At 49.1% G+C, this 126,415-nt stretch overlaps 3 protein-coding genes and 1 non-coding gene across 5 annotated transcripts in view; 2 read left to right on the forward strand and 2 right to left on the reverse strand.

Moving 5' to 3' along the window:
* The first annotated feature begins 6,482 nt into the window (after positions 1 to 6,482).
* Positions 6,483 to 65,640, forward strand: Slc9a1 (solute carrier family 9 member A1). Of its 2 annotated transcripts, none has more exons than XM_090335479.1 (12): positions 6,483 to 7,575; positions 49,785 to 50,245; positions 54,058 to 54,308; positions 55,710 to 55,927; positions 56,902 to 57,104; positions 59,507 to 59,596; positions 60,050 to 60,120; positions 60,225 to 60,398; positions 60,643 to 60,757; positions 60,912 to 61,013; positions 62,620 to 62,692; positions 63,951 to 65,640. In XM_090335479.1, exons 1-12 carry the CDS (start codon positions 7,263 to 7,265, stop codon positions 64,286 to 64,288), a joined length of 2,409 nt encoding a protein of 802 aa, XP_090191605.1. In that variant the 5' UTR covers positions 6,483 to 7,262; the 3' UTR covers positions 64,289 to 65,640. The 2 variants fall into 2 exon arrangements, with proteins under 2 accessions (XP_090191605.1, XP_090191606.1); XM_090335480.1 differs by lacking the exon at positions 6,483 to 7,575 and adding an exon at positions 45,090 to 45,105.
* On the reverse strand, positions 17,813 to 17,878 carry LOC150062259 (U7 small nuclear RNA). Its single transcript, XR_016536039.1, has one exon. It is a non-coding gene; the product is annotated as a U7 small nuclear RNA (small nuclear RNA).
* Positions 65,641 to 107,952: 42,312 nt separating the features above from the next.
* Tent5b (terminal nucleotidyltransferase 5B) lies at positions 107,953 to 115,760 on the forward strand. Its single transcript, XM_090333841.1, has 2 exons — positions 107,953 to 108,378; positions 113,934 to 115,760. The coding sequence occupies exons 1-2, from the start codon at positions 108,118 to 108,120 to the stop codon at positions 114,954 to 114,956; spliced, it is 1,284 nt and encodes a 427-aa protein (XP_090189967.1). The 5' UTR covers positions 107,953 to 108,117; the 3' UTR covers positions 114,957 to 115,760.
* Positions 115,761 to 119,610: 3,850 nt separating this feature from the next.
* The window catches only part of Trnp1 (TMF1 regulated nuclear protein 1), a 7,760-nt gene continuing 955 nt past the window's right edge, over positions 119,611 to 126,415 (reverse strand). The window contains exon 2 of the mRNA XM_090333843.1: positions 119,611 to 120,277. The gene's annotated coding sequence lies outside the window, so the exon portion shown is untranslated. The remainder of the gene's footprint in view (positions 120,278 to 126,415) is intronic.

The following is a 126,415-nucleotide window of genomic DNA, read 5'->3' on the forward strand; positions in this document are numbered from 1 at the left end:
AAGCTAAGAATAAATGTGCAGGCCCAGAGTTCAAACCCCACTACTGATACTAAAAGAAGAAAAGTTCAGCTTGATGCATGACATTGTTCTGCAGAGGCAGGGATAAAAGCGATCTACATCCAATAAGAACTAGAGAGCAAAAAGGAGAGGATCAGTCTCTCTTCCCAATACCCTTAAGCCGGACTTTTTTGTTAAGTTTTGGCCAGTCCTAGGGCTTGAACTCAGGGCATGGGCACTGTCCCTGAGCTTTTGCTCAAGGCTAGCTCTCTACTATTTGACCCACAGTGCCACTTCAGCTTTTTCTGTTTATGTGGTACTGAGGAATGGAACCAGGGCTTCATGCATGTTAAGCAAGCACTCTACCATTAGGCCACGTTCCCAGCCCCAGGAGGTATTTTTTTTTTTTTTTGGCCAGTCCTAGGGCTTTCTTAAGGCTAGTGCTCTAGCACAGCACCACTTCTGGCTTTTTCTCTCTTTCTTTTTTCTTTTTTTGTCAGTCGTGGGGTTTGAACTCGGCCTGAGCACTGTCCCTGAGATTATTTTTTGCTCCAAGCTAGCACTCTACCACTTGATCCACAGTGTTACTTCGGCTTTTTCTGTTTATGTGATGCTAAGGAATCAAACCCAGGGCATCATGCATGCTAAACAAGCACTCTACCATGAAGCCACATTCCCAGCCCATTTCCTTCTTCCTTTCTTCCTTCCTCTCTCTGTCTCTCTCTCACTCCCTCCTTCTTTCCTTCCTTCTCTTCTTCCTTGTCTTTCCTTTTCCTTTCTTTCTTCTGAATTAAAAATGTGCCAGAACCCCCCAGCCCAGACTCAGGTCTGCCGTCCTTTACCTAGTCTTTTCCTCCTGACTTGGATGGCAGACCTCAATGACTCCTGTAGTTTAGATTTAGCCACTGGGGACTCCTGGCAGGAGAGTTGGAGGGTGGGGGGTGCAGGGGACAGGGAGTCTCTGAGGTGAGGATTAGTCCCTCAGATTGTCACCCCGTGAAGCCTACTCACGCTAGCCTTGTCAGTGGACAGGAAGCTAATGGCCCGTTTGGGTGGAAGACTTGCTGTTTAGGACTGTGATAGCCTGGTTACTGCCCAGCTTCCTGTGTGATCTCTCCTGATTTCCTTTCACCTTGACCAAATGAGTCCCTTTCTATGAACAAAGTCCCCGAATTGTCTCAATCTGAGTGAGCCATGTTTCCTCCAAAAACCCACACAGACATGAAGGGTGAGGTACTATAGTTTAAAAAACAAAAAAACATTTCTTCAGGGGCCAGGAGTATAGCCTAGTGGTAGAGTGCTCACCTAGCATGCGTGAAGCCCTGAGTTCGATTCCTCCCTACCACATACTCAGATAAAGCTGGACTTGGTGCTGTGGCTCAAGTGGCAGAGTGCTAACCAGGTGAGATCTAAGGATCAAAGGTGGAAGTCCAGGTGGGACAGACAAATCTAAGAGACTTGTCTCTAAGTAATCAGCAAAAAGCTGGGAACTGGAGGTGTGGCTTGAGTAGTTGAGCACCAATGGTGAGAGTAAAAGCTAAGTGAGAACTTATGACGCTGAGTTGAAGCCCCAGTACTAGCACGCACGCGCGCGCACACACACACACACACACACACTCTGTAGGAGCATAACAGCAAAAAGTCTAAGATTACTGATCCAGACTATATAGTCTCCTCATTTATTCATCCATTCATTCTTTCATTCATTCAGTAAATACTTGCTGGATTGAGCTCAGTGATCTGTTTAAGATGGACTACCGGTGACTCCTCTCCTCAAGTGATAACAGTCTAATTAAGGCAGATAACACAATGACCCAAGAGAAACATAACAGAGAACATTAAGTGCTTTAGTAAAAGTTTGGATACCTTGAGTGAATACCCAGAAAAGAACAACTGACTCTACATGGAGATTTGACTCCCAGAGGAAGTTAAAGATAAGTAGGAGGTTGTCTGGCCAAATGAGAGGCGCAAGTTCAGCATTCCAGGCAAGGGTCCAATATGAATAAGTGTCACTTGAACCTATGGCCATTAGGGTTTGGCTGAGTCATAGGTAGGTATTATAAGGGTCATTCCAAAGGCACAAAACAGGGCTGGGCCATGGCTTAAGTAGCAGAAACAAATACAAATCCCTGAATTAAAACCCACTACTGACCCTAAATAAAACAAGCCAAAACAAAAAAGAACAATCTAGAAGTAGAAAAACAAAACAGGAGAAGCCAGTGGGCATGGTGGCTCATGCCTGTAATCCTAGCTACTCAGGAGGCTAAGATCTGAGGATCAAGGTTCAAAGCCAGCCTTGGCACAAAAAGGACCTGAGACTCCTATCTCCAATTAACCTCTAGAAAATGGAAAGTGGGGCTTAGCTCAAGGGTGGGGTGGCAGCCTTGAGCTGAAGAGCTCAGGGACAGCCTCCAGGCTGAGTTCAAGCCCCATGACCTACAAAAAAAGAAAAAGGAAACAGGAGAGACATCATGGGCTCACATCTGCTACTGGAGGCTAAGATCTGAAGAACTCAGTTCAAAGCCATTCAGAAAAGTCCATGAGACTTTTATCTTCAATCAGCAAAAGGCTAAAGTGGAGGTGTGGTTCAAATGGTAGAGTACCAGCCATGAGCAAAAAAAAAAAAAAAAAAAAAGAGAGAGAGAGCGAATACAGGGTCCTGAGCTCAAGTCTTAATACTGGGACAAAAAAAAAAAACCTAAAACAACATACAAATATGATTAAATTAAAATTTAAAGAGTATAGCTCAGTGTTACAATGCTTTTCTAGCATTTGCAAGTTTTCTAAAACAATTCCTTTTAAATTTAAATTTTTTTTTTTTTTGCCAGTCCTGGGCTTGAGCTCAGGGCCTGAGCACTGTCCTTGGACTTTCTCAAGGCTAGAGCTCTACCACTTGAGCCTCAGCACCACTTCCGGCTTTTTCTATGTATGTGGTACCGAGGAATCGAACCCGGGTCTTCATGCATGCTAGGCAAGCACTTTAACCACTAGGCCAAACTCCCGGCCCCTAAATTTAAAATTTTTAAAAAGTTGCCTAGCTAGTGCTGGTAGCTCAACCCTGTAATCCTAACAATTCAGGAGACTGAAATCTAAGAATTGGAGATACTACTCTCCAATTAACCACCTAAAAACTGAAATGGAGCAATGGCTCAAAATGATTCAGTGCTAGCCTTGAGCGAAAAAGCTCAGGGATAGCACCCAAGCCCTGAGTTCAAACCCTACCACTAAATCCTCCCCCAAAAAACAGTCTAGCATTTTCTGAGCTCAATCCTCAGCATCACAATAAATAAAACAACTGAGATATACCACAAGGCATTGCAAATAAAATTACAAGTATAAAATGACTCCCTTGGAGAAGATACTTGCAATTGTTTTGTTTTGTTTTTTTTTTTTTTAAAATACTGCCTGTGCTAAGAACAGGAAGTAGCAAGTGTTTCCTAACATGACAAGGGAATTTTCTCTCCCCTCCCTCTCCCCCTCCCCCCTCCCTCTCTCTCTCTTTCTCTCCCTTTCCCCCAGTCCTGGGGCTTGAACTCAAGGCCTGGGCACTGTCCCTGAGCTTCTTTTGCTCAAGGTTAACACTCTACCACCTGAGTCACAGTGCCACTTCTGGCCTTTTTTGTGTATGTGCTACTGAAGAATCAAACCCAGGGCTTCGTGCATGCTAGGCAGGCAGGCAGGCTAGCACTCTACTACTAAGCCACATTCCATTCCCAGCCCCCTGTAATGGTTTTTTTTTTTTTTTTTTTTTTTTTTTTTTTTTTTTTGCCAGTCCTGGGCTTGAGCTCAGGGCCTGAGCACTATCCTTGGACTTTCTCAAGGTTAGAGCTCTACCACTTGAGCCTCAGCACCACTTCGGGCTTTTTTCTACGTATGTGGTACCGAGGAATCGAACCCGGGTCTTCGTGCATGCTAGGCAAGCACTTTAACCACTAGGCCAAACTCCCGGCCCCCCTGTAATGTTTTTTATGAGCTTTGGATCCAGAGATTAGAAACCTGACTGAAATCCTGAATTTCCTTAGTACCTTTGTGCTTTTGGACCAATGGTGTCATATCTCTGAGCCTCTATTATTTTTTTATTCATCTGTAAAATTAGAACGGGAAAATTCACTATTATGTATTGACTCCTTTACCATGCAGCAGGACTTGGACCATTTGTAAATGTGGGCAAATAGTAAGACTTCTCAAAGGCTGCATTCTTGTGAATTATGATTGCCCTTATACTGACCCTTGACCTAGGCGTTCTTCCTCCTTGCTCACTCACTCCTGTTATAGCAGGTGCTCTCCATTCATCTGTTCCCAGTTGAAAAGCTCTGAAGGCTTTTCTGGCTCTTTTGTCATTTCTTAGCTGACTGAACTGATGCCTGGAAAATAGGTGCAGAGAAGTCCGTTTACTGTTTCACCCAGTTATTAGCATCATGCTATTATTATTTTAATATGCTTTTCTTTTTTTCTTTTTGGTGGAAGGATAGCCTGTTGAGAGAAAGTGCCCAAACCAAGAGTGCCTGCTCTTCTGTAACTCCTGTAACTACCTCCAGCACAGCGCTCTAGCACTCAGCAGCTCTCACTGGGCCCAATTGTTCTGCCCAGGATGACATCAAACTATGATTTTCCGATCTCACCTTCCTGGGTAGCTAGAATTATAGGCATGTACTATCAGTACCTATTTGAAAATAGTACTTTTGGTTTTTCGCTTCTCCTTTCTCATTCTTTTCCTTTCTCATTCTTCTCATTTCTCCTCTTTCTTTTCTCTCTCTCTCTCTCTCTCTCTCTCTCTCTCTCTCTCTCTCTCTCTCTCTCTCTCTTTTCTTTCTTTCGTCGTGGAGCTTGAACTCGGCCTGGGCGCTGTCCCTGAGCTTTTCAGCTCAAGGCTACTGCCTTACCCTTGAGCTACCCCATTTCCCATTTTCTAGAGGTTAATTGGTCCTGAGTAGCTAGGATTACAGGCGTGAACTACCAGCCCGGCTTCTTTCTTTCTTTCTTTCTTTCTTTCTTTCTTTCTTTCTTTCTTTCTTTTCCTTCCTTCCTTCCTTCCTTCCTTCCTTCCTTCCTTCCTTCCTTCCTCTCTCTCTCTCTCTCTGTCTCTCTCTGTCTCTCTCTCTCTCTCTCTCTGTCTCTCTCTCTCTCTCTCTCTCTCTCTCTCTCTCTCTCTCTCTCTCTCTCTCTCTCTCTCTCTCTCTCTCTCTTTCTTTTGCCCATCCTAGAGCTTGAACTCAGGGCCTCGGTCCCGGTCCTTGAGCATTCTCAAGGCTACCACTTGAGTCACAGCACCACCTCTGGCTTTTTCTGTATATGTGGTACCAAAGAGTCGAACTCAGGGCTTCATGCATGTTAGCAAGCACTCTACTGGTAGGCCACATTCCTGGCCTTTCTTTCTTTCAGTAAATGACATTGTCTTTCGAACCCTTTCTAATGATTCTAACACACAGCCATAATGACTTGCACTTTACCAATTCCAACCAACACTGTAGTTTCAAATCACAATTGCTCTTTTGTACTGGGTTGCTGCCCCCTTGCCCAAAGAAGCTGAATTCCTAACCCCTAATGTCTGTAAATGTGGTCTTGTTTGGATAGGGTCTTTGAAAATGATCAAATTAAGATGAAATCACTTGTGTGATTCAATCTGACTGGCTTCCTTAATAAAAGGGAAATTTAGACGTAGGGACATATGGGGAGTTCCATGTGAATTTCAGAGCTACCATGTCACCATCAAGAATGCCAAACATTTCCAGCAAAGTACGAAGAAGGTGGGGGACATTCTTCCTTACAGCCTCTAGCAGGAGGCCACTCTAAGCAACAACATGGTGAAGGATCTCCAATCTTCAGAACTGTGAGAATCTCTGTTGCTTCAGCCACTCAATTTGTGTTCATCTGTAATGGCAGACCTTATAAACCAACCAGCTACTTACACACTAGCTGCAGAACTCTCTGCCTGTTTGCTCATTTGGAGAAGAAAAAAAAATCGACCCATAAATAATATTCCAAGGTATATTCTGACCATTTTACATAGGTTATCTCATTCAGCTATCACATTGTCCCTTCTGTATAGATACTATTCCACGTCTAATTTCTAGATGAGAAAGCTGAGAAACTGAGAGGCTAGGTAACTTGCTCAAGGTCACATGGTAATTAAATACAGAAGATATAATGCATCCTTCACAGGATTCTTGGGGATCCTCTATGTGACTGCGGATGTGGATGTGGGAGCTTTGTAAATAGTCCAGTGTGAGTCGTTACACTCTGGAAATTCTGGCTATTTCCCCACCCTCTCCCCGCTCGGCTTCCTCTTCCCTATGCGACATTTCCTCGCCTCATCGACAGGGGGCGCCGCTCAGCGCGGGAGCTGACAGGTCGCTCTAGCCCGCCGCTCCGGCCGCTCGCTGGTGCCTATAAATGACAGCGCCGGGCTCAGCGAGGGCATCAGTCGGCTGCTGCGGGGGCCGGGGCCTGGCCAGGGGCTGGATCGGGACCTGGAACTGGCTGGGAAGGAGCTGCCGCTGGGCCGGGGCGGAGCGCAGCAGTGCAGCGCCGCGCCGCGCGGGGGTCCCCAGGAGGGGCGCGTTGCTGCTGGTTCACCGTGAGCCACCCCCAGCCTGCACCGAGGCCCCTTCCCGCCGGGCCGCCTGCCTCTGCCTTCCGCCTCCCTCCATTTCCCAGCCCGGCGCGCCTGGACCCCGGCTCTCCTCTGGGTGGGGAAGCTTCGGGCCTCTTTTCCCGCTTCTCCCCGTCCTTGCAGCCTGGGCTTCCAACTATCTCTTCTTTTCTTGGACTGGGTCTCACCCCCTCCGGTTTCCTTCCTTTAGCTCAGTTTTCCTATCCCTTTTCTTAGCCAAGTCTCAGAACCTCAGTCACTTTCCTCAGCCAAAAGTCCTATCTATCCTTCCTTCCTTCCTTCCTTCCTTCCTTCCTTCCTTCCTTCCTTCCTTCCTTCCTTCCTTCCTTCTCCTTGCTGCAGGGTCCAGCCTGTCCTGTCCCTTCCGTCCCCAGGGTGCACCCTTCCCCATTCTCAGGCTTGGAATTTCAGATCTTTTGGTTTTCCTCTATGGTCCTTGTCCCTCTTTTCCAGTTTGGAGTTCTAGATTGCCAGCCTCACCTGCTTTCACCTCTGGAAAGACTGCTTCCCTGAAAATACCTCTGTAAAACATGAGCGTTTCCTAGATACCGTCTCAACCAATCTCCTCTTCCCACCTGCGGACCCCTATGTCCCAGGTCTCACTCTCTCTTCATTAAGGGTTGAGGCCTCCTGGGCTAAGGGACCAGGCACCATGCCTAGGGGGCTTTGTCCATCTAGGGTCTTTGCTTTGCTGGTGGTGTTCACTTTGGTGGAGCTGCTACCTGTTCTCAGGAGCCATGGCCTCCAGCTTAGCCCAGCCACACCCGAACGCTCAATTGGAGATGTCACCACTGCCCCACCAGAGGTACCCCATCACCCAGAGAGCCATCCTGTTAACCATTCTGTCCCTGACCATGGCATCAAGCCACGAAAGGCCTTTCCAGTTCTGGGCATTGACTACAAACATGTGCGGACACCCTTTGAGATCGCTCTCTGGATTCTGCTGGCCTGCCTCATGAAGATAGGTAAGTCCAGTGCGTTTGATGTTGCTACTGATGCTGCTGCCACTACCCAGATAGGTGAGCCTCTTAACCTGTCTCTTACCATTGGAGGTGGCCCTGGATTACAAGTTGGTGTGAGCTACTTCTTTCATGCAGGCAGACCTCCACCCTGCCATTTTGGTCTTCAAACTCCAGCCCTGTGGTCTGAGGCCTCCTAAGCTTGGAGGTAGGAGAGAGGGTGAGAGTGCAGGACTTGAAGATGGGTATCAGGTACCTTCATGAAGGCTTTCAGGCCTGGCATTTCTCCTCTGGCTGGGCCAGATGCACAGAGGAGCTAGGCACTTCGTTGTGTGTGAGGTAGAGGACTGTCTTCTAGCAAGCGATCCTCTCTGGAGTCTGTCAACAGTAACCCGACAGTTCATTGCCTGCTTCTTGTGTGTGCTTTCAGAATGGAGTGTGTTTCTATTTGGTCTGTGGTGACGTTGGGTGGAGCAGGGACCTGGGTGCTAGAGTTGGTGAACCATGGGAGGGGTCCTCGTAGTCTCATCTTCCTTCATCCTCAGAATGATAACCTGCCAGCTTTGCCAGTTCAGGCTGTCTAGAAGCTCCTCAAGTTTTGGACCAAGAATGCTATTCTTCAGTCTTCAGATGTGCATTGGGATAGCAGGAAAGTAGAGAAAGATAAGATTTGTCTGATCTTCTCCCCCCTTCCCCCCAGCTCACACCAAATTGGAACCTGACTGTTTTAAGTAGTTACCTGGTCTGACCACTGACATTGGCTGCTAATTCCAGTAGGAGAGGTACGGGGAGAAATCTTCAAGGTGTTCTGGTCTGAAGAGACTTTAAAATGTTGTTTTTGGAAGAAGAAAATAAAAAATGTTGTGCCTGTTCCAAGAGTTGGGTTCCCTGCCCAACTATTCCACTGGGCATCCTGTTCTGTAGAATGGTTAGTGGGGTTTACTGGTGCTTTGTAGACCAGAAGTCCCTGGAAGTTGTGTCCAGGGGGGCAGGGGTTTGCAAATTGCCTTTGTTTGTGTTGGCTTACACCCAGCTAGCTATGGAAGGGCAGCTACTCCTCTTTAAGACTGAGGTTTGGTTAGTTTGAGACTAGACTGATCAGGAAGCCTTGAAGCTTTCCCAAGGGCATGAAGAGCCAAATACAGGTGCCAGGGTGCTGTGAGGTGAGTGCTGGGACATGCTGCAGGAACAGACTGGTGCTTCTGTTTTGATAGATCCAGGGGTTGGCTTCCTGGTGCAGGGCTTTGGTGCTGAGGCCATGGAGTTGGGCCATCCTCACCTATAACTTGAGAGCAGCCAGCTTCCTGGAAAAAAAAAAAAAAAAAGGTCTGGGCAAGGGGAGCCTTGTGTACTGATTCTGACATAAATGTATGACCTTGAACAGCCAGAGCCTTTTTCTGCAGGTCCTCTTGTGAAATGAGAGAGTCTTAACTGCTGTTTGATCTTTTTCATTTGAGTCATGAAATCTTGTATTTGAATTTATTATAAGAACCTGAAGTGATCACGATACATCATTCGCTTGTGTGAGACAAGTACTGTCTATAAATTGTCCCCTCCAAGCAGCTCATCTCCCAACCACACCTGGCATTGAATTAGGGCAGGGTGGGGGGGAGGGGAATAGCAGACACTCTGTGGAACTCAGAGATTGCTAGGGGGATAATAGAGAACATGATTATAGAAGACCCCACTCCGGTCAGTCTGAAGTTTCTCCCTGCAGGCCTGATATCTTTTCTAACAGGGTCAGGCCTTGCCTGGCCTGCTTTGTCACTACTAGCATGCTGTGCCCAGGACCTTGAGCAGCTGGAGAGCAGAGATGGTGCCACAACCAGGGTATCAGTCTAGAACTCAAGAGGACTGGTTTCTCATCCTTGCTCTCCCTCTGACCTTGGGCCAGTCTTGCTTTCCTAGCCAGCAGTTGATCTTTATGGCCCTTTCCAGATCTGACATTTCTGTTACTCCACTGACTCTGGAAGCCCTAGCAAAGTTATTCAGCTTTGGGCTTGAGCTCCTTTGCAATTCCAAAAGTCTCTGGCGTAGAAATCTGCCTTTGACAGCAGAGAAGCTCTGGCACCTGGGAAGAAAATGGAGGGAATGACGGCCAAAAGGTCTTTCAGATGATGAAAGTGAAGGTCTATATTCCCCTTTCATCTCACCGTGTAGAATGCAGCTTCTACTCTGAGCCTCAGTTTTGTCATTCACAAAATGGGAAATAAGGCTGGGTGTAGGTCAGTGGTAGAGCACTTGTCTAGCAGGCACAAAACCCTGGGTTCCATCCCCAGCAGAACAGGAAAACAGCAGCAGGCTGGGGAGTGTTGAGGGTGGGCTAATAATATCTAGTTACATGTCTATGAACATGATGATGATGATGATGATGTAATTAATAGCATTACAAATCTGGCTTCGTACATGCAGGGAGTTCCCTGGGAAGGCCAGCTGCCCCTGTTACTATTCTAGCCTCCTGAAGTAAGTGTATCTCTCTCTTTTTTCATTTTCCTCAGAAGCTGGAGGATCACAAATCCTTCAGCCCTAGGCTGCCTTACTGTCAGGTGTCTTCGTTGATGGTTCTGAGTATGTCTAACTGACTTCATGTACTTGAGTTGGTTGTGAAAGGAGTAGAGATGGTATGAGCTGCCTGGGGGTATAGAGATAGGGGACTGAGGCTGTGATCTCTTTGCACTGTCAGACACCCTAGAGCCTGAAAGTTTATTCTGGGGTCTTACCTATTCTCTCAGCACCTCAGTGTGAGTAGGAGTTGTGGTGGAGTCCTCATCCTGTCAGCTGTGGCAGCTGCTTTGCTTGCAAGATACCCCTTCTTCAGGATTGGAAAGAGCTGTGTGCAGTCTTCTTTCCGTTCCTAATTGTGCAGGAATCTTAAAGAACCTGATGTAGGAGAGACAAATGTAGGAGGGGCAAAAGGACTAGCATTCTAGGGTATTACAAACTTAGGGGATGACAGTGGGCAGATCACTTTCCTTTCCCTCCTTTGGGCTCCTTCCTTTTCTCCCCCTCCCCCACCCCATTCCCCTACCACTTCTGTATTGGGTATTAAACTACAGAACTTGCTTTAGTTAGGCAAGCTCTTATTAACTAGTGAAGCTTTTTTCTCTCTAGCAGACAAAGATTCTTGCTTTTCCTTGGTGGGGAAGAGCTAGTGGCTTAAGGGGAGAACTGTGAGGCTGTCCTTAAGCCTCTTTTTTGTTGTGAGGGTGGGGGGTGCACTGGTCCTAGGACTTAAACTCAGGGCCTGGGCACTGTCTATTCACTTTTCATTCATAGCTAGTGCTCTACCCCTTGAGCCACAGATCTACTTCCAGCTATTTGGTGGTAATTCAAGATAAGAGTCTCCTGAAGCTAGGAAGCTAGGCGCTAGTGGCTCACAACTGTAATCCTAGCTGCTCTGGAGATTGAGATCTGAGGATCATGGTTCCAAGCTAGCTTGGGCAAAAAAGTTCCTGAAGACTCTTTTTTTTTTTTTTTGGCCAGTTCTAGGACTTGAACTCAGGGCCTGAGCACTGTCCTTGGGCTTTCTCAAGGTTAGTGCTCTACCACTTGAACCATAGCAGCATTTCTTCCTTTTTTCTGTGTATGTGGTATAGAGGAATGGAACCCAGGGTTTTATGCATGCTAGACAAGCCCTCTACCACTAGGCCATGCTCCTAGTCCCTGGTGAGTCTCATATCTCTAATAAACAACTCAAAAAAGCTGGAAGTGGGCTGGGATTATGACCTAGTGATAGAGTGTTTGCCTAACATGCATGAATCCCTGATTTTGATTCCTTGGTACTACATACACAGAAAAAGCTAAAGTGGTGCCATGGCTCAAGTGGCAGAGTGCTAGCCTTGAGAACAAAGGGGGTCAGGGACAGTGCCCAGGCCCAGAGTTCAAGTCCCAGGCCCAGAAAAAAAAAAAAAAAAGCACTTCTTGGACACACTTTGAACCTTGGTCCTCAGATCTCAGGCTCATGAGTAGCTAGAATGATAGGAATGAGCCACCATGTCTCTAAGTCTTAAGGGTAGGGCCCTTCCCCCCCTTCCTGCATCCTGTGGTTTGGCTCCTTCGTGAATTCTGCTTTGTCCAGTTCACCCGAGTCCCAGGCAGGTGCTGTTCCCAGGGTAACCCAGCTCACCACTGGCAGCACCCTCTCTGTTGTTTGCCCATATTCCTGACCTGGAACTCCTGGCCAAGGCCCAGGAGCCTATAAAGAGGGTATTCATCTTGTCTCCTGTCAAGGGACAAAAAAGGTTTCTTTTGTGCCTTATATCTTATAGCTTCTTGGTTTCAGACTTTACAAGACATATCCTGCCATTTCCTCCTTAGCACAAGTCTATGAATAGGGGAAATGGGGACGTTATTGCCTGCTTCCCATGTGTACACATGGGTCTCAGCAACTGGTTTCCTGTAAAAATGCCATTAAAAATGGATGAGTCTTCCACTTCTCAAAGGGGAGGAAGGACAGTTTAAAGGTCACCTTGAAACTCTCAAGAAGTCTAGATGGGACTCTTAAAAAGAAAGAAACAGCCATTTTCACTTTGAATAAACAGCTGCCTGACCATGGGATAGCGGGCAGGAGGTCAGTCAGGGCCAGGGAGGAAGGCATCAGGTAGGACATTTGTCTCCAGGAGTGCCAGCACACTTGGAGGGCTTCACTGGTCAGATGGCCTGGATTTCATTCAGCCAAGTACCCACGAAGCTCGTCTTTCCTCTTGCTCCCAAGCCAGCCCAGCCCATCCAGCACTGCTATAAAGACAAGGTGTGGTTAGAAACCCTAGCTGTGTCCCGTGGCACCTGCGTGACTGTGGATCTTGGGGTTCAAGCACCTCATCATTCTGAACCTGACTTACTTTGTCAATGAGGTGAAGATAGTGAATCTACCTTCTAAGACCAAGGTAGAGATTGATGTGGGGGTGTCTGGATTACTGTAAAGCTTCGAGGGCCCTTCCAAGTCCTCTCTTTTGATCAGTCAGCTTTTTGTTACTATACCAAAATACTTGAGATAATCAACTTATAAAGAGTTTGTTCTGAAGCCAGCATGGTGGCTCACGCCTGTAATCCTAGCTACTCAGGAGGCTGAGATCTAAGGATCAAGGTTCAAAGCCAGCCTGGGCACAAAAGGAAGCGAGATTTTTATCTCCAGTTCACCTCTAGAAAATGTGAAATGGGGCTTGGCTAAGGGTAGAGTGGTAGCCTTGTGTTGAAGAGCTCAGGGACAGTGCCCAGGCCAAGTTCAAGCCTCATGACCCACCAAAAAAAAAAAGTTTGTTCTGAGCTGAGCCCTGTGGCTCACACCTATAATCCTAGCTACTCAGGAGGCTGAGAGCCACCAGTGCCCAGTAAGATCTGAGGATTTAAAATGAGCCAAAGCAGGAAAGTCCATAAGATTTTTCTTTTGTTGTTGTTGTTGTTTTGATCTTAGGGCTTGAACTCTGGGCCTGGGTGCTGTCCCTGAGCTCTTCAGCTCTAGGCTACCGCCCTACCTCTAGCCACAGCGCCACTTTTGGTTTTCTTGTGGTTAATTGGAGATAAGAGTCTCTGGTCCTTCTGTCCAGGCTGGCTTTGAACTGTGATCCTCAGATCTCAGCCTCCTGAGTAGCTAGGATTACAGGCATGAGCCACTGGGCCCAGCTCATGAGATTCTTATCTCCAATTAACCAGCAAAAAAAGACAGGGGTCTTTGGCTCAAGTAGTAGAGCTGCAGCTGTAAGCAAGAACGCTGAGCTAAGATAAGAACACAAGGCCTTGGTTGAGTTCAAGTCCTAGTACCAGGAAAAAAAAAAAAAAGACTTCCCACTAGGGCCCTACCACTTACAGTTTCTACACCCTCCTAATAACACCACTCTGTATGTCAAGCTTTAATACACTGGCCTTTGGAGGGATATTTAAGATCTAAACGATAATATTCCTCTTTGGGGAAGTCTTCGTAGCCTATTCCAGCCCATAACAGTTTTCCTTTCTTTCCTGAGCCCTTCTCCTTTATTGTTTATCTACAGCTTTGGCATTAGGCCTAGACTGTCCTGTGACATTTCTGTGTGGGGAGGGTATGTTTTAATAATCATTACCATTTATAGAGTATCTACAGAATAGTGACAGGCACTTTGTAAAAGTAAGCTCATCTAATCCCTACTAAAATCATAGGAGATGAAGGCTCTCTCTGTTTTGCCGATGAGGAAACAGCTCAGGGGTTATCTTCAGCGATGCTGAATTGCTATTTATCTTCTTTTCACGTCTTGGCATAGTTTCCAGAGGGATGCAGCTGTGTTTCTTGCCTCTCACATTGCCCTTAGCAGATGCAGAGACGAGGACTATGGTCCTGTGAAGACTGGGGCCCAGCTTGCTGCACCTGTACTGGGGTGGGAGTGTGAGGGCAGGCAGCTCTCCATGATGAGAACCCTGTTTCCTGCCTGAGAAAGCCAGCCATCCATGTACCGTGCCTGGTTTGGGCCTGTCCTGTGAGAGTTATTGAATTTGACCCTAGCTTGCTTTCCTTCTTGGGAAGTGTGTGTGTGTGTGTGTGTGTGTGTGTGTGTGTGTGTGTGTGTGTGTGTGTGTGTGTATTCCTTCAGCCAGCAAGGGATGGTAAACCTTGTGACTTTGATCCCCTTTCTCCCTCCTTCCCCTACCAGAGCTGTACTTGATTTTCCCCCAGGGCCCTGCAGGATCCCCTGCAAAGAAGCCACTGTGTTGGGAACAGGTGACACAACTTTCTTTAATACTGTAAAGCAGGTGGTAAGTTTAGTAGTAATTTTTTTTTTTTTTTTGCCAGTCCTGGGCTTCAGCTCAGGGCATGAGCACTGTCCTTGGGCTTTCTCCAAGTCAGAGCTCTACCACTTGAGCCACACCACCACTTCTGGCTTTTTTTTTTTTTCTATGTATGTGGGACCGAGGAATCGAACCTGGGTCTTCATGTATGCTAGGCAAGCACTCTACCACTAGGCCAAATCCCAGTCCCTAGTAGTAATTTTTATTAATGCTGTAATTTGTTTCTAAAACATTTGCATATATAGGATTCATTTTAACACCTAAGGAAACTAAGTTTTAGCCTGTCACAGTAATAAGTGGCAAAGGACACTAAACTGTTAGCCCAAAGGCCCCTTCATTCTTTGTTTTTTTTTTTCTCTTTGTTGGTCATGAGGCTGGACTCAAGGCCTGCGCACTGTCTCTGAGCTCTTTCATTCAAGGCTAGCACTCCATCACTTCAAGCCACAGCATCACTTCTAGTTTTCTGGTATTTAATGGAGATAAAAGTCTCATGGCTGGGGTGTGGTGGCTCACATCTGTAATCCTAGCTACTCAGGAGGCTGAGATCTGAGGATCAAGGTTCAAAGCCAGCCTGGGCACAAAAGGACCTGAGACTCTTATCTCCAGTTAACCTCTAGAAAATGGGAAGTGGGGCTTGGCTCAAGGGTAGGGTGGTGGCCTTGAGCTGAAGAGCTCAGGAAAAGTGTCCAGGCTGAGTACAAGCCCCATGACCACCCCCCCCCAAAAAAAGTCTCACAGACTGGCTTCGAACCATGATTCTTAGATCTCAGCTTCCTGAGTAGCTAGGATTACAGATGTGAGACATTAGCACCCAGCTCTATTTTCTTTCTTGACTGGCTAATATGTTGTATTATTGTAAGGATTGAGGGGAACCAAGATCCAAAGGGGCTTTGAGGGCATATGAGATGCCTTTGTGTTAGAAACCTGGATGGCGTTCATTAGAGACACCAGTTCCTCCTGTGGGAAGGAAGGACTGAAGGGGCCAGGTTTGCTCAACTCCCAGTCTTTAGCCTTTCTCGACCATAGTTGCATTTTGTGATCAGTCATATGAGGGCTGAAGTCAGACTTAGGACTGCCATCCTCATCATCCCTTCTCTGTGGGGTAGCAAACATTTGAACTAGAAGGGCTTTCCTTCTCTTCAAAGGGTTGTGGGCCCTTGAGGAAGAGAGAGGAAAGGTAGAGAAGGGAATTAAAATGGAAAATTTGCTGGGTGGCTCAAGAGATCTATGCTTGTGTGTGTGTGTGTGTGTGTGTGTGTGTGTGTGTGTGTGTGTGTGTGTGTGTGTGCTGGGACTGAATCCTGGGCTCATGGCATCTAAGTAAGTGGGAAACATCTTAGATGCTCATGTGTTCTACCACTAAGCCACACCCCCATTCCTACTCTCTCTTTGCTGCCTTCTAACTGTGTGACTTTAGGCAAGGCACAACTTCTCTGAGCTCTGAGTTTCTTAATTTGGAAAGTTTTTGTTAAAACACTGGTTAAAGATATTAGCTTCTGGGGCCGGGAGTTTGGCCTAGTGCTAAAGTGCTTGCCTAGCATGCACGAAGACTCAGGTTCAATTCCTTGGTACCACATACATAGAAAAAAGCCAGAAGTGGTGATGAGGCTCAAGTGGTATAGCTCTAGCCTTGAGAAAGTCCAAGGACAGTGCTCAGGCCCTGCTCTCAAGCCCAGGACTGGCAATAAATAAATAAGCAAGCTTCTGCATATTAAGATGTTGTGCCAGGTCCCTGAACAGCTAGAAAACTTTGGGGTTTAAGGCCAGGTCTTCCTAAGGAGCTGATGTTCCTTTCATTGTCCATTCCTAGCTCCAAGGACCCTTTAATTAGAAACTGAAGTTTTCCTATAAGCTGTTTTCTGTGGATCACTTCTTGCATTTAGAGAAAACTCTGACCCACTCGCAAATCCCACAGTGAAGAAATGACCTATCTTAGGGAGTGTTGGCACTTATAAACACACAGGACTGACAGAGACCTGGAGCTAAGGGACCCCAGATCCTTTGGGAATGGCAGCCTGTACACAGCCAGCAGTCTGCCTGCCTCCTTCCCTCCTCCTCCTTTCAGTCCTCACCCTCCCCTTCCTTTGAGACAAGCAGAGAAGCTCAGCAAGCCCAGGATCTGAGTTATTCCTGAGTCACTCTTTACCTGTGTGGGCCTCTTCTTGCAGCCTTCCCCTGCAAATGTCTGAGTCAGACGTGTCTCCCCAAGGTTGTCTGCACACACCGCACTGGGCCAAACCGTCTCTTTAGATGCCAATAAACATCAACTGATACTTTAAGGCAGCCCGTGATTATATGTGGGTATTTTTAATCTTATGGGCTAATCTAATTTTAACTGAACTAAGTTGTAGGTTGGGCCTGGATCAGTGGGCTATCTCCCCTACTTCTCTGGGATCATGCTGATTGCATTTCCTTCCCCCTACAGCAACACTCAGAGCCAGTTCTGGGGGTTATTAGACCAGATGTGAGCTCTAAATTCTGCGTGTGTGTGTGTGTGTGTGTGTGTGTGTGTGTATACTGCCAGTATTGGAGCTTGAACACAAGGGCCTAAGTGCTGTCCCTTAGCTTTTTCTCTCAAGTCTAGAAGTTTACCACTCAAGCCACTGGCTTTTTGGTATTAATTGGAGATGGAGTCTCACAGACTTTCCTGCCAGGCTGGCTTTGAACTGCAGTCCTTAGATCTCAGCCTCCTGAGTAGCTAGAATTATAGGTGTGAGCCACCATTATGTGCCTGATTTGAAATATTGAATTGCTTAAAATCAGGAGTTTTCCAGGTTGCCCCAGCAAGCTCTTCTGTGCAAAGATATATCCATTAGCCTATCTGAATGAGGTTCCTCTAAGCCCAAACTGGCAGTTCTACAAGTCAGAATCCGTTTGAGCCTGGACCAATGAAGGCCACGGGGTGACCTCCCAACTATGTGAGACAGAGCCCACAAGTTCACCAAAAAATGATAAATAGCTAACACTTACATAGCACTTGCCACATAACAGATGAAGCTAGAGCTCACCATGTCTTTGTGCTGGCCAGCCAAAATAGAGAACAGCTAATTAAGAGCTTAGGTTCAAGGCAGGGCAGATGCAGTCATCTAGCAGGCAAATTAGCTTGTGGTCACCAGGTACTGAGGAAAGAAGAGTGAAGCACGGGCCCTGCTTACTGGTAGCCTCCAGTCTGCTCAGGACCAAACTAGATGAGACCAGACAAGACAAGGGAATATCGGCAGGTTGGGCTGGACAGGCTCCTGGCAAAGACCAAGTTCAGAGAGACTGATGGTCCCTGAGGGCTGGGGGTGGGGAGAGGGGAGCTGGTTGGTTAGAGAAGGCTCTTTTAAGAAGGCGGAATCTGAGCAGAGTCTAGATGGAGGAGAAAGAATTATATGAGCAGGCTATACTTAGGAGCTGATTCCATGGGAATGTAAGCCCCTTGAAGGCAGAGGCCTTGGTTTGGTGTGTTCATTTTCTTCTTTCTTTTTTTTTTTTTTTTGGCAAGGAGAGATTTTTTTTCCTATAAAGCCAATAAACTTGCTAGACACATTCTAAAAGAGCTGTAACACTTTGTGTGCTCATTTTCATTTTCTTATCTGTGTCTGGCACAGGGTAAGGGCTCTGCAAATATTTGGGGAGCAGATGAACCAAGGTACATATGACTGACTTCCATGTGGAGACAGGTTCTGGGTAAAGATTGTGGCAGGTTAGACCCCAAGTTGACTGCTCAGAGAGGCAGGGGGGATCCAGAGGCTCTTTGGTAGCAGGCTGAATTGCAGGCCGGGGAGTTTAACCAAAAGTGACACACAGAGTAATGCTTTAGGCATCAGCTGTTGTCTTCAAGCCAAGCTGTGGTGGCCGCTCTCCTGTGTGGTTCTAATGGTGGGTCTGTGGGGGCATGGATTCTGGGCTGGGTGGGTCTCTCTGGGAAAGATCTGGGCCTGTTTGGTCTGCCCTTGATCTCTGTAAGTAAAAGTGAGGTGCCCAAGCTTCCTTAGGGAGCTGCTGAGAGAGCCCTAATTGAATTAGACTCTTCCTGAGAAGATTCCTCAAGCCATAAACTGCACTGTGACTGTAAATTAATGAGACCAGTGGTCACAGGCCTCATAAGTCAATCTCATTAATTTATAGTGTACTGTACCTTCTCTTTGTTTTGTATGTATGTTAGGGGTAGGCTAGGGCCAGAATGCCTGCCTTTTCTGTGGCAGATTTATTTTTATGCAAATGGATAAAACATGTAAAACAGGCTCATGGTAAAATAAAAGCTGCAAAGTAATGCCCTACAACAGCAGGAAAGCATTTTAAGGTAAAAAGTCAAAGGTCTCCCTCGTCACCCTCACTGTCATACCCTCAGTCTTACTGCTGTTATTTTCTTGTGCATCTTCTTAGAAATTCTCTATGTATGTATCAGTGTGTGGCTCGTGTGTGGCTTGAGGACAGATTTAGTTTTCACAAAGCTACTTACAAGCCTGGTGTGATGGCTTACGCCTGTAATCCTAGCTACTCAGGAGGCTGAGATCTGAGGATAGTGGTTCAAAGCCAGCTTTGGCTGCTTCAAAGCCAGCTTCGGCTCTACAGGTGAGATTCTTATCTGCAATTAACCACTAGAAAAGCGGAAGTGGCATTGTGGCTCAAGGGCTAGGGCAGTAACCTTGAGCAAGAGTGTAGCCTAGTGGTAGAGTACTTGCCTAGCATGCACAAAGCCTTGGGTTCGATTCCTCAGTACCACATACACAGAGAAAGCCAGAAGTGGCACTGTAGTTCAAGTGGTTGAGTGCTAGCCTTGAGGAAAGTCCAAGGGCAATGCTCAAGCCCTGGGTTCAAGCCCCACGACTGGCAAAAAAAAAAAATACAGGCAGGAGCTGGTGGCTCATACTTGTAATCCTACTTACTCAGGAGACTGAGACCTGAAGATTGTGATTTGAGACCAGCCCAGACAGAAAATTCTGAGACTCTTCTCTCCAATTAATCACCAAATGAGTTGAAATAGAGCTGTGGCTCAAATAGAAGAGTACCACCCTTAAACCAAAAAATCTAAGGGACAGTATGCAGGCCATTCCCAGTGTTCAAGACCCAGTACTGGAATAATTTAAAGATGATTCGGATGCTGGTGGCTCATGACTATAATTCTAGTTGCTTAAGAGGCAGAGATCTGATGATCAAGGTTTGAGGACAGTCCTGGCAGGTAAGTCTGTGAGATTCTTATCTATAATTAACCACTCCCCAAGAAAGATGGAAGTGGAACTGAGACTCAAGTGGTAGAGCGCTAGCCTTGAACAAATGAAGCTCATCCACACTATCTAGGTCCTAAGTTCAAGCCCTAGGACTAGCACAAAAAAGAGCTTTCTTTATATAAAGAGCTCTGGGCCAGGAGTTAGGAGTTTGGGGCCCAGTACTGCCTCTTCCTTATATAATGACCTATTTTCAGTCATTTTGCCTCCTTTGGACCTAAACTTCCTATGAGTAAATTTCACTGTGAAAGGTTCTCTGGGTGCTTTCCAATGGAAAGGCCCATCATTCCAGGAAGCCTCTGCTCTTGAGTGCCTCTGGGCACGAGAGGCACTAAGAGGCCTAAACATATTTGGAGGCCATTAGAGGGAGATTGTCACAGCCTCCTCCTTTGAGGATGGGCCAGGGTTGTCATGACACCCTGTCTTCAAGGTAGGCAAATCTGTAGTATAGATCCATGGTCATCATTGTACCTTAAGATCAAAGAAGCAGGCTCACAGAGAAAGTAAGGTAACACACAAGGGAGAAAGCATAGGTAGAAAATTAGGTGGTTTAGGCTTGGATACAGTGGACTTATAGAAGAGGAGGAGAGATGAGAGAAGCTTCTTGAAGGAGGTGATCTAGCCAGGTGGGTAAAGGGAATGGAACATTCAGAAGGGGTTGCTAAGAGATTCTTGCCTAGGAAGAATGATCTTCTCTGTTTTTCTAGGATTTAAGTTTCTATGGTTTTTTGAAAGGTCACGATGTACTTCATGGTTCCCTTATAGACTACAGACTATGTGGGTTTTGATCACTGGGGAAAGGCCCATAGTAGTTGGAGTTTTAAATGTAGATGTGAAGTGTGACTCAAGTGGTAGAGCACCAACTAGCCTTGAGACAAAAAGCTAAGCAGGAGCTTAGCTTCAAGTCCCAGTTCCAGCACTAAAGGAATAGTGCTTCTGTGCTTTAGAAGTCTGAAGAGAAAGGTTAAAGATGAGCTGTGCTGGAATGGAGTGGGGTTTGTTTGGAGGACTTCAGAATAACATTCACAGCAAGGGGAATGAGATAATGAGTAGGCTGTGTCCTGAGGGAAGAGAAGGGCAAGCAACTCCTCAAAGTAAAGAAAAACTTTCCTAGGTTGCAAATCAGAGGAATGCAACAGCTTCCTCCTGCACCGTGCCCCTTGGCTCTGTTGGGTTGCTATGGTGAGCCCAGCTCACACCCAGGTGTGGCTCAGACCTCCCACTTTTTTTCTTTAAGTCACTGGGGCCTAAACACACCTCTGAGGCCCTGTGAGGGGAAGAAGCTGCCTTGGAAAAAAATCAGATTCCAGGGACAGCTCTAAAAGATAGGTTCGAGGGTGCCATACAGGAAATTCTCCCACACTGAGGGTCCTGGGCTCTGCTTCACACTGTTTCTTTGACTTCACTTAGAAGTCTAGTGGTGGAAAGAATCTGCACAACCCTATGGCCCCCAGGTCCCTGGGGAGAATAAAGATGTTCTGATGCAACTCTCTGATTTTCCAGTGGAGGCCTAGAGAGGTCTGGCCCAAGATCTCAGGTGAACTAGTGGCAGAGGCAGGACACCTCCCTGCTCTGATAACTAGCTGGGGTCACTGGGCAGTGAACCAAGAGGAAGGAGGAGATTTGGTCTTTGCTCTGGATATTGGTATCCAAGCATTGGTAAATGCTTTTTTTTTTTTTTTTTTGGTCTTCCTTCCTTCCTTCCTTCCTTTCCTCTTCCTAGGGGAAGCCCTTTAAGCTAAGGAAGGGTGTATCTTATGAGGGTAGTACCTGTCTCAGAGCAGAGAAACCCTTGGGCCTTGGATCCCTGGTCATTATAACAGAATCCACTGCAGTGCCCGGGCTCCCTAAGCCAGCTCAGTAACTCCTGCCTCATCCTTTGACTCCCTTGGGCTTTGTAATTCATTATAAGCCAGTGGTTGAGGTTGGGTGCTGTGGTTTTTATAGCATCTTGCTCATCAAACCTGATCTTGTCTCCTGGGTCCATGGTCATGATCTGCAGGAATCTGGATGGATGTTATGCCAGATAGGCAAGATAGGAAGCCAGCATGAGGTGGGGATACTGGACCTGGATTAGCAAGTTTAAGACCAAGGTTATGGCCTGATGGGGGAAGGGAACTGGGCACACAACATCTTCCCTTCCCTGAGCTCAGCCTGCCTAGTGATACAGAGATGTTGCTTTTCATATAATGCGCAAGGAGTGGCTGAGGAATGTAGTAAAGACAGAACATTCAGGCAGTCAGAAGTGGGTGGAACTTAAGGTGCATGTGGCATTTTTGGGGCATTTAGAGCCTAGGGAGGTGCCTTCCCACTAGGAGGGTTGGGAAGGCTTTGTGACCTGACCCTGAAAGGACAACTAGAGTGTTGAAGATATGCTTGAATGAGGTCTCACTAGCCATTGCTGGAAGCTTCTGTCTGGAGTAGAATCTCTAGGATGCAAAAAAGTATCCCAGATAAGTTTCCTTCAGCTTTGCAACCCGAAAGACTGGATTCAGATCCCAGAGTGTTACCACTTTGTAGTACAGTAGGCTATGGCAACTCAGTATCATGGAATTTCAATTTAACTATCAACTCAGGTACCCAGAGAGGACGGGTAGCACAGAATTTGGCACAAATGGAGCAGAAAAGAAATTGTGGCCTTAGCAACAGAAGTAAGAGAAGTATTAATTTATTTTCCAGAACCAAATTAACACTCAGCAAGACTACTTGGTATCCTCCTGCGTCCAGTAATACGTTGATACCTGGGGTAATGTGACTGTGGATAAAAAATACCCTTTTAATGGATGGGTAAAGCAATTCCCAATAAATATCAGGAAGACTTATTTATTTTATTTTTATTTGTTTGATGCTGAGGACCAAACCTAAGTGTGAACCACTGAGCTACATACTTGGTACCTCCCAGGAAACCTTTTGAGGGGACATACTGTTCTTCCCTTTACTGAGACTGAAATAATGGCCCAGTACCACATTTCCCTACCTGTTAACTAGCTCAGGGGTCTCTAGTCAGTGGACCGAGAGGAGGGGCTGTGTTCTTTGGACTGGATCTTGGTATCATAAGCATTGGCATATCTGTTTTTCTAGTGGTGGTATGGTTAAGCTTAGGGAATTGACAGTTTCCTATAGGGAACCCTTGGACTTTGACTACACTGATTATTACAGCAGAACCCACTACAGGGCTTAGGCCTTCTGAATCAGCTGAGAAACTTTTGACCCCACCCCCTGAGTACTAAAGACCTTGGAGCTCAGGCTTGAATGCTATGTGGGTTTTGTTTTTTGGTACTTGGGGCATGAACTCAAGGCCAGGGCAGTGTCTTTGAGCTTTTATGCTCAAGAATTGTGCTCTATCACTTGAGCCATAGGTTGGCTTCGAACCACCAGCTTAGATCTCAGCTGCTTGAGTAGCAAGGATTACAAGTCATGAACCGCTGGTTCTGGCTATGCTTTTGTTTGACTATTTTGTGCTGGTACTGGGGTTTGAACTCAAGGCCTCATGCTGTCCATAGGCTTTTCATTCTTGCTTGATGCCATACCATTTGAGCCACACCTCCAGTACTGCTAGCTTTTTGTCAATAATTGGAAAAAAGAGTCTTAGATTTGTCTGCTCAGTTTGGCTTCAAACTGTAAGCATCTGCTCTCAGCCTCCTGAGTAGCTAGGATTACAAATTTTAACATTGGCTCAGCTATGAAAGCTATGCCAGTGTGAAGGGCAACAAATCCTGTCACTTCCTAGTTGTATCACTCTATTTCAGTCTCAGTTTCCCCAATCAAGTGGGGCAGTGCAACACTTGTAGGGGCTATCACTGGTCCTGCAGCATTAAGGGAAGAGGATGATTTTAGCTTCAAGGTGTCACAGTAGGCCTAAATGTCACCAGTATTGCAGGTAGGAATGTAAATGACACTGTGGACTGAATTGTCTGATAGTGGAAAACACATTCGGCTAGTATCAATTCATGCTAAAACATTGTGCTGGAAATGGAAAGATGAATAAATAGAATCCTGAACTCAAGGGAGAAGCCAACATGTAAACAGGCATTTTTGCTATTATACCATGAAATGCCACAGCAGGCTGGGAAAGCTTCCCAGAGCTTTGAGCTGAGTCCTAAAGGTGGAAGAGTTTTCTCAGTTTACCTGGAGGGGAGAACTGGAGAAAGTCGCTGAGACATAAACACTGTCGAGCCAGAGGTGAGGCAGAACCATTTCCCTTTACTTGTGAAGCCCATTGACATTTGCAACGCCTTCCACCAAATCATCTCACTCACTTTCTTGGCAGAGGTGTGAGCCACACCTGTGGGGTGGAAGCATCAGTGAGGAGTGTTGCCCTACGTAGGCATGAGGAGAGAGCTACACTTATTGAGTACCTGCTGATAATTACCCCCTCCTAAAGGACTTCTCCTCATGCATTGTCTCATCTTCACACCTGAGCATCCAGCGTACAGCAATCCCAGGAAAGGAGCACAGGGGATAATTAAGTGCTTGGTGATTTCTGGGACTTTTACTGTTCAAAGCATCAGAGGCCTCCAGGGAGTGGAGAGAGATGGCTGGGATGAGCAAGGAGCAAAGGCCTCTGCATAGGCAACTGTACCAGATCGCATAGGAGGAGGGGAGGTGACTTATTCAGCGAGTGCCGGGACACCTGCCAAGGCTCTGAGCAACTGGTATGGGTGGCCAACTAGAAAGACACCCAGTCTGTTGTGGGTGGGGCAGCTGGATTAAGAGTCAGTGAGAAGTAAGATTGGCTGGGCTGGGGTGCTGAGCATCTAGAACTCCAGCTAGAGGAGTGTAGCTTTGGTCAGAGCTCCTCAGGCCACATGAATTGAGGACTTGTCCCCTGTGCTGTTTCCATACCTGCTCTCCCTCCCAGCCTAAATCCTGAGTAACTCACCGTAACGCCATGATGTCCCATGCTGCCGTCATTGGCTATCTACAAAGTAGCCAGGGGATCCTGTAGAAATGGAAACCAAAACATCCTATTCCCTGCTGAAAACCTTTCTGAGGTGTCCTCATGAACTTGGGATAAAATCCAAAAGAGGCCAGGTGTGGTGGCTCATGCCTGTAATCTAGCTACTCAGAAGGCTGAGATCTGAGGATTGCGGTTCAAAGCCAGCCTGGGCATTAAAGAACACATGACTCTTATCTGCAATTAATCACTAGAAAACCAAAAGTGGAGCCATGACTCAAGGGGTAGCCTTGAGCTGAAGAGCTCAGGGACAGCGCCCAGGCCCAGGGCTAAAGCCCCAGGACTGACAAAACAAATAAAATGAAAATAAAAGAGGTGGCCTGCACCTTCCTCAGCATCAGGCCGTCCTCCTTGCCCCCCTGTTTCGTCACACCAGCGTCCCTGTGCTCCTCTGACACACCACACCTTCGCAGGCCCTTCTCTCCATGCAGTCATGAAACATGCTTGGTTCCTAGCCTGGAACTTTCCATGGACTTGCCCCCGTTTCCACATCTTCTCTTCAGAGTAGCCTTCCTGACCACTCAGGCCAGCGTGAGAGCATGCCACCCCAGCTATCCCCACCCCAGCTCCCTCTCTCCCCAGTAGCAGACTCTGTTCTGGATATGGAGGATGCAGCCAGGATCAAGACAGGAGAGGTTCCTGATGTTAAGAGCTTACATGCTAGTGTGGAGAATTGAACAGTAGACTGGTTAGTGCCAGGCAGCGATGTACATCCTGAAGAAAATAAATATGGGCAGGAGGGGGAGGAAGGAGGGGAGAGGAAAGTCAAGGGCTACATCAGATGGTCAGGAAAGATCTCTGGGGTGCCTGAATGACAAGAAGGGACCCCACCTTTAAAGACCAGGGTCCTAAGAAAGGCTTTTTGAAGAAGCTGGAGTGAGTGATGAGAGGAGGGGTGATGAAGGAATGGAGAGGGAGGCAGGGAATAAACTACACGGGAGCCGTGGACCTTGCGTTGGTGGTTAGAATTGATGCCAGCTGCTGTGTGGTGCCATGATATGATCTGGGAAGGGGGGGTGGAGTGGGTTGGCTCCGCATCTGGGCCAGCCACAGACTGAGTAGAGCAAAGCAGGCCTCTATTTACTAGCACCAGGTGACAACAGAGCAGAGCTCCCCAATTGGCAGCTCTGGCATGGCATTGGTGAGGCAGGGACACCAACCTAGGAGAGCTACTAACAGAAAAGGGAGCAGGGAGTGTAGTGAAGCAGGAAGTCAGAGGGGCACATGAGAGAGGGAGGGACTGAGGCGAGCTGGTTTCCTGTGGGATTACTGCTGACCACTCCGGCCTCTGGGCTAGTGGGAGGCCAGTGGTCATCAGACCTGTCATGTGGGACACATGGTGCTGTAAAGCTTTCTGGCCATGCGTCTTCCCATCTGATCCCTGTGTCACTGCCTAGGATTGTGAGGCCAGGCAAGAACAGAGAAGGAATCAGAGTCAGACTTCAGAGCTGTAAAGAGATCTAGCGGCAGAGAGTAGAACCCAGAAAGTAGAATGGAAATCTAGGTAAGCGTTTGGGAACCAGAAGGCCTGGTTCCTGTGCTTACAGCCGTGCAAACCCCATGTGCAGAGCTGTGCAGTTAAATGAGCATGTTGAGGAGAGAACCTAGCAAGGAACACTCGTGAATGGTGAGTAATAACAGAGCCTGGCTCTCTCCCTCATCTTACAGAAGCGGAAGCAGAAGGTCTGAGCAGAAGTGACTTGCCCAAGTGCTGCCGCGGATGAGAGGCAGAGCTGGGGAGGAGCTCCGCTGCGCTGCTCACCCCAGCCCAGATCCTTCTGTGATGATGTAAGGGGTCCTTCTTTCCTACATCAGTCCCTTGGAACATAACCGTTCCTTCTACAGACGGGTATGGCTTCCCCTGCTGTCCCACCTGTTAAGCTTGCCTCTAGCAGAGCTGTGTGGGAAGTGGTTCTCATCTTGAAAGTGCTGGCATTTCTGTGGGAGATAAGACATATAAACAGCTAAAATGAAAGCCATTGGAATGGCACAGGGACACAGCATGATGTAGCGTGGGCCCTAGTGGCAGACGGGTCTTGCAATGCTGCAACTTAGACTGTTAGTGATGAGGGATGAACTTGAGTTAGAACCTGAGTTAGAATCTGATTTGGCACAGAAGAATGTGGCCTCTATTGTAGATGTCTTGGGGAGAGGCATGAGGGTGATTGGCTAGTGTTTAAGAGGAAGCCTGACCTGGGAGGTGGAAAAGATGAAGATGAAGGTGGACTTCAAGTTTTCTGCCAGTGCTCTTGGCTCTTGGAGTTTTCTACCTCCTCCCTCCTTGGCTAATTACTTTCCTAAGAAACTGATCAGATGGGAAACTGGAAGGAAATGGTTGGGAGAGGGATTCTGTAGGAATCTGGGGGAGGGGTGGAGAGTGGAGAGGATATGTGTGGGTGGGAGGGGGTGCCAAGCAGCAGGAGGTGGCTCCTTTGGAAGTGGGTGAAAGGGAAAGGGAGGAAAGGCCAAGCCAGCTGGGGATGCAAAGCAGAATGGAGGTAGCTGTGTTCTTGAGCTCCGGTCCAGGAGCCAGGTGAGGGCCGCTTTTCGGGGTCAGTAGAAACAGGGGTCTTGATGTATTGCAGTGTGGTCAGAGGGCAGGGCATTATGGCAGGTGTTAGAGCCCAGCTCGGGACAGCTGTGCTGTCCTACTGTGGCCTGGAAGTTGTGATCTTTTGTATCTGAAGCCCTGTTATTGTGGTCCTGCACCTGGGATGAGTGTGGGTGTAGGTGGGAATAGGGGTGACAGGCACTCTCTGGACACAGCAGCTTTCTTCCTTTCCAAAGCTTCGGCATGCCTGACTTTTCACCATTTGACCTCCCTGACTAAACAGCAGCTCTCAGTGGACTGAGGCTTCTGGGAAGTCTGGTTCCACTTGGTGACTGAACTGAGTGGCCAGTGACTAGCAATAGGAACAAATGGCTACCACATCTGGATCCAGAACGAGGCTACTTCCACAGGTAGACAGAAGGCATTCCTTTGGGCAGTCAGGGGTCAGTGGGGCAACTGGGTAGCTGGTGGTCATCAGAATCCAGCAGACCTGGTTTGAGTTCCAGTTCTGCCACTTGCCAGCTTTGTGACTGTAGATGAATGACCTTGACCTGTGAGTGTCATGTTTGTGCCGATATTTCTCATCCCCATGCTCTTCTTTATTTAATTGAGGAATTATATGTGTAAATACCATAACTGAAAGTGTGAAGTTCAGAATGTTCACAATGTCTACATCCATTTAAGCCACCCTGATCAAGATAAAGGAAACCTGTACTCCACCGAGTCCCCTCCTGCTTCCTAGCCTGTGCTTCCATGCTCCCCTGGGTAACCATCACTGATTAGTTCATTACCTGTTCTTAAGTTCCAGTTAAATGGCATCATACAGAGGGTAGCCTTGTGTCTGGCTCCTTTTACCCAACGTATTTACCCAATGTGAGGTTCTGTATTGTTAGGTGTACCGGAGGTCTGTTCTTTCTGTTACCATTCTGGATTGTGTTGTGAATGTACCACAGTTGGCTCATTCTCCTGTGAGACATTTGAGATGCTTCTCCCTTTCTTTTTTTTTTTCTGACAATTGTGAAGAAAGCTGCTTTGAGTATTCTTACATTCCATAGGGTTTTGGTAAGAATGAAATGAGATAATCTATTACAGGAAAGTGTCTAATACTGAATTATGACTCAGCAGGTGCTCATAAAATTTTCTTTCCAGGTTTTTATGTTTCCAGAAAAAGGAAAAAAAAATTATTAAGCATCTCATTGGTATGAAAGGAACAAAGCAAGGTATAGCTGAGCTCTCTTAATAGTTTGGTGTGTCATGTATCTGACTGGATTTTTTTCTCTGTAGTGGTATGAACTTTTGTTGTTTCCCTTCTCCCCTCCTCCCGCCCCATGCATACAGGGGCTTGATCACAGGGCCTGGGCGCTGTTCCTGAGCTTTTTCACTGAAAAAGCCAGTTCTACTTCCTGAACTTCTTTTTCATACAAATAGTTGGCATTAAAAAAGCATTCTGTCAGTACTTTTTTAAAATATATTTTTATTTTTAATTGGCATGTGGTAAATCGTACATACTGAAGGGTCACAGTATGACATTTCAAAACATAAATGCACTGTGATGATCAGATCAGAGGGATTGGTATATCTTTCCACTCAGACAGTATTGCTTCTTTGTGCTGAGAACATTCAAGATCCTCGCTGTTAGCTATTTTGAAATGTCTCAAGTAGTTATCAACCAAAGTGGCCCTACTGTGCTATAAAGCATTGGGAATTTTCTCACCACTCAAGTACACCCCCCATGGGCAATAACTGCTCTTTCTACATCTCCCCTTCCCAAAGTGAAATGCTTTCCAGATGTCAGCATTTTCACTTTTATTTCCCATATTCCTTTGCAACTTAGTCTTTCTATTGAATCTGATTTTTTCTTTTTTGTCATGGATCTTGAACGCTCAGCCTGGGCTCTGTCCCTGAGTTGCTTTTCCTTAAAGCTAGTGCTCTACCCCTTTGAGCCAAAGCACTTTTTCTGTGATTAATTGGAGATAAGAGTCTCAAAGCTTGCCCAGGCTGGCTTTGAATCATGATCCTCAGATCTTAGCCTTCCAAGTAGCTAGGATTACAAATGTGTGCCACTGGCACCCAGCTGAATCTGATCTTTTAAATTAATTAATTAATTTTGCCAGCCATGAGGCTTGAACTCCGGGCCTGGCCCTTGTCCCTGAGCTCTTCAGCTCAAGGCTACTGCACTACCCTTGAGCCAAGCCCCACTTCCTATTTTCTAGAGATTAATTGGAGATAAGTCTCAGGTCCTTTTGTGCCTGGGCTGGCTTTAAACTGTAATCCTCAGCTCTCAGCCTCTTGAGTAGCTAGGATTACAGGTGTAAACCACCACACCAGGCTCCGAAGTGTATTTCTAAACCTGGGCCTCAGCTTGTTCCCTATCAGTAAGAAGTCAAATGTGGGCCCTGATCCCTGCCCTCTAGGAAAGCACTGCAACCTGGATTCCAATAGTCTTTCAGATTTCTGGTTCTGTGGTAACCACTAATTCTCTTCTTACTGCCTATCCTGAGGTCAAGAATCTAGGAACAACCGGCTTATATTTTATATCCTAGCTACCTAGAAGGATGGAATCTGAAGATTATAGTTCAAAGTCAGCTGAAGTAGACAAATCCTTGAGGCTCTTAACCTCCAATTAGCAGAAAAATAAGCTGGAAAAGTTAAGGTATGGCTCAAATGGCAAAGTGCCAGTCATGAGCAGAAAAAGACAATAAAGAATAAAAAATCCGGAAACAACCTGAACAAAGCATGGGCTAGGGCCTTTGCCCCACTCACCCTGATCCTTGCCAGGAAGTACTTAGCGTGATAAGATTTACATAGTTCCAGCCAGCTGGGCCCTCCTCTCCTAGGTGTTTAGCCACCACTCTCAGTACCAGGTACAAAGCAGTGGAAATGGTTCTTAGTGCCCCAGTTCCCACCCATTCTTGGAGCCACAGCTCATTATGAAAGGGCTGTGGCAGTGCTATCAGAAAGCCAGGCAAGGCATACCTGGGAGCGCCCTGTTGGCCCAGGGCGGGGGTTGGGGAGAACTCTGCTTTCAGGGCGAGGTACGAAGTCACATAAGCTCTAGGGGCAGTGAATGGTGATACAGGGTGGACAGGAGGCACTGGCAGCGCTTACCTTGCCTGGCACCCTGCCTTGATGTCCTCTTAATGGACTTCCCCTGAACTTAAGGTGTGTAGGCAGAAGTATCTCTACTTCAGAAACAATGACCCTAGAGACCCTAGGTCTGGAGAGGTTAGCTAACTTACTTTGAATAAGGATAAAATTACATTATCTTGAATCTAAGGCACTCAGAGATGCAAGAGGTATTTGAGGTTGTCTAGTCTTCCCCTGGAAACCCTGGAGGCCAGGCAGTTTGGAGACTGGAGTTCTGGTACAGACCCAGAGCAGGCCTTTTGCCCAGCGCTAACCCCTCTGCCCTCCTCCCCATGGGCACTCTGAGGCAGCCAGTTAGGTCTGTCCTTTGGAACTTTGAGAGAGTTGGCATGGGGATCATTTTGTTAGTGTTGCAGATAAGGAATTGTTGAGGAACATGTTGGAGGGTGAGTACCAGCCAACCAGCTTTCCGAACCTAAATCCAGCATGGTCCCGTAACTCAAGTGGTCTTGAGCAAGTCACTTCCTGTCTCCTAGTCTTAGGGTTCTCAGCTGTGTAATAGATATGATGGTGCCTAGCTCACTGGGTATCTATGAAGACTAAGACAGTCAGTAATTGCTAGCTGTCAGCAGCAGCAACATCCCCAGTCTCGTGGGGAAACTGGGGACTGAGCTGATTAAAACCAGCATGCCTACGTTCCAGACCCTCCCTGTCCTGCCTGGTGCTGATCAATTCCCCGCTTCCTGATGCCTCAAGCATGTCCCCTGGCCTGCTACGGGAAGGCATATGCCCAAGTCCTCTGTGCAGTATGCAGACAATGGGCCCTGTGTAGGCCCAGCGGTCAGTACAGGGCCAGGAGGAAGCAGACACTGACAAAGGCTTTTCCTTATCTCTTTCTTGGGCACATCATACTTACTAAGATGGTATGCGCAGACAGGCAGGTCCCTCTCACCTGAACCCCTTGACCTTCCGTGCCAAGCTTATTAACAAGGACCCCCCACTAGCCTCCAGTCTCTAGCTTGGCTCTTATTTCAGAGGACAGGAGCACCAGCGGAGGCAGTTACCAGGCCTGGCATGAGGGCAGAGCTGGGCTTTGAATCAGTAGTCCTGAGATCAGTACCAAGTTGGTTGCTTACTGCCTGTGTATCCTTTGAGCATGTTCTTTGTGCTCTGAGCCTGTTTGTCCCCTGGAAGGGGGACTGCTGAGGGCCTCTGAGGGTCTGTATGGCCAGAGGGCTGCACATGTCCACAAGGCAGGGCATATGGTGCTAAGTAGAGGCCTGAAGACCAGACTCAGGCCTGGAGGTGCTGTGGGAGGTGGCGGGGGAGGGGGATTCCTTCCCTCCATGCTGTTCTAGACAGCTCCTGCCTCCTCGCTGGGCACACACAGAACCAGGGCATAGCTGGGCACCACAGGCTCATGCCTGTAACCCTAGCTACTCAGGCTGAAATCTGAGGATTAGATTAAAAACTAACCCAGGCAGGAAAGCCCATGAGGCTCTTATCTCCAATTAACTATCAAAAATTCAGAAGTAGAGTAAACAAAGGGAAAAAAAAAAGGAAAGAAAAGAAAAATAAATCAGAAGTAGAGCTGTGGTTCAAATGGTAGAGTAGTTTTGAATGAAAAGCTAAGGGACAGTGCCTAGGCCCTGAATTCAAGCCCCAGTACCAACACACACACACACACACACACACACGACACACACACACACACACACGACACACACACACACACACACACACACACACACACACACACACACAACACAGCATACTAAGCCTTAGAGGGTGTAGAGATTTCAAGTGGGTAACTGAACTGCTTGAGGTCACGCAGCAGAGGAGTAGGGGCTGACAGTGAGCCTGAGTTCCTGCTCCCCACATGCTCCATCTGTTCCCCAGCAGGACAGAAAACCAGGACCCAGAGTTTCCCAGCCCCATGTTTGGTGGTTGTTAAGTTCCTTTAGGTTTCTTCCTCAGTTTCCTCAGCTGTAGAATGAAGAGAGTTGAATGAGAATCATGTAGGTAAATTAGGACAGATGGTCTTAAAAAGTAGTTTTATAAAACACAATGGAAGTGTTTGTGGGATTGGCGCTGTGTACTGTGTTTTGCTTGAAGATTAGTCTGTGAGTCCCCAGATTGTTTTTTTCAGTTCACTGTGTAGCCAGGCTGTTCTTGACTTCTCCACCCTCTTGCCTCCTCCTCCTGAGTGCTGAGTTCTAGGTGCATACCAGTTGACTTCTAGCTTTGTGACCTTGGCTAAGTCTCCATCCGCCTGAGCTTCACTTCATCTGTGAAACAGGTTGAGTTGGATGAGTCTTGTAGGACTCTGCCTCTTCCAATCTCCTATGACTTTTTTTTTTTTTTTTTTTTTTTGCCAGTCCTGGGCTTGAGCTCAGGGCCTGAGCACTGTCCTTGGACTTTCTTAAAGCTAGAGCTCTACCACTTGAGCCTCAGCACCATTACTGGCTTTTTTTCTATGTATATAGTACTGAGGAATCGAACCCAGGTCTTTGTGCATGTTAGGCAAGCACTACCACTAGGCCAAACTCCTGGCCCTTCCTATGACTTTTTGAGGCTGCTTTGTCCTTCAAGAGAGGTCTTGAGCCTTGGACCCTTGGTTTTAGAACCAAGGCCTATGCTGGCCAGGCCTAGCAGTTCTTTGCAGTGTCCTGCGAAGGGCAGCCTCTCCTCTGAGCATGCTCAGTTCTCCTATCCATTTAGTTCATCCCTTAGTTGCCAGAGGCCTGAATGACAAACTCTCCTGAGAGGGAAAGAAGGCAGAGACCTTCTGACTATGTTCTTTTTCTCTACCTACCACCTTTCTAGGACTCAGCCAACTTGACTGTCTTCAGAAGAATGTGACAGGCTTTGAGGCTGGGGCCTATTGATGGGAATGTAGCCTTGCCAACCTTCTGCGGAGACCTTGCTGCTCAGGGCTCCAGAGAAGCTACGTCTGCATAGAAGCCTTCATCAGGCCTCTCTACAGCCCCTGTACTCAGCATAGGGATGCCGAAGGAAGGAAGTGCTATGGATAACAAGAAGCTGGTTTCTCAGGGCTCTGGAGGGCATCTGGGATGAGTGTGGGGGGTGCAGTGTAGGACATGATTGTTTCTTGGACTCCAGCTTGAGGTATGCAGTCTCATTGGCTGTTCCCGACAGCCCTTCCAGATGGAGATGATTCTGAATCTCATTTTTCAGATGAAGGAACTGATTTGGAGGTTCAGAAGTTGGCAGAGAGACCTGGCTAGTCATTGGCAAGAGGCTTCTGCCCTCCTGTACTCAGGTTGAACCCAAGTCAGGGCTGGCAGTTAGCCTCTGGGTATTCCTCTTCCAGCCATGGCACTGTGATCTGCCCCCTCATTCTTCGTGAGCATAGAGCTGTCAAGATGACTGTGATTCACTGCTGGTGGCTGTTTTTGCCTCTGTTGCCGCCCCCCTTTTTTGTCAGTTGTGGGGCTTAAACTCTGGGCCTGGGCACTGTTCCTGAGCTCTTCAGCTCAAGGCGACTGCTCCTTGAGCCACAGTACCACTTCCAGTTTTCTAGTGGTAAATTGGAGATAAGAGTCTCGTGAACTTTAGTGCCCGGACTGGTTTTGAACCGCAGTCCTCAAATCTCAGCCTCCTTAGTAGCTAGGATTACAGGCGTGAGCCACCACACCCAGCTTTGCCTCTGCTTCCTGAATCTTTTTCACCTCTGCCCTCTGCTTTCTTCCTCGTGTGACTTTTTTTTGGGGGGAAGGGGGGTTCTGGGATGGGTTCACATCCCGGGCTTTGCACATGATAGACAAACACTCTACCACTGATTCCCAGCCTGCCTTGTATGACCTTGCTCTGGCATGAGTACTGTCCTGGGCACAGGTATAATATTCATTGGCAGGGACTGAAAGAGTATCACAGAAGCCGTCCTGGTCCATTAGCAGAGCTTCTTGGTCAGATGTCACAGCTGGAGAGGCTTTCAGCCAGCCTGTAAGATCGGAAGAACCATGAGCAAAGAAAGACAGGCCTATTTCTAGTACCCAATGAGTTGATGGCAGTATCTAGACTGGAGCCCAGGTCCTGCACCTCAGCCTCTGCCCGGCTCAGGCCTTGTCCTTCTGAATGTAGCTTTCTGGGTTTTCAGGTATTTAGAGCCTGCTGGGATCCTACAGGAAGAAGTGCTGATTTCCTGGGGTCTAGATGTCTGGGAGGCTGAACAGCTCTGCCCTACCTCAGGGTGCTGAGCCTAGTGGGCAGAGCCCTGCAGCCCAGCTGGACTCAGAAGCTTAGGAATCCCACCTCTTCCCCATGGGCTTCAGCTCTCACAGGTCTTTTTTTTTTTTTTTTTTTTTTCCCTTAAGGCTTATACTTTACCACTTGAGCCACAGCTTTCATTGCTGGCTGGTAAAAGTCACAGATTTTCTTTTTCTTGCCAGTTGTCTCTGAACCTCAGTTCTCAGATCTCAGCTTTCTGAGTAGCTAGGATTACTGGTGTGAGCCACCAATGCCTGGCTACCCATGTGACCTTGGGTGAGTCTCTGGACCTCTATGTGCTTGTTTCATCTGCTATCCCCTTCCCAGGCATGCAGGGAGGACGATCTAAGTCAAAACTTGCTCTCTCACCTTGCCTGTCATTTGCTCCTAGGAACAGTTCTCTACCCACAGCCGGCCTCTTCCCTGTCCTGCCTTGCCATGTGCTTCTGGAATTTAGCAAGACCACGTGTTTGGAAGCAAATGCTGGGGAGTAGGTTACCTCAGACAGGAATTGGGCCCTCCAGTGGTCACACAGGCTCTGCAGCTCAGTCTATCTACCATGTGCCAAGACCCTATGTTCAGTGCTCAGAGAGGCAAAGATGAATAGGGCAGGGGTAAGAATTTGTTTATGATTGGTAGGAAAGACAAACTAGCCACCCATCCGGTATGACCAGACTTTATAGAAGGCCACGTGTCCAGCTGTGTAACATTCTCCAGGGGACAAGCAGTAGTGAGCCACCCAGATAGGGCGTTGCAGTTTGCTCCTATTTGCCCTGTCAGATGATCCTCACAGTAACTGCAATAGTGAGGAGACCAGAGATGATCATGGATCATTCAATCATTTCCAACTGAGGACCTACTGTGTGCCTGGCACAAGGACAGCTGCCAGAGAACCATGATGGGCACCTTAGTCTCCCTTCACTCACCCTGTGATCTGAGTGGGAGGAGGGGACTCTCAGGATCACATGTATTGTCAGGAAGTGACAGTGGAGAGAGTTACAGAAGGAACTGGCTTAGGAGATGGCCTTTGAATAGATCTGGAGGGAGGGAGGGAGGGAAGGAACCACCCCTCCCCTCACCTATGTGGCTAAGAGTTGCAGGCAAAGGGTACAAGGGCCCTGGCAGAATCAAAGAAAAGCAAGAACTCCGGAGGTACTGGAGGGGGAGTATGTGGTGCAAATTGCTACAGGATGTTGTCCTTCCTTTTCTAAAGTATGTCTTCAAAAAGTATATATATATATATATATGTATATATGTATGTATATATATTTAATTTTGGGTGGTACACACTTGAGCCACCCAGCCCTCAGCCCAAGCTTTCTTGTCATTTTTCTTTTCTTTTTGTCAGTCATGGGGCTTGAACTCAGGACCTGAGCTCTGTCCTTGAGCTCTTTAGCTCAACACTAGTGCTCTACCACTTTGAGCCACAGCACCACTTCCAGTTTTCTGGTCGTTACTTTTCCAATTAAGACTCTCACAGGCTTTCCTGCCTGGGCTGGTTTTGAACCATGGTCCTCAGATCTCAGCCTCTTGAGTAGGATTACAAGCCTGAGCCACCAGCTTTTAGTTATTTTTCTAATAGATTTCATTTTGCTTTTTTGCCTGGGTCATCCTAGACTGTAGTCTTCCTATTTATGCCTTCTCTATAGCTGGGGTGACAGGAGCATATCATCATTTATTTGTTGAGATGGGGTCCCGTTGACTTTTGCCTAAGCTGGCCATTTAAATGATCCTCCTGATCTCTACTTCCCTGGATCAACCACCACCCCTGGCCTTTCCCTTTTAAAAGGTTCATTCTTACCTAGATCTTGGGGACTAGAGAGCCAGGATCAGTGCAAGGGACAGATCAAGTGCTGCTACAGTGGTCCAAGCAAGCAATCACACTGGCCTGGACCAATTATTAGCAGAAGAGGGTAGTGAAGAACCAGACAGCTTTGCCCAAGGTTGACTGTGGAATGCGAAAGGCACAAAGGAATCAGAACAGTTCCAGGGATAGGGTACCTACTTGGACAAGCCATCCAAGAGGCTCTAGATCTTGGCTCACACACCAAGCTCCATCCTCTTGAAAGGCATTTTTTTTCCTCACATATGCAGCTACTCCCGCTCCCTACTAGAGAATAGAACCCAGGACCCCAAGACCTTCATGCTTTAGTAGACAGGCATTCTACCCCTTGAGCTATGTCCCAGCCCTTTTGTTTTTATTTTTGAGATAGGTTCTGATTAACTTTCCTCTGATCCTCTTGTCTTCTACCTCTCAAGTAGCTGGGATTTATTGATATGTACCATTAAGCTGATACCTTTTTTTTGGGGGGGGGTCTTGAATTCAGGGCCTGAGCACTGCCCTTGGGCCTTCTCAAGGCCAGTGGTCTGCCACTTGAGCCACAGCACCACTTTCAGCTTTTTCTATGTATGTGGTGCTGAGGAATTGAACCCAGGTCTTGCTAGGCAAGCACTCAACCACTAGGCCAAACTCCTGACTTCTAAGCTGATATCTTAATGGACCCCTGAGAGGTCACAAAAGGGGCCAGGTTGAAGGGATTAGCTGGCACCACTCTGTCATCCCTTATGGATACTGCAAAGCACACGATCAGACTTTGTACAACTAAACTATAAGGGACAGAAGGGCCCAGTTTCTTCCCTAGGCTGCCATTCTCTCTCCCCTACCCAGCTAGTGCCACTTGAGTCTTGTTCTTTGCCACCCCCTGTGCTCTATAGCAGCTGAAAAATGGGACACTGTGACTCACTTTCTGCAGGGGGCTTGTCCTGGAATTGTGGAACTTCTCTGTGTTGCTTTCATTCTGCCACCCCTGTACTCTACCTCTCTCTATCCAAGTATGATGGTATTTTAAGCGAGTTCAAGTTATATATATTGGATAATAGTGTTAGACTTTGAAAGGTAAGCAACTTTCAATTGGAAGGGACACTAGGAACAGCAGGTATGCTTAACTCCCATTTTGTTAAAAGTTTGCATACTGGACAAAATACCCCATCCCCCACCAAAAAGAAAAGAAAGATCCAGCTTTCCCCTGGCTCTAACGTGTCTAGAAATGGAACACTTCTCACTGCTTCTCCTCTGTCCCAGCTGCTCCCCAGATGTGGAGCAAAGTGATGCTAGGAGCTGCTGATCCAGCTGCAAGGAAAGCAGTTCAGGATGGCAACACAAGTTGGCCAGAGGAAGAGAGCCCAGCTGGGGACCCACACACCAGGGCCACCAAAAATGGAAGGGAGAGTGGCATGAAGCAGATTGTTCCCTGGTGATGTGTGGTGGTTAATTGGAGATAAGAGTCTCGTGGTGACTTTTCAGTCCAAGCTGGCTTTGAACTGTGATCCTCAGATCTCAGTCTCCTAAGTACCAACAATTACAGGTGTGATCCACTGCCACCAGGCTCAGGTGTTTCCTTTTTATTTTCCTCCAAATTCCAGAATTCTATGTTTTCGTTCCACTCACACCCCAGGATTAAAATTTGAGGTGTTAAAAAGGGCCCCCCTTTGCCAGGAATGGTATATAGATTTTTCCAGTGCCCTTGGTGCCACAAGATTAGGTAAAGGTACAAAAAATCCAGGACCCATAGGCCTTCTGGTCTCTAGGAAAAGCCTGCCTGTGGCTTCTAGTTGGGCGTATTAGAGCACACAGAAACCATCTTTCACCCTAATGCCATGTGGCAGAACATACAGTTATTATGGCTCAAACAAGGCCATACCTCCAGTGAGTAAGGTGGGGGTTCCACAGGCAGGAGTGTGGAGGAAGGATGGGGTCAGCTCTGCTGTGGAACCCTGGCTGTGTGTCCTCCGGTGGAACAAGTAAATGGCCATTCCCTGGCCTTATCTTATGTCTTAAAACAGGGATAATAACACCTCCTGTCTCATAGTTGTTGAGAATTGAACCCTGTAATAGCATGCTTACTGTTGTCTCTGCCTCACAGAAGCAATTTGACCATGTATATGTAATTTTAAAAAGGAAATTGAAATTAAAGTTTTTTTTCCTTGATACATAAAGATGTTAAAAAAATTGATTAAACATACAAACATGAGGAGCTGAGGGTGTGATAAGGTGGTAGAGAGCTTGCCTAGCATGTCTGAGGCTGTGAGTTTGAACCCCAGCACTGGAAAAACAAAACAAAACAAAAACCCTAGAGATACAGAGAAGTCTGTTCACTAAACTAAGCAGTAGAGATTGGAGTGTGGGCTGGGAAAGTGGGTATTGGAAAAGAGGAAGTCTCTGGGAGATAATTCTTCTTCTATTTAAAGTGCTTAAATACTATGTGTGTGTTGGGGGAAGGGGATAATACCATTTTAGGGGTTGAGTCCAAGGCCTCACACATGCTAGGCAAGTACTCTGCCATTTGAGCCATAACCCCATCATTTTATTTGTATTTTGGGTTTTCTGTTTGTTTGTTGTTGTTTGTTTTGCCAGTCCTAGGACTTGAACTCTGTCCGTGAGCTTCATTTTGTTCAAGGCTAGCACTTTACCACTTGAGCCACAGCATCATCTCCAACTTTTTTTTGAGTAATTTACTGGAGAGAAGAGTTTCATGGACTTTACTGCCCAGGCTGGCTTTAAACTGCAATCCTCAGATCTCAGCCTCCTGAGTAGCTAGGCTTATAGGCCTGAGTCACAAACTTTTCTCAGGCTTCCCTCAAACCTGCAATCCTCCTCCCCCTGTGTGACTCATTTTCTGTCTCACTGGGTATGGGGGTGGGATTTGGATTATGGAGTGCTTGGGTTCCTGGGGAGGACCTCAGGACATCAAAAGTGCTTCTGGCCTGGGGTGGGCTGGAGGGAGTATCTGATGAAATGGTCCTCCCCCCCCCCACCCCGGGCCATCTTCTCCCCAAGGCTGCTGTCAGTGAGTCCAGATTCAGGCCTAGACCCTGAGCATTTGGGGCCAGGCCTGAAGGTCAGGAGCCTTGACAGAGGGTGTTGGGAAGACCCTAGGTAGCCTGTGAGCCAGCGTCTCCCTCGCTGTCTTGTCTCAATTCCAGACTAGCTGCAGGCCTCAGGAGCCACAGAGACAAAACTTTAGTCCCAGACATCTTTAGGGAGCTCCCACCAGCCCCTTACGCTATTGTTCCAGAGTGCCACCTTTGTAGACCCAGGGCTATGTGTGGGGAGCATCTGGTTCCTCCATTTGGAGGCATACCTGATTCAGACTGAGGATGATAGGAAGGCTTCCCAGAGGAGGCAGCACCTGACTAGGTTTTGAGAGGTGAGAAGTCTAAATGCTGAAGCATCCCTTACTGTATTTGCAGCTGCAGGGCTGTGGTTCTTTCGGTAGCTAGAGTAGAGGGGATGATTGATTGGGACTGATGAGAGAAGGTGGGTAACTTGTGAGGGGAGTTGTCTCCAGGCCTGGTTCTTTGGTCAGAGTACCTGCGTCTGGAATGGCCTTTTACAAGGACTCCTGACTGCTTCGCTTGGCGGATTTATCAGGACCATTGGCCCTTTCCAGCTTTTACCAGCCACCCCTGCTGTGTACAAAGCAGTTCTGTGCCCAGTTTCTTGATTCCATGTGAACATAGAGGTTATTCTATGGTGTAATGTTTTCTCACAGCAGAGCTGGGCCTGGAGCCTGGGTCTCACCCAGGCCCAGCGGATCCAGCACCACTGCTAGTGTTTCCTGTCAGCTTTTAAGCCACCTTCCCAGACCTGATGCTTTTGGAGAGTAGGCTCCTATCTCTCCAACCTGAAGTGTGAATGGAGACAAGCAAGAAACAGAGGTGCCATGTGGAAGAATGACACAAGGCCCCTCACTCACCCCAGCATGGGGAATGGTTCACGCCTAGGGCCTCAAAGCTGGTTTATTTATGGCTGCTTTTATGGGGGAGGCATTTGCAGACTTGCATCCTCTTCCTGTTGATCCTCACAACAGTAGCATGGAACCAGGAACTGGCAATTAGGAGCCCTGGGTTCTAATTATGGCTCTCCTCCCCAGCCAGATAGCCAGGCCCTTCACCACTGGTCCAGTTTCCTGCTCTGTGAAATGGGGGTCAGGGTATAGGATGAAACGACAGGAGGATGTAAAAGAACTGGTGCAACACCTGGCACTAGATACTCCGTGTGTTAGTAAATGTTCCTTTTTATTTTTATTTTGCACTGGAGAATGAATATGTAATGGTTAGCCTGGAACGTTCATCCTCCTGCCTCTGCCTCTCAGCACTCAGTTACCAGCTTGGACTCTATTTTTTTTTTTTTTTTGCCAGTCCTGGGGCTTGAATTCAGGCCCTGAGCACTGTTCTTGGACTTTCTCAAAGCTAGAGCTCTACCACTTGAGCCACAGCCTCACTTTTGGCTTTTTCTACGTATGTGGTACCAAGGATTTGAACCTGGGTCTTCATGCATGCTCAGCAAGCACTCCACTGCTAGGCCAAACTCCCAGCCTGCACTGTATCTTATAGGGGATCGCAATCATATAAAATCAGGACTGTAGGTATGGCTCCGCAGTAAGATCTACTTAGGAAGCTTGTGGCCGTGAGTTCTAGTACTCTAGTACTTCAAAAAAAAAATCATGTGAATTCTACCCAAATGGGCATTATTGATTTAATTTTTAAAAAATTAAAGTATTGCTGTAGGCCAGAAATTGTAAGTAAACTCTCTGAGTGGTACAGTTACCGAGGAACTACACCTGTCACAGGAACGAGGTATTGTGCTAAGTGCTAAGTCCCTCTTCACAAGGCAATCACTTTCGGATATGAGAAAAGCTTGGTGAAGTCCACCTGCCTTCCATTCGTTCTCTACATCTCCATTCGTTATGTGCAAGGTACTATGCCAGGCCTTTTAGCAAATACAGATTCCCCTCCTTAGGAAAACTTCTAATTGGTCTTTCAAAGCCTGATTCAAATGCCCCTGCTTTGGGAACATTACGTCCTTTTGTTTTTCTTTAGTTTTGTATGTACTTGAAAGTGCAGGGCCAGCTCCAATTCCTTCCTCTTTTCTGAACTTCACATCCAATCAAGAGGATTTGATCTCAGTTCTCAAGTAGTTAAGTGCCTATTCTGTGCTAGAAGGTAGACGTAGGTAACTGTCGACAGCTCTACCCCTGGACAGCCTGTTGCTCGGCAATGCCACTGTACTCCTGACAGGTACTGATGATGTATCTGTCACATACTCAGAGTTTGAAGAAAAAACATTTTTTTTGTCATTCGTGGGACTTGAACTGTCTGGGTCTGGGTGCTGTCCCTGAGCCCTTCAGCTCCAGGTTAGTGCTCTACCACTTGAGCCACAGCGCCACTTCTGGTTTTTTTGTTTTTTTGTTTTTGTTTTTTTTGTTTTTGTTTTTCCTGGTAATTAATTGGAGATAAGAGTCTCACAGACTCTCAGGCTGACTTTGAACCATGATCCCTAGATCTTAGCCTCCTGAGTAGCTAGGACTACAGGTGTGAGCCACCATGCCAGGCTAAGTTTTGAAGAAAATTCTAATAGTAATTGCCACTGCTTTTTTCAGTGAACACCAGTCCTCCCTTTTCCCTTCTTTCCTTTATTTCTTCCTCCCTTCCTCCCTTTTTTCCTTTCTTCCTTCCAAATCTCATTAGCCTGCCTAGACTGGCTTTTTTTTTTTGCCAGTCTTGGGCTTGGGCTCATGGCCTGAGCACTGTCCTTGGACTTTCTCAAGGGTAGAGCTCTACCACTTGAGCCTCAGCACCACTTCCAGCTTTTTTCTATGTATGTGGTGCCGAGGAATCGAACCCGGGTATTCGTGCATGCTAGGCAAGCACTCTACCACTAGGCCAAACTCCCGGCCCCCCTAGACTGGCTTTGAACTTAGGATCCTCTCCTCCTGCCTCAGCCTCTCAAGTACCTATGGTCACAGATGTACACTGGCAGCCTGACTTATTATTTGGCTTTTTTCTTTACCCTCATTATCTCTTCTTGTGTTCCACACACCTCTGAAGTAGGCTTGCACACAGGTGGGGAAACTGAGGATAAGAACTGTGAAGTAACTTGCTAAGGCCACCCCTCTCTAGTCAGGGCAGCATCCCAGTTGGAACCCAGTCTGCTAGAATTGGCACACCTGGCAGGTAGCAGCTGCTGCCTCTTCTTCAGGTCCGGTGGGATTTACCTAGGCAGCAAGGTAGCAGCTGAGCCTGTTCTAGTCTCGTTTACCTTGCTTTCTGGTCCTCCTTGGTCCTGCCAGGGAGCTTAGCATGGTAGTGGAAGAGAATCAACAATCTGAATAATTCCCATTTGTTGCCCTACGTTAGGAAAGACAGACCCTCCTGGCTGAGTTCACTCTGGAGGGCTTCCAAGATGGCTGGCTTCAAAGGAAGATGGGCTCCATTATGTCTTCATGGGCCCCTAGAAAGAAGGAAGCCCTGGAGAAGATCATGGAAAGAAGTGGCTACTTCCAGCTCTCCAGGAACTCCTTTGGGCTTCTTTAATCCTGGGAAGATGCTCTCTTTAGAAACAAAATAATAAATCTAGGGTGCTATGCACAATTGTCTCATGCCTATAATCCTAGCTACTCAGGAGACTGAAATCTCAGGATCCTAAGTTCCAAAACCAGACTGAGCAGGAAAGTCCATGAGACTTTCATTTTCAATTGACCACCCAAAACTTGGAAGTGGAGCTGTAGCTTGATAGAGTACCAGCCTTGAGCAAAAAAGCCTAGGACAGCACCCTGGCCCTGAGTTCAATCTCCAGTACTGACGTATGTGTGCATGTGTGTGTGTGTGTGTGTGTGTGTGTGTGTGTGTGTGTGTGTGTCACACATGTGTGCACACACACACAGAGGAAACTAAGGAAAATGGGATGAATGGCTGAGAACATGGACTTGAAGCCAGGCTACTTAGATTCTGAGTCCCAATTAGCAGTTGCTTAAGTTTTCTGTGCCTCAGTTTCCCCCCAGAGCTCTGGTGAGGAGCACATAAGATACACATTGGAATATAAGCCACACTGTAGGGTGCTGAGAATTTTGTTTCAAGGGGTTGTCTTTCTTTTACCCTTTTTTTTTTTTCCTCTTTCTTTTTTTGCCAGTCCTGGGGCTTGAACTCAGGGCCTGAGCACTGTCCTTGGGCTTCCTCAAGGCTAGAACTCTTGAGCCACAACACCACTTCCAGATTTTTTCTTAGTATGTGGTACCGAGGAATTGAACCCTGGACTCCGTGCATGCTAGAAAAGCACTCTATCATTAGGCCAGACTCCGGCCAAGGGGTTGTCTTTCATTGCTACAGTTGAGACTGGTTCCTGGGGCAGCTGAAGATGGAGTTAAAGAAATGGAACCGTTGTGCAACTGGGAATCCCTTGGGATCTGGCCCATTTGCAGCCCCATAGCAGTTCTGAAAGTAGGCTGACAGAGCCCCCAGCTTGTCCCTGGGTCCCTGGTGACCCAGCTTCAGTGGGTCTCAGAGACTCCCCTTCTCCTTGCTCCCCTCTGACTTCTTAAGTCAGGGGAGGATTGTGGAAAGTGGGACCAGAGTGTCTTGTCTCCCTGGCAACTGAGGGTGACATGGGACAGCCTTGCCTGCTCCTCTGTGCTGGCTGAGCATATGGGGACAAGGCTGACAAGTGTAAATAACATTTCTATACTGAAGGCCAGAGCAGGTACAAGAGGGTCCGATGGCCCTAGCCACCCTGTCATTTTAAGATTAGCTGAGTTTCATGCCCCCAGGTGTGTGTGCAGTCGTGTTCACACGTGTTCAAGCCATCGTCTACCTGGTAAGGAAGGAAAAATACCACCTCTTCACCCCTAGCCTCTTCTCAAGGGCAGAGGGTTGGGCCAGGGCTGGGGGTTAGTGGCTTCTACACCTTCTCTTGTTCTGGAAGCACTGATGCCTTGGGGAAGAGAAGTTCTCGTGGCAGAGCTGGCTCCGTGACCACTGAGAGGTCACCAGCTCTCCTGGAGTCTCTGTTTTCCTAACGAACGTAATGGAGAATGAAATTCCCTCCGAGAGGTTCCTGTCAGCTCTCACAGCTCTCTCGTCTCTAGATCTGATTCTGTGTCTGCCCCGCCCCGATTCCATCCTGGCCAGGTCAGCACAGCAACCAGTTTGAGACCTGAAAGGTTTTTGTTGTTGTTTTAATTTTACTGTCAGGGTAATGTATAGAGGGTTACAGTTACTTTCGTCAGGTAGTGATGCATTACTTCTCACACGTTGATGTCCCTTCTCGTGTTTTTGTCCCTGTTTCCTCCCCCCGCCCCCCATAGACCTGAAAGTTTTTGTCTCACTCCTTGCTCTCCTGGGATCTCACGTCAGTGCTGGCCTTTTGACACCATCCAGGACCACCACCCATGTCTCCATGCCCCCTTTCACTTCTGGTGTCAGATGCCTTCCTGTGCTTATTGAAGGGAAGTCTTCAGGGGCACATGGTAGGGCTGATTGGTGGAGTTGGGGCCTTGGGACAAGCTAGGACAAACCCCAGGCACCCCTCCCTTTCCCTGGAAGCACCTTCCAGTAAGGTGCCGCCTACTGTAGGCCCAAAGCCAAGAGGGGGGAAGGAGGAGGGGTACAGTAATGCTGCCTTTACCCAGAAGTCTCTGGGGCCAACAGCTCCTCTGCTTGCTGGGAGGCACAGAGGCTGCGTGATTGTGCAGCGAGGTGTCCCGAAAGCTGGGTGAAGTAGAAGAAAGTGCTGTCCTCTGGTCAGGGGGCCAGGGACCAGGTCCTGGGTGACCTGAGAGGGTGCATCCTGCCTCCTCTCAGCACTTGGGTTTCTCATCTGTTCCATAGGAATGACAGCTGTCGCTTTCCCTGTGGTGGAGCTCCCACGGTCTGGAAAACCACGGTCACCATCATGAGCTCCTTGTGTAAGCTGTGAGCCTGAGTCACCTCTGTCTCCAGAGCCTAACATGGTGTCTCAGGGGAAATACAGGTGCTGAAGCAACAGACTAAATATAGATCTTTGCTCCGGGTTCAAGATACCTTAAGTTGCTCAGCACTAGAGGCTCACACCTGTAATTGTAACTATACTCAAGAGGCTGAGATCTAAGGATCATGGTTCAAAGCCAGCCTGAACAGGAAAGTCTATGAGACTCTTATATCCAGTTAACCACCAAAAAGCCAGAAGTGAAGCTGTGGCTGAAGTGGTAAAGTACCAGCCTTGAATGAAAAAAAGGGTCAGGGCCAGGAGTTTGGCTTAGTGGTAGAGTGCTTGCCTAGCATGCACAAAGATCTGGGTTTGATTTCTTGGTACTACATACATAGAAAAAGCTGCAAGTGGTGCTGTGGCTCAAGTGGTGGAGTACAGGCCTTGAGAAAGCCCAAGGACAGTGCCCAGGCCCTGAGTTCAAGCCCCAGGACTAGCCCCAAAAAGGGGGGCAGTGTCCAGGTTCTGAGTTCAAGTCCCAGTTTTGGCCCCCCAAATAAAAAATAACAATACCTATAATAGTGCTCACCTCACAAGAGACCACAGGAGTCTGCCTTGCTAGCTAGCTTGTGAAGAGCTAACTTGTCCTCTACATAGTGTGACAATACCTACCCCACAAGGTTGTGAGAGCACTGAGTGAGAGGCATGTGCCAAGCATTGGCATAGTGCTGCCACATCAGGAACAATGAACACCCTTCACATTACCACTCCTGGCTTGTCCACAGACCTCCTACTCCCCAGGCATTGGGTGGAGGGGGGTGGGTACTGCTCTGGGCTCCAGCTCTTAGCTCATGGGCCTGAAAAGCACTGGGATGGAACCATGGCATGGAAAAAGGAGGCATTTTTCAAGCCTTCCTGCTAGGTGGGTGTAGAAGCTGTCCTCTGTCTACCCCGAGCTGTCTGTTTTGAGTCTGCCTTCTGCAAGTCAGCTCTCAGGGCAGGGCCTGGAACTCTAGACTAGGATCTGCTACCTGGAGTTGGACTTAACCTTAGGAAGCTGCTGCCTGCTGCATACCTATAGAAATTTCATTCCCTTAAACACTTGTTAGCTTTGTGATAATGAAACACCTGAGATCATGAACTGTAGGTGGAGGCTGAGATCTGAAGATCAGCGGTCAAAGCCAACGTGGGCTGATAAATCCTACAGATTTCTTATCTCCAGTTAATTAGCAAAAAAAAAAAAAAAAACCCAGAGGTGGAGATGTGGTAGAGAGCTAGCCTTAGCCAATAGCTAAGGGAGAACTGAGTACAAGGCCCTGAGCTCAAGCCCCTGTACTGGTACTACCAGCAAGAGGAAAAAAGAAACCCTACCGAAAACATTTGGGGCTAGGAATGACACATGCCTGAAACCCCAGTTACTCAGGAGGTGGAGACAGGAAGTGGCTAGCCAGGCAAAAGTTTTCAAGACTCTCTCAAAATCAAGCCAGGTGTGTTATTGCATACCTGTGGTCTAGCTATGCCTGAGGTGGAGGTAGAAAGATTGCAGTCTTAGGCCAGCCCGGGGCAAAAGCTAAAGACCTTATCTGAAATACAAACTAAAAGCAAAAGGACTAGGTTGTGGTTCAGCCTACCAAACACGAGGTCCTGGGTTCCATTTTGATTACTACCAAAAAGGTTGGGGGGGGGGAGAGACAGAGAGAGAGAGTGGTGGGGGGAGAGGGAGAGAGAAAGCATTCTTAAACTTTGGCTCACAGTTCTGCAAGTTTTATTCAAGATGGATTGGTTCTGTGCTTTGGGCCTGGGTGAGGCAGTGCTTTATGGTGGAAATGTTTGGTAGAGCAAGCCACCTACATCTGGAGTTAGGGAGTGAAGAGAGCAAGGAGAGGGGCAGGAAGTCACAAAGACCCATCAGGATATACCCACAGTGCTCCCCAAACCTCCCACTTTATTAACCTCTTCCTTTCCTCCCCCCCCCCCCGCCTCTGGTTCTGGGGCTTGAGCTCAAGGTGTCGAGGGTGCTCTCCTGTGGCTTTTTCGCTCAAGCTGGTACTCTACCACTTGAGCCATAGTTCCACTTCTAGCTTTGGTGGTTAACTGGAGGTAAAAGTCTCTTGGACTTTTCTGCCTGTGCTATCTTAAAACCTGATCCTCCCATCTCGGACCCCTGAGTTATTGGGATCACCTACTTGACTACTGGAGCCTGGCCACACCCCACCTCTTTTAAGGTTCTTCCATCTCTCAATACACCAACCACCCTGGGTCCAACCCTTGAAAACACGAGCCTTTGGGGGCTATTCAAGATCTAAACTAGTAACCCTTATGTTGCCCTGTCTGCCCTCAAGAGCACTGTAGGTCTCTAGGGTGAGGGGCCAGGCCACCTCCACTTCTTGCAATGTCTCACTTGAGGCCTTACAGAACCTAAGCGGTGATTGTGGGTTGAAGACTGGGAGAAGGAGGTGCCAGAGAAGAACCCCTACCCTTCCCTGAGCATGCAAGATAGCCAAGAAACACTTCTGGGGGATGTGGAGGAGGAAGAGGAGGAGGAGGAGGAAGAGGAGAAGGTAGAGGCAGAAGCACAATGGCAGCCAAGTGGCTCACGTGGTGACAGAGTGCCAGCAGTGACTAGAAAGAACCCAGCATGGTTTAAGGCCCTGAGTTAGCTTTATTTTTTTGGTCAGTCGTGGGACTTGAACTCTGGGCCTAGGCATTGCCCCTGAGCTCTTCAGCTCAAGGCTAGTGCTCTACCACTTGAGCCACAGCACAACTTCTGGTTTTCTGGTGGTTAATTGGAAATAAGAACCTCACAGACTTTTGTGCCTGGGGTTGGCTTTGAATCTTGATCCTCAGGATTACAGGTGTGAGCCACCACACCTGGCTCTTTTTTTTTTCATACATTATTTTTTTAATTAAAGAATGTATTAACATTGATTTTTACATCATATTTCAAATGTCTTGTTTAACAAACAAGTTTTCAAGAAGGGAATCTATATACAATCACTGGCACATAGATTTTAAAACATAATTAAGATTAAGCTGAGGGTTTGTATGTCATAGATACATATTAATATATGTAATAAGACATTATGTCTATAGAGTATATAGCCCATCATAGATTTTTATGCCTGTGTCGTTATGTTTATATTTCCAAGACCATGTCTATAACCTTGGGTACCCAAATATTGAGTCATTACTGATGTACTATTTGGATCTGATATCCACATATTAAGGATACCATGCACCTTTTGTTCTTTGGTCTTGACTTATCTCAACATGATTCACTCTAATTTCATCCACTTCCCTGCGAATGCCATTATTTTATCTTGTCTGTTGGCTATGTAGAATTCCATTGTGTATATATATCACATCTTCTGTATCCATTCCTGTGCAGTAGGGCATCTGGGTTGTTTCCATCGCCTGGCTATTGTGAATAGTGCAGAGATGAACATGGCTGAGCAGGTGTCCTTATTATATCCTGGGTTATGATGTTCAAAACGGATGCCCAGATATGGCGGGATCATAGGGAAGGTCTATTGGATGTTTTACTTTGATGAGGAGGGATGGCAGGACAGCTTAAATTTCAGAACTTCAGAGTTTGATGGGAGCTAGTGGCAAACACATCTGATTCCTTCCTGGTTCTGCTACTGGTTCGTTGTGTGACTTCAGGCAATTCCTTTCACTATTCTGAGTCTCAGTTGCTCCATATTTAGAGTAGAATTGGGCTCAAAAGGTGACAGATTTTTTGTCTCTCATGTGGAGACTGCTGGCTGTTGATTCTCAGAGCCTTGTGTAAAGCAGCTACTTTGCCTCAGCCAGAAAGCAGGTGTTATACAGAAGCCTGCTGCCTGCAAGTGTGGGGCTGGAGTCTCTGCTCTTGGATTTGCAGACCTCAGGCCTTGTTTTGTTGTCCCTCATGTTCCTTCCTGCATTGATCTTCTATGAATCTCCCATCTCCTCTGTCACTCCAGCCATCTGTTTCTGCCTTCAACTTAAGTAAGCAACTCCCTGACAAGGGAACCCACCAGCATCCCTCAGATGAAATCATTACATGATTCCTCATGTAGGGTTCTAGTCCCTTATCAGACTTGTGTTTGGAAAGATGCTTTGGGTTCAGATGGAGGCTATGCCTTAGGTATGAGCACTTTGGTAATCAATCTGTAATCAGCTTCCACCTGCTGAAGGCATGGAGACCTGTTGCTCTCCATTTTATGACAGTGATAGAAACAGCCTGTAAATGTATTTTGAAAAACACACTTTAAACCAGGCATCACTGACTCTTGTAATCCTAGCTACTCAGGAGGTTGAGATCTGAGGATCATAGTTCAAAGCCAGCCCCAGCAGACAAAGTCAAGCAATTCCTATTTCTAATTAACCATCAAAAAGCCACAAGTAGAGCTGTGGTTCAGAGGTAGCCTTAAGCAAAAGATCTAAAAGGTCAGCACCCAGGCCCAGCGCTCAAGGCCCAGTACCAGACCAAAACCAAACACTACCCTCCTCCCCCAGTTCAGCCCTTGAAAACACCATTTGTTTTATACCACAACCTTGTTTACCCCTTCCATGTTCAGAAGAGGAACCAGAGAGTTAACAGCCTGTTTCATCTCTTTTGCCAGCTGCTGTTTGGTCCCCAGTTCTGTTCCCTGTCCCCTGGAAGCCCACTGCCTCCTGTTCTCTCACCCTCCCCAGGTTTCCATGTGATCCCCACCATCTCCAGCATCGTCCCCGAGAGCTGCCTGCTGATCGTGGTGGGACTGCTGGTGGGGGGCCTGATCAAGGGTGTGGGCGAGACGCCCCCCTTCCTGCAGTCGGATGTCTTCTTCCTCTTCCTGCTGCCTCCCATCATCCTGGATGCCGGCTACTTCCTGCCGCTGCGGCAGTTCACAGAAAACCTGGGCACCATCCTCATCTTCGCGGTGGTGGGCACGCTGTGGAACGCCTTCTTCCTGGGCGGCCTCATGTACGCTGTGTGCCTGGTGGGCGGCGAGCAGATCAACAACATCGGTCTTCTGGACACCCTGCTCTTCGGCAGCATCATCTCCGCCGTGGACCCTGTGGCTGTGCTGGCTGTGTTTGAGGAGATCCACATCAACGAGCTCCTGCACATCCTGGTCTTTGGGGAGTCCCTCCTCAACGATGCTGTCACTGTGGTGAGGGGCCAGGGGTCCCGCCCACAAGCCCAGGCCCAGTCCCTCAGCTGCCCGGGAGTTAAGATCAGTAGTGCAAACAGATGGTGTCCATTCGTCCTTGCTGTGTCCCAGGCTCCGTGCTGAGTGTCGTGGCATGCCTTCTCACATTTGATCCCCGGGAGAACCTGAGGAGAAACCTGGTGTTGTCGTTTTTATAGAACAAGAGACAGGCCCAAAAGACACTAATCAACTTGTGGTAGAATGGTGATTTGAATCAATGTGATAGGAGTGTGTGTGTTTGTACCGGGTCTGTCTCACTCCTGGGCCGGAGTTCTTGGCCTGCATGGTCAGAGATTGCCTCTTCGGCTTGCACTTTGATGTGATCTTGGCAGTGTTGCTGAGCCTCCTCCTGCCTCCATTTCCTCTTGAAACCCTGTTTTAGTTCAGAATCCTTTTAGTTCCGATGTTGAGTATCTTGAGTTAGAAATTTAGTGAAGCAGTTTTGGAGCAGAGATTGTGGAAAGGGGGCTTGTCCCCCAAACTTCTAGATGACAGGTAAAATGGGTTAGCCACTGGCTACTATATGACAACAAGGCAAATGACTTTGCCTTTCTGGGCTTCACCTTTTATTGGTTTGGTACTGAAATTTGAACTCACGACCTTGTGGTTGCTAGGCAGGCACTACTTAGTTCCATCTTGGAGCCACATCTCCAGCCCTTTGTGCTGATTACTTTTGAGATATAAGGTCTGGCTTCCTGTCCAAGAAGATGTGTGCCTGGACCACAGTCTGCCTATTTTATGCTTCTTGGTCATAGCTGGATTGATAGGTACATGCCACTGTAACCAGCTCTTTGTTGTGAAGGGATCTTGCGCATTTTTTTTTTCTGCCCAGACCACTGCAATCTCCCAATCTTAGCCTCCTTAAGTATCTAGGATTACAAATGTGAGCCATTGGCACATAGGAGAGCTTTGGCAGCTATAAAATAGCTTAGTGAGGGCAGGCAAGCCAGTGCAGGATCTGCATTGTATGTAACAGAACTGTATACTGTACATGCCTACATATGTACTCCCGGCCCATTTCCTCAGGCAACAAGTGTGTGTGTGCATGTGTATTCCCCACCCCCGCCCCCAAGCTGGACCCCTCAGAGAGCAGCCGTATACACAGGAAAACACAAAGCATGTGTGTGCTTGCCGAGCCCCTGCTCACACATGCACTCACTGTTCTCCTTCAGAAAATGCCTCTTGTGGAGGTAGATGTGTTTAGTGGCCACAGCCTCCATTTCCTCTGCCTGGCCTGAGCAAACAGACCTTCATCCTGGTCTCTTCTAGCACCAGCCCTTGCCCAGGGTTACCACAAGGGAGCCTCGGTTTCCCCACTAGTGACACAGGACTTGCTGTACCTAGCTAGCCCTGTTAGCTGGTGTTCCTGCAGGAATTCTGCTCCCTCTGCAGGCCAGAGGTACAGCCTTCTAGTCTGGTATGGATGTGAGTCAAGGTTAGGTGACCTGTGCCAAAAGATAACTCAGACCCACAGCCATATCTGCTGAAGTGGGTGGTATGGTTGTTACTGGCATTGGGTTGCTTTCTGTCCCATACATATTGCCTCATCTGAACCACCCAGAGCTCCCCATGAGGTTGCCACTGCTGTTAGGTCTGTTTCCCCAGGTGGAGAAACTGAGGCACTGAGAGGTTACATTAGCCAGGGTTCAAATCCACACAGTGTGACCTTGAGCCCAAACATAGACTTGTACCACACAGACTCTGCAGTGCCAGGCTAGAAAGGGTGTGCCCACCCCAGTGGCCCATATGGCAGACTGGGAGGACTTAGAAAATTCCCCTCAGGTCAGGAGTGAGTTTTGAGTATCTCAGGGCTAAGTCTATCTGCTGACAAGGCTATTACCACTTCCACTCCGCCCTGTCTCCAGGATGGTACCTGGGCTTGGAACCTGTCCCTCCTGCTTAGCCCTGTTTGGGCTCTTCTGAAACACTGGGCAAGGGTGTGAGTGCCCCATTTCCCAGGCAATAAGGTTGTCCCTACACTGCATAGTCTAGTTGAGTCTGTGTCTTGTCACACAGATGCCCCTTGCCCATTACCTTTTGTCTCCAGGAACTGCCCTGGTGCTGGCGGGTACTGGGGGATTTCCTATCATGGATTCCTAGGTGCTCTGTCTTCTCTCACTGGGCTTGGAAACTCCCTGGCTAGTTCCAGGCAGAGCTATGTAGGGCTGGACTCAAGAAGGCCAGGGAACCACGATGGTTCCCAGTCCTGCTCCTGGGGCCCTCGGTCACGCTGCTTCATCTCCCCAAACCTCAGTGTAGCAAGATTGTTGAGAGGGAGTCACACTACAAAACACTACAGAGACGACATCTATTTCCCAATCTCAGAGACAGGAAACTTTTCAGAGCTTCCAGTGTCACTGCATCTGAACTTGGCAGTTTATTGCAACCATCTGGGAAGCGTCTTAAAGCGGGGGTTTCTCAGCCCCACCCACAGGGTCCAAGCGGGGTGTGGCCTAACCACATGAATTATCAAGATTAAGAAATTCTGTTCTATGGCCAGGAATGTGGTTTAGTGATGGAGTGCTTGCCTAGCATACACAAAGCGTTGGGTTCGATACCACACACACAGAAAAAGCCAGAAGTGGTGCTGTGGCTCAAGTAGTAGAGCATTAGTGTTAAGAAAGCTCAAGGTCAGTGCCCAGAGTTCAAGCCCCAGGACTGACAAAAAAAAAAAAAAAAGAAATCCTGTTCTAGCTGGGGAAATGATGGTAGCTCATACCTATAATCTTGTTACTTAGAAGACTGAGATCTGAGGATCATGACTCAAGGCCAGCCAAAGCAGAAAAGTCAGATCCGTAGCTCCAATTAACCAGCAAAAAACTGGAAGTGGAGTCATAGCTTAAAGCTGTAGAGTACCCACCTTGAGCAAAAAAGCTAAGGAGACAGCACAAGGCCCTGAGTTCTAGTTCCCGTACTGGCACAAAAAAAAAGGGGGGGGAGGGAAGAAAGCAAGCTATCCTATTCTTCATTATCTGAACTTCCTGCTTTGTGCCATAGGAAGGGTGGGGCTGAACCTAGAGAGGAGCGATCATGAACATGTGTGCATGGTGTTAACACTGCCCCAGGCACAGTACAGAGCACTGTACTTGCTCAATCTTTGCAGCCCATTTTGTATTCTGTGGGTGGAAAACTGAAACACAAGCCAGGAGCAGTGGCTCGTTCCTGTATTCCTAGCTACTCAGGAGGCTGAGATCTGAAGATCAAGGTTCAAAGCCAGCCCTGACACAAAAGGCCCTAGGACTCTTACCTCCAATTAACCTCTAGAAAACGGGAAGTAGGGCTTGGCTCAAGGGTAGGGTGATAGCCTTGAACTGAAGACCTCAGGGACAGTGCCCAGGCCAAGTTCAAGCCCCATGACCCACTAAAAAAAAAAAACAACACCACACACACACACACACAGCTGAAACACAAGGAATCATTGGGAGAAGCAGAGTAGGGATTTCAACGCAGCCTTTTGGTTCCTGAGTTCTGTGTTCATAACCAGCATGCTGGAGGCCCAGCCCCAGGAAAGTCCCTCTAGCCCCAGCCCATGCATCTGAACTCTTGCTTGGTACTGGGTTTTTCTGTTACCACATCATCTATTCTGTTGGTTGGTTTTAGATGGTCCTGAGGCTTGAACTCAGGGCTTTGCACTTGCTAAGGCAGCCACTCATCACTGGAACCACACCTTCAGCTCCCACACGGCCTGGTTTCCGGAGGGGTGGGATCACCCCTAGGGAGCCATGGGGCTCGCACCCTGCCCTCCCGCCCACCAGCCTGTACACTTTCCCTAGGTCCTTTATCACCTCTTCGAAGAGTTTGCTAGCTATGATCAAGTGGGCATCGTAGACATCGTCCTCGGCTTCCTGAGCTTCTTCGTAGTGGCCCTGGGCGGAGTGTTTGTGGGCGTGGTCTACGGGGTCATCGCAGCCTTCACCTCCCGATTCACCTCCCACATCCGTGTCATCGAGCCACTCTTCGTCTTCCTCTACAGCTACATGGCCTACCTGTCAGCTGAGCTCTTCCACCTGTCTGGCATCATGGCGTGAGTTTGGATGTGGCAGGCAGTGGGCCTACCTGGGGACACTGCTAGCAGGGAGACCTCAGACTCAGGTCCTCACTATAGAGTCTCCAGAATCCAGGCTCCAGACCTGCATGGAAACCACTTTATTTTATCATTCTTGGGGCTTAACCTCAAGGCCTGGGCACTATGCTTGAGCTTTCTCAAGGCTAGCACTCTACTGGCACTGTGACTTGAGTCACAGCACCACTTCTGGCTTTTTCTGTGTAAGTGGTACCACGAACCCAGGGCTTCGTGCATGGTAGGCAAGCACTCTTCCTCTAGGCCACATTCACAGCCTGGAAACCACTTAAATAACCAAGGTTGTCCATCAGGGGCTTCCTAGAAGAAGATATGTTCCCTGGGCTCTGTGGGATTTGAGAATCCACAGGGGCATTCCTGTCTAGGAGCAGATGAAGCAGGAACAATCTGTATTAGGGCTAGCCCAGGGCACAGGAGGTGACACCCAGGCTGGCCTCAGAAATACTGAGCTTAAAGTACTACAAAGTCTCAACTCCATCTTTTCCTCCCTTCCTTTGCCACAATGGAAGTCCCTGACTGGGAGTGAACAGATTCCCATACACTTTCCCTCAGCCTTCCCAAGAAGGACTCCCCAGGCCTGAATCTCAGAAATCCCAAGGCCTCTACTAGGTCTTGCGGGGGTGGCTGTGGGCAGACAGCTGCATGGCCTAGGGGTGCAAAGGGGAGAATGGAAGTGTAGAGGTTGAGAAGAAGCCTGCCTAGGAGGAGCAGAGTCTAGTGTGTCTGCCTAGCCAGGAGGACTTTAGGCTGCTGCTTCTGGCCGAGCTCCCTGTGCATTGTGGGAAAGTCATATTTGAAATAAGCCTAAGACCATGAAGTATGTTACTTTTTTTTTCTTTTTTGGTGCTAACACTGGGCCTTGAATTCCAGGTCTAGACACTATCCCTCAAGTTTTTTTTGCTCCGCTTGTGGCATAGCTCCACTTCAGCTTTTTAATAGCTAATTGGAGGTAAGAGTTTCCTGGACTTTAATGCCTAGGCTTGGCTTCAAACCACAATCCTCAGATCTCAGCCTCCTGAGCTAGGATGACAGGCACGAGACACCAGCGCCCAGCTATTGATGCTTCTTGAGAAGGCCCAGGCTTTAGAATTGGACAGACGCTAGGAAAGCTCTTAGCATTGCCATTGTTGCATTGTGACAGTGGGCAGGTGACAGTCCTCCCTGTACAAAACGACAAGGATGTTCCCTCCCTGTTGTGGGGTGGATGGGTGGACCACGTGAGAACAAATGGGCAAAAGCAGACAGCTGTGTGGTCCCTGCGAGTCCTTAGAAAACAGGCCCTTGTCCTGTCAGCCCCACCACAGGGGTAGAAACGAGTCTGAACCTCACCTTCCTCCACCCTAGTCTCATCGCCTCAGGGGTGGTGATGCGCCCCTACGTGGAGGCCAACATCTCCCACAAGTCCCACACCACCATCAAGTATTTCCTGAAGATGTGGAGCAGCGTCAGCGAGACCCTCATCTTCATCTTCCTGGGCGTCTCCACCGTGGCCGGCTCTCACCACTGGAACTGGACCTTTGTCATCAGCACGCTGCTCTTCTGCCTCATCGCCCGCGTGCTGGGTGAGGGCTGGTGAGGGCTGGCCCCAGGGCCACCCACCGAGTGTGCAGGGGGCTGTGTGAGGTTCAGAGTGGTGGTGCTGGGGTGTCGTGAGGGTGTGTGCAGAGGTGGGTTTCTAGGGGCTTGGTGGTGGGAGAGGCAGTTTGTGTGTGTGTGTTAGGGTAGCAGAAGTGTTGACTTTGGTGTGTGTCGAGTGTGTTATGTATAGGGGCTAAAGTGCAGTGTGCTGTGTACAGGAGCTGTCTAGTGTGTAATTTATGAGAGGTGGGCTGTGGTGTGTGTGTGGTACAGGGCATATAGGGCCATTTGCGGTGGTGTGTGGTGTGTGTGTGTGTGTGTGTGTGAGAGAGAGAGAGAGAGAGAGCGCACGGCCATGGAGGGTGAGGTTTGGTCTGTATAGAGGGTGGATGGTCCTGGGCCGTGGTGGGTGAGGTCCAGGGCAGCTGCGGTGTCAGGTCCTTGGGGTTCACCTCAGGCGCCTGCCAGGCCTCACTCAGCGCTGTGAAGTCAGTGCCCTGTGGATCTTACTCACGTCCCATGAAATGAAGGCTGGCGTGTGGTCTCCACGCCTGTTCTGTGTGACTCGGGCACTTTTTGTAGCCCTGTTGCTTGCCGCTGAGTCTATCCTCCAAGGATGTTGGTTTTGTGGGTGGCTGTCAGACTCAACCCACATCTTGAAGTAATGCTTTATTATGGGAGACATCAAAAGCAGAGAGAATTAGGCTAAAGCACTGATTCTGTGTTATTGACAAGGAGAGAGATCGTGACTGCTCCTGTTCCTTCTCTCTTCCCCTTCCTGACCCAGCCCTCGAGGCTGCTGTGCTAGGTTAGGCACCCTCCTGACGTGTGGACCTAGAGCCTCCTGGGCTGGGGGACTCAGGACTTGAGGGAAATGGGGGTGGAAGATGGGGAAGTCCTGGTGCAGAGGCCTGGAGGTGCTCAGGCTGGCCCAACCCTTCCTCGCCTTCCCTGGCAGGTGTCCTGGGCCTGACCTGGTTCATCAACAAGTTCCGCATCGTGAAACTGACCCCCAAGGACCAGTTCATCATCGCCTACGGGGGCCTGCGAGGGGCCATTGCCTTCTCCCTGGGCTACCTCCTGGACAAGAAGCACTTCCCCATGTGTGACCTGTTCCTCACCGCCATCATCACGGTCATCTTCTTCACCGTCTTTGTCCAGGTGCCAGGCCAGGGTGGGGCAGGCCCCTGTCTTAGGGCCCCTGATTTGGTTCCTTTAGAAAGTGTCTTGTGTGAAATGGGGCTGTGGATTCTAGTCCCAGCTCTTGTATTAACTTGCTGGGTGACCTTGGGCAAGCCACTCCCCTTTTGGCCCCCAGTTTCCTCCTTTGTAAAGTGGCCATTGTGAAAATGAGTCCCTGTGAAGGAAGCAATCAGAACGTAAAGTTACCAGAGTGTTGCCCAATGAGGAACCGTTGAAGAGCTGTGGGTTGTCGTAGGAGATCCTTTCCCAAGACCTGACTCTTCCTCCACACGTTGTAGGCTTCACTGGCTTCATATCTTAGGGAGTCTCAAGTTTCTGCATCTGTAAAATGGACAGTAGCAGATCAAGGACCACTTGACAGGGTTCTGAGTTAAGTGCCTAGGGGACTGGAGTCAGCCCGCTCTGCCACTGTGTGTGTGGTCCTGTGTCTTAGCGCCCCACTTGGGAAATGAGGGGACAGAGCTGGTTGATCCTTAAGTATCTTCCCAGCACTGGTCAGTCAGGTTGTTTTTTGATTTTTGTTTGCTTGGGTTTTTATTTGTTTGTTTGTTTTGTTTTTTGGGGTTTTTTTCTCCAATACTGGGGGTTTTGTTTTCTTGTTTTTATATACTCAGGACTCCATTCTCTGTAGGAAATGGAATTCCATCCCTAATTTTTTTTTCTTTTGAGACAATGGCAGCTTTGCTATATAATTCAGGATAGCCTGGAAGTCCCTGTGTAACCCAGCCTGGCTTTGAACTCTCTCTCCTCCTGCCTCAGCCTCCTGAGTGCTAGGATTATAGGCAAGAACCACCACACCTGGCCCTTGCCAGTGATTTCTGTGTATTTGAATGACACAAGCTTAGCTAAGAGTCCTATCCTTGTCAAGGAAGCCCAGTCTAGAATATTCTTCCATACCTGACTGTGATCTTGGGCAGGGGATAAACTCTGCCTGAACCTCCATTTGTTTCCCACCCTTCTGTCTTTCCTAGACACTAATCTTTATAAAGCAGAGACACTTTGTCTTCTCAGGAGGAAAAAAAAATACAAGGGAAACTTCAAGGAGGTGAGCTTGCTCTCTGCATTTAAAAAAAGTGACACTGGTGCCAGTATGTCATGTCTGTAATCCTAGCTACCCAGGATCCTCAGATCTGAGAATCCTGGTTCAAAGCCAGCCCAAACAGGAAAGTCCATGAGACTCTTATCTCCAATTAACCACCAAAAAGACAGAAGTAGAACTATGGCTCAAATGGTAGAATGCTAGCCTTAATCACAAAAGCTCAGAGACAGCACCCAGGTCCTGAGTTCAAGCCTCAGGACCGGCACACAAACACAAAACACAAAACAGCAACTAAAAATACTGTTTCCTGGGCCGGGAATTTGGCCTAGTGGTAGAGTGCTTGCCTGCCATGCACAAAGATGGGTTCAATTCCTCGATACCACATACATAGAAAAAAGCTGGAAGTGTGCTATGGTTCTAGTGGTCTGTTGCTACTGTGGAGCAACATGGGTATGGGAGGGACACCTAGGGCCAGCCTGAAGTTCCCCGGAGCCCAACCGGGGGAAGAAACCACACCGAGCCGGGAGCTGTATCAGCCATGAAAGCGCAGCAGATCTCAGGTTTATTGCGTCAGGCAATTAGTTATATACTGTTGGGGAAAGAGAAGGTGGGAACTGGGAAGCTAGCCAATAGGAAGAGGGCCACCGTGCTATCACTAAGGGTCTGGGTGGGGCTTTCAGGTACTGGGCGGGACAGGTGCAGGAAAGCGCGCCAGATCTGCACTGCTGCAGGGGGGGGGGGCGCCTCGGTCGAATCACGTACACAGAGTTGCCTTAAGAGAGGTATGCAAGGAGCATGAGGAATGCCAGGCCAAATCCCTTTAATGGCCGCTGAGCCGGAATGATGATCAGGCCTCAGAGATGAAGGTCAGGCCCCAACAGTGGTCAAGCTCTAGCCTTGAGAAAGCCCAAAGACAGTGTTCAAACCCAGAGTTCAAGCCCAGGACTGGCAAAAAAAAAAAAAAAAAAAAAAAAAAAATATATATATATATATATATATATATATATACTATATAATATTTTATATATATATATACACTATTCCCATTGACTTTCCCCTACTCCAGCCTCAGCCACCTATACCTGACTAAAAGATCCTCCTAGCAGCCTAGGAGGGAGGAGTGGAACAGAAGTGGTCAGGCCCTGGCTCTGTGAGCAGTGTAAGGCCCTGTCAGAGCTCTGGCTGTATCCCCGGGAAGGACTGGAGCTGGGGTGAGGTGCACAGTTCTAACATCTATTCGTCCTGGAACACTGAGGACCTCAGAGCATCTCAGGACCACTGCCAGAGATCTGACTGTTGCCTCTCACCCTCCCCTGCCCAGGGCATGACCATTCGGCCCCTGGTAGACCTGTTGGCTGTAAAGAAAAAACAAGAAACCAAGCGCTCCATTAATGAGGAGATCCATACGCAGGTACTGGGAGCTGGGGTCCTTGGTTGCTAGAGGTGGCTCCAGGAGCAGCTAGGCCATCAATCTCTGTGTTTGGTCACCTCCTGTCCTCTGTGCTGGGTGGTCCCTCAGTAATTAAAAGCTGTCTGCCATCTCACTGATGGGCAGATGTGCTGGTAGCAGCAGCTGGAATCCAAGGGAGTGTAATGCCATTTTTGCCTCTAGACCAAACCTGCCCCAGGCGTTGGGTTCAAGCAAGTTCAGAGAAAGTGGCTCAGCAGCTCCAATAGGGAGAGAGGGGTTTGAGAAATCCAGTGGTCCACTGGACTTTAGAGTCAGTGGAAGCTTGACGCCACCTCCTGGCTGCTCCTGGAACTTTAGGTCTGGGCTGAGCAGAGGCCTATCTGGGATGAACCTGTTCAGAGCTCTACATTAGGAAAGTAGCCCAATAGCAAAGCTTGACTTGGCTCATTTCAGTTCCTGGACCACCTTCTGACGGGCATCGAGGACATCTGTGGTCACTATGGCCACCACCACTGGAAGGACAAGTAGGTGCAGGTGGGGCCAGAGGGTGGAAGTGAGGGTCTCCTTACAAGACCTGGTATCTGCCAACACATATGCCTGACTCCATCGTCCCCTCCTCCTCCTCCAGGCTCAACCGATTTAATAAGAAATACGTGAAGAAGTGTCTGATAGCCGGCGAGCGCTCCAAGGAGCCCCAGCTCATCGCCTTCTACCACAAGATGGAGATGAAGCAGGCCATTGAGCTGGTGGAGAGCGGGGGCATGGGCAAGATCCCTTCAGCTGTCTCTACTGTCTCCATGCAGTGAGTGTCAGAGGCTGAGCGGGGCAGCGACTGTACCCATATGCCAGCCCCAGCCTGGAACAGCTACCAGGGAGAAAGAACTCTGTGACCTAGTCAGGGTGGGATATGAGATGCAGTGGCCATTAAAGGGCTTGAAGCTTTAAATACCCACCAAGGCTGCCCCTAGTATGGCCACCTTCTGGCCCATCCCTGCAGGCCTTACGTTCTTAAGAGTGGACACCTAACCGTTGCCCTATCATGCCAGGAACATTCACCCGAAGTCCCTGGCTGCTGAACGCATCCTGCCAGCACTGTCCAAGGACAAGGAAGAAGAGATCCGCAAAATCCTAAGAAACAACCTGCAGAAGACCAGGCAGCGGGTGAGGGCTGCCTCCTCCTTCTGCAGCCTTGTCCTGTTCCACCCTGGGCTCTAGTCCCCAGCCCCCCCATGTGCCCATCACTTCCCTGGCCCCAGACCTCCGGCCCTGGCTTCCTGGTCCTGCCTGCCCCAGCAGCTACCCTGTTCTTCCACAGCTGCGGTCCTACAACAGACACACGCTGGTGGCCGATCCCTACGAGGAGGCCTGGAACCAGATGCTGCTCCGGAGACAGAAGGCCCGGCAGCTGGAGCAGAAGGTGGGAGCCAGACCAGCATGGGGGAATCTTGTTCCCGTACCCACACCCCAGCACTCCACCGGACTCCTCTGAGGAAATGTAGTCATTCTAGAAACAGTTGGTTTCAGGAGGCTTGTTGATGGTTTGAGGGTTTGAGTTTCAGGAGGGATGGGGATGATCTAGATAAGGGGCATGTGAGGGAGAGAAGGATAAGGGGACGGGGGGCTTAATGGACATTAAGAAGTAGAACTGAGGGGCCGGGAGTTTAGCCTAGTGGTTGAGTGCTTGCCTAGTGTGCACGAAGACCCAGGTTCAATTCCTCAGTACCATATACATAGAAAAAAGCTGGAAGTGGTGCTGAGGCTCAAGTGGTAGAGCTCTAGCTTTGAGAAAAGTCCAAGAACAGTGCTCAGGCCCTGAGTTCAAGCCCCATGACTGGCAGAAAAAAGAAAAAAGAAAAAAGTAGAACTGAAGCCAGGCGTGGTGGCTCATGTCTGTAATCTTAGCTACTCAGGAGGGCTGAGATCCAAGAATCAAGGTTCAAAGCCAGCACGGGAAATACAAAGCTAAGAGACGCTTATCTCCAATTAATCACTAGGAAAAGAAAAATGGAAAGTGGGGCTGTGGCTCAAGGGTAGGGCGGTAGCCTTGAGCTGAAAAGCTGAAGCCCCAGTACTGGCAAAACAAAACACCCTAACTCTTCTCCCTTTGGCCTACCAAACTGGTTTCCAGTTGTTGTTGTTGTTCCTCCTCCTCCTCCTCCTCCTCCTCCTCCTCCTTCTTCTTCTCCTTCTTCTCCTTCTGTCAGTCTGGGGCCTGGGCTTTGTCCCTGAGCTCTTCAGCTCAAGACTACCGCTCTACCCCTTGAGCCACAGCCCCTCTTCCCATTTTGTAGTGAGTTGAGTATCACGGTTGGTCTTTACTGCCCAAGCTGGCTATGAACAATGATCCTCAGATCTCAGCCTGCTGAATATCTAGGATTACAGGCATGAGCCAATGAGCCATTGCACCTGGCCTCCAGTTCTACTTCTTTTTTGCGGGGGAGGGGGGCAGTCATGGGACTTGAACTCTGGCCTGGGCACTGTCCTTTAGGTTTTTTACTCAAGCTGGTGCTCTAACACTTGAGCCACAGCTCCAATTCTGACTTTCTGATGGTTAACTGGAAATAAGAGGCTCGCAGACTTCCTCCTGGACTGGCTTTGAACCTTGAACCTTGATCCTCAGGTTTCAGCCTCTTGAGAAGCTAGGGTGACAGGCATGAGCCACATGCCACCCCACCCCAAAAGTTACATTTATGTCCAAGCTTCTAGTCACCTAGTGGGAATGCTATTTGCCATGGTGAATCCTGAGGAAGGAACAGAGAATTGAAGGAAATAAGAAGTTGAGCTCAGGGCCAGAGCCCAATTTGAGTTGGTTTATTAGTCTGGAACCCGGAAGTTGGTATGTCCTGGAGTCAAAGCTGGGGTCACATAGAAGCATTGGAGGTTGACCAGAGCGATCATACAGCAAGGAGAAAGCCCAGGAGCCCCTTGTGCCATCATGGATGCTTTAGCAGGCACAAGGGCGAGCCATGCAAAGGGGTTCCCTCTCCCAGCTGCCACGCTCACCATGTCTCTCTCTGTGTCAGATCAACAACTACCTGACAGTGCCAGCCCACAAGCTAGACTCGCCCACCATGTCCCGGGCCCGCATTGGCTCAGGTAAGCAGAGGGGGCCCCAGGGCTGGGCACTCAGCAAGCCTCCTAAGGCTAAGGTTCCCATCATACAGGGCCTCAGAGAAAGCCAGGCTTTTCCCACCATGGCCTCATCTCCTCCCACTCTTCAAGATGTACCTGCCTCCAGTGAGGCTGCGCTGACACACGGGGAGGAGGGGCCCTGCTGTTGTCCTCAGACACAGAGGTGTCCTGGTGAGGACTGTGACAGGAGCGGGGCAGGCAGGATGGGGTCACTGGCCTCAGAACTGAGCAAGGGCAAGGCTTCTCACAGACCTAGGCCTTAGTGCATCTCTGAAACTCTGTTCTCTCCCTCTCCCTCCCTCCCTCTCTCTCTCTCTCTCTCTCTCTCTCTCTCTCTCTCTCTCTCTCTCTCTCTCTCTCTCTCTCACGCACACTGGTACAAGGGCTTGAACTCAGGGTCTAGGCTCTATTCCTTAGCTTTTTTGCTCCATGCTGGCACTCTACCAGTTGAACTTCCAGCTTTTTTCTTCTTCTTTTCTTTTTTTTCTGGTCCTGAGACTTGAACTCAGGGCTTGGACACTGTCCCTAAGCCTCTCTCTGCTCAAGGCTAGTGCTCTACCATTTGAACCACAGTCCCACTTCCGGCTAGTTCTGTTTATGTGGTAGTGAGGAATTGAACCCCAGGGCTTCATGCCTGCTAGGCAAGCATTCTACCACGAAGCCACATTCCCATACCCACTTCCAGCGGTTTTGGTAATTATTTGGAGATAAAAGTCTGGTAGGGGGCCGGGAGTTTGGCCTAGTGGTAGAGTGCTTTGTGTAGCATGCACAAAGATACAGGTTCGATTCCTTGGTACCATATACATAGCAAAAAGCCAGAAGTGGTGCTGAGGCTCAAGTGGTAGAGCTCTAGCCTTGAGAAAGTCCAAGAACAGTGCTCAGGCCCTGAGCTCAAGCCCAGGACTGGAAAAAAAAAAGTCTAGTAGGCTTTCTTTCCAGGGCTGACTTCAGACCATGATCCTCAGCTCTGTCTCCTGAATAGTTAGGGTTACACGTGTGTGTCACCAGCACCCAGCAAGACCCCTGTGGGAGACCCTGGTCTGAGGAGAGGGAGCAGTCTGAGGGAAGAGAAGCTGGGGACAGAGTGGTCACTTGGGCTCATAGACGTGGGAAGGCTCGGGGAGCTGCTGGCTCGGCTGAGAGGCTCTTGAGGTATGAGGTATGGTTTGAGCTGGACGAGACTCGGGTAGAACCCAACCTTGGCTCTCTGCTTGGTGCCCAGACCCGCTGGCCTACGAGCCGAAGGCAGACTTGCCTGTCATCACCATCGACCCGGCCTCCCCACAGTCCCCGGAGTCTGTGGACCTGGTGAATGAGGAGCTGAAGGGCAAGGTCCTGGGGCTAAGCCGGAATCCAGGGAGAGTCACGGAGGAGGACGAGGATGAGGATGGCGGCATCGTGATGCGATCCAAGGAGCCCTCCTCCCCCGGCACCGATGACGTCTTCACCCCGGCACCGAGTGACAGCCCCAGCTCCCAAAGGATACAGCGCTGCCTAAGTGACCCAGGCCCCCACCCCGATCCAGGGGAGGGGGAGCCCTTCATTCCCAAGGGGCAGTAGTGCCAGGCCAATGGGCAGCACCTGGCCCACGGACCTTCCCACCAGAGCTGGGGTTGGAGGGGAACTGGGGGCTCCCGTCACCCTTCCTGACCTGGATCGGCCCCGCTCCTTCCTTCCACCGCATGGCAGCTGGCTCCACAGCCCTTCCTGTAGCACGGCTTCCTCCTGCCCTCTCCCAGCAGAACCGCCTGTGCCATCTCTTCTCTTGGGCAGAGCTGCTGGGCTGGTGAGGCAGGCCCTACTCCTCCAGATCCCAGCTCGCCATGCCTGGACCACTGCAGCCCCCTCCTCATTCAGACCAATCTTCTTCCTAACCAAAGAGCCTCTGGCTCAGCTGTGGCCGCAGAAAAGGAAGGAGCTGCGGCCTCCCAGCCTCTGGCCAGGCTCTCCTTTGTTCCCGGAAGCCAGGCAAGTGTCTGGAGGAAGGCGGGGGGACCTATGGCGGTCCCACCCCACTCCTGCCAGCCTTGTATCCTGGCCACCCATGCTGGCCTCGCTCAGAGCCCGAGGTGGAGGACATCTCGGAGCTTCTCTGCTCGGAGCCGGGGTGCTCTGGACAGTGGAGTGATGTGTGCTGAGGACCACAGGGCCTCTCCTCGGCTCCTACCCAGCAAGAGACTGCTGAGCCTCCCCAGAGTCCTGCTGCTAGGTTCAGACCACGCCGCTTCTGTGTCCACTTCTGTTCACACAGAGACAGTCCTGGGTTTTAAGCGCTTCTGAAAACCCCTCTCCCCCAGACCTCCTGCTCCAGAGAGCCCCTCCTCATTAGTGCCTGTCTGTCCAGCACCCTCCCCCAAATCAGTCCTTTGCCTACTGGGCTGAACTTTTACTCAAGGCTCTGATTTTAGACATGGCCCTAACCTGTCCTGATTGACCAATTTCCTGGGCACAGGGCCTCCTGGCATGTGCCTTGCTCTTGAATCTGACCCTCACTCCCCGCTGGCCTTTGTTTCGTACTGTGTCCCCCATAAGCTTTTCCTCCACACCCAGACAGCTGTAGAGCCCAGTCCTGGGGAGAAGGCCTCCCCTGAAGGCCTTTTACCCCAGCCATCGCTGCTGGGGTGGACAGAGGCCTTTGCTCACAGGCACACAGTCCCTACCCCACCGCTGCCATGGCCCAGGCCAGGCCTATGTGTGTCTGGACACTCCCCACCCCCCAGGATTGTGCAATAGTCAGTGTCCCCCTGACAGGGGACAGGGGCCATCTTTCTCTCCTCCATACAAGTGCTGTTTTGGGCAGAAGTCTCCATGCAAGGTGACATCGACAACCATGTACAAAGCCACCGCAGCTGCTGCCGCTCTGCCACCTGTACAGAAGAAATTGAACCTTTTTTCATATTCTAATAAATCAATGTGAGTTTTTGATAGAGTCCTGGACTTCTCTCTGGGAACAGCAGGCTTCAGGAAGGAGGGGAGGAGCTCAGCTCACAGTGCCTGGACGTCTCTGCACCATAGGTGCTGGTGTGGTCGTTACCATGTGCCAGGTGCTGGAGATTTGGGAGTAAGCAGGGCAGGGCGCATGCCTGCTCTTGGGAGAGGAGGGGCAGCAGCCTGTAACACTCACACAGCTGTGGGAAACCCCCAGTGCACAAGCAGCTGGAGTGAAAGGAGGGATGGCACAGGTGCTCAGGTCACCAGATGGAGAAGGTCATGGGGAGGTCGCAGATGGTCTCATTACACACAGGCACTCTGGGGTCTGAGAAAAGGCTGATCCCACAGGGGCACCAGGGGCTCACACCCAGAATCCTAGCTGCTTAGGCTGAGATCTGGACAATTGTGGTTTGAGACCATCCTGGGCAGGAAAGTACTCCATCTTTAAAATTACCCATCAAAGCCAGGTGCTGCTGTCTCATGTCTGTAATCCTGGCTACACAGGACGCTGAGATCTAAAGACTGCAGTCCAAAGCCAGCCTGGGCAAGAAAGACTGTAAGACTAATCTCCAACTACAAAAAGCTTGAAGTGGAGCAGTGGTTCAAGTGGTAGAGTACTAGCCTTAAGCACAAAAGCACAGAGACAGCACCCAGGCCCTGAATTCAAGCACCAGGACCAACACAAAAATAAATAACCAGCAAAATCTGAGCTGGAAGCATGGCCCAAATGGTAGAATGCTCACCAAGCAAGCCAGTTACCAGAATAAATAAAAAGCTGGTGCAGTTGAATCAGCACAAGGGGGAACTTTGAAGTCTATAGTTAAGATCTGGGTTCTTTTAGTCATTTTGTTGAAACTGATATCTGTACTCAGTGATTGTGTTTGCTTAGGCAAGTGTTATACTGCTTGAGCCATATCTCCAGTTAAGATTTTGGACTTTTTAAAAGCTGGGCACAGTGGTTCACGCCTGTAATCCTAGCTTCTCAGGAGGCTGAGATCTGACGACTGCAGTTCAAAGCCAGCCTGGGAAGGAAAGTCTGTAGAGACTCTTAGCTCCACTTAACCACCAGAAAACTGCAAGTGGCCCTGTGGCTCCAGGGCAGGGCGGTAGCCTTGAGTTGATGAGCTCAAAGACAACGCCCATGCTCAGAGTTCAAGCCCCAAGACCAATAAAAAGAAAGATTTTGGACTTTTGAAGCCAAGGGCAAATGGAAAGTCACCGCAGTCTTGTATTTTGACCTGTGAAACAGGACCCATAACCATTGCTCAGGAAGATAATGGGCTCAGCTCTGCAGTAGGACTTCAGAGGTACATTTTCAGGAGCTGACCACCAGAGGGCAGTGTGACCCCAGCACACATTCTAAGTCTCCTGGCTGGAGAGTTCCCTGCCCAGCCTGGGGCACAAGTGTGAAGTTGGTTTGACGCAAAGTCTGAGGTGGGTAGTGCCAAAAGGGCTGAAGAGAGGAACCATTTTGTGCATTCCTGTAGTGGCTTAGACACATGGTATACTCAATGGGTGTGGGCAGGGCTATGGGATCAGCCAGGGATAAGGCTGCAGGGACTCACTACAAGAGGCCATTATGACCTCTGGAGTACGAGGCATGGTGGCTCAAGCCTACAGGCTTGTAATCGCAACACTGGGGAGGTGAGGGCAGGAGTTTGAGGACTGAGTTTGAAGCCAGTCTGAGCTACCATAGCAAGATTCTTTCTGAAAAGAAAGAAAAAGAAACAAAGTAATCCAATCCTCAGGGCTGAGGAGGCAAGAGGAGGGAAGCTGCAAATGGGAGGAGCTGCTGCTTTAGAGCTGCAGCCATAGCCCCCTACCAGGCCAGGCCAGGCCAGGCCAGAATAAATGTTATTTCTTTTATTTTTATGCTTTGGAAATAGATTGTGATGGTGTATAATATCATGTATGCATTAAATGCTACAGGATTGTTCACTTTGAAGTAGTAAATTTTGTGATGTGAATTTTACCTCAATTTTTCTTTTCTTTTTTTAACCAGTCCTGGGGCTTTTACTCTGGGCCTGAACACTGTCCTTGGGCTTTCTCAAGGCTAGAGCTCTACCACTTGAGCCACAGCACCACTTCTGGCTTTTTTTCTATATATGTAGTACCGAGGAATTGAACCTGGGTCTTCATGCATGCTAGGCAAGCACTCTACCACTAGGCCAAACTCCCGGCCCTTCACCTCAATTTTTCTTAAATGCAAGGGGGAGGAAAATCTTAAATCCTCAACAGGAAAAACAAACACCATGTCCTCACCATCTGTCTTCTACTTGCCTGGAGACTGGCAGAAAGCACACTGCCTCACCAGGGACACAAATAACTTCAGTGGCCCCCACTTTTGTAGCTGGCTTGAAGAAACCTACGATAGCACTTGTCACATCCCTTCACCCCCGGTGAGGTATGGCTCAAAGTGGTAGAGCACCTCCAAAGTAAGCCTAGTTCCCAGAGTTGGAACCCACAACTACCAAAAAACCCCACATCCTTCCACTCCAAGCAAGTCTTTATTTTTGTTTATGGAAACAGAGTGTCACTACAAAGCCCTCTATACAGCTCACGCTGGCCTCCCACTTGAGATCCCACCTCAGCTGAGATTACAGGCTTCCATGTTCTTTTTCAGCCCTGTGGCTTGTTGGAGGTCATCTGATGAGGAGTCTGAAGCCTTTGTTCCTAGGTAACTGAACTTCCTACTTCCCTGACTTTTGCTGGCATGCATTTCTCAGGGATTCTCGGTTTTGGAGAACAGGGGAGTGAGAGGGGTCCCTCTGGATACCATTCATTCTCTTCCTGCCCAACACCTATTATGTAGCTAGAGTTCCTTTTCCTTCCGGAATCACTCTGTATCTTGTGCCTTTTGACCTTTTTAGTGTAGCCACACACGGAGGAGGGCAACTCCCAGGGGAGAGAAAGCCTCCGTGCAGTCCCTGGGTAAAGCTGGGGGCTCGGGGACGTTAAGTACCTCAGATCCTCTGAGCAGAAGAGCTGAGAAGACAGAAGGCCCTTGGCTTGTGCAGTGTGGCTGGGAGAGGTGGAGGCCTGCGCTGACCACTGATTCAAAGCATATGCTACCTCCTCCCACCCACCACCTGGCCTGGCAGCGATGCCCTCGTCCTGGCACTACTCGCTCTATTCCATGATGAAGACAGTCCAGGCCAGGACTGTCAGGGTCTCCATGGAGGAGGGGTGGTTACAGCAGCTTGCATCAAGTGGCTTCTTTAAGGCAGTGCTTCTTAAATAAGGCTTTACCTCAGGAACCCTCCACACTTGGGGAAATAATCAAGAATCCAGACAGGCTTTTATGTGGCTTATCAATTTTATTAGATTGGAAATGAAAGCTTTAAAATATTTATTAAAATGATTAAACTCATTGCGTATTAATAAAACAACTTGATGAAAAATAACATGCATGGGTGCTGGTGGCTCATGCCTGTAATCCTAGCTACTCAGGAGGCTCGAAGTTCAAAGGATCGAAGTTCAAAGCCAGTCCAGGCAGGAAAGTGCATTAGACTTTTCTCTCCAGTGTGCATTCCTTTCTGGGGCTCTCCTGGGACTTCTTTTTTACACTTCCTGCTTCCTCGTGGTCCCCTCCTGCCAGCCTGTTCAGAGGAGTGGAGTACCTCAGTTCATAAGGCTCTGACACTCCCTTTTCTGAATTGTAAAACTCCTGGTGCCGCCCTCCCCTCCCCCGACCCTCCCCCTGCCATGATCACTTTGTGACCACCCAGATAATTCACGTCAAATTCCTTCTAGGGACGGGATGTGCTGGAGTTTGAACTCAGGGACTTGTGCTTGCTAGGTAGGTGTAAACTCCGTGTGTGTTAGGTGTGGGGGGAGGTTGCCAGTATTGGGGCTTGAACTCAGGACCTGGTCCTCTCCTTTTTCACGCAGGCTAGTGCTGTACCACTTGAGCCATACCTCCACTTCTAGCTTTTTGCTAGTCAGTTGGAAATAAAAGTCTCATGGATTTTCCTTCCCTGGCTGGCTTTGAACCTTGATCCTCAGATCTCAGTCTCCTAAGTAGCTAGGATTACAGGTAGGAGCCACTGTGCCCAGTAGGTTGGGTTGTTTTGTTTTGTTTTGTTTTTAGTGCTGTAACAGAAGATATGCACAAATACATTCAGGATAGAAATGCTCGAGCAGATTCATATTAGAAACAATTCAAATGCATATCCATATTAAAGTAGGGAGATAAATTGTTATAATTATACTATGGTAAATTAAATAAGGAATGGAGAGAGAGTAACAGATGTTGACTCTGTAACTCCAGTGCTGAACTTGAGATAAAGACTGGGCATGGTGAATCACCACAGAAATCACCACAGAAATCCTAGATACTCAGGAAGTTGAGATCAAGAAGACAGAGGTTCCGGGGCCGAGACTTTGGCCTAGTGGTAGAGTGCTTGCCTAGCATGCACGAAGACCCTGGTTCGATTCCTCGGTACCCCACATACATAGCAAAAAAAAGCCGGAAGTGGTGCTGAGGCTCAAGTGGTAGAGCTCTAGCCTTGAGAAAGTCCAAGGACAGTGCTCAGGCCCTGAGCTCAAGCCCAGGACTGGCAAAAAAAAAAAAAGAAGACAGAGGAGTTTATGAAACTCCCCACCTCAACCAACAAAGGGCGTGGTGGTGCCTGCCTGTCATCCCAGCCATGCCGGAAACATGGGCCCAGGAATGTAGCCTAGTGGTAGAGTGGTCACCTAGCATGCACAAACCTCAGTACCATATACACAGAAAAAGCCAGAAGTGCTGTTGTGACTCAAGTGGTAGAGCCTTGAAAAAGCCCAAGAACAGTGCTCAGGCTCTGAGTTCAAGCCCCAGGATTGGGGGGAAAAAATAAAAGGATCATAGGCCAGGCCAGCCTGGGCAAAAAGTGAGACCCTATTTGAAAAATAGTAAGGATGGGTGGAGGATTAGGTGGTAGAATTGACTGTGAGCAAACACAAGGCCCTGAATTCAAATCCCTAGTACCACAAAAAAATTAAATTAGTTGAGCGCAGTGGCTCATACCTGTAATCCTAGCTACTCCGGAGGCTGAGATCTGAGGATTGCAGTTCAAAGCCAGCCCAGGCACTAAAAAGTCCGTGAGACTCTTATCTCCAATTAACCACCAGAAAACCGGAAGTGGCTCTCTGACTGAAGAGTTCAAGCCCCACGACCGATCAAAAACAATTTGTGTAGTTAAATTAAGTTATACTGGGAGTGATTGTATTTGCATGAAAGTTCAAAAACAGGAAGATATAAATTATATCATATTGCATGGGAGAACTATTAAACACACACGCACACCCATGAAACTGCACGGCACTGTTGCCTCACTACTTATTATGAAGGCTAAGATCTGCAGGATTGTACTTCCAGGCCAGCCCACCTAGACAGAAAAGTCTATAAGACATCTCCACAGAAAGGATGTGGCAGTGTTGTACTTGTCATATCAGCTGCAATCGGAAGCCTGGAAGAGGTGGATGACTGCTCACACCCAGGCAGGAAGCAAGATCCTATCATAAAAAATAATTCATGAGGGGCCGGGAGTTTGGCCTCGTGGTAGAGTGCTTGCCTAGCATATACGAAGACCCAGGTTCAATTCTTCAGTACCACATACATAAAGAAAAAAAAGCCAGAAAGGGTGCTGTGGCACAAGTGGTAGAGCTCTATCCTTGAGAAAGCCCAAGGACAGTGCTCAGGCCCTGAGCTTAAGCCCAGGACTGGCAAAAAAATAAATTAAATAAATAAATAATAAAAAGCAAGAATGGACCTGTGGTTCTGTGGTACTGTGTCAGTCTAGCAAGTGTGAGACCTTGAGTTCAAACCCCAGGACTGTCTTCTAACATAAAAAGAATCATAAAACTCTAGCGATAGGCAAGATACCATAAAAATCCCAAATGAATGCCCGGAGGAGGAGAGGAGGTATGTGACTGAAGAGTGGCTGCAGAGCCTGCGATGCCAGCACTCTGCCATTTCTCTAGCTGGGTGGTGAACGAGCAGATGTTTGTTTTATAATTACACATGACACTATGCATTTATGTTTTATGCACCTTCCTACATGGAAGTTAAACACATGCAGGAAGTTTTTAAACAGAAGATCTTGTGACTAGCTTTGTGTCCACATATTTGAAAATTTAAGCAAAAAAAAAAGTATTGCTTCCCAAAACTGAACCCAAAAGAAATAGATACTGAAAGGATTGTGTCACTGGCGGTGTTACTTGCACTGCTAGGTGACAAATTTCCACAAATTCAGTGACTTAAAGACATACGTGCTGGAGACCGGTGGCTTATGCCTGTAATCTTAGCGACTCAGGAGGTTGAGATCTGAGTATCGCAGCTCAAAGCAGGAAAGTCCATGAAACTCTTAATTTCCATTAACTATCCAAAAACCAGAAGGGGAGCTGTGGCTCAAAGTGAGAGGGTACTAGCCTGGAGTGAAAAAGCTCAGGGACAGTGCCCAGGCCCTGAATTCAGGCCTTACAACCAACAAGAGCAACAAGACACACCTCAGGAGCTCTGCCAGTCAGGGGTCAGGCAAGGCTTAGCACCAAGGTCTCTCATAAAGCTTCCCTTGCTGACCAAGGCTGGGGTCTCGTGTGCAGGCTCAACTGAACAAGACCCCCTTCCAAGCTCACACTGACTCAATGACAGATTCCAGTTCCTCAAGGGTTGTTAGATTATGGATCTCTGGTCCTAGCTGGCTGTTGGCCAGAAGTTATTCTCTGGCTTTTTTGTTGTTTTGTTTTGGTCTCTTGTGGGTGAGGGGAGGGGGTGCTAGTACTAGGGCTTGAACTCGGGGCTTCATACCCTGCTTTTTTGCTTGAGGCTAATGTTCTATCCGTTGAGCCATACCTCTACTTTGGATTTTTGGTTGGCTAATTGGAGATAAGAGTCTCATGGATTTTTCTGCCTGGGCTAGCTTTGAACTGCAGTCCTCAGACTGCCACTCAGGCTCCTGAGTAGCTAGGATTACAGGCATGAGAGCCAGTTTCTTGCTAAGTGGATTTTTCCTACACAACACTTGCTTCAGCAAGGTCTACAAGCCAAGAGGGCAATGCGGAGTCTGCTGGCAAGATAGAAGTGAGACTTCTATACAACCTAATCATGAAAGTAATATTCCATTCTCTTTGCTATAGTCTATTGTTTAAAATCAAATCGCATATGTGTCCTATACTCAGTAGGAGGAATTGTGGCAGGGGTTGATAGCTAGGATTCTACCCTTGAGCCACAACTTTACTTTTGGCTTTTTGTTGGTTAACTGGAAATAAGTTTCCATGGACTTTCTTGCCTGGGCTGGCTTTGCACCTCAATCCTCAGATTTCAGCCTGAGTAGCTAGGGTTACAGACCTGAGCCTCTGGTGCCCAGCTTTGCCCTGGTTCTGTGTGTGCCCAGTGAGGAGGCAGGAGCTGTCTAGAACAGCATGGAGGAAAGCAGACCCCCCCCTCCCGGAAACACCTCCAAGCCTGGGTCTGGTCCACAGGCCTCTGCTGAGCACCATATGCCCTGCCTTGTGGACATGTGCAGCCCTCTGCCATGCAGACCCTCAGAGGCCCTCAGCAGTCCCCCTTCCAGGGGACAAACAGGCTCAGAGCACAAAGAACATGCTCAAAGGATACACAAGCAGTAAGCAACCAACTTGGTACTGATCTCAGGACTACTTGATTCAAAGCCCAGCTCTGCCCTCATGCCAGGCCTGGTAACTGCCTCCGCTGGTGCTCCTGTCCTCTGAAATAAGAGCCAGGCTGGAGACTGGAGGCAGAAATCCCCTGGTGATGAGCTTAGCACAGAAGGTCAAGGGTTGCAGGCAGGGTGAGAGGGTGTCTGCCTGTAAGCCCATACCACACCTCAGCTTTTTTTGCTCAAGGCTGTCACTCTACCAGGTGCCACACCTCCACTTACAGATTTTTGGTGGTTCATTGGAGGTAAGAGTCTCATGGACTTTCCTGCTCAGTGGCTTTGAACTATGATACTCAGAGCTCAGCCTCCTGAGTTGCTATGATTACAGGCATGAGCCACCACCACCTGGCTTATTTTAACCTTAACCACGCAGTTGGTAGTAGTATATCTGTTCACATTGTTGTGCAACCATCAGCATGAGCCATTTCCAGAGCCTTTTCTTTTTATCATGCAAAACCACGTCTCTGTTCTGTTCCCAGAACCACAAATAAAGAAGCTAGGGTCCTGTGGTAGGGTGGGGGTAGTGGATGGCTGAGCTTCAAAGGAACAGATTTGGGCCCCAGAAGCAAAGCTGGGCAGCACAGCTTTGATGATAGCCAGTCCACGCTGTCCATTTCCCTTTGCTCTGGGCCCATGGATTTGTGTTCCAAGGTGGTTGATAGGAGACCCAGCACTCAGGGTATCACCAAGTAACAACGTGTCTCCCTATTTCACAGCAGATGGAATGAACAAATTGTGACAATTAAGCAAGTTAGACCAGGAGGGAAATGATACATATTGCAATAAGGGGAAAGAAATGTGTGACGTGTGCAAAATTCTTCAAGGAATTTGTCCTTGTCCTGAAAAAAAAAAAAAAAAGATGCTGACTTGCTATTAAACATTTCTGTTAGGAAATTTAATAAGGTGCTTGTGTCTCCCTGAGGTAAGGGAAGGAACTCAGGCTCTGTACAGACACAGCCTTAAGTCAGGGAGGAATCGTGACCTCTATGCAGCCAATTCTGCTCCGGGGGAATGACAGTCCAGTTGGTCATGGCTTCACATTGTTATGGCTGCACAATGAGAACACTGAGTCACTTGTTCTAAAATTTAAGCCTCCCTATAATAGAATCTATTGTGAAGCCAAGAGCCAGTGGCTCATGCCTATAATCCTTGCTACGCAGGAGGCTAAAAGCCAAGGATCACAGTTCAAAGCCGGCCTGTGTAGAAAAGTCCGTGAGGTCCTTATTTCCAAGTAACCAGCAAAAAGGTGAAAGTAAAGCTGTGGCTCAGAGTGGTAGAGGACCAGTCTTGAGTGAAAAAGCTAAGGGACAGTGTCCAAATAAATACAGACATAGAATCAATTGTAATTGATCCCTTCCACAATTGTAATTGAATGTTATTCAAGTCCTAAGACTAGAAGGAGCTAGGGGCATGGCTCAGGCCCTAGAGCGCCAGCCAATAAGGGAAAGCAAACCTCAGATACTGAGTTTGAGGGCTGTGAGTGTGGCCCATTGATAGAGTGTGTGCTTAGCATGCATGAAACCCTGGGTTCCATTCCTTGGTACCCCATACACAGAAAAAGCCAGAAATGGTCCTGTAGCTCAAAAAAAGACTGAGTTGAGTCCCAGTCTCAGACAAAAAAAACAAAAACAAAACAAAAAACAGGTAGGGGGGTGGGTGGGAAATGGTGGACCCCACAAATGCCGCCTGATTGGTCAGAGCTTCCTCTCAGCCAAGCATGCTAGTACATGCCTATAATCCCAGGACTTGAGAAGCAAGAGAACCACGATTTCAAGTCCAGCCTGAGCCATATTCTTTCCCCAAAAGCCAAGAATATAAAAAAAGAGTATCACCCCAAGAGATGCCCTTTGGTGAAGAGCAGACACACAATTTGTGCCTACCCAGTCACGAGGCCCCTCTCCCTTCCTTCCCCTCCCTCCAAGGCCCTGACCTCCGGGCAACATCAGCAGCCACTGCCCAGAACCTGACCTCTGGCCACTCTCTGTCCACATGCGCGCACACACACACACACACACACACACACACACACACACACACACACACACACACACATTGCACCCTGGGAGCTGTTGTCCCAGCACACTCAGAAGACAGGCTGCAGTGCCATGGCGATCGTGTCCTCGGGCTGCTGGCAGGGCCATCTGTTCACAGGCTGTGGAGGAGCCCAGAGTTGTCAGAAATGACCTGGCAGGCTCATCCTCGGTTGCCTAGCAACGGCAAGTGGGGCCTAGTGGCTCTCTGGCTTTGAAGGGGGCAGAGCCTGAAGTCAAAGCTCCCCTGGGAGGAAGGGGTGAGGGTGGGGAGAGCCGGGAAACGGCTGGCAATCTGAACACACAATCTTCATCACCCCTGGCCAATCTCACCAAGATCCCTGGCTTCACACAGGGATGGCCATTAGCTGGGGGGGAGGGGAGACGAGGGGGGAGGGAAGCAGCAGTCCCAGAATGCAGCTGTTGCTAATACCTTTCTAGGCTTCCATTCCTATTCTTCATCAACCAGGTCCGGGGAGTCTAAGGTCAGGGGGAGAAAAGCAAACCAAAGCCCAAGAAAAGGAGGGGTTCTGGGGAGGACTCAGCCTCCTGCCCTGCAGCTCTCCTGGGCTTTAGGGCACACCTGTGTTCTGTCTAAATCTGTCTCCCCTGGACAATGGGTGCTGCTGTGCACACCTGACGTTATGGCAAGGTCAGACAGCACCGGGCTCTGGTCCCATGGTCCCAGTGCTTCCCTGTGGCCTCCAGACAGAATGAGGACAGTGTCCGCAGCAGGGCCATGCCAGCGCCTGCCCACAGAGCCCTGCTCCTGGCCTTCTCCCACACTCCATAAAGAGTAACAGGCTGCCCCGACGCCCACCCCTCCCTGCTTCTCCAGACCTCCTGTGTCCAGGAGGGTGGCCCTGCTCCTGTCTCAGGCCATGGATAGACATGGCCTGAAGCCCTGGGATCTCTACCCCTGTCCCCAAGTACCCCACCTTCCTTCTGCATTAGTGCCACGAGGGTCAGAACTGACACCATGATTTCCTTCCACTTCACAAGAGGAAAGAGATGAGCAGTGTGCATCAGAGCCCTCTGACAGGCGGGATCTCATTTAGAAGACAACCATCAGGTGGAGCAAGGTACGATCCACCTATTATCCCTGAACTCTGGAGGCTGAAGCAGGAGGATTATAAAGTCAAGGCCAGTCTCAGCTATATAGTGAGACCCTGGTTCTGGGAAACAAAAATCAAAGGAAAGAGAAGGATCCAGATTCTCCAGAGTTCTCCAGAATTAGTCTGGAAAGTCATTCAGCAGCCCTGAAAGATGTTTGGTTGTTGCTTTTGTTATTTGTCACTTGCGTGGCTTGAACTCAAAGCTTGGGCACTGTCCCCGAGCTTCTTTGTGCTCAAGGCTCGTGTTCTACCACTTTAGCCACTTCTGGTTTTCTGGTGGTTAATAAAAGAGTCTCACAGACTTGCCTGCCAAGACTGGCTTTGAACCACAGCCCTCAGATCTCAGCCTCCTGAGTAGCTAGGATTCTAGGCATGAGCCACCACACTTAGCTTTGAAGGATTTTAAGGCAAGCTCCTTAGCTCTTGGTTGTGGTCTGGGTTATCTGCCATCTGCAAAACACTAATAAAGTACTTCCAGGCCAGGTGAACTTGGGTCTAGTATTCCTTCAAATTCATTTCCTGTGAATGATGGATATGTGAAATAGCAGGAGTCTAAATGAGACAAAAATTTATTCCTCTCACTTCAGTTTTTGGGAATACAATCCAGTTAGGCATGTTAATACCACAATTGTTAAGGATCCAGGCCTTTTCTGGCTTATTGCTTCCAAATGTTCCTTGTTTATTTTTGCCTCATCATCCAAAATGGCTGCTCCAGCTCCAATTATCATGCCTATATTTCATCCAACAGGAAAGAGAGAAGAAAGGCATAGTTTCTCAATTTAAGAGCAATTCCTGGATGCTGCACAGAACAGACATTTCCTTATATTCCATTTACCAGAAGTTAGTCATTTCAGATCAGATCCACTGTGAGGGAGGTTTATTTAATGGTTTGTAAATGTGATTTAAGGTGCAGAAAGTGTCCGATGTAGCAGAGAAAGGGAAAGCGGTGCAAGCTAAAGAGAAAAATCATTTAATACCAGCCGTGTGCCTCCCAAATGTGTAACCATGAATTTATTTCTCCCAGTGATCTTGTGAGAGAGGCCTTACATATTGTGTGTTCACCAGAATAGAAACCCCCATACGCAGAAAACCCACAGATTGAAAGACTATGCCGGGACTGAGGACTCACACCTGTAATCCTAGCTACTCAGGAGACTGGTCCACTGTCCTCTAGCTCAGCCCTCTGTGTCTCCGCACCCCTCCCCACCTTGCACAGAACAGGGGTGGGAGGGTTTTGGTCAAGGGAAGGATGGAGGGCCAGCCTTTCACATACTTAGGAATTGGAGACGATTTCCAGAAGAGCAACCGTGCACTCTGACCATTTCCACCTCAGTTGTGTGTTATGGTGGCCTAGCAGGATTAAAGGAGTTCTTCAAACACCCTGAGCTCCAGGGTCAACTTTTTAACTGTGATGACTGATACTTAGGAAAGCCTAGCAAAGGCCAATCGTTCCTAGAGAGCAGAGCTCCCATTGCCTCTTTCCTTTAATCAACCATAAAAATGGCTTTTAAACAGCAAGTCATACATGGTTCACTGTAGAAAATACTTAAAAATAAGATTTTAAAAATTCCTCTAGGGCTGGGAGTGTGACCTAGTGGTAGAGTGCTTACCTAGCATGTACAAAGCCCTGGGTTCGAGTCCTCATTAGTACATACACCGAAAAAGCTGGAAGTAGTGCTGTGGCTCAAGTGGTAGAGCACTAGCCTTGAGCAAAAGAAGTTCAAGGACAGTGCCCAGGCCCCGAGTTCAAGTCCCCGGACTGGAAAAAAAAATTCCTCTAAGTCTGGAGAGCCCTTGCCTCACCTGTGGGAAGCCCTGGGTTTATCCTCAACACTTAGGGAGAGGAAAAAAATCATCTTCCTTTTTCTTTTTAAATTGTCATGATAAAGATGATATATAGAGAGGATCATCTTTTTTTTTAATCTTTCCTTTTTTCAATTAATTTTTTTTTTGCCAGTCCTGGGGCTTGGGCTCAGGGCCTGAGCACTTTCCTTGGGCTTTCTCAAGGCTAGAGCTCTACCACTTGAGCCACAGCACCACTTTTGGCTTTTTTCTATGTATGTGGTATGGAGGAATCGAATCCAGGTCTTCGTGCATGCTAGGCAGCACTCTACCACTAGGCCAAACTTCAGGGCCTTTTTTAATTTTTTGAGGCAGTCTCACTATGTAGCTCAGGCTAGCCTCAAACTTGGGATCTTCCTGCTGTAGCTTCCTAAGTGCTGGGATTAGAGCTGTATGTCACCACATTCGGCTCAAGTGACTCGGTGCCATTTGTTTTCCCCCAGAACATGGCTGGCATGGTGTGGCTCTCATTCCTCCTCTCAGCATCTCCACTAACACTTTGGTTCCTGTCATCAAAAGTCCAGGCTTGTTCAGGGAAGGGTATCTCAGAGACCAGGGAAAGAAGACGCAGAAGAGGACAGACTCACACCAAGCTTGTCCTCAGTCACCCAGAGAACTTTACCAGCAAAGCTTTTCCGAAACATTTAAAAGGAGCGTTCAGGCCAGGAGTGCGGCCTAGACTTAGAGTGTCCCCAGACTAGGCCATGGGCCTGGTACCTGCTGATTTCTTGTACTCCCTGCCTTTATTTCCCCCCTGGAGCTGAACCAAATGAGGGAGGTTGCAGAGAACATTTCTCCCTGATTCCAGAGCATCCACAAGGTAAGGGGCTTTGGTCTTAGCTGTGTTGTGAGCTGTAACGTGAGCTGTAGTGGGAGACGCAGTGTGTGCTATACCTGGGCTCTGGTGTAGGCTGTGGTGTGAACTGTGGTGTTAGATGCAGTGTGAACCGTCGTGTGAGCGGTGGTATAGACTATAGTTCGAGATGTCATATAAACTACTTTAAGTTATGTAAACTGGAGTGTGAAGTATAAAGTGAGCTAGGGTGTGAGCTGTGGTGTGAGCTGTGGTGTGAGCTGCACTACAAGCTGTGGTGTGAGCTGTGGTGTGAGCTGCACTACAAGCTGTGGTGTGAGCTGTGGTGTGAACTGCACTACAAGCTGTGGTGTGAACTGTGGTGTGAGCTGTGGTGTGAGCTGCACTGTGCATGGGATTTTATCCAAGACACAGCACACAAGGGAAGGTGCTGCAGGTATACGCAGCTCCTAGAAGCCTTGAGGCCACCCATGGTAGGGGGGTTCTTATCCTTGCTCTCTTCCCTCTTTCTCCTGCACACTTCTTCCTCTCTCTCTACTGAGAAAACAGAACAGTTCAGCTCCCTCCCTCCCCTCCTCTGAGACCAGGTCCAGTCCTGCCTATGTCGGTCCTTGGACAGACGAAGCAGGGAAGGAGATGGTGGAACCCCCACTGTGTCAAAGACTGCTCCCTGTTTTGGTAAAGCTTTAGCACTGGGTCTGGGCACTAAAGATCCTCTACATCCCCTGGAGGCTTGGGGGTGCTGATGTTCTGGGCAGGACGCTGCTTCTGAGAGCCAGGATGGAGAACGGGCTTTAGGCCCAAGCTCTCCTGGTGCTGAGACTGAGTCTAGGGAAGCCATGGTACTTCTGCAAAAGGAGGGAAGTTCCTGGGTCCCACCTACTCACTCAGCTCCCCAGAATCTCTCAGGAGGGAATCACTAGGGCTTTTGAACCTCAGGACCAGCTAGGGATTCCCTCAGAGAGTTCAGAGTCACCAGCTTGGGGGACAGTTAAGTTAGCACAATTAGATTTTACTTTTTCAGGCTCTGGGACAGTGACTGTGTCTTCCTCTGTGGCCCCCAAGGACTCTGAGGGGCGAGAGGAGCCTGACAAGGTTGGGGGAGGACTTTATTGGCTCTTCTACTGTACATTTGGATTGTCCCCGTCCCCTCAGGGATGTCCAGGGGAGACTCCATTCACAACCACAGCTTCTTCCCGTGGAGGTGGGCTTTGCTCCATAAAAGGCCCTTTGGTTCTATGGTCTTGTTGGTCTTGGCCTGGCAAAGGCAGCCTGGCAGGGGGATTTGTGAGGAGAGGTAAGCTAGGGAGAGCCCAAGCCTGCTGTCAAAAGCTGGAAGGTACACTGGGAGTTTGGCCTAGTGGTAGAGTGCTTGCCTAGCATGCACAAAGACCTGGGTTCGATTCCTCAGTACCACTTGTATAGAAAAAGCCAGAAGTGGTGCTGTGGCTCAAGTGGTAGAGCTCTAGCCTTGAGAAAGTCCAAGGACAGTGCTCAGGCTCTGAATTCAAGCCCCAGGACTGGGGGTGGAGGTGGGGAAACACCTAAAGAGCTGAAAGGCACTGGGGCATTGGTGACAGGCAGGAAGGGAAGGTGGGAGATGGAGGCAGATGGGAGAGGGAGCCCTGCTTAGACCAGTGCTCTGAGCAGCTCACAAATCTCCAGTGAAAGCCATCTCAGGAGCAGCCTGAGAGTTCATGGCTTCTTAGCAGAGGAAACCGCTGCATCCTCCATGAATCCTCTGTGTCAGTCAATTCCCAGACAGAAGTAATGGGAGGAGTTGCTAGAACTGAGCAGAAGCTGGAAGCCATAAACCACAGCCACACCACTGAAAGCCTGAGAAACTGCAGGAGTCCTGCAGAGAGTGAGGGATGGAATCCACGCCAACCTGATTTGAATCCTAGGGGACTGGCACACTCCAGCTGAGCCCAGGTCACACTACTGGGGAAGACATTTGCTTCCTTCTTCCTGGCTAAAAGAAACTCGGCTTTGTTCAAGTGAGACAGCAGGGGACCTACCTTCCTACCCTGAATTAGATGACTAGATATAGATAATTACATCTGTTCCCCTCTTCCTCTGATGATGGGGTGGGAGGAAAGCATATGACCCTATTCTGGCCAATGAGACAGAAGGGGGAGTCTGCTAGGCCTTCTGGGAAAGATTTTCTTTCTAATAAAAAGATTGACAAGCAGTTATTGGTGATGCACACCTGTAATCATCACGAGGCTGAGATCAGAGACTACAGTTCAAAGCCAGCCTGGGCAGGAAAGTCCATGAGATTCTTATCTCCAGCTAACCACCAGAAAACCAGAAGTAGAGCTGTGCCTCAAAGTGGTAGAGTACTAGCCTTGAGGGAACAAGCTCAGGGATGGTGCCAAGTCCACAGCCAACAACCACAAAAAGGTTGATGAGCAGGCACATGTGGCTCACTGCTGGAATCCTAGCCACGAAGGAGGCTGAGATCTGAGCCAGCCTGGGCAGAAGAGCCATAAGGCTTATCGCTAATTAATCATCTGGGAGTAGAGGTATGGTTCAAGTGGTGAAGTGCTATCCTTGAGCAAAAAAGCTCAGGGACAGGGCTCAGGCCCTGAATTCATGCCCCAGTACCACCACCACCACACACACACACACACACACACACACACACACACACACAGAAGAGGGAGTAAGGGGCAGGTACTTTAACAGAAATATTTTTTTTCCACTCCTGGGGCTTGAACTCGGGGCCTGGGTACTCTCCTTGAGCTTGCTCAAGACTAGTGCTCTACTACGTAAGGCACAGTACCACTTCCGGCTTTTTCTGTGTATGTGGTACAAAAGACTTGAACCCAGGGCTTTGAGAATGCTTGGCAAGCAGTCCAGGCCACACTCCAGGCCCCCTTTAACAGAAACTTTATCACAGACTTCCTATCTGCCTGTAACAATGAAACTGAGACATTCAAAGAAGGGGATCCCTCACCAACCCTCAATTTGCCTCTGGTTAGCTGGTTGTCTTTTCAGATTCACGACCCTTCTGTTCTCATTATCCTCATCTGCAATGGGAAAACAATAACCGTACCTTCCTTAATGGTTGCTTTGCATATCCACTGAGGAAATGAAATGATGGCTGGTTAGCCAGTCCTGTAAAAAGTGATGTGTGCATGCCGGTGGGTCACTCGACTCTCTCCTGACTGGCAGGAAGGAAACAAGACCTGGAACAGTCAGCTTGGAAGAAGACCTTTGAGGGTGGGCAGTGTTGTCTGCATCCTCCTATCACAACCCTCTTATCTACAAGAAAAATGAACAATCTTCCATAAGCCCCTGGGGTTTTGGATGGGATCCATGACAACAGTTCTGATTTGTCTCCCAATGGTCTGTGTGCTTAAGAGGTGGAGCCTAATGGAGGTTCTTGGGTTATTGGGGGTGTGTCCCCAGCAGGATCATGCAGCCCTGGCCCTGACCTGTCTCTTCTGCTTCAGGGCACATGAGTTTGCTCCGGACACATGCCTGACCATGACATGCCACCATTGCCAGAGGCACAAAGCCACGGAGTCATCTGATCTTAAATTGTAACCTCAGGAGTCATGAGCCACAATAACCTTTTTTTCTCAGTCAGTTAATTGCCTTGGGTATTTTATTATGGTAATGTAAGGCTAATTTAAGGTTGTACGATATCAGGTGAAAAAGGTATCAATGAAATACTGTTCTGGGGGCTGGGAGTTTGGTCTAGTAGTAGCTCACTTGCCTAGCATGCATGGCGCTCTGGGTTCGATTCCTTGGTACTGCATACACTGAAAAAAGCTGGAAGTGGTGCTGTGGCTCAAGTGGTAGAGTGCTGGCCTTGAGGAAAGCCTGAGGACAGGCTGGGTACTCAGGCCCTGAGTTCAAGCCCCAGCACTGGCAAAAAAGAAAGCAAGAAAAGGGCTGGGAGTTTGGCCTAGTGGTTAAAGTGCTTGCCTAGCATGCATGAACACCCAGGTTCGATTCCTTGGTACCACATACATAGAAAAAAGCCGGAAGTGGTGCTGAGGCTCAAGTGGTAGAGCTCTAGCCTTGAGAAAGTCCAAGGACAGTGCTCAGGCCCTGAGCTCAAGCCCAGGACTGGCAAAAAAAAAAAAAAAAAAAAGCAAGAAAAAAAGAAAGAATGAAAGATTGTTCTGTGCCAGCGCTGGTGGCTTATGCCTGTCATCCTAGCGACTCAGGAGATTGAGATCTGAGGATCAAGGTTCAAAGCCAGCCTGGGCAGGAAAGTCCAAGAGACTCTTGCCTCCAATGAATCACCAGAAAACTGAAAGTGGCACTCATCTTGACCATTGGCACAAAATGATCGAGTACTAGCCTTGAGCAAAAATAAAAGTTTAGGGACAGTGCCTAGGCCTAAGTTCAAGTCCCACAATCAACCAAAAGAAGAACTACTGTTCTGTGGTCACTGCTTGCCCCTTTGCATCGGTCAGCCTGATTCATAACCAACTGCCCAAAATTTGAGGGCTGAAAACAGTAACGATTTCTCATCCGATCCTATGGCGGAGTGCATTCGTCCACTGGTTTCCAGAGCTGACTCGTAAGGCAACATTCAGCTGGAGGAGTGGCCACAGGCTGGGTTAAGTGGGACAGGTAGAGGTAGCCAGACACCCCTCTGTGTGTTCTTCCATCTCAAGGAAGAAAGTCCTTAACCAGGCTCCTCCCAGGATGGCCCCATGGGAGTTCCAAGACACAAAGTCCCAATGTGCAAAGTACCTGTCGGGACTCTGGGACACAGCTGCTGCTCTTCCACTGGCCAAAGCAAGTCATATGACCAAGCCCAGAGTCAGCATGGGAGTCACAGGCTTGAGTCACTGGCCCATTGGGCTAACATTCAACCTCATCCAGTGATGCCACAAAAATTCTGGAAGCTCATTAAAGATAATTAGAAATCTCGGTGCAATGTGTAGGGCTTAATGACCCACACAGCAACTGAAATTCATTCCCTTATTTGGTTATTCATCACCTAACTCCAAAAACTTGGAGCAGCAGGCTGTTTATGTAAATTCAAGTTTTAAATGATAAAAATCAAATTAACGTTAATTAAGACACATTGGGCCAGGCGTGGTGGCTCACGCCTGTAATCCTAGCTACTCAGGAGGCTGAGAGCTGAGGATCTAAGTTCAAAGCCAGTCTGGGTACAAAAGGATCTGAGACTCTTTTTTTTTTATTGTAATTAATAAAAGGGTTTCATGATATTTGCCAGATAGAAGGATCTGAGACTCTTATCTCCAATTAACTTCTAGAAAACAGAAAGTGGGGTTTGGCCCAAGGGTGGGACGGTAGCCTTGAGCTAAAGAGTTCAAGTCCCACAGTGGACAAGAAAATAAAACAAAACAAAACAAAAAAACCCCTCAGTGCTCAGCCCTGAATCCAAGCTGTAGTACTGGCACAGAGGAAGAAAGAGAGACAGAGATAGAGACAGAGGCAGAGAAGCTCATTTAGATAGTTCTACTAGTTCTAGGAAGTAGGAAAGTGCTGTGTATAAAGCTCTTCTTTCTGAAGATTCACCTTCTCCTGACAGTCACAGCCACATTAGATAGGGCTGACTTAGTGAGCAAGACGGGACAGAAGAAGTAAAGGCACATGACATTAAAGGCTAACTCATCACAAGACATTATGGCTTCAACTTTACTATCTTGTGTCACTGACCTTAAGGGACGAGGGCCATCATGGTGGGAGGAAGCTCAAGCAGCTATGTGGAGAAGCCCATGAGGAGAGCAAGGGAAACCACGGATTGGCACCAACTTGCTCGCTTCGGAACGACACTGCCTTGGGGGCAAGCCCTCCAGTCTGTCAAGCCTTCAGGTGATGGTGGTACCAACTGCTACCCTAACTGCACTTGAGGAGAGATCCTGAGATACAAGTACCTAGCGAAGCAGCTCCTGGACTCGAACTCAGAAAGTAAAGCAGCTCCCGGACTCCGACTCAGGATGTAAAGAACAGACGTGTGCGGACACATCTCTGAAAGGCAGTCATACGGGGAGAACAAGAGAAGGCCTGTGGCTCAGACTGGTTCAAAATGGGTTGGAGGCACCAAAGGCAACATTCTCAAGTTTCCCTGCAGCAGGGAAGAAAAGAAGGCAGTCTCCTGGGAAGCTGAGGGAAGGACCCCATTGGGTTATTCCTACCACCGGAAACAGCTGCTAATATCCATGTCCTTCTCTGGTGTGCCCACTCCATTCTTGTTCTTCCTCTTCCTCCTCTTCTTTTTGATTCTAGCCCTACTCTTTGGCATTGTCCCTGAACCTTTGGCTCAAGGCTAGCATCTACCATTTGAACCATAGCTTTTTGCTGGTAACCTAGAGATACAAGTCTCACAGACTTTCCTGCCAGGGCTGTCTTTGAACTATGATCCTCAGATCTCAGCCTCCTGAGTAGCTAGGATTACTGATGCCAGCTTACTTCATCCCTTGCTCCCCCCTGTCAGTCACAGGGCTTGAACTCTGGGCCTTGGCACTGTCCCTGAGCTCTTCAGCTCAAGGCTAGTGCTCTACCACTTTGAGCCATAGCACCATTTCTGGTTTTCTGGTGGTTAACTGGAGATAAGAGTCTCACAGACTTTTGTGCCCAGGCTGGCTTTGAACTGTGATCCTCAGATCTCAATCTCCTGAGTAGCTAGGATTACAGGGGTGAGTCATCAGCACCCAGCTACTTCATCCTTTTGAGAGTAAAAAATAATTCACTATCCCTCTGACATTCAAACTACCAAGCTTTCTGAGTGGCTGCTGTCGATTGTGAGGGTTCTTACCTACCTTTGCCTCTCTAGAAGTAGTCTAAGGACTCACAGTACCAGAGTTCAAAGATGCTATCTTGGTTAGAGGGATGCAAAGGTGCAACCAGAAGATCTCACAGAGATCCCTGAGGGACCCAAGCAGTCCCAGACCAAAAGTTCAAGCAGTTCCTCAGAGCACAAAGAAATGAAACAAAGCCGGGTGCAGTGGCTCACGCCTATAATCCTAACTACTCAGGAGGCTGAGATCTGAGGATCGAGGTTCAAAGCCAGCCAGGGCAGGAAAGACCATGAGACTCTCATCTCTAACCACCAAAAAACCAGAAGTGGCTCAGAAACAGAGTTCAAGCCCCACGACTGACAAAAAAGAAAAGGAAAGAAAGAAAAAAATTAAGCACCTTCCTGATGGAATGACTCAGGGTGTCTCGTGTGGGGCTGGAGACACAGCTCAATGGCAGAGTACTTGCCTAGCAAGTGTGAGACCCTGAGTTGGATTTCCAACATCACCAAAAAGAAAAACTAGAGAAAAAATGCCAACCAAAAATACCCAGAAGTGACCAGCGAAATTTATAGCCCAAGAAACGTTGAAGTCTTGAAACCAGACTCTGGGATTTCAGCAAATGTCAAAAAAATCTTGAGTCTGTTCAGTCTGTGCTTAGTCCCAGAATTCCCTCTCGTGCCACTAAACATTTGCCACAGCGCCACCTGCTGGCTGGCACTTGCTCTGGCCAGTTCCTGCCAGAGTTAGAAGTTTGTCACCTGAGACCAGGCTCCCTGATCCCAATTATCCCTGACCATTGCTGCAAAATAAATCTGGATCTTTCTGAGGGTCAGACAAGAAAACAAATGAACCCAGCATACCTTATAAGTGAGCCCCAGCTCCACTTCAAGACTTTTGATGGTTAATTGGAGATGTGTCTCATGAACTTTCCTACCCTGGCTGGCTTTGACCCACAATCCTCAGATCTCAGCTTCCTGAATAGCTAGGATAGCAGGTGTGAGCTATACCTTGGAAAAAGAAAAGAAGTGTTTGTCCTTGCAGCGAATTGCAGCTGTGTGACCTTCAATGGCATTCCAGTTCTTTAGGGGGGGGGGGGCTGTGCTTTTGATTGATTGACTTTATAACTTCGGAAGGATGGAGTCAACTTGTAGAAAACAGATCATAATGCAAATGAGTTCTTTAAATAACCATGCAAAGCAATTTTGTCCAGTAGAGAATGAAAATATCTGTAAGGTCAAATTCTCCTTTGAAGTTGTTTTTAATGTCTTCCTAGCCCCCTTGCTAATTGGTGAGTTCATGAAAGTCTCTGACCAGCTTTTCTGGTTTTATGTGGAGGAGGGTCATAACTTCCCCTTTTTGACACTGACACTTGCTACTTGCACAGGTCTTTAGTCCCTAAGGAATATGGAACTTCTCACACATCTCCAGGGTTCCTACTGTTTACACACCCACCCTACCCTACCCCACACCCTCGGCTGCCAGCTGGGGACCCTCACCGAGCTCCCAAGATGCTGCAGAATGAATTTACAAACATTCTAGATTGGAAGGAAGCACCCGTCACTAGCAATGATATCTGCAGGACAGACAATCCACGCACATGACTCACGCTCCTGAGGATTTAACATTTTCATGTGTTAAGCATCCAGATGGGAGGAATCTATTCCTCCCTCCCTTGCTCCCTCCCTATCTTCTTACCTTGTTCTGTCTCTGTTTGTCTCTGAACCCCCCTCTCTCCCTCCCTCCCTCCCTTCTTCTCTTGCTCTCTGCCCTCCCTTTCTGGAGAGGTCCCTACTATTTGGACCACACTAACCTGGGGACTCACATCCTTCCCTCCTCAGCCTCCAGAGCGCCTCCATAACCTTGTTCTAGAAGGAAGTCTTGAGTCTTTCTTTTAGTTTCCATTATGATCTCTCACCCCATCCCCAGGATAAGAGGAACAGGAGCCACATTCTTTCCTCTAGCTCCCCCTCCTGTAGGTCCCACAGGGCATGGTAAGTCCCCTCCTTTGACTCATGAATGAGAAGTGGCTTCTCATTCTTCTGGCTTCTGGGAGAGGTGGCTTGAGGAGCAGACCAGGAAAGGAATGGGGCCTGCTTAACAGAAGATGGGGGGCTGTGGGATTGCTTGAACACAGTCGAAGAAACCCTAGCAGAAAAACTAAAAGGAAGGAGAGAGGCTGGAAATGGCTGGGTTTCAGGCAGATCTATGTCCCGCCCCAATACCTCCTCAGCAGAGGCGCTGGGCGGCTCCCTGTCCTACTCCCCTGCGTATTTCCTCTAAGAAATCCAGTCTGAGTCCTATATAACTGGGGTTCCGCCACCATCTCGTGGCCATATTTGGAACTGCTCATTCAAGCCAAGCAAGGACTGCAGAGCAGAGGGCACGGGTGTGCCTTTCCCAGCTGGCCTGTCCTACACCATCTTCATACTCACCTTCTCCTTTCCTCTCCACCCTCCAAGTTTATGAACCTGCAGCACATGTATGTTTTGGAAGAGCCTTAGAAGGCTGTCCCTACTCACTACTCAGTACCAGTTTACTGATGAAGAAAATGAGGCCCAAAGATTTGATAGAACCCAAAGATGGCTGGTCTTGCCTCTTAACAAGCCAGCTTGGGGCACTCAGCTCAAGTTGAACAGTTTCCACGTTGATTCTGTGAGACCCTGCGCGGGGCACCAGGGCCTCCCTCCCCCAATCCCGCCTTGGGCCCTGCTAATCCCCACCACCGCATGGACTACTATTTGTACATGAGTCTGCTGGAACTGGGGCTTGAGTTCACGGTCTGAGGGATGTCCATTAGCTAGCACTCTACCACTTGAGCCACACTTGCACGTCTGGCTTCTTGCTGCTTAACTGGAGATAAACACCTGAGATCCCAGCCTCCTAGCACTGCAGATATAAGCCACCAGTGCCTGGCTATCTGGCCTTGTTTACTTGTTAAATGTCTATCTCCTGTTCAAGAGAACAGATACCTTGTTCCTTCACTGCTCGGTGCCCAGAGTTCTACATAGGTTCGGGGATAATAACAGGTGCTCAATAAACTTTCCTGAATGAATGAAAGACGGTGGCCTGGGAGCATAGCTCAGTGGTAGAGCCCTTGCCTAGAATATCAAGGCACTACAAAAAGAAAATAGATAGACAGGTAGATAGGTACATGGCTAGATACCTGTCTTGTTCATGGGGCATTCATAGTCTAGCAGGGCCTGCTGGGTGATTAGTAGATACGATACATTCCTTCCACGCCTCACTCTACCCAGTGCTCTGCAAAAGAGAAGCACAGAAACAAAATGGAGGCAGGCCCCACAGGAACTGAGGGAGGAAGGGTAAGTAAATGCAGTCATTATATTCAATGTACATTTGTGGCATGGGAGGGCCTCCCTGAGAAAAGACCTTTGAACAAAGACCCGATCACCAGGACCTCTGAGGAGAAAGCATCTCAGGCAGAGGGTACAGTAAGTGCAAAGGTCCTGGGGCAAGGAGAAGCAAGGAGGCCAAGGTGGAGACTGAGCTGGTTGAGGGGGGGTCAGGGAGGTAAGGCAGGGAGGCAGCCAGGCAGAGGAAGACCCTAGAGGCCACAGGACACCCAAAGGAAGATAGCATATGTGGTGACAGAGATGCTCAATGGAAAAGAAGCACCCAGCCGCTCCTCAGGCAACTCTAAATTTGTGCTTCATTATCCAGCCACACCTCCCGCGGTACACCAGGAATTAATATTTTCTATAAATCCTGTAATTATCTTGTGAATAGCACAATTATATTGCATTGCATTTTGTGCGTGTTAAAAGCATTCATTTGTTAGATGTAAACATTTAAAATGTACCACATGTTCTGCAGTCTTTTTTTTTCACCTTTCAATATCCTAGGAACTCTAAAATAAGGAGCAGTGGGGCTTTTCTTGACCTCTAAGAGGCCCCTGGAGAAATCCCTACTCACACTCACTCCCAGAGCCGCCCAGTGCATGCCACACACACACACACACACACACACACACACACACACACACACACACACACACACACTTACTCAGCCACACAGCCCAGCAGAGACCTGGTCCCTCCCCTCGGCCCTGATAGTTTATCTCTACAAAATGGGACAAGGTGAATGGGTCCATTTTATAGTCTGGTACACCGAGGCTTTGCGAAGTGCACTCTCAAAGGTACTGAACAGAGTCCCCAAGAGACAAGATGGGGGTGGGGATGAGCCAGTGCCTTAACAAGTGCTAGGGAAGCAGAGGCCAAAAGATCAGGAGTTCGAGGTCAAGCTGGGTACTGGTGGCTCAGGCCTGTAATCCTAGCTACTCAGGAGGCTGAGATCTGAGGATAACGGTTCAAAGCCAAGCTCTTATCTCCAATTAACCACCAGAAAACTGAAAATGGAGCTATGGCTGAAAGTAGAAGAGTATCAGCCTTGAGCAAAAGAGCTCAGGGAAAGGTGCCTATGTCCTGAACTCAAACCCACAACCAGCAACAACTGCAACAAAAGTTCGGTTTCAGCCTGGAGTTGTATAGTGCAACCAGTTCTCAAGTAGCAATGAGGAGAAGGAAGGGAAGGGAGGGAGGAAGGGAGGGAGGAGGGAGGGAGGGCGGGAGGGAGGACCGGTGGCTCCCGCTTATATTCCTAGCTACTCAGGAGGCTGAGGATCGTGAAGAAGCCCATGAGACTCTTATCTCCAAGGAAGCAACAAAACTGAGAAACTGAGCCGTGTCTCACGTGCTAGAGTATCCGGCTTGAGAGGAAAAACACACGCAAGAACGTAAGGCCAAGTTCAAGTCACAGTGCTAGGGCACACACATGCAGGTGTGTGCGTGGACGGGGACACACACACACACACACAGAAGATAGAAAAGGAGAAGAGAGGAGCTGGGTGGTTGTGTCTTGCTAGGAGAGCTTGGATTCCCCAGGACTGCAAAATATCATAATAATAATAATAAGACCAACAATAAGAGAAAGGAGAAGAACAGAAGAGGGTCAACACTAACTTTCCAGTGGCCTGGGCCCTCCAATAGGATTTGAACCTCCTACCCCACTACATGGATTCATGTGGGAGCCTTTGCTTCCCAGTCTTTACAATGGGAATAATGATAGCTCTCCGCTGCTCATGGTTTTCTCGTGCAGGTTCAAGGAGGCGGTGCAGGTGGAAGTGCTGCCTGATTACTGTTATCCTGGTTATTTTTCCATCTTCCCGAGTGTCCAGATCGTGGTGTGAGGGGAGAGGGGCAGGGGCTCTGTTTCCACCTGCCAGGCCCCGGGCTGTGCCCTCCTTTGTCTGCCTGGCCACTAGTTATTTATCATCCCCACCAACCTCCTTTCCCCAGCACGCCTGCTTTAGAGTTAGTGCTGTCATTCCTTCAGCAGTCCCTGATGCACCAGGCTAGTGACGGGTCTGAGTGTATCCTGGTGAATAAGGCAGGTCCTGACTGTCCCTGAACATAGCTGACAGACAGACTAGTTCATCACACTTCAAGAGTTAGAAATTGACCAGGAGTGTGGCTTACTGGTAGAGTGCTTGCCTAGCATGCATGAAGACCCAGGTTCGATTCCTCAGTACCACATATATAGAAAAAGCCAGAAGTGGTGCTGTGGCTCAAGTGGTACAGCTCTAGCCTTGAGAAAAGCCCAAGGACAGTGCTCAAGCCCTGAGCTCAAGCCCCAAACTGTCCTCCCCCCAAAAAAGAGTTAGAAGTTGAGCAATGCCAGAACCAGCAGCTCATGCCTTAATCCTAGCTACAAAGAATTAAGAAAAAGCTAAGAAATAATGAGTGTTTCAGCCCTGAGTCCAAACTGCAGTACAAGCACACATGTGCGCACGCATGTACACACACACACACACACACACACACACATATACGGTTGAGCAAAGGACTAAGAGAGAGGGGGGGAAAAAACACAGAGAGCACAGGAGAGAAGACCCCAAGGGACCCCCCATTTAAATGTCAGTCCCTGTGCTGCAAGCAACTCAGGAGAACCTTAGCCTCTACCTTCAACCCAGACAGGTCAAGCAGCTGGTCACAGGCACTGGTGGCGTGGGAACCAGGTGGTGGCAGATCCACTGGCTCCCTCACCCCAGAGAACCCCCCTAGAGTGCGGTATCTTCTTCAGGGGTCCTGCCCTGTCCTGCCCTCTGGAGTTCTGATCACTCCCCAGGCCTAGCCTTAAGCACGGATGTTCCAAACTTAAACTCCCTCGGGGGCCCAGACTGGGAGTGAAGCGCTGCTCCCCAGAAGGCTGCCAGCTGACCCAACAGGCGCCCCCCCCCTCACCCAGGGCCTACCAGGAGAGCAGTGGTGCCTCGTGGAATCCAGTGAGCCATTGCTCCCTAACACCCCTAGAGGCCACTACCTGTAAGGGCTGTTTTGCCCTTGCACCATCCTCATCCTCATCAAAAACCTGTCAGGTGAGAAAGGGCACTGGATCTGGAGTCAGAAGACCACGGCTGGGGTTCCTGCAGGGGCCTCAAACATTCATGAACCATCACCAGGTAAGTGAAGGTCCCTGGGCTCCTAGACAGGAAATACCACGAAAGCAACCCAAGAGTCAGCAGGAACGACCAGGGCTCCATCAAACACGGCCTCCGGCAGCATCTTCCTCACACCTCCCATTCACTCAGCCTCCGCATCCTGACTGGAAACGCTGCCCACAGGATCTTACCTGCAACATCCCAGGCCTCAGTCTCCCCCCTCTCTCCATGGTCCCCCGCTCAGAATCAAATCTAAACTCTTGGTGACCAGTGAGGCTGAGCATGGGCTCCCCTCTCCCCCCCTTCCCCCCTCCCGCCCTCAGTGCCTCCTTTCCTCCACACTGGCCTCCCTAGATTTCCAGTGCATCTTCCCTACATTACTGCCTCAGGGTCCTTTCCAGTCCACTTCCTTCCCTTTACCCTGGAATGTTCCTTATCTACCTGTCCCCACAGCTTCCTCTCTCACTTCCCAAAGAACTCCACATAAACATCACCTTCTAGAAACAGCACCTCCCTTCCCCCAGGCCTTGCCCTATCTGCCTTCTTCCAGAACCTCGATCCCTACCTCACACCATATGACATATTGATTCTGTTTTGGTCTAGTCCAGAGGTCCTTGTCTCCTACTCACTGCAGACATAGAAGGAAACCAATAGAATTGGGTGAGTGAATGAAGGAAGCCAATTACCATATGGAAGCAGGCAATGAGGGGAAGGGCAGGAAACCCACTGGGAAAGGCTGGTGGCCTAGCTGTGTGGTATTCAGTGACAGAAATGGGTTCTCCGGGGGCCAGGAGTTTGGCCTAGTGGTAGAGTGCTGCCTAGCATGCAGGAAGACCTGGGTTTGATTCCTCGGTACCACATGCATAGAAAAAAGCTGGAAGTGGTGCTGAGACTCAAGTGGTAGAGCTCTAGCCTTGAGAAAGTCCAAGGACAGTGCTCAGGCCCTGAGCTGGAGCCCAGGACTGGCAAAAAAAAAAAGAGAGAGAGAGAGAAAGAAATGGATTCTCTGAGGAGCTAGGCCATCCCTGGAACATTGCCAAGACAGAGCAAGGCCTGATCCCTGGACAGGACACAGAGCTGGACTCCGAGGGCTGGGGAGCCCTGCAGGCGGAGGGCACAGCACGTGGGAAAGCAGAGGTGGCAGAATAGTGGCAGGGAGGAGCCTGGGGGAAGCAAGGGCAGGGAAAAGAGGGCTGCAGCCCTGTGGAGAAGGTGTTGGCAGAGTGGAGACAGGGAAGCAGCCCTGGCGGGTTCGTGGCATGGTGGCATAGGCCTGGGATATGGACATGGGGAGAAGTCAAAGCTGGGGGAGAAGGTCTCGGGGCCTGGTCCCAGGTTGTGTTGCTCAAGGCTTAGCACTCTACCACTTGGAGCCACCGCTCCACTTCTGATGCCCTGGTGGTTAATCGAAGGTAAGAGTTTCACGACTTTCCGGCCTGAGCTGGCTTTGGACTGTGGTCTTCAGATCTCAGCTTCCTAGGAGCGAGGATTGCAGGTGTGAACCGCTGTCACCTGGCCCTGTCTTCTTTGAGGTCTGGACCCCTGGCTAAGATGTATCCTGAGGTCCCTGAGATGCCCAGGCTGGTGGCAAGGGAAGACATGGAGGATGGAAAACAGGGAGGCCTGAGACAAGAAGAGCGTCCTGGAGGGCATAGCTGGTGGGAAGCTTTGAGGTGCTTGTCAAAGGACCTGGCGGCTCCAGGAGAGCAGGACATATCTCAGGTATCATGTAAGAGAGGGAGGAACCTGCTGAGTGACCCACAGCTCCTGTGCCCCTCCTCCCCACCCCCCAGCAGGGTCCAGAACCACCCATTCCTCTCTGAAAGCCTCCATCTGTTGAAGCTCTTCTCACGTGGTAGTTTGGCCAAGAAACCTTCCCCCACTGGAAATTGCTGCCTCAGTCCGTAATCAAGTCAGACAACAGGAAGGACTTCCTGACTTCAAGGATGGGAGGCTTTGACAAGGATGGCCAAGGCAGGATTCTTGCCCCAAGAGACAAAGGACTGGGTACAGTGACTCCTGGAGGATTCTTCCATCTGCTGCACAAGAGTGGAGTCACCCCAGGGACAGAGAGGGAAGGCAGAGTTTTAGAACACTGGCGAGACTGGCTCTCATATTAAGCGAGTTCAGAAGTGGGTTCTATGCCTGTAATCTTAGCTACTCAGGAGGCTGACATCTGAGGATCAAGGTTCAAAGCCAGCCCAGGCATAAAAATGTTCTTCAGACTCATCTCCAATTAACTATTTGAAAATGGGAAGTGGGCTGGGGCTCTAGGGCGGTAGCCTTGAGCTAAATTGCTCAGGGACAACACCTAGGCCCAGGGGTAGGGCAGTAACCTTGAGCTGAAGAGCTCAGGGACAGTGCCCAGGCTGAGAGTTCAAGTCCCACAACCGACAAAAAAAAATGAGTTCTAGACTCTTTGTGTTAAAGTCCCAGCTCCATCAATAGCCGGCTATGTTACTATGGGTAAGCCACATGCCCTCTCTGTGCCCCTGTGACCCGCATGTATAAAATGGTAAAAGCCCTATGTCACAGGGTTTTTCTGTGGATGTGCTGGTTCTGGGGCTTTAACACAGGGCCTCACACTCTCAGCTTCCTCCTCTCAGGGCTGGCATTACTCCATAGCTTTTTGTTTTCTTTTTTTCTAAAGACTGGTGGTGTTCTACCACTTGAGTCACAGCTACCTGTCTAGCTTTTTGCTGGATAATTGAAGATTGAGTCTCGTGGACATTTTGTGGGCTGGCTTCAAACCACAGTCCTCATTCTCAGCCTCCTGAGTAGCTAGAATGGCAGCCATGAACCACCAGCTCCTGGCTGTTTCTCTGTTTGTGGAACAAGAAAGGAGAAAAAAGCGCCCTCCAGAACATCATCTTGCTTGGATTCAAACAGCACCAGGGAGGCTTGGAGAGCCGAGCACCCACCCCACCCATCATGGAGGTTTGATGACCCTCTACCCTGAACTAAGAGGGGCACCGCAAGAGGTCGTCACCAGCCAAGCACTGGCTTCCTCTCTCAGCATCGACAGCGTCCCCAGAGCTGTTCCCTTTTCCATCACTCAAGGGCGTCTGTGTCAGTGCCACTGTAGCTATGACTACCCAGGATGTGCCATCCCAGCGCTGGGAGGTGTCCCCACAGCAGTGAGGTCATTTCTTGGCTTCAAGGTGCCCTGGTAATTGCTTGAGCTCCACCAGGCCTTTCCTGACTCCCCCTGCCCCCCGCCCCACCCCCCAACATCCCAGCACTGCTGATGGCTCCTCATCTTAGCACCCTGAGCTGACGTCCCCATGCCTTACCACCCTGCTCACTCATGTGCTCTTTTTCTTTTCTTTTCTTTTTGGCCTGGGCACTGTCCCTGAGCTCTTCAGCTCAAGGCTCCCACCCTGCCCTTGAGCTAAGCCCCACTTCCCATTTTCTAGAGATTAATTGGAGATAAGAGTCTCAGGTCCTTTTGCGCCCAGGCTGGCCTTGAACCTTGATCCTCAGATCTCAGCCTCCTGAGTAGCTAGGATCACAGACATGAGCCACCACGCCCGGCTTCTCTTTCTCTTCTTTTTGCTCTTTTTTTTTTGGTGCGAGTACTGTGCTTAGGTATTACCCTTAGCTTTTTCATTCAAGGCTGGCACTCTACCACTTGAGCCATGGCTTCACTTCTTGCTTTTTTGCTGGTTAATTGGAGGTAAGAGTCTTACACACTTTCTTGTTCACACTGGCTTTGAACTGTGATCCACAGACATCAGCCTCCTGAATAGCTAGGATCGCAATCCATCAGCCTACGGCTGATATCCTTTTCCTTTTGTCAAATACTTGCACCAGGCTGGGTACTGTTTTGAGTATTTTTCAAGTTCCAACTTATTCATATAAACCTCAGACTCTTGCAGACCCTGTGGAAGGCAGAGGGACAGAGAGGGGACCAGACGGGGGCATGGTAGCTAGACATTTGGCCAAGGTGGGAGCTGTCAGTTACTTTTTCCCCTCCAGATGTCTTCCTAGCTCATATACCTCTGGACAGAGCCCTGAGACAGTGACAAAGCCTGACCTTCCCCACGTTCACATCTAGATGTTCCTAGACAGGGCTGCTGTACACTGTTTACCTCTGCAAGCACCAGTGATGGAAAATAAACCAGAAATACCCATCTGCCCCTTGACACATCCTGAAAGATGCCAGGACTGCCCTTGCCTCACTGAATCATCCCCCCCCCCCCCCCCCGCACACCTCCCCAAATGTGTGCCACAGCTTTAAAAGGGATAACCTGTGAGCCAGGGCCATACAGGGTATTGACACATCTGCAGAAATAAATAAATAGATAGATAGATAAAATAATAACTTCCCTATAAGCCAAGCTAAGATTACTCTTCTACTCCGCCTCCATCTTTGCACAAAGAGCCCCTTCCCAGGTTTCCATCCCTACCATGTGAAACAAACCACCCCCACCTCTGACCTCTGCGCCCCCTTCGGTTTTCTACCTGATAAAAAGGGACCTTGCCTGTTAAAGGGGAGAGGGCACATCACTTTCTTTTCAGCTGACTGAAGGAGTCTTGGTTGTTTTATCCAGGTTTTCTCCCGGAATAAAACCCGTCAGTCTGTTGAGGCTGTTTTTCTGCTTTTGTTTTTTCTTTTCGTGTGTGTGTGTGTGTGTGTGTGTGTGTGTGTGTGTGTGTGTGTGTGTGAGGGAGGTGGCAGTCAAGACCTCATCAGATGGTGAGCCACAGGCCCTGGAACTGTCTTCACAGAATGAGCCTGTGCCTCAGGCTAGGAGCTCAAAGCTGCAGGCATCAAGCCAGCCGCCTGACTCACCCTTCTGGACTTGGAAACCTGAGCTGGGTTTGTCCTGGGAAGGACTGAGGCTGCTTCCCCTGCTCCTTGATCATAGAATAAGCCCTAACCTTGCCTGGAAACTGAGCCTGAGCCTGATGGCAAAGATTTCCCCCCCAGGCCCAGACAGAGTCCTGCCTGTCCCTGGCTAACACCTGCCAGAGCCAGAGAAAATGCACTCCAACTCCTCACCACAGACCCTGGCTCCACCCAAGAACTGAAAAGCCTGACCCGTGAGCCCCACAGCCTCCTACAGTTGAAGCTAGTGAAAATTAAATCTCCAATTAACCCTCTACTGTCTTCTTGCTTTGCTGACACATCTTTGTCTTAGGAAACAAAGCCTAAAGGCGAAGCCTAAAGACTGTGTATTGCGACAGTGCAGGCTGGCTTTAAAGTCATGATCCTCCTGCCTCAACTTCCCAAGTGCTGAGATTACAGAATTTGCCACCATGCATGGCTAAGGTAAAAAAAAAAAATCCCTCTCTCCCTCTCTCTCCATATATATATATATATATATATATATATATATATATATATATCCTTCTCTTTCCTGCCAGCCTTCTCACAAGGAAGACTCTTGCACTAAGTCCCCACACACTCTCTGTACTCAAACACTGGTCCTAGATAGCAGGTAGGAAAACAGCCATGAGAGACTCACAGACTAAGAGTCTAAAGAGTGGAAGTCAAGGCCGGGAGGTTGGCCTAGTGGTTAAAGTGCTTGCCTAGCATGCACAAAGACCTAGCTTCGATTCCTCGGTACCACATACATAAAAAAAAGCCAGAAGTGGTGCTGAGGCTCAAGTGGTAGAGCTCTAGCCTTGAGAAAGTCCAAGGACAGTGCTCAGGCCCTGAGCTCAAGCCCAGGACAGACCCCCCCCTCCAAAAAAAAGTGGGTTTGTGAGCTTAGGCAAGACCCTTTCCCTCTCTAGGCCTCAGTTTCCCTATCAGTACAATCAGAGATTCAGGACCAAATGTGGTTATATATGCTGATAATCCCAGCTACTCAGAGAAAGAGAAAAAAGAGAGAGAGAGAGAGAGAGAGAGAGAGAGAGAGAGAGAGAGAGAGCCTTCACCTTCATCTCTGATATCCAAATTTGAGGCCATGAACCATGAACCAGGTGGCAGAGGCCCACACCTGTAATCCTAGCTACTTAGGAGGCTGAGATCTGAACCCAGCCCAGACAAGAAAGGCTGTGTGACTCTTATCTCCACCAAACTACCAAAGAGGCCAGAAGTGGAGCTCAGGTGGTAGAGCGCTAGGTTTGAGCACAAAATCTCAGGGACAGGGCCATATTCAAGCCCTAGCATTGCCACACATACACATTCTCTCTCTCTTTCTCCTCTCTCTCTCTCTCTCTCTCTCTCTCTCTCTCTCTCTCTCTCTCTCTCTCTCTCTCAATTAATTAATATATTGGAATACTTGATGGAAATTCAGAGCCTCCCATGCAAGCATTGGCAGGGTTTTACTTCCTGGATAAGGAAACTTCCCTGAATCATGACAAGTTCAAGTCCTGGGACATCCTCTTAGCTCTGGTACCTTGTGCTTATGTCTTGGCCTCTCTGGGTCTGTTTTGTCACCTCTTGGCAGTCACACGGAGCCTGTGAGGAGGAAATGTCAACAGGAGAGGACAGTCCCACCTTGGGGATGGCGGTTGGTGCTGTTACTGTGGGTTCGTGCTCTGCCTTATGGGCTTGCATGAGTCTACCCTGGCTCAGACCTTCCCAGTGGCTCCCCAGAACCCACTACCTGGAACCAGCAAGACCCCCCACCCTCAGGGCGGGCAGGGGACAGCCAAGTCTTATAGAGCTCCCCACTTCAGGGGCCCAGCCTGGACAAAGGCAGGGTACTAAGAGAAGTAAGGAGGTGGCAGGTGAATGGATGGGGGTGGGGTGGCAGGGCGGGTCCGCGGAAACCACGCCCCCTGACGTCACTCCGCCCCGCCCACCCTCCCCCAGGCAGGTCCCTCCCCGGGGGCTCCTCCCATGGGAACTGCTGTCTCTGCAGCAGGCGCCCAGCCCTGCTGAGCCTGGCATGGGGCTGGGTGGCAGGGCAGGCCTGGGAGGGGACAGTCCCTCACTGGGACAGGCCTGGGACCTGAGAGCTGCACAAGGTCTTCCTCAAGCCTGCAGAGCAGCAGCTGGCCACACCTGGAAACACTCAGTTCCCACCAGAATCTGCATTTTAGCCACGTCCCCAGGTGACCGTCTTCTGAGTTTGACCAGTGCAGATGTGCAGTGGTCTGCCTGAGTCGTTTTCTTTCTTTTTTTTTTTTTCCCCCGTGGGACTTAAACTGTGGGCCTGGGCACTATCCCTGAGCTCTTCAGCTCAAGGCCACCCCCCTTCCCCGCAAGCCACAGCGCCACTTCCCGTTTTCTAGTGGTTAAGGGTCTCATGGTCTTTAGTGCCCAGGCTGGCTTTGAATTGTGATCCTTACATCTCAGCCTCCTACTGAGTAGCTAGGATTACGGGCATGAGCCACTGTGCCCGGCTGGGTGTCTTTTTTTTTTTTTTTGCCAGTCCTGGGGCTTGAACTCAGCACTGTCCTTGGGCTTTCTCAAGGATAGAGCTCTGCCACTTGAGCCACAGCACCACTTCCAGAATCATACCTGGGTCTTTGTGCATGCTAGGCAAGCACTCTACCACTAGGCCAACCTCCTGGCCCTGCCTGAGTCTTTTTTACAGAGTTAAAAGAGTCTTGTTTCTTTACATTTTAGTTAGGGCACTGTTTTTTTCCTTATTTCAAAATTAGGATTATATAAATTGGACCTATTAAACTCTGTGTTCATCACTCCTGTTAATCTAGTTATTCCAGAGGCTGAAATCCTTAGGATTGCAGCTTGAAGACAAACCAAGCAAAAAAGTCCGCAAGACTCTAAAAGTATCATGGGAAAGAGGGGAATGTTGTGCCAAGATTGTTCCATGTTCTGGGAATGACCCCCTCCCCGCCCTTGCTCAGGGCCCATGGACTAGGAATTAAAAGCACACGTTCCCTGAACTAGAATGGACTTGAACCCCAGGTGGCAACAGCCCAATGCTCAGTGGTTAAACACCTGAGCTCTGACCAATCCTGAAGCGACCTGTGGTTCAAAGTTACCAAACAGCCAGCAGGTGATTGTAACTATGGAATTCCCCTATAAAAGCTGTGTAAAAACCTTTGTTCGGGGCCTTAGCATTGCCGGCTATGGGTACGCGAAGGTCCGAGTTCGAACTCGTAATAAATGACCCTTGCTTCTTTGCTTTGAAAAAAAAAAAAAGTCCACAAGACTCCATTTCCAAGTAACCAGAAAAAAGCCAAGCTGAAGGTATGGTAGACAGATTGGGGAACAAAAGCCAGTGAGTTGCAATCCCTGCACTGCCCAGACAGATGTAATACAGACCCTGAAGAGACAGGGACACGCTGGGCAGCCCTTGAGCTTGAGACGACCTGCTGCTCTTGCAGAGAAGATGGAGCAGGTTCAAATTGCTATTCTTTCAGAGGTAAAGTTTCCTCCCTCATGAAATGGGTGTATTCTCGTGTCAGTATCTACCTGCTTTCCCGCCAGGTTGGATGAAGGGAATCAAGCCCTTGGAAGCAAGGGAAAGGGAAATCAGACCGCACCCTGCTCACATCCCTGTGGGCAACTCTGTCCTGCAGGTTGCTCCCTGTCCTTCAAAGCCCAGCCTCCTGCTCCTCTGCCAGGACCTGTCTTTCTCTTTCCTTCTCTTTCCTCTTCCTCCCCTCTCTCTTCCCACAAAAAGTAAAGCAAGAAAGCAAAAGAAAAGAAAAACATTGCCTATCTGAAACTTGCTACAATGTCTCAAACTAGCAAAATTCTCCCTGTTCTGAGAAATATTGTCTGGGCTTGAGTACTGATACTGACTCTGCTGGTGGGTTAGGATGTGGGATCCGCCTCTGACTATATTTGGGTGTGCATTCTTGAATGGGGCCAGGCAGATAAAGGCTTGTGCTCAGAGCCCTGGCTCTGTCCCTGAGCTCTTTTGCTCAGAGCTAGCTACCACTCTACCACTTGAGCCACAACCTCATCTCCAGCTAATTGGAGATATGAGTCTCTGACTTTCCTGCTAGGGCTGGCCTTGAACAGTGATCCTCAGGTCTCAGCTCCTCTGAGTAGCTAGGCACCACTGTCTGTATTCTGAAGGTAAAGCAAACAGAACTTGCTGACATACTGGAGTGTGGGATGTAAGAGAAACAGAAGCGTGCTGAGAGAGCCGCTCAATGGTACAGAGCTTGTCTGAAAGAGAGGTGAAAAGAAGTTTGAAAATTCTGTTTTGGCAGGCTGGATGCTCAAAGTCTATGAAGACTATATATGCACAAGTAGAGATGTGGAATCAAATTAGGTAAACGAATCTGGGATTGAGGTAAGTGCTCAGGAGCAGAATGTGTAAGTTTAGAACTGGCCAGGCTATGGGTGGTATTTACAGCTCCAGGCTGGATACAAACACCCCTGGAGTTCATGTAGACAGGAAGGGAGGAGGATGGGGAAGAGCTCCAGCATTTCACTGTCCAGGGGCTGAGGAAAGAAGGAAGAAGCCTCAGTGACAAAAAAGAAAATCAGGACAATGACATGTCTTGGAGACCAAGCAAAGGAAGTAGTTTTAAAGCCAGGTGAGGTGGTTCACGCCTGTAATCCTAGCTACTCAGGAAGCTGAGATCTGAGGATCATAGTTCAAAGCAAGCCTGGGCACTAAAAAGTCCGTGAGACTCTTATCTCCAGTTAACCACCAGAAAACTGAAAGTGGCACTGTGGCTCAAGGAGTAGGGTGGTAGCCTGGAGCTGAAGAGCTTAGGGACAGTGCCCAGGGCCAGAGTTCAGATCCCATCACACACACACACACACACACACACACACACACACACACACACACACACACACATGCACACACACACGGGAGGGATAGAACAGAGGTTACCAGAGACTGAGAAAGACAGAGGGCAGAGGAGTAAGAGAGATTAATCAATGGACCCAAAACTACAATTAGATGAAAGTAATAAGTGCTGATGCTCTATTACAGAATGCAGCGTACCAAGTTAACAGTAATATCATGAATACGTCGAATGGCTAGAGGAGGGAATTTCAAATGGCCTGACCACAGAGAAATGATGATTGTTTGATGTAGGGACTGTGTACCCTGATTTGATAGTTGCATAATATACACATGCACTGAAGTACAACATCATACCCAAAGTGTGTACCTTTAGCACACACCTATAATCCCGGAACTTGGGAGGTGAAGATAGGCGGATCACAAGTTCAAAGCTGGTTGAAGCTGAGTACTGGTGGCTCACACCCATAATCCTAGCTACTCAAGAGGTTGAGATCTGCGAATGGAGATGTGAAGCCAGCTAGGGAAGAAAAGTCTGCGAGATTTGTCTCTAATTAACCAGCAAAAAAGGCCAAAACAGAGGTATGGCTCAAATAACAGAGCACTGGCTTTCAGTGAAAAAGCCAAGCAAGAGGGGCCAGGAGTTTGGCCTAGTGGTAGAGTGCTTCCCTAGCATGCACAAAGACCCGGGTTTGATTCCTCGGTACCACATACATAGAAAAAAGCTGGAAGTGGTGCTGAGGCTCAAGTGGTAGAGCTCTAGCCTTGAGAAAGTCCAAGGACAGTGCTCAGGCCCTGAGCTCAAGCCCAGAACTGGCAAAAAAGAAAAAAAAAAAGAAAAAGCCAAGCAAGAGTGCAAGGCCCAGGGGAAAGAAATTTCAAGGCTAAATAGCAAGATCCTGTTTCAAAAAGAAAAAAAGAACTGTCAATCGGAATGGAAGGAAATTTGGCAAGTCATATATCTGATAAAGGACTTGATAAAGGACTTATATATAGACTATAAAAAGCTTATAACTTATTACTATTAATAATTAACAAGGGTTGGGAATGACTTAGTAATAGAGTGCTTGCCTAGCATGCATTAAGTCCTGGATTTGATACCTCAGTACCACAAACAGAAAAAGCCAGAAGTGGTGCCGTGGCTCAGGTGGTAGAGTGCTAGCCTTGAGCAAAAGAAGCTTAGGGATAGTGCCCAGGCCTTGAGGTCAAGCTACAGGACTGGCAATGAATAAATACATAAAAAGAAAATGTTTATAATGGGCAAAAGATTTGAACAGGCATTTCTCCGAATATACAGATGACCAATAAGCACATGAGAAGACAGTCAACATTGTTAGCCATCAGAAAAATGTGATTCAAAACCACAATGAGGTCCTATTTCACACCCACTAGGATGGCTATAATCAAAAAGGACAGGTAATGACAAGTGTTGGTGAGGACCTGGAGAAATTAGAGACCTCATACACTGCCAATCAGAACGGAAAATGGCACAACTGCTTTGAAAAACAATCTGGTAGTTCCCCAAATAACTAAAAAGAAAATCACATCTGACCTAGCAAATGTATCCAGTATATACCCAAGAGAAAAGAAATGCTGTGTCCCTGGGCATTGGTGGCTGGGCTGGCACCACTTCCAGTTTTTGTATATATGTGGTACTGAGGAATTGAATCCAGGTCTCATGCATGCTAGGCAAGCACACTACCATTAGGCCACATTCCCAGCCCCAGAAGGTTCACTTTTGTTTTTAGATGCAGCACATGACATTTTATTGTGAACAGTATGGTCACCAGAGTGAAATCCTTAAGAAAGAAAGATGGACCTGGGGCTGCTGTACAGAAGAGAAGCAGGTGTAGCATCCCCAGAAACAGGAGGGGAGCCTGAACTGGAGCCACACAGCCAAGAGAACTAAATGGGTGGAGCAGGTGTAGCGAGTGGAAGGAAGGAGCTGCTCTTCCCATCATTCTGTTTTCTCAGCGGGGTGACACACATCATCAGCCAGGGGGAGGAGCTGCAGGGGCCTGAGGAGTCCGGTCCTGTCCTCTGGCCGGATGGCCAGAGCTGGGGTCCCCACCTCTCCCCGAGGGGGTGGGCCTGATGTGAAGGTGAAATCAGCCAGCGGGACAATGCGGTTCTCTAGCTTCAGTCAGCTGTGTGCGATTAGCCAGGGTGTGGTTTTGCCAGATGGATGCAATTTAATAAGTGGGGAGCAAGGGGGTTGAGGGTGTAGACAAGAAGTAATTACAGCCATGGCCCTTAGACACCAAGCTGGTTTAGGGGCAATGTCAGGACATGAGGGGTGGGCAAGAAAGGGACAAAGCCAGGAGGAGATCCAGTGGGGTAAAGTATTGGTGGATCAAGGACCCATCAGAGTTGAGGTTCTTCAAATGAACAGACAACAGGGAAGCATTGTAGACATTAAAATTATGCAGGGTAGGGGTACAATTATCAGTAATGACATAGCCTATTACCTTGGGCATGAGCACATGAGCTAGGAAGGAGGCCAAGAACCATAGCAGGAGGGGCTGAGAGAGCCCCAAAGGGACGGTCACCTGGGTGGACTCTTGGACCACAGTCATTCTTGGACAAGGTGCTGGCTGGAGCGTGGACCTGGCACTCAGCATACTTGAGTGTAAAGTATCTTTTCCCCACTGTGGGTGACTCCAACACATTGCTTTGCTTCTCTAGCCTCAGTTTCCTCCCCTGGAAAGCTCCTGGGCATCAACTACTTTCTTACAAATTGAACAAAACTGTGCACCAGCCCAGGCATGAGTATGGTCAGCAATCTGGGCCAAGGAAGGAGCCAAATCAATGCCAGTTCCCAGAATATTTTTCTCTGAAGCTGAGAAGGGCCAAGACTCTCCAAAACTTCTTCCCCTTTCCCATCACTCCAAATCATAGAAGATGTGAATGGAAGAGCCTGACAACACTGCCTATCCCACTCCCATCTCACAGAACAGGAAACTGAGACCCAGACAGCGCAAGTGATTGACCTACACCACTGAGACTCGCCTATCGTCATAAGTGAGTTCCCTTTAAAATTCTGTTGGCATCATAAAGAAGGCGGAAAATGTATCCACTGGGAAGCCAGTTGGCCCCATCGGCCAACATTCCCCTCCATTCTCTTGGCAATTCAAAGCTGGTCTTAGACAAAAGATGTTACTGGATACAGCCCTGCTCTCAGCTTCCTGCGCCCAGCTTCCTCCCATCTACACTGGGAAAACATGGAAGCCATCAGCGCTGGGAAAGCTGATTCCCAGCCTTGCATTCACACCAATGCATGCATTTGCTAAAGGCTCTTTGAATCCCAGACAGAAAGCGATAAGGAAAAAGAAGATCTTAAGATATTCCTTGATTCAAGTGCATGGAATGGGCACAACTATAGTAGTTTCCAGGAGGAAATTAAATGGTTTCTAGCCCAGCTACTCCCACTGAGACCAATCCTCCTGATTTCTCTATCCACATCTCCCCCTGTAAATTGAAAAGATGATGGACAATATGATTGGCAAAAGTCCTCCGAAACCAAGTGCTGGTGGCTCACACCTGGAATCATAGCTACTCAGGAGGCTGACATCTGAGGATCCCAGTTCAAAGACAGTCCCTGCAGGAAAGTCCATAAGACTCTTACCTCCAACTAACGAACAAAAAAGCAGGAAATAGAGTTGTGGCTCAAGTAATAGAGCAAAGAAGCTCTGAGTTCAAGCCTCAGTACCAGAACACACACACACACATACACACAGAGTCTTCCTAACTCTTCAGCTAAAGGCTAGCACTCTACTCTCTCTGTCTCTCTGTCTCCCTGTCTCTGTCTGTCCTCCCCACACACACACAATCTTCCTAGCCTTTTCTGACTCTCTTTCTTTCTCTCCCTCCCCCACGAGTTATCCCCCATGACCCTATTTTATTTTCTTTGTAGATACTAATCTGAAATGTCTTATTTGTGTCACTACTGTCTTTCTACCTTAGAACATTCTAGAAGGAAAAGAATCTTGCCAATCCCATCTTAGGACCTATCCCAGCACCTACACAGTAGGTGCCCAGCATATCTGTTGACTGAAAAAAAAAATGAATTAATGGATAGATGGATCTTGTGGGTTGTACCAAACATGACCCTGTTATCTAGGACTCTGGACTCAGAAGACCTGAATCTGAGCCATAGATACCAATTCCTGGGTGTATCTATGACCTTGGGCATATCACTTGACCTCTCTCCATATTTACATGTGGAGAATGATGCTCAAACATCTTGAAGTATGGTTTTAGGAATCAGAAGTCATGTATGTAACATGATCTGCTTCACAGTGGGGTATTCAGTAAATGTTAGCTTCTTTTTTTTTTTTTTAATTCTCCCTTCTCTTGGGGCGAGGAGAGCAGGGTGGCCATGCTGTGGCTCTCTCATCTGTAGCCTCAGGAAGCCTTGAGAATCTAGGACTCTGGACTAGCCAAAGCAGTTTCAATCAATTTCTTATCCATCAAAAGAAGGTAAAACACTAGAACAAGCAATGACACTGGGAAGAGTGGAAGAGAATTGTCCAAGGCCACAGACCCAAGTAGTGAGTCTTTTCTCAGAGGGCTACAGGAAGCCCTTAGGCTTCCAGGACAAATGGAGGGAACATAGGTGGCTTGTTGCCTGAGCTGGCCTCCACAAAGAGGAAATGTCTGCTCTGGTTAATAAGGTTCTATGCCCAGGTGTGTCAGAGTCAGACTTTGGAATAAAGTTTGCCAGCTCTAGGTCTAGAGTTCTCCCTCACTGGCCATATCACTCGAGCCTGCCTTACTTGAGAATGAAAGATTGGGCAAATTATATTTCACATGTAATTAGAAGGATATTTGAGAAAAATATTACAGTGATGGACCAGATAGACTACATTTCTAAACTTTGGCCACAGTATATACAATGTAAAATCAGAAGAAGGAAACACAAACAGGCACTCGTGGCACACATCTATCAGCCTAGCTATTTGGAAGGCTGAGAACTGAGGGCCAAGCTTTAAAGCTAACCTGGGATGGTCAAAATGAGATATTCTTATCTCCAGTTAAGTACCAGAAAGCTGAATGTGGAAGTGTCACTCAAGCAGTAGAGGGCAATAGCCTTGAGCAAAAACAGGCCAAGCAGGACTGTATTCAGTCCCCAATACTGCCACACATATGCACATAAACAAATAATATCGTTTGAGAAAAATGACAAATAACCACACTAAATCTCCTCATCCTCTATGCTTGTAAAGTGGAAGAGATAACCACGTTATCCATCCTCCAGACACATCTGGTCCCTATACCTTGCTACAGGTACAATGGAATGAGAATGCTCCATAGACACATGGTACACCTCTGATTCTGGACCAGAACTAGCACTATGCAAGTACTGTGTGATGTTAAAGGACCAACCCTCCCTCTCTGAGCATATTTCACCTCACCTACCCTAGCTCATGAACATCAGTCAGGCTCTTGGTCTGCAGCCACCAATCAAGAGAAAACAGTTCCAAGATACCCACACATCCTGCATTACCTTTTCTTAGTTCTGGAAATTGAGTCGTGCGACAATTTCTTTGGGTGCCTGAAGATAGTGGATAACCAGAATCAGGATAGGTGATTTGTTTTTCAAATGCTTCCAGTAAAGGAAAAAAAAAATCGAGATTTCTCAATGGTTCAACTCCGCTACAAACTCTACAGACCACTTCCTTCCCCCCTGCCTTGAGCTGGGGAAGAGCGACTCAGTCCCTTTAAGTCCAGGCGGGCCCAGGCCAATCACAGTTAATAGTTCTTTAAAGACCAAAGGAGGGAATTCTGCCTGAGAAGGAGGGCGGGGCAGAGGTATGCTTTCCAACCAATCAGAATCCACCCCGAAACTAGCGACTCCCGTGCAGAGCTCTGAGGACCAATGACAGGAATGTGTGGAGAGGGGCGGGTCCTACTCTGTGTGACAGCCGTACTGACCAATGGGCTTGTCGCCCGCGGCCTATAAGAGTCCGCTGAGCCCAGAGTGCCAGGCTTTCAGGGTCGGTAAGTCGTCGCCGCCGGAGGTGTGTCCCTTGCGTGTGCCTCGCAGTTGCTGCCGCCCCGTTCCTGCATCCCCGCCCTCAGCCTTGACCGGGGCCCAGCCACTCTCCCTGCTCTCCTCCCCTAAACCACCCCCGGGTTTCTGCCGTCAAGGCCCCGGGGCCAGGCGAACGATGCCGTCGGAGAGCGGAGCCGAGTGCTTGGACCAGGCGGCTGCGCAGGTGGGGACGGCTGCAGCCCCGGCGGCGGCCCCGGCGGCCTCGGCGGGCGGCGGCCCCGACCCGGAGACCTCCCAGGCCTCCCTGGGTGGGCACCTGAGCGGGCTGGGCTGGCCGCAGGTGAAGCGGCTGGACGCGCTGCTGAGCGAGCCCATTCCCATTCACGGGCGCGGCAACTTCCCCACGCTGAGCGTGCCGCCGCGGCAGATCGTGCAGGTGAGCCCGAGGGGTGGGAGGCCGGGGGTCCTGCCCCGAGATCGGAAAGGTCGGGGAAACCGAGGCGCCGCAAGAGCGGCTGCAGGGGTTGCACCGCGTCTTCGTGCTGCACCAGACCCCTTCCTCCTGCGCCCAATCTTCCCCACTTAGCCCTGAGTCCTCTGCCCAGGAAGAGTGCTGATACCCCAGGAGCCGCTCCGCACGTCCGGGATGGGAGCGGGGAAGGACTCGCCTACCTGCAGTCAAGGACAAAGGGTACCAGGGAGCCTCTCGTTTTGGTTGTGTGTGTGTGAAGGTGTCCAAAATAGCTCTTCCTTCTTGACCCAGCGTCTCCCAACTTCTCTGGGGACTCTTGGGACCCTCTTTCCTTGAGGACCCAAAGCCCTTGGCTAGTCTCCTGACTAGGTAGAGAAAGCCCAGAAGTCCCAGCAGAGACACCCTCTATCTCACTGGAGTTCTGGCAGGTTAAATTATACACCGGCTAAACCTGAGCCCCTACTCCAGAAAGCAACACTTCATGGTTTGTTAGATGCTCTTCATCCCCCAGATTGCAAATGAAAGCCATAGGGTCTCAAATCCCAAACTCCATCTCTCTTCTGGAAGCCCCTTCCTCCTTCAGATTCCAACTTCTTCCATGACCCCACCAAGTGCTCTTTCTATAGCCCAGATGCAATTATTTATGTTCAGAACTGCCAAAGGATGGTAATTGTGTGTAGTGTGTGTGTGTGTGTGTGTGTGTGTGTGTGTGTGTGTGTGTGTGTGTGTGTGTGAAGGCTGAGGAAGCTGAAGTCTCAAGAGAGGCACCTTGGATTACCCAATGGGGGGTGAAAAAAATCAAACCCCAGGGAATCCCTTCAGCCTTCCAGGAATCAGGTGGTTACAAGGTCAAAATTTCCCCACTCCTGCCCTGGTACCAAAGCTCAGAGTCTAGGCTTTAGAGAAGTCTCCCTATAGAAGAAACCAGAAAATCTAGTGACCAGGTCCTGTGTGTTCCAGAGAGACATTGCATACACATGGGTAAGCAGTCTCGTCCCTGCCTCCTGCTGTCTTAGCTTTCAAGGAAGGGGGAGAGGGAAGGGACCCTGCTGAGGGATTGCCTGGCCCTCCCTCCCTCCTTTCCTCCCTCCCACCCCATGAAGTAGGAAAGAGCTGGGGGGGGGGGGGAATGATGAGATTCTCCAGGGCTGACTCACTCAGTAGGGCTAGCCTAGGCATTCCTTCATTCCTTCTTGCTTGCTGTCATGTGTGATTTGTAAACCAGCTGAGGCTTTTCTTGGTTTGTTCTTTTCTGTTTGTTTTTGCTTTGTCCTTTTTTGTGTTTTGTGTTTTTGGTTTTGCCAGTCCTGGGCTTGAGCTCAGGGTCTGAGCACTGTCCTTGGGCTTTCTCAAGGGTAGAGCTCTACCACTTGAGCCACAGCACCACTTCTGGCTTTTTCTGTGTATGTGGTACCGAGGAATTGAACCCGGATCTTTGTGCTTGCTAGGCCAAACTCCCAGCCCTGTTTTTTGTTTTTTGGGTTTTTTTGAGATGGTATTGAGCTCATTAGTTCAAGTGACCAGCCTTCTAAAGTTGTGTGAGTGTGGCCATGCTGCTGGTCTTTTCTGCCCCAGATGTTGTCCCAGATGTCTCCAGCACTGTGGCCCTAGGCACTAGGGGAGGGAAAGATGGCACCATGGGGCAGCTCCCTTCTGTGGGAACAAGTAGGATCCAAACTGCCTTGATTGGTGGCCCTTCTGTGCCAAACCCTGTGCAGGACATTAAGGACACAGATGTGACCAGGAGTCAGCTCGTTACCTTCAGGTGCTCCCAGTCAGAAGTAGTTGACTTCACTATGTGGTAGTAGTACAATGTTCCCTTACACAAGGGTCAGAGACAAGGCACCATGGATGGTGGAGGGCTGAGATTTCAGAGCTGGACTGAAGTCTGAAACCTGGATTCAGGGCCTCAACTGTTGTTGCTTCCATCTGTTCTATGGGGATGGATCTCATTAATACCCTTTCTGGTTCCAGAATTCAATAGAAACAGGTGCCTCCACACCTGGCCCATACAGCCACTTCCAGAAGGAAGAAAGTCTGTCTCCTTGGCAGGAATTTGCAACTATCAGCTTCAAAAGCGGTTAGGCTTTTTGGGGAGTTGGGGAGGGAGGAGCTAGTTAAGGCTTTTTACCAGTGCTAATTTTCCTCAAAAAAAATAGGAACCTTTTTGCTTCTGTACCTTATAAGGCTTTGCCTCCACCTACAGATACTGCTCTTGCATATTCCTGGGCTGAAAGGATCGGTCTTGTAGAGTCCCCATGCCCACAACTCAGGAAAGAAATCTGGTTCTAGTTAAGCTCAGCCACTTATTAGCTATGTGGCCCTGGACAAGTCCTTTCCCTTCTCTGGGCCCAGAAAATTGGAGCCAGACTATTTGACCTCCCCAGCCCTAGCCAGAGAGCCTGTCAGAGGCAGTTCTGTTGCCATTTCCCAAGCCTTCCCATAATCTCAGCAGCAGACCAGAGCAGAGGGGTTCTAGAGAGCCCTGTAGCACCGAAGAAAGGAGGGTACAGACACAGCCCCCCCCCCCCCGCCCCACCCTGTGGCTGATTCAGAAGGCTCCAAGCTGCCCTGCAGTGTTTGGGTGTGTCAGTATCTGGAGACTGCCTGTCAAACTGGCTGTAGTCACACCTGGGAAAGAGACAATAGCTGCTGGCTCGCTGACACAGCTGGCCCGTGGCCCCTGACGCAGGGGATTTAATGAGGGTACTGCTTCCTACTCACCAGGCCGGGTGCCATGCCCTGGAGTGGGCACTACCAGCTCAGAGGAGGCCCTGGCACTGAGTAAAGCCCAGTCAGCTCTATTGGGACTCAGGCTGTCTGTTCTGCAAGTCTAGCAGGGTCCTTGAACCAAGGTCTTCAGTCTACATCTCTCATTGGCTACATGGGCACCATTGCCAGAGTGAAAACTAACAAGTCCCCCAAGCTGAACTGGCCACAAGGGCCAGGGGTGCCCCCAGCTCCCACTTTTCTTTCCTTTCGTGCTATTGCTTGGGGCCTTAGTGATTTCAGAGCCACTCTCACTTTGAAATTTTGAAAGGGAAGAAGAATTAGGACACCAATTTCCAATCTGCTTCTTTTGAACCCCTGGAATCAAGCATCATAGAGGCTAGACTACGTTAGGGTGTAGCTTTCCTGGCACAAAACGTTCTTAGCATGTAAGAAGGTCTAGGTTCCTTCCCTGGTATGGTGAACAGCAAAAGGGACAGGCTACTTCTTTAGTTTTCGAGAAGCACACTTAAGATGGACAGGTCTTTGACATCGTTAAGCAAGTGACCTCACTTGGTAAGGCTCAGTTATGCCATGTAGAACAAGAAGATGAACCAGAGGCTTGTGTGTGCCAAACACACCCTGTCCCACTCTGCTACACACAGCCCCACAGAATCTGGTGAGGTCCAGTGCTTGACATTCCCTCATCCAACCTCTAGGATACCTCTCCTTCTCCATTCAAATGTTCCTGATGGCTACTTGCTTCCCCTCCACCCCGCTGCCATGGCAACCCCTCCCGGAAGTCTTCCTGGAGGGAGCGGCCTGCCTGCCTCAGATTGCCCCACTGCGCTTGCCTCCTCAGCACTTGGGCGCATTCTTTGCAGTAATTCCCGGGAGGCAGAACAACCCACCCCAGAGCTGGGTGCTGACTTGGCAGCCAGGTGGGGTTGCAGAGTCACCAATGGCAGGAATGCTGCCTGGTCACTTTCAGGACCGTGTGTGAACTACCTGCCGTTGCTGAGAATGTCCATGTCGGACACCCCAGCTTCACTCTTCACTCCACTTGGTTCTGTGGTCCAGGGAGCTGAAGGAAGGGGTTCACTTTTACTTGTGCTGGCTTTGTGCCACCTGCTCAGGGAGAGATGTCAGCTGGGGTTTTCCACCTTCCCACTTGGAAGACCTCCTGAGTTCTTTGCCTTTCCTTTCTCCCAAAAGCATTCAAGGTCTGGCTTTCAAACCCCCAGCCTGGCATATTTGAGTGACTTTTCCTTTCAGCCATAGTTGTATTGATCACTGTATGCCTCATTCTTCTTCATCTGCAAAACCTAGACAGTATTTGCTTTGTTGGATCATCTTTAAAGATGAACTAAGATTCACATGTCCTGGTCAAAAGAACACCCATGGACTTGAGAATACAACCCAGCTGAGCTCTAGGCTCAGACTGGCTGCTGTGGCCTTCTTTATGTTTCTTAACTACTCTGTGCCTCACTCAGGTCTCCTGCCTGTCAGTTGGGATAGTAATAGTCCAACAAGTTTGTCATGATAGTTAATGTGTCAGTGCCTACGACTGCTTTGTTGTTGAATTTCTACCTGTATTCTCTGTACCTGTGGAGCAGACACCATGTCTAGTAACATTTTTGCTAAACATTTTTGCTTGCCATTTTAGAGAGGTAAAATAGCACAGTAGGTGCTGGGAGTTTGACCTAGTGGTAGAGTGCTTGCCTAGCATGCACGAAGACTCAGGTTCAAGTCCTTGGTACCACATACATACAAAAAAGCTGGAAGTGGTGCTGAGGCTCAAGTGGCAGAGCTCTAGCCTTGAGAAAGTGCAAGGACAGTGCTCAGGGCCTGAGCTCAAGCCTAGGACTGGCAAAAAAAAAAAAAAAAAGAAGAGCACAGTTAAGACATAGGCTAGCACAGTTAAGACATAGGCTATCTCAGATTCCAGCTATTTGGCTAAGTTACCAGTCCCTCTATGGCTCTATTTCCTCATCTATAAAGTGCAAGGCACAGCACTCAGCTCTTCTGGTTATTGTGAAGGTTAAATAAGTTTGGATTTCAGAGTATAAAATATTTTCATCATGGCTTAGTGCTCAGTAAATCCTGCGCTGTATTGTGAGTCAGTTCTTCAAATAGACCATTCCCCAGACTGGCAAGTTGAGGTTTAGTGAGTTCAATGATTTCCCAAAGGCATAAGAGCAGCTGGGCACCACTGGCTCAGGCCTGTAATCCTCGCTACTTAGGAGGCTGAGATCCGAGGGTTGTGATTCAAAGCGAGCCCAGGCAGGAAAATCTGAAATGCTTTTAATAATCACCAAAAAGCCAGAAGTGGAACTATGGCTCAAGTAGTAGAGCACCAATGAGAAAGCTCAAGGACAGTGCCCAGGCCAAATTCAAGTCCTAGTTCCCACCAAAGAAAAAAGAAAAAGCCGGGTGGGGTGGCTCACACCTTTAATCCTAGCTACTCAGGAAGCTGAAATCGAGGATCAAGATTCAAAGCCAGCCTGGGCACTAAAATGTCTGTGAAACTCTAATCTCCAATTAACTACCAGAAAATCAGGAGTCGTGCTGTGGCTCAAGGGGTAGGGCAGTGGACTTGAGCTGAAGAGCTCAGGGACAATGCCCAGAGTTCAAGTCCCACGACCAACAACAACAAAAAAGGAAGTGTGTATGTGTGTGTGTGTGTGTGTGTGTGTGTGTGTGTGTGTGTTAAAAGATCACCAGTGGCCGATGTTACTGGGATGGTTTTCTGAAGTCCTAGTGCAGACTTGAAGGGACCACCAGGCTCCTGACACCCTCTCTCCCCACAGGTGGTCCGAAACAGCTTGGAGGAACAGGGACTCCATGTGCACAGTGTGCGACTGCACGGCTCAGCCGCCAGCCATGTGCTGCATCCTGAGAGTGGCCTGGGCTACAAGGACCTGGACCTGGTGTTCCGGGTGGACCTGAACAGTGAGGCATCCTTCCAGCTGACCAAGGCGGTGGTGCTGGCCTGCCTGCTGGACTTCCTGCCAGCTGGGGTGAGCAGGGCCAAGATCACACCACTGACACTCAAGGAGGCATACGTGCAGAAGCTGGTGAAAGTGTGCACAGACACAGACCGCTGGAGCCTCATCTCACTATCTAACAAGAGCGGCAAGAACGTGGAGCTCAAGTTTGTGGACTCTGTGAGGCGCCAGTTCGAGTTCAGCGTGGACTCCTTCCAGATCATCCTGGACTCCCTGCTGCTCTTTGGCCAGTGCTCATCGACACCCATGTCTGAGGCCTTCCACCCCACGGTGATGGGGGAGAGCTTGTACGGAGACTTCGCCGAGGCCCTGGAACACCTGCAGCACCGGGTCATCGCCACGCGCAGCCCGGAGGAGATCCGAGGCGGGGGCCTGCTCAAATACTGCCATCTCCTGGTGCGGGGCTTCCGGCCACGGCCCAGCACTGACACCCGAGCCCTGCAGCGGTACATGTGCTCCCGCTTCTTCATCGACTTTCCCGACCTGGTAGAGCAGCAGCGCACGCTAGAGCGCTACCTGGAGGCCCACTTCGGGGGCGCTGATGCGGCTCGCCGGTATGCCTGTCTAGTGACACTGCACCAGGTGGTCAATGAAAGCACGGTGTGCCTCATGAGCCACGAGCGCCGGCAGACCCTGGACCTCATTGCCACGCTGGCACTCCAGGCCCTGGCTGAACAGGGCCCTGCTGCCATGGCTGCCCTGGCCTGGCGCCGTCCAGGCCCTGATGGGGTTGTACCAGCCACTGTCAATTACTATGTGACCCCCATGCCGCCGCTGCTGGCTGGGGCCCCCTCCTCCTATCCTACCTGGCTGCCTTGCAACTGACTGGACTCTGGCCAGAAGAGACATGGGGCTCCTGGGGCAGGGTGGGGGTAATGAGCAAAGATGGGCCACCTGTGCCAGCCCGCCCAGCACTGCTGCTGCAGGATTGGGCCTTCAGCTGACTTGAGTGGGGCCCCTAGCAGCTGAAGGCGGGGCGTGAGGGAACCTTCAGCCGTTGCTCCCTGTTTTTTGTTTGTTTTTTTTTTTAAAGCATTATGATTGTGGAGTGCAGGGAAACAGTCGCCTCCAGGAGACAAAGCAAATTGGAGTGGTGGCCTCAGTGCCCAGCCCCTTGGCTTAATTTCCATGGCCTAGAAAGGGTCCTTTTGACTAGGGCCAGTCCACACACTGGCTAAATACAGTATGGGACAGGGACTGCTTATTTCAGGTTAGGCTGGGCCACTAACAGATTTTCCTTCGCCCAGTGGTCCAACTGAGTTGATCATTGAGAAAAGGGAAACTGAGGCAGAAGGCAGATCCTTAGATGTGGGGAGAGATGGACTTAGCCCAGTCTCCTGAAACCTGCATCCCAGGCTGTGAAGCGGCCTTCCCTCTTGAGGGGTCAAGATATGCAGAGGAGAAGATGCGGCCCCCGCCCCTCCAGTGTAATCCCTGCTCCCTCGAGTTGGAAGGAGCCCTGCTGCCTGGGAGCAGGATGCTGAGCCCAAATGGGCCAGAACTGCCTTGAGCAGCCCCGCCCTCCTGGCTGGGGGACTGTCACGTGGGGGAGCCACACCTCCACATCCTTTTCCCTTCCTCTGGATTTGTTGCTATTTTGCACTTGTAACCACCTACCAATAAAGATGGTCTACACTGCGCCCGGTGGCATGCTTTCTCCCAAGGACAACCTTGAGGCAGCAGAGGCAGCTGCAGCCTCCCCAGTCTGAGTCTGGGTAGCATTGTAGGAGCTGACAGTGCTGCCAGTCCTTCCTTCCCTCACCCCTGACCCAATCCGATTACCAGACCCAGCGGTCTCTACACATGTGATCTGCACGTTGCCTCGGCAAGTCTAGAACTCTTGTTAAGGAGGAAAGGTGACCAGTCACCAGTGGCTCATTCCTGTAATCCTAGCTCTTCAGGAGGCTGAAGATCTGAGGACTGTGGTTTGAAGCCAGCCTGAGAGGAACGTCCACAGACTCTTATCTACAATTAATCATGAAAGGTGGAAGTGGAGTTGTGGCTTACATAGTAGAGCACCAGCCTTGAGCAAAAGGAGCCCAAGGAAAGCCCAGCCCCAAGACTGGCACAAAAAAAAAAGATTGGGGGGGGGGGTTGGGAGTGTGGCCTAGCAGCAGTGTGCTCATCTAGCATGCACGAAGCCCTGGGTTTGATTTCCCTGGAACCACATACACAGAAAAAGCCAGAAGTGGCACTGTGGCTCAAGAGTGTTAGCCTTGAGCACCTGCTCACTCAGCGAGGTACCCCGTCCCTTGGGATGCCAAGCTCTAAATAGTCACTTGTTTGATGACAGAAATAGTCCCTCACCCCATCCCAGCTGTGTCCACCTAGCCAAGGTCCTGGGAAGGACAAAGTTTGTCTATTTGAACATGAGCATAGGCCTGAGGGGACAATACAAAGACATCAGGCTCAGCTTGTTGGGGTGGGGTTCACTTGGCTATAGCTTGTTTTGGGGAGGGGGAACAAACCAAGATAAGCACAGATACACTTTCCTTGCAGCTCATCCTGTGTCTATAACTGTTGTAGGTGTTGGGAATGCAAACCAAAGGCAGACATCCCTATCCTAGTGCTGACTGCATTCTACTGAGTGGATAAAATAGTACGGCCTTAAAAGGTCACAGTGCATAAAAATGTTAATCAGCTCACACCTATAATCTTAGCTACTCGGAAGGCTGAGATCTGAGCAAAGCAGTTCAAAGCCAGCCCAGGCACTAAAATCTGTGAAACTCTTATCTCCAATTAACCACTAGAAAACCTGAAGTGGTGCTGTAGATTGAGGGATAGGGTGGTAGACTTGAGCTGAAGAGCTCAGGGACAGCACCCAGGCCCAGAGTTCACCCCTGACCAACAACAAAAATGTTAACCAAGGATGTGAAAGTGCTGGGTTGGCCAAGTTAAAGACCACAGATGAAGCCAACTGCTGGTGGCTTATGCCTGTAATCCTAGCTACTCAGGAGACTGAGTTCTTAGAATCAGCCAGAGAAGGAAAATTCAATCCTTATTGAGACTCATTTCCAGTAAACCACCAAAAAGCCAGAAGTGGAGCTGTGGCTCAAGGGATAGAGCACTAATCTTGAGGGGAAAACAAACTAAACTTGATGGAGCAAAGACTTCAAGACAATGAGAAGTGAGCCATGTCTGGAGAAAGTGTTCTGGGCTAAGGAAACTTGTCTGTAAATGCTCATGCCCTGACAGGTGAGCCTGAAAAAAAAAAAAAAAGCAAGTGTGCCTGAGGGTGTCTGGCTGGCTAGGGGTGGGGAGGAGAGGGTGAGATGTGAGGCAGTTCACAGGTATCACCTGATAGGCCTTACTCCAGGATCAGGCACTAAGCTCAATGATACCTGACTGTCACCCTTCTCTTTACTCTTGCTTTTTTGTTTTTTGTTTTTTTTTTTTTTTGGCCAGTCCTGGGCTTGAGCTCAGGGCCTGAGCACTGTCCTTGGACTTTCTCAAGGCTAGAGCTCTACCACTTGAGCCACAGCACCACTTCCGGCTTTTTTCTATGTACGTAGTACCAAGGAATCAAACCCGGGTCTTTGTGCATGCTAGGCAAGCACTCTACTACTAGGCCAAACTCCTGGCCCCTCCATTTTACTTTTGTAACAATTCCGTAACCAAAGAATGAGCATTATTTTAGCTTTTCAGATGAAAAAAAAATGGACTTTTCTGCTACTTTCTAGATACCTTTCCCTACACTCATTTCATGATTATTTGACACTATGTCTCTTGTCGTGTATGTGGCAGTGAACACCTTGTGTATAAGTGGCAGAATATAGTGGTGGGTGTTTTGGGGTTTTTCTGTTTTGTTTTTGTGAGTCATGGGGCTTGAACTCTGGGCCTGGGCGCTGTCCCTGAGCTCTTCAGCTCAAGCTTACTACCCTACACCTTGCAGCCCTACCTCCCGTTGTCTAGTGATTAATTGGAGATGAGTCTCACCTTCTTTAGTACCTAGATCGGCTTTGAACCTCAAGCTCAGATCTCAGCATCCTGAGTAGCTAGGATTGTAGGCGTGAGCCACCCTGCCCAGCTAGTTGTTTTGTTTCATTTTGTTTTGTGTGTGTGTGTGTGTGTGGTTTTTTTTTTTGCCAGTCCTAGGGCTTGAACTCAGGGCCTGAGCACTGTCCTTGTCCTTTCTCAAGGCTAGAGCTCTGCCACTTCCAGCTTTTTCTATGTATGTGGTCCTGAGGAAACGAATCCAGGTCTAAACTTCGTGTATGCTAGGCACGCATTCTACCACTAAGCCAAGCTCCCAGCCTGTTTTTTGTTGTTTTGTTGTTTTGTTTTTAATTTGCGTTTTGTGTGTGTGTTAGGTTATAACAGGTTTTTACTAAGTAGCCTGAAACTCTCAGTCCTCCTGCCTCAGCCTCTTGAGTGCTGGGATTTCAAGTGTATGCCACCACGCCCAGCTGGGTCTACACGTGGCAGGATTCATGGCTTAAGGTGACTGTCAGGGCCTGTAGGAGCAACTGCATGCTTGTGGGTGTGTCAGGGTGTGGTCCGATGTTCCCTTGTGTGAGAAAGGCACTGACTCAGTGGCTGACATTGCTCTTCAACAGCCTCTGTAGCCACCTAAGGCTTCAGGATAGACAGCCATCAGTGAGGAGACAGCTGAGGAAGGAAAGCCCTATCTTCTACCTTCAGCCCTGGGGGACTCCCTAGACCCACTCCTTCCCACATCCCAGGGAGACACTGGGGCCATGGACTGGGAAAAGTCCTCTCCCCTGCTGGAATACTCTGTGTCAGCTCCCTCCAGGTCCAATCTTGTCCCTCCGAGGAGAGGCTAGCAGTCAGTAGCTCCCTTGGTACCTGGCTTCTGGCAGTTTGACAGCGGGAGGCCCAGGAGGAGACTAAAGGCAAGGTGCTTCTCCCTGCTCCCTCCCTCTCCCCAGTCCTCTTGGTGGCCATGCCCCCTAGCAGTGGTCCTCACACAGCTACCTCCCCCCTCTCTCAGAGCGGGAGTTGTAAAGGTATCCTACCTGTGGGAGTCTGGGAGCTAACTCCCCATCCCTGGTTAGTTCAGCTCCTCTTAGTGGCAGGGACTGAACCTGGGACCTCAGGCATGCTAAGCAAGCTCTACACCACTGGACTACACCTCCCAGCTCCTTTATTATTTCCTTCAATAAGTAAGGCCAACACTAGAGAGGCAGAGGCAGAAAGATCATGTGTTGGGAGGCCAGCCTGACCTAAATGGTGAGACTTGGTCTCAAAACAACTCTTTCTAGCTCCTGTGTGTCCCCTCTTGCTGCCAGACTCCCAAACCTGCACAATGTGTCCTGGTGCCACACAGGTTCCCATCCCCGAGCTTCCTCACCACAGCCTTTGCTGGGCAAACTCGGGGAGGTCAGCTGTGAGGAAGTCACAGGAGAAACGGGTCAAAAGTTCCAAGGTTGCCAAACCAGACAGATGCGGCTCAGGGAACCGACAGCTGAAAGAGCTGCGGCACACACGAAGGAAAGGAAGCACCGGCAAACCACACACCTCAGGCTCACATGACTGAGATTTATTCTTCCTGCATATATAGTCTTGGGACATGTTTAACATACATTCACTTGGTAGAGTTCTATGGGTTCTGGGCTATGTGTGAACAACCGTGACGCCTCTCCTCTTTACCACAACATCTGAGTACATGGGTTTCCCTTTTGCATCTAAAACTTTGGAAGTTTTATGTTGCTGCCACCTCTTCCTGAGTAAAAGGTGTATCTCCCCCAAAGGCAGCCGCTGACTTGTGAGGGGCACAGCACAGCTCCATAAGGGAGAGCAAGGGCAGTCAGTGAGGGAAACTGAGGCATTTCTTTGAGCACTGTTTTCTGTCAAACAGGCCTCCTAGTGCTGGTAGGCTAGGAAGCAATGAGATCTACCAAAATGGGGGCTCCAGCTATGCCAAAACTCGTTTTCACCAGCACTGGAAACATGGGCGGCATTTTCCCATCATCTATGCTAACTGCTCCGCTGGTGCAGAGTAAGCAGAGCCCAAGGAGAAATATAAAGTATGGGTAAATTTCCTAGAATCTAACCCTGTGCAGTAAAGGCTCCTGAGAAGGGGAGTGCTGAGGTCAGGAGGAAGGTTCTGGAAGTTTTGCCAATGGAGGAGTCCAGGGAAGAAGCAGAATCCAGAAGTTCAGATCCAAAGGGAAGGCTGGAAGGAGCTGGAAAGAATAATTCCAGAAGTGTTGATTACTTCTTTCCCATAGACACCCAGCTCCACCCACACCTTCATCTTGTGCCTCCTTGGGAGAGGCTCAGGGGGGAGCTGGTACGGGAGGCACCAGTACAGGATGGGGCTTCCAGAGGAAAGCCGAGGTTCCCTTGGGCCTTTGTTCTTGGCTGGGATCCCCACTGGTCTGAGCAGCTGGAATGGAATGTTCCTGGGATGAAAAACCTGCCCTTCCTCCACCTCTCCCCTTATGGAGTTTCCCAGGGTTGGGGTGGGGAGAGGCTGTGCCTGGGAGTCCCAATATGGTGATGCTTTAAAGAAGTCAAGGCCTACACTGCCCCACTGTGGAGAGGCTGCCACTTAATGCGCTGGCCTAAGCACATTGGCTCTACCATCCCACTACCTCTGTTGGTTCTATCCATCCCTACTATGGTAACAAGACCCAGGCATTAGCTCCTCCCGTCCCAAACAAAAAACAAGCGCCCTGAAGAAACTGACTCAGAAAGGGGGAAGATCCACAAGCTGAGAAGACCCAGGCCAGCAGTGATTCCTAGGTCTGTTTTGTTTCCCCTGGATTCTTTTCTGCCTGCCATGGTACATGGTACCCTCTCCTGCTATCCCTCTCTCTCTCAACTTGGGGCTTGAATTCAGGGCCTGTGGACTATCCCTGAGCCTCTCTGTGCTCAGGCTACCTCTCTACCACTGGAGCCACAGCACCACTTCTGGCTTTTTCTGAGTAGTTGATTGGAGATGAGTCTCACAGATTTTCTTGCCCAGGCTGGCTTTAAACCATGATCCTCAGATCTCAGTTTCCTGAATAGCTAAGATAACAGTCGTGAGCCACTACTGCTCAGCTCATTTACTCTCTTAAGCAACCAAATATTCCAGTTCTTCAGGGAGAGTAGGCAGAGGCAAGCCCCTGTCCTGCATCCTTAGAAATCTGATATCCCATCTGATGGCCCATCTTGGTGGCCATCTGGATGAGACTCAGCCTGGCAGAGTGCAGAGCATTCAGCCACCCCTCAACATTTCGCACCCTTTCCCAGAACAAGCACTAGGGGTCACTATACATAGCTGTAAAGAACCAGAGACACCCCCTACTCCCACCCCAAAGGAATTTTTCTAGCCTGCTGCACCTAGACAGATGTTAAAGCACTCACAGGTTTTATGACATGGGTTAAGTCTTCTGCCCCCTGACCCTCAGCCTCCTCATTTATGGAAATGGGTATAAGATCCCTGACTCTGCAGAGCGGCTGGATAAGTGTAAGTGCTTGGTACAAAGTCTGGATTAAAAGTGGTTAACATGTCATTCCAGAATCAAGGGTTTCCTTTCCCCATCACTGGCCAGGGTGTAGCCAGGGACTAGTGGAAGAAAAAACAAGTTAGCAATCCCCAAGCTTTCCCAAAAACTTCCCTCCAGCAAGAAAGTACACGTTAAAGCAGGAGTCTCTCCCTCTGTTCTAAAAGTAGATCCTCTTGGACACTGCCCACCAGCAGGTTTGGGGCACCTGAGCTGTGTCGTTTCAGCCTGCTTTCTAGGCCACTTCAGTCAGTCGCAGTCCTGTTTGTTCAGCAGATCCTCACAGCTCAAGTTAGGAAGCTCTGTTTTTTTTGTTTTTGGGTTTTTTGTTTTTTTGGTTTTTTTTTTTTGCCAGTATTGTGGCTTAAACTCCTTGTCCTTTAGCTAGCCCTCTACCACTTACGCCACAGCACCACTTCTGGCTTTTTCTGTGTATGTAATACTAAGGAAGGAATTGAACCCAGGGCTTCATGCATGCTAGGCAAATCCTCTATCTAGGCCAAACTTATGGCCAGGAAGCCCTGAGCTTCTGAGGCAGGGGATGGTTGAGGGGTGAGGCTACTGGGGTCCAAATTTGCTCCAGGCCACACCCTGATAACTCATGATGCCACACACTGCCCTCTGGTGGCACCACCCACATACTGCTGGGGACCAAGAGGAAAGGAGCTCACCCAGGTAGACAGATGCAAGTCCAAAGGAAACTCTTAAGTGGTCAGGCTTCCATTTCCCTCATTCCCTTTGCTGAGAGCTCAGATTCACTGGTGGACATCAATGTGCTCTGTTCCAGAAACCAATCTTCAGTGCCCAAGCTTTCTTACTGTGTCATAGATACACTAGGACCTCTGGACTTAATCTAGTCCAAAGGGCTGGGGGTTATCAACAAAGTGTTCATAACTGGGTGCAGTGGCTTTCACTTGTAATCCTAGCTACTCAGGTGGCTGAGATCTGAGGATCAAGGTTCAAAGCCAGCCCAGGCACAAAAGGACCTGAGACTCTTTTTTTTTTTTTTTTTTTTTGCCAGTCCTGGGTGTGAGCTCAGGGCCTGAGCACTGTCCTTGGACTTTCTCAAGGCTAGAGCTCTACCACTTGAGCTACAGGCACCACTTCTGGCTTTTTTCTATGTATGTGGGTACCGAGGAATCGAACCTGGGTCTTCGTGCATGCTAGGCAAGCACTCTACCACTAGGCCAAACTCCCGGCCCGGACCTGAGACTCTTATCTCCAGTTAATCTCAAGAAAATGGGAAATGGAGCTTGGCTTAAGGGTAGGGTGGTAGCCTTGAGCTGAAGAGCTCAGGGACAATGCCCAGGCCAAGTTCAAGGCCCATGACTCACACACACAAAAAAGAAAGTATTCAGGAGCATGGAGTGTGTCCTAGTGGTAAAGTGCTTGCCTAGCATGCATGAAGCCCTGGGTTGGATCTCTCTGTACCACCTCCACAGAAAAAGCCAGAAGTGGTGCTGTGGCTCAAGTAGTAGAGTAGAACACTAGCCATGAGGAAAGCTCAAGGACAGTGTCCAGGCCCTGAGCTCAAACCCCAGGACTGGCACCAAAAAAAAAAAATTCAGAACCAGACATAGTGGTATATGGCTATAGTCTCAATTGCTTGGGGGTTGGGGGAAGATACAAAGCTAACCATCTAAGGCCAGCCAGGGTAAAAGCCATCTGCAAAACAAATCGAGCTGGATATGACTCAAGTAGTAGAACACTTGCATGATGAAGGAAGGAGGGAAGAAAGAAAGGAAGGGAGAGGGGAGAGAGGGAGGGAGGGAGAGGGGGAGAGAGGGAGAGAGGGAGAGGGGGGAGGGGGGGAGAGAGGGAGAGAGGAAAAAAAGTGTTCAAAGTTCAAGGGCTGGATATGGTAGCTCATGCCTGTAATCTCAGCACTTAGGAGGCTTAAGCATGAAGATCACATGTTTGAGATCAGCCTGTAGTAAGTTCAAGGCTAGCCTAGACTACAGAGCAAGACCCTGCCCTAACCATTTTTTTAAAATCAGAAAGTAGTAGAGGAAAATAAGGGGTTTTCTCTGGTCCAGGAACTACTTATTAGTGGAGGTCTACAATACAAATAGCTGCCTCCCTGTTCCCAGGGAATCTTCCAGGATGGTAACAACCAGAGAAAGCTACCTGGAGGGAGGAAGACCAGAAGACATATGCAATTAAATGCAGGGCCCTTGTTTCAGGTCCCTTTCTGAAACCTCTGAACTGAGTTTGTCTGTGAATATTTGTTGATGAGAAGAAAACAGAGCCAGGCAGAGCTTCTAGACTGGACCCCCGGTGGGCCAGGGCTGGAGTAGAAAAATGATTTTTGCCAGTTGGCTGAGTAATGAAGAGTACCACTAAGCAGCTGAGCTTCAGTCACTGAGTTCTGGGTTCTGGGCCAGGCACTGGATGGAGAGCAGTGTGGCATCTGAGGTGGGCAGGGAAGGAGTCATGCCTGGGGTACCAGGACTAAGGTCCAGTCTCCATGGAGCCCCCACCTACAGTTCTTTCTCCAGCAAAGGTCATCTCTAATTCTCTACCTACATGCCCACCCCACCCAAGTCAGGACAAAGCTGATTACCAACAAATCCCAGAGCAAGGCAAAATTGGCACGGCATAAAGCACTTTGTGCCATTAGCTAATAGCTTCTCTGCACCAATCTCCCCTCCCCTGCAACCCAGAAACCAAACAGCCCTGGCTGCAGCCTAAGCTCCCTGACTCTGACTCCTCCAACAAGTCCTGTTCTCTCTAGGCATCTGGAACTTGAATGACCTAAGTAGCCTTGGAGGGTCCTCTTTGCCCAGGGAGGCAGAAGATGCCAGGGCCCTCCGCTGCTTCCTAGGCCCTATGCTTTCTCAGAAGCTTCTGAGACCTCCTCCTGGACCTCCCTTCCCCAACTAAGAAGAATTCAGGAAGGCCCAGCTGTCAGCTGATAGAACAGAACAAGATTGCTACCTGGGTTGGTCACTGGTGGTTCACATCTGTAATCCTAGTTACTCAGGAGGCTGAGATCTCAGGATCTCAAGCCAGCTGGGGCGTCAGTGAAACTCATATATCTCCAACTAAAAATGGCAAAATGGCCAGAAATCAAGAAGTAGAACTGTGACTCAACAGGTATAGTGCCAGCCTTAAGCAAAAGGGTCAAACAAAAGTGCAAGGCTGGGGCCAGGAGTGTGACCGAGTGGTAGAGTGCTTGCCTAGCATACACGAAGTCCTGGGTTTGATTTCTTAATACCACATACACAGAAAAAGCCAGAAGTGGCCAAAGTGGTAGAGTGCTAGCCTTGAGAAACCTCAAGGACGGTGCCTAGGCCCTGAGTTCTAGCCCCAGGTCTGGCCAAAAAAAAAAAAAAAAAAAGAGTGCAAGGCCCTGAGTTCAAGCAAAAGGAAGGCTGATGAGAGAGGTTCAAATAAAGACCCCAGATGTCACAGCAATGTAGGACTGGACTAGCTTCCTGTGACTCCTCCTTCAATCTCTCTCAAGTAGTCAGAGAGGATGATGACAGGAAACTGGCCCAGATAGGGAACGCAGTTAGTTATTCTATATCACACAGGAGACAGAACCAGGGCCAGGCTGTCTAGCCTAGCCAGGATACCATGGCAAGGGCACACATACGCCTGGCACCTGGCTCTCTTCTTCACTGGCATGTGACCTTGAGAAATACCCTCCCCTTTCTGTAAAATTAGGACTTTTAATTCGTTCCTGAGCAAAATCAGCACCTGTTTCTAGGTGTGATTCTAAAGAGTGAACTGTGGTACCATGACTTACAGTGAAAGAAGATGGCTCTCTTGCCTGCCTGCTGCCCCACAGCCCTTGTGGGAGGTGATAACACCACTTCACTGACAGGTGAGGCTGCAGGCCAGCAGCAAAGCTGAGCCAGACCACTCACAAGTAAGTGGGGGCAGAGCAACAGGGATCTGAAGCAAGGGTAGCTGGACAGGATGCAGAAGCAGAAGCCCTTTAAGGGCCCCTGTTTCAGGAAACTGATGCCATACCTGCCCCCTTGAGGGTATTAAAGGGACCACGTGTCTCCATGTCTGACAGAATCATCTTAGAGACTGAGATGAGGCCCCTTGGTATGTGGATGTCCTGCACCCATCCTTGGTTATCACAGTCAGGCTGTGGTCTCAGGTTAGCTGCATGAAATGTGAGTAAAGCTGTGTCCCCTGGGAGACAATAGCTCATCCCTGTAACCTTAGTTACTAAGGATGCTGCTTCCAAACCAGCCCAGGCTAGAAGTCATTGAGACTCCTAACATCCAGTTAACTATCCCGAAAGCCAGAACTGGAGCTGTGGCTCAAGTGGTAGGGTGTTAGCTTTGAGGGGGGAAAAAAAAAAAAACTCAGAGTCAGCACCCAAGCCCTAGAACCAGCACCAGTAAATATATATATATGTATAATTAGAAGCTGTATCCTAGAATCAGGAGGACAAATCTTTAATCTCTAGCAATCTTCAATATGGGAAAGAGATCCGAGAGGAGAATTCGGTCCTACAGCCCCGTGTTGGCCCTCACCCTGTCCTGGGAGCTCATTATTTCTGGCCTCCCCAAGGTATGGAGGTGCCAGAAAGCAGCAGCCTCACGGGCAAGCAAGACTTCTTACATCTCAAGGGACCCAGGAAAGCAACGCAAGAGCCGAGTGTGGCCCCCGATGGTGAAAGTTTGTTATTGAATCCTTCCCGGAGCTCAGCACCGGCCATCTGTCCAACTCTGCCTATAAGGAGGCCTTGGTGCCATCACTAACCCTTGGTTTGGGGGAGGAAGCTGCAGAAGATGGACCTCTGTATTAGGGCTCAGACGCCCCAGGGAAGGGAGATCTCGGATCCTGCACAGCCCCCATCCCCGTCCT

The sequence above is a fragment of the Megascapheus bottae genome, chromosome 6, assembly GCF_031878675.1.
Source record: "Megascapheus bottae isolate mThoBot1 chromosome 6, mThoBot2.hap1, whole genome shotgun sequence".
Classification (NCBI taxonomy): Eukaryota; Metazoa; Chordata; class Mammalia; order Rodentia; family Geomyidae; genus Megascapheus; species Megascapheus bottae.

Bases quoted from the DNA above. Each gene is read 5' to 3' on its own strand.
- Slc9a1 (XM_090335479.1), top strand. From the start codon at position 7,263: ATGCCTAGGGGGCTTTGTCCATCTAGGGTCTTTGCTTTGCTGGTGGTG. The intron at 57,105-59,506 runs GTGCCAGGCCAG...TCCCCTGCCCAG, and splicing joins TCTTCACCGTCTTTGTCCAG to GGCATGACCATTCGGCCCCT. The intron at 61,014-62,619 runs GTGGGAGCCAGA...TCTCTGTGTCAG, and splicing joins CCCGGCAGCTGGAGCAGAAG to ATCAACAACTACCTGACAGT.
- Tent5b (XM_090333841.1), top strand. From the start codon at position 108,118: ATGCCGTCGGAGAGCGGAGCCGAGTGCTTGGACCAGGCGGCTGCGCAG. The intron at 108,379-113,933 runs GTGAGCCCGAGG...CTCTCCCCACAG, and splicing joins CGCCGCGGCAGATCGTGCAG to GTGGTCCGAAACAGCTTGGA.